The sequence below is a fragment of the Neltuma alba genome, unplaced genomic scaffold (genome assembly GCF_004799145.2).
Source record: "Neltuma alba isolate B1F8T4 unplaced genomic scaffold, ASM479914v2 tig00011754_pilon, whole genome shotgun sequence".
In the NCBI taxonomy this organism is placed as follows: domain Eukaryota; kingdom Viridiplantae; phylum Streptophyta; class Magnoliopsida; order Fabales; family Fabaceae; genus Neltuma; species Neltuma alba.
In genome coordinates this window covers 55,269-191,527 of record NW_021636382.1, presented here as the reverse complement: position 1 = coordinate 191,527, position 136,259 = coordinate 55,269, and the positions used below count along the sequence as shown (strand labels likewise).

General features: G+C 33.8%; 10 protein-coding genes and 1 long non-coding RNA gene across 32 annotated transcripts; 5 read left to right on the top strand and 6 right to left on the bottom strand.

The window, feature by feature from the left end:
* Positions 1-16,195: 16,195 nt before the first annotated feature.
* On the bottom strand, positions 16,196-21,801 carry LOC114717559 (alpha-galactosidase 1-like). Its single transcript, XM_028902744.1, is given in 16 exon segments — positions 16,196-16,544; positions 16,629-16,687; positions 16,690-16,768; positions 17,195-17,244; positions 17,451-17,541; positions 17,614-17,696; positions 17,789-17,853; positions 17,987-18,070; positions 18,179-18,244; positions 19,143-19,201; positions 19,503-19,578; positions 19,732-19,835; positions 19,949-19,983; positions 20,080-20,136; positions 20,610-20,668; positions 21,581-21,801. Coding segments are annotated over 16 exon segments (1,209 nt in total). The 5' UTR covers positions 21,730-21,801; the 3' UTR covers positions 16,196-16,451.
* Positions 21,802-30,618: 8,817 nt separating this feature from the next.
* Positions 30,619-31,068, bottom strand: LOC114717538 (uncharacterized). The gene is made up of 2 exons (XR_003737723.1): positions 31,020-31,068; positions 30,619-30,908 (listed from the first exon to the last, which is right to left on the bottom strand). It is a non-coding gene; the product is annotated as an uncharacterized LOC114717538 (long non-coding RNA).
* Positions 31,069-34,894: 3,826 nt separating this feature from the next.
* LOC114717536 (zinc finger CCCH domain-containing protein 16) lies at positions 34,895-45,197 on the bottom strand. Of its 8 annotated transcripts, none has more exons than XM_028902706.1 (10): positions 45,089-45,197; positions 42,769-43,029; positions 42,468-42,559; positions 40,917-41,004; positions 39,981-40,074; positions 38,328-38,548; positions 37,932-37,993; positions 37,651-37,837; positions 36,044-36,116; positions 34,895-35,152 (listed from the first exon to the last, which is right to left on the bottom strand). In XM_028902706.1, the coding sequence occupies exons 1-10, from the start codon at positions 45,130-45,132 to the stop codon at positions 35,114-35,116; spliced, it is 1,161 nt and encodes a 386-aa protein (XP_028758539.1). In that variant the 5' UTR covers positions 45,133-45,197; the 3' UTR covers positions 34,895-35,113. The 8 variants fall into 8 exon arrangements, with proteins under 8 accessions (XP_028758539.1, XP_028758541.1, XP_028758534.1 ...); XM_028902708.1 differs by having other exon boundaries at positions 40,917-41,012; positions 42,786-43,029; XM_028902701.1 differs by lacking the exon at positions 34,895-35,152 and having other exon boundaries at positions 35,489-36,116.
* A 6,544-nt stretch (positions 45,198-51,741) lies between these two features.
* Positions 51,742-73,035, top strand: LOC114717535 (phototropin-2). 5 transcript variants are annotated; one of them, XM_028902698.1, is made up of 24 exons: positions 51,742-52,016; positions 52,346-52,513; positions 53,114-53,771; positions 54,016-54,198; positions 57,058-57,149; positions 57,223-57,475; positions 57,657-57,873; positions 58,910-58,980; positions 59,610-59,716; positions 59,859-59,908; positions 60,016-60,120; positions 60,654-60,713; positions 61,696-61,785; positions 63,938-64,014; positions 64,645-64,729; positions 64,966-65,046; positions 65,976-66,079; positions 67,227-67,276; positions 69,824-69,930; positions 70,664-70,780; positions 71,151-71,202; positions 71,586-71,698; positions 71,868-72,008; positions 72,211-73,035. In XM_028902698.1, exons 3-24 carry the CDS (start codon positions 53,158-53,160, stop codon positions 72,325-72,327), a joined length of 2,886 nt encoding a protein of 961 aa, XP_028758531.1. In that variant the 5' UTR covers positions 51,742-52,016; positions 52,346-52,513; positions 53,114-53,157; the 3' UTR covers positions 72,328-73,035. The 5 variants fall into 5 exon arrangements, 4 of the variants coding, with proteins under 4 accessions (XP_028758531.1, XP_028758533.1, XP_028758532.1 ...); XM_028902699.1 differs by lacking the exon at positions 51,742-52,016 and adding an exon at positions 52,802-52,859 and having other exon boundaries at positions 52,277-52,513; XM_028902697.1 differs by lacking the exon at positions 51,742-52,016 and having other exon boundaries at positions 52,278-52,513.
* A 5,378-nt stretch (positions 73,036-78,413) lies between these two features.
* On the top strand, positions 78,414-82,717 carry LOC114717539 (outer envelope pore protein 37, chloroplastic). Its single transcript, XM_028902709.1, has 6 exons — positions 78,414-78,831; positions 79,405-79,494; positions 80,160-80,330; positions 80,533-80,627; positions 81,783-81,903; positions 82,402-82,717. The coding sequence occupies exons 1-6, from the start codon at positions 78,448-78,450 to the stop codon at positions 82,531-82,533; spliced, it is 993 nt and encodes a 330-aa protein (XP_028758542.1). The 5' UTR covers positions 78,414-78,447; the 3' UTR covers positions 82,534-82,717.
* A 3,977-nt stretch (positions 82,718-86,694) lies between these two features.
* On the top strand, positions 86,695-92,158 carry LOC114717550 (protein PHR1-LIKE 3). 3 transcript variants are annotated; one of them, XM_028902734.1, is made up of 6 exons: positions 86,695-87,089; positions 90,407-90,483; positions 90,585-90,639; positions 90,900-90,969; positions 91,082-91,151; positions 91,449-92,158. In XM_028902734.1, exons 1-6 carry the CDS (start codon positions 86,894-86,896, stop codon positions 91,920-91,922), a joined length of 942 nt encoding a protein of 313 aa, XP_028758567.1. In that variant the 5' UTR covers positions 86,695-86,893; the 3' UTR covers positions 91,923-92,158. The 3 variants fall into 3 exon arrangements, with proteins under 3 accessions (XP_028758567.1, XP_028758566.1, XP_028758565.1); XM_028902733.1 differs by having other exon boundaries at positions 90,897-90,969; XM_028902732.1 differs by having other exon boundaries at positions 90,891-90,969.
* Positions 92,159-94,231: 2,073 nt separating this feature from the next.
* On the top strand, positions 94,232-96,747 carry LOC114717553 (uncharacterized). Of its 2 annotated transcripts, none has more exons than XM_028902737.1 (2): positions 94,232-94,439; positions 95,669-96,747. In XM_028902737.1, the coding sequence occupies exon 2, from the start codon at positions 95,694-95,696 to the stop codon at positions 96,177-96,179; it is 486 nt and encodes a 161-aa protein (XP_028758570.1). In that variant the 5' UTR covers positions 94,232-94,439; positions 95,669-95,693; the 3' UTR covers positions 96,180-96,747. The 2 variants fall into 2 exon arrangements, with proteins under 2 accessions (XP_028758570.1, XP_028758569.1); XM_028902736.1 differs by having other exon boundaries at positions 94,233-94,439; positions 95,616-96,747.
* Positions 96,748-97,020: 273 nt separating this feature from the next.
* Positions 97,021-106,485, bottom strand: LOC114717554 (structural maintenance of chromosomes protein 4-like). The gene is given in 28 exon segments (XM_028902739.1): positions 97,021-97,368; positions 97,469-97,541; positions 97,629-97,716; positions 97,858-97,992; positions 98,462-98,522; positions 98,676-98,783; positions 98,869-99,024; positions 99,099-99,220; positions 99,303-99,392; positions 99,500-99,709; positions 99,787-99,870; positions 100,001-100,177; positions 100,257-100,565; positions 100,934-101,092; positions 101,775-101,908; positions 102,596-102,798; positions 102,801-102,856; positions 103,089-103,219; positions 103,875-104,019; positions 104,096-104,224; positions 104,361-104,436; positions 104,535-104,692; positions 104,767-104,845; positions 105,102-105,232; positions 105,314-105,490; positions 105,616-105,717; positions 105,870-105,959; positions 106,301-106,485. Coding segments are annotated over 28 exon segments (3,627 nt in total). The 5' UTR covers positions 106,424-106,485; the 3' UTR covers positions 97,021-97,247.
* A 7,574-nt stretch (positions 106,486-114,059) lies between these two features.
* Positions 114,060-118,793, top strand: LOC114717549 (myb family transcription factor PHL7). Of its 6 annotated transcripts, XM_028902726.1 has the most exons (8): positions 114,060-114,246; positions 115,492-115,515; positions 115,875-116,105; positions 116,486-116,562; positions 116,648-116,690; positions 116,854-116,911; positions 117,324-117,393; positions 117,994-118,793. In XM_028902726.1, exons 3-8 carry the CDS (start codon positions 115,886-115,888, stop codon positions 118,534-118,536), a joined length of 1,011 nt encoding a protein of 336 aa, XP_028758559.1. In that variant the 5' UTR covers positions 114,060-114,246; positions 115,492-115,515; positions 115,875-115,885; the 3' UTR covers positions 118,537-118,793. The 6 variants fall into 6 exon arrangements, with proteins under 6 accessions (XP_028758559.1, XP_028758562.1, XP_028758564.1 ...); XM_028902729.1 differs by lacking the exon at positions 115,492-115,515; XM_028902731.1 differs by lacking the exon at positions 115,492-115,515 and having other exon boundaries at positions 114,061-114,246; positions 115,903-116,105.
* Positions 118,794-119,753: 960 nt separating this feature from the next.
* Positions 119,754-121,868, bottom strand: LOC114717547 (pentatricopeptide repeat-containing protein At2g17525, mitochondrial). 2 transcript variants are annotated; one of them, XM_028902722.1, is made up of 2 exons: positions 121,768-121,832; positions 119,754-121,648 (listed from the first exon to the last, which is right to left on the bottom strand). In XM_028902722.1, exon 2 carries the CDS (start codon positions 121,509-121,511, stop codon positions 119,937-119,939), a length of 1,575 nt encoding a protein of 524 aa, XP_028758555.1. In that variant the 5' UTR covers positions 121,512-121,648; positions 121,768-121,832; the 3' UTR covers positions 119,754-119,936. The 2 variants fall into 2 exon arrangements, with proteins under 2 accessions (XP_028758555.1, XP_028758554.1); XM_028902721.1 differs by having other exon boundaries at positions 119,754-121,868.
* A 1,135-nt stretch (positions 121,869-123,003) lies between these two features.
* Positions 123,004-131,165, bottom strand: LOC114717548 (uncharacterized). Of its 2 annotated transcripts, none has more exons than XM_028902723.1 (13): positions 131,045-131,165; positions 130,511-130,592; positions 130,287-130,390; positions 130,037-130,163; positions 129,674-129,768; positions 129,176-129,299; positions 127,613-127,693; positions 127,308-127,406; positions 127,030-127,212; positions 124,905-125,045; positions 124,772-124,825; positions 124,153-124,290; positions 123,004-123,635 (listed from the first exon to the last, which is right to left on the bottom strand). In XM_028902723.1, exons 1-13 carry the CDS (start codon positions 131,083-131,085, stop codon positions 123,363-123,365), a joined length of 1,542 nt encoding a protein of 513 aa, XP_028758556.1. In that variant the 5' UTR covers positions 131,086-131,165; the 3' UTR covers positions 123,004-123,362. The 2 variants fall into 2 exon arrangements, with proteins under 2 accessions (XP_028758556.1, XP_028758557.1); XM_028902724.1 differs by having other exon boundaries at positions 124,772-124,822.
* Between the last annotated feature and the right edge of the window lie 5,094 nt (positions 131,166-136,259).

Below are 136,259 nucleotides of genomic sequence, written 5' to 3'. Positions count from 1 at the left end.
ATATGTAATCATTGAGGATATTTTAATGGATGAATTATAAATTAGAAAGATAAAATGAACTGTGGTTTTATACCAATGATCAAATCAACCATCAAATAAGTTTTTTTTTTTAGAGATTTAAACATGGGTAAAGCTAAAAATTTATTTTAGTTTTAGAAAGAGGCAATAAATTAACAATTTGTTTCTTATAAAAATTATCAAAAACAAAGGAAATTATTGAAGCAATTGAAGAGACAAATTCAAAATGATATGATGAGTAAAATGGAAAGAGAATTAAAATTATTGGATCAAAATGAAATGAGAATAACATGGAGAAGAAAAATAACGATGAAAGAGGAAGGACATTTTAAAATAATAGTACAAGTTTAGGGGAGTTGGAGGAAGAAGGGGACATGGGAATGGGAATGAGTCCAACAAGTGGTCTTGGTCATGGTCGGTCATGCCAATGGCTACTTTTTTGGGGATTCACATGCTAATGGCTTTAAAATAAACATTCTGCAGGGATGCGACTCCAGAGAGGCATCCAATTTGTCCACCAGTCCTTTTGTCTTGTGCTGCAACCAGCCCATCAATCATTCCCCCATTTCGCCTTATTTTTACTCTAATACTATTTCTTATTTTATCATATAAATTACTCTATAAAATAATATCATATTTAAAAGAGAAATTATACATTATACAGTAAAACAAATCATCTAAATGCTAATTATTTAAAAATATTTATTATAATATTATACCAAAAACGGTTAACGGGTTTGTGTTTATGACACTGCCTTTGATTCTATTTATAAGACTTCATTTGCAGATTATAAATGAAATCTTATAATTGGAATAGGAGATAGTAAAATCTTTTATGTGGAGAAGGATTTTCACATCTGCCACTTATATTTTTGTAATAAAAATTTAATTTAAAGCCGTTCCAAGGGGAAATCAGTTCCCACAACCATACAGCGCTGCTCTCAAATGACAAAATGATACTTTAATAGATAACAGTATAATTTTAATAACAAAATTTATCTGATATCTGATAATATAATAACAACCATACAGCACTACCCAAAAAAAAAAAATAACAACCATACAGCGCTGCTCCCACAACCATGCATTCGTACAATTTCAAAATTCAATCAAACTATAATAAATAATAAAATTATAATTTCAAAATTCGATAGTTGCCTCAGCCATTTTAATAGCTAGACTTATTTTTTTAAAAAAAAAACATAGCTAATTATGGAACTTTCTATTTGATATTGTTGATAGTATAATACTATAATTTAATATCATAATGAGAAAATTCAAGATCGAGAATTTTCAAAATGTGAATATTGAATTCTTTGTAGTAGTATGTATGAATGAAAAATTAATTTTCAGGCAAAAAAAATGAATGATTAAATAATTTTCAGGCGAAAAAAATGAATGATTAGTTAATTTTAAAAAGAATAGTAAGGAATACCTCCCAAAGATCCCTGGCTTGGACATGGGCTACAGAAGAAATGCCAAGGTTAGCCCAAAGGACTTCAATGTGGGCTATTGTAAGGGGTCCGGCCCACACCTATTCAATCAAAACAATATATCGTATCTTTTTTCCAAGAAAATAATAAAATCACATAATTTACCGCAATTTTGAATCAACTCCCCACCATTTATTTTGTTTGAATCTATTCTGTTATGAGTATTAATCCATGGGTGTTAAAGCTGTTAATTTTAATTTAGAGACTTTTATGAACATTATGCAATTTCCTTATTTTATCTAATGCATATGAGTTTTTTATTTTTTATTTTTTGAAGAATTAAGCAATGGACGTATATAAAACCATAGCATTACCGAAATATTACACATAATTTTTTATTTAATTTTTTATAATTATCCTTACTTCTCATCTTTCATCAAAATCAAAGAAATATACTCTAAATTTTCCTTAAATGCCACAGATTTTTTACTTTCAAAATATTCATTAAATTCCTTAAAAATAGAATTAGGTGTGTTTGTTTTTATCTATAAATAGGAAAATAATAGCAGTCTGCATATCTTTCGATTCCAACATATAATTCGATTGGATATTCAAAAGACACATAAGATTGTTACGCATAGTTTAGTGATTTTGTGTATATGTGTAAGAAAATGGGTCAGTCCACCCTTGATAGATGGGACCCAGACCCATTGACATTTGGGGCTCCAGTGTGAATAGAAAAACTTATGGGTCTCTAATTATGATTTTTCTTTTTCATATATTTTGCCAAAAAAGCAGGAACGGTTGGATGGAGGAGGCAATTTTCTTTTAATTCAAAAATATGCAGTTAGAAAATCGAAGGGGGATCAGTTCATTGTGCCCCCCGATTTTGTTTTCACTCTCCTCCCTCCGTTCTGTGTTCCAAGAAAACTTCCTCCGGTGCATTTGCTGTGAAACATACAGTCTGACTCCAACACCGTGATCAGACTTCTTCCGCGCGTGGCTATCTAAATTTGAGATCATTCAACACTTCAGGTATGCTCGAATTCATCAATGGTATCAAAGCCAGTTTTATATTTCTTGTTGGTGTCATTCTGTGGCCTGCGTTTTATATCAATGTTTTTTTTTTTTTTCTGTTTTTCGGTTCTTAGTATCCTGTGATTTGCTTCAATATACTATGCAAATCCTTTCATTTATTTTCAGTATGATGAATATCTAACTTATATTTATAAGTAGAAATACTGGATTTTCTCTCTGCCTCCATGAAATCTGTTTAACATCGAAAACGTTTTTGGCCGTCTCCCTTGTTCGTCTTTGGGTTGGAGGTTGAAGACAACCTCCAGGGGGCCAAAACGATGTCATTTTGGTACCCTGTAAAAAAAAAAAAAAAGGGATCTGGGCCGGGAGCAGGATCCAGCCTGAAGCAAAAAAAAAGACAGAATTTAAAAAAAACAGATGCAGGCCTAGCTCTGCCTCTGGATCGGGCTGACCCGCCCCAATTCAGTCCAACCCAATTACCAAAAAAACCCATTTCAGTGATTTTTTTATTAAAAAAAACTTTTTTGGGTCCATAATTGCCATGTGGCCAATGCCGCCACGTGGCATTCCATTTGGACACGTGGGTTCCACTACCTGACTGGTAGTGGCTCGTGGAGGCAGCTGAAACGGTGCGTGTCGTCAGTAGAGCCAGGAAAATGGGCCGAGCCCGTCGGACCAGCCCTTTTAGGCCCTGAAATTATGAAGGCCGGGCTTAATATTTTTCTCTTAAAATGAGAAATAAGCCCTGGAGGGCCGAGGGCTTAAAAGGGCCGGCCCTTTTAAGCCCTTTTATAATTTTTTTTATTTTTTAAATTTTTTTATATAATATTAATGTTATTAATTTTTTACATTGTTAATAATATTTCAAATATTTAGTTATTATTATCATTTTAAAATTAAATTTAGTTTTAGACAATAATTTATCCAATTAAATTTTTAAAAAATAGGTTAATTTGGACTTTAATAATGATTTGATTTATATTATATGCGTTGATATTTTTAAACTATATATATATTTGATAATAGAATATTTTTATACTTATATAACTTGTGATTCTATAATTTGAATTAGAAATTCATGAGTTTCAACAACAATGTTTCTCACATTAAAGTAAAATAATAGTTAGATTGCAAAATTTAAAAATAAAATTCTTATCAAGAAGAAAAACTTGATATTTTTGTTACGAAAGAAAAGCATACTTATGAAGAAAAATAATTAATTATAGTGATGATGAAGTTTCAAAAGATTAATGATAGTGTTTATTTATTGCACAATTGCATTATAGATAAAATTTTTAGATGTTGTTATCTTGTTAATGAATGTTTTAGATGTTCTTAGATGTTGATGAATATTTATCTATAATAATATTTTATATTTGTGACTTAATTTTATTCATATTTATGTCTTTTATTAATAATTTCATTGGTTTATTTTTATATTTTTATAAAAAAATGATAAATATAAAAAATAGTATTTTTTCTTAAACGGGCTAAAAGCCCGCGGGTTGGTTCTGGCCCTGTAGCTTAAGGGCCGGGCTTAGCAAATTGGGGTATTTTTAAAATTTTAGCCCTGGAGGGCCGGCCCTTTTAAGCCCACCAGCCTTGAAGGGCCGACCCTGATTCCTAGCTCTAGTCGTCAGTGGACGGCTGCATGGCGGCGCGTGTCGTACACGTGCCAACAGCGCAAGTGGGCGAAAGTTTTTTTTCATTTTTCACAGAATTTATTCTTCTAAGGGCACGTGTCGGTGCATGGGAGGTCCGTTTGAGGTGCGATTTGTCTCTAAAAATCCCTAAAATCAATATCTTCATTTTAATATATAATTTGCTAATTTTTTAGACAATTGAGGATCCGTTTGTGAGTATTTTCAGTGTATTTTCTGGTTTTTCCATGTGGAAATAAATTCCAGAATATTCAAAATAATTTAAATTATTTTGTTCTAGGTAAAAATGAAGCAAGAGGCTTCTAGTAGCACTGAAAATATCAAAGATGGTTTATTGGAATACTCATACATGGATGATGCAATTCCAGAATATGAACTAGAGTATGAGGATCCTGAAGAGGACCCTGAAGAGGTTCCTCAAGAAGACCCGGAGGAGTTAATGGATTCTGGACCTAAGTCGAAATCTTTATTCCCTACTGAACCCCTCCGTACCGAGCCTCACTTGGTCTTTAACGATTCACTAGATCTTCCGAATGTAACCGAAGTTGAGGAAGGAGAAGAAGTGAATCAACCTGTACCCCTGCTTTAGCTATGAGTATAGCTGAAGGAGATGCAGCCAGACTGACAAACATAAAAGGCATCAATGGCGTGCTCGCTAGCTACGTCCATTACATGACTGATAAGAAGAATACCGAATTCTATCTTAAAGTCATAATGGAGTACATAAGAGCAATAAGGGTTAGAGGCGGACCTAAAGGAAAACCCATAAGGAAATTTTACTGGATCTGGGCTATAGATTTAGTATCATCCTTTATGACCAAAACACGCAAACTTAAGAAACTGAGGAAAGCAATGCTTGATTACCTTTTTGTTCATATCAAATGATGCAATATTTGTATTCGCTTTATTGACGTTTGTTATATTAAGTTTGTGGTTTCATGCATTGTAAACAGACTAAGTGTGTTATTTCATTTAATGAAATTACTTGAATTATTGTTATATGATTATTTGTGAATAATATAAGTATGCTTTTATAAGTGGGAGCTTTTAGAAGATAAGACTTCTAAGAGTCACAATTTTTGAAGTGCTTATATAAAATTCTTGATAGGACATAATGATTATTGCCTGTATCTGTGTGATGGGAGGTACAAACGTATGCTCTTGATCATGGATCTTGCAGTGTCATTACTTTCTGATAAAGGATGATATAAGTTCAAGACATTGTATACTTCGCTGTGCTATATAACTGAAATGTTCTATGGTACATCTCTCTTTTAGAAAGAATGTAGAATAATGTGGAATAAATTTGTCACAGAACTGAAAATAGCAACCAAGAACATAATTACTGAGCTTAATAAGGGGGAAAAGCTCAACAGGGATAACTGGGACATATGGCACCGAAAGGTCCAATACATCTTAGAGGAACAAGATGCCGTTGAACCTTTAACCACTGCAATGGTCGAACCTGAAGCTGGGAATACGGCCCAACATAGGAGAGACCAAAAGGCTTACTTAGTTTGGAAGAAGAAAAACAACATAGCAAGAATTACGCTTCTGAGTGCCATGGCTGATGACATAATGTGTGAGTTTGAAAGGCACAAAACTGCACAAGCTATGTGGATAGCGTTGAAGGATAAGTTTGGTGGTACTCCTACCACTAAACTTCGGAGGTTAACGATTAAGTTCGATACCTACAAACTCATGCCAAACAATCCTATGAAGCAACATTTAAGAGAGATGGCCAACATGATCAGAGAACTTAAAGAAGCCGGACATGTCCTGTCTGATGAGCAGCAAGTGCAGGCTGTTATTAGATCGCTCCCTGCTAGCTGGGAGCACATGAAAGTCAATTTGACCCATAATGAAAACATCGTTACTTTTAACGATGTAACCAAGCACTTGGAGCTGGAGGACGAACGTTTAGAGGCTTACAAAACCTCTGGACAAGCTTATTACACTGAGGATGCTGGCACTTTCCAATCAAGGCCCGATTCCAAGAAGAGCAAGAAGTTCCAAAAGAAAGAGAAGAAGGGTGGTCCTCAACCCAAAAAGGGAAAGAAGCAATTCAAGAAGAAGGGAAAGAAAGGTGGGAAGAAGAAGCTAGACCTGAAGAAGGTCAAATGCTTCGCCTGCTAGAGAATGGGCCATTTCGCACGTGATTGTTTAAAACAGGCTGAGAGCGAAAAGGTATTAGTGGATTATGTGAATTCACATGTTTCATATGTTTCTAGTACTGTTTTTCTAATAGAACCTGTTTCTTCTTCTTGGATTATAGACTCAGGCGTAACCAAGGATTGAGGATCCTTTATCGAGTACTGTCAGTTGCCGTATCAAAGCAAGTGGCTTTATTGGGAACAACGCGAGGATCAAGGTTAAAGGTTTGGGCACCTGCAAATTTACTTTGCGTGGTGGGAAGACCTTGATACTCCATGATGTGCTTTACGCTACCGACATCCGGCGGAACTTGGTTTCTATGTTATGTCTTTTAGAATTTGGGTTTGATATAAACTTTCATGGTAAAGTTGCAGACATTTTAAGCAACTCAGTTCTTTATGGTTCAGCTTTCTTATTTAAAAAGTTCTTTGTTTTAGATATTATTGGTGATTTTAATAGTAATGAATGCTTTGCTATTCTTCGAATAATGTTGACATAAACACCTGGCATGCTAGACTAGGACATATTAATCAAAATAGAATGATTAAATTAGCCAAAGAAAGATTGTTAGGTGCCATTCCCAATATGGAAATGTCACTATGTGAAAATTGTCTAGCTGGTAAGGCAATAAGAAAGCCTTTCGATGAGGGAACAAGAGCTGAAAATCCATTGCAATTAATCTGTTCTGATATTTGCTGTCCAATAAGTGTGCGGGTGAGACACGAAGCTTGTTATTTTATTACCTTTATTGACGATTTTTCACGATATGGTCATGTCTATTTGATCCCGCATAAGTCTGAAGCTCTTGAGTGCTTTAGACGATACATAAATGAGATAGAGAATCAAATGGACAGTAAAATTAAAGCATTATACACTAATCAAGGTCATGAATATTTATCTGATCAATTCAAACAGCTCTATAAAGAAAAAGGGATAATTAGACAACTGACTATCCCTGGCACTCCACAACAAAATGGAGTTGCTGAAAGAAGAAACAGAACTCTTCTAGACATGGTTAGGTCTGTGATGGCTCAAGCAAACCTGCCAATTTCATATTGGGGTGATGCTTTGTTAATGGTGACCTTCATACTTAACTGTGTACCCTCAAAATCAGTCGCTTCCACACCCTAGAGTTATGGACAAAACGCAAACCAGATCTAAGCATCTTGAGGCCTTGGGGGTCAGCGGCGTATATCCATGACACTTCTCATAAGCATGGGAAGTTGGGTCCTAAAGGAAAGAAATGTATCTTTATAAGGTACTCTCAACAATCAAAGGGATACATTTTCATAGGTGAAAACGAAGATGGAACGGTGACTGAAATAGAATCAAGGGATGTAACATTCATTGATAGACCAGAATTTCTAATATAAGAGATGTTGATCGTACTGTTTCTCTTTATGAGACACAGGAACAAGACAGTGCAGAACAAATTGACAAACCAGAATCGTCTAGGTGTGTCAATCTGAGTGGGAGCAAAGAAAGGTCAACACCAAGACCTGAACAAAAAAGAAAGATAAGCAAATAGCTCCCGTCAGAAGGAGTAATAGGGAAAGTATTCCCAAAAGACGCTTTCAAATTGAAGGCGAATCTTTCTTAGTTACTCCAGGAGGGGATGATGAGTCCCGTTCTGTACAAGAAGCCTGGTCAAGTCCTGCCAAGGATGAATGGATGAAAGCTATGGAAGAAGAAATGGACTCAATGAAAAAAAACAAAGTTTGGGTGTTAGTTGATCTTCCAAAAGGCGTAAAGCCATTGGGAACAAGTGGGTTCTCAAGATTAAAAGAAAAGTGGATTTATCAATTGACAAATACAAGGCTTGAGTAGTGGCAAAGGGGTACACACAACAGGAAGGCATAGATTATGAAGATACGTTCTCACCTGTTGTGCGTTTCAACTCTATTAGACATATTCTGGCAATAGTAAACAATTTAGACCTAGAATTAGAATGAAGAAATCTATATGAAACAACCATTAGGTTTCATCGAAAAAGGAAAGGAAAATAAAGTTTGTAAGCTCAAAAGGTCCATTTATGGATTGAAACAATCATTCAGACAGTGGTATTTGAGGTTTCACAAAGCAATAACCTCATATGACTTCCAGATGATAGAGGAAGACCACTGCGTCTACATTAAGCGGTTTGAGGGTAATTTTGTAATATTATCCTTATATGTAGACAATATACTATTAGGCAGAAATAGTCTAGATTCGGTGGTGGCTATTAAAGAATGGCTTTCGTTGAATTTTGAAATGAAAGATATGGGTGAAGCAGAGTATATACTTGGAGTTAAGATCCAAAGAAATTGCTCAAAACGAATCCTCTCTCTTTCACAAGAGAATTACATCAACAAGATTCTTGAGCGATTCAACATGAAAGACTGCAATCCCATGAGTATCCTAGTTGCTACTGGAGTGGCCTTGAGTCCTGATATGTGTCCCAAAACTAAGTTTGACAAAAAGAAGATGGAAAGAGTTCCATATGCTAGTGCTGTTAGTAGTCTGATGTACGCAATGATGTGTACAAGACCAAACATCTATTATGCAGTGGGACTGGTAAGCAGATTTCAGTCTAACCCCGGGTGAAAAGCATTGGAAAGTAGTGAAAAGGATCTTGAGATACTTAAAGGGCACTTCTAATTATGCATTATGCTACGAAGGAAGCGACCTGTGCCTTGTTGGGTACTCCGATGCTAATGCAGGCAAAGATGAAGAAGAACAAAGGTCAACTTCAGGTTATACCCTCTTGCTCAACAATGGCGCCATATGTTGGAGTAGCAAGAAGCAAACGTGCATTGCCTTATATTCAATGGAAGTTGAGTTTGTGGCATGCACCGCAGCAGTGCAAGAGGCTTTATGGCTGAAGAAATTTATAGAAAACCTTGGATTTGGAAACAAGAGTACCAATCTGGTGATGGTATACTGTGACAATACTACAGCCATAGCCTATACTAAAGATCCTAAGTATCATAGCAAAACCAAGCACATTGATATCAAGTATAATTTTGTTAGAGATTATATAGCACAAAAGATTGTTACTGTACAATACATTTCAACTAAATGTATGGTAGCAGATCCTCTGACAAAGCCAATAGGCGAAAAAGTTTTTAAAGAACATGTGCAAGCCCTTAGCATACGTAAAGTGTAATATGCAAACCTCATTAATGAAATTATATTCTTCTGTTATCACTTTATGTGTCTGTCCGAAAGTATACAATGTCTAGTATGTCATACAGGTTAAAAAGGTTGGCTCTCTCACACGGGCAACCGCCTTTGACACTTAGTGGAGTGAGCAAAGATGAGACATTTGTGTTTACAGTAAAGCAGCAAAGAATGCTGATATGGTAGGAAAGAAACACAAACTTTATGTTGCCTTGATTAAAGTGTAGCAAGTCAAGATGAGATCCACGTTGACAAAGTTGGATCGAAGTTTGGAATCCCACTTCCATAATACCTGTAGCCAGATAACAAACTCTTCAACGTTGACGTCATAGAGATGAGCAGAGTTGAAGAATTTGGGTTTAGATATTGAGTATGTCTGGACTTAAGTCTGTACAGTGTTAATGATAAGTCCAAATCGACATACGCTCTTATAGTAAAAGAGTAACACCGTAGCATGTGTTTCATACCACATGTGCTAAGAAAACCGCAAAAAGGAAGCAAGTGAAAGATCTCTGCTTCATTGCTGTGTGAGTCCCAGGGAGGAATTATCCTCCTGATGGTGTCCTTTGACTTTGACAATATCACGAAGATATGTTTCAGTGACTGTTACTTTGGCATGTGTCCTATGGTCATGATTGATACGATCTAAGGCAGTATGCCAAGAAAGCGACTGATTCATCTCAAAGTAATATTTGGGCGAAAGGAAGATTGACTATAATATACACACCTATGCTAGTGTTTGTGACATGTTCCTTATGACATTTTGTGGTCGTAAGTGTGGACAGTAGACATAAGAGAAAGGTAATCTGAGTCAACCATTGACTCGAGAGGGATTAGATTTACCGTGAAAAAGTGTATATAAGTAAATCTGGGACATCTGAGGCATAACATTAAAATTCAAGCTACACGAAGGAGAAGGTGACTTGTGCTAATCCTATAAAAAGGATTTCTAGTACAGGGACCCAAGTGAAGACGTCATGCCCACGCAGTCACGGTAAAGCACTAAGTATGAAATTGAAGAGAGATAAAAAGCAAGGAACAAAAAACCGGACCGGTAATTAAACCGGTCAAGATACTGGGTTAAGGGTTAATGGGTTAGATCGGGATCAACCCGTAATCAAACCGGTAATAATTAAAATGCTATGTTTTAAATTATATATTAACTACTTTAAATAGAAATTAAAATAAAGATATGAAGAAAAATATATAAAATAAAAGACATATTTAAGAAATTATATATATATAGTAAATAATATGGTAGAAGTACTCATTAGTCAAATCCATCTATTCCTGTAGGATGGTTTTGTGTGGGAAACTTGAACCGCGTGGAAATCTAATTTTTTTATTCAACTTTCAATTTTAAGTTTTCACATTTCTCGAGATCTGCTTCTCCGGTTGAACTACTTCACATTTTTTATCATTTCCTTTCATCATTCAGTCTTTTCACACCTTGTACATGATGGATCAGGCATTCACGTGCTCTTATAGCTTTCTCTCTTATTCTCCTTCTTCTCTCCATTTCAGTATTTCTTTCTTCTTCGTTCTTCGTTCATCGTTCCCCTCTTCTTTATTTCGTTTTCATACCTTCATCCTTCCTTACCTCCGTTCAGATGTAGTCGCAGAACCAGAAGGGTGAGAATAAATTTTATTTTTATTTACAGAACAAACATGCAGAACCAGAAGAACTGAAGAAAAAGTCATTTTTTATTTCTTTTTTCTTCTTCTTCGGTCAATTTTTTTTTGTTTGTGTGCGGGAAACAGTCTCAGGTTCTTCTTCTTCTTCTTTCAAACAACCCGGCTAAACCATCAAAACCAGCAGGCTGGCCGGTTGTGGCTGGTTGTAACCGGTTTGCACTGGTTCTTTCCTGTTCGATTTTCTTCTGGTTTTGTTGTTAAACCAGACCGGACAACTAACCGATTCACCGGTTTCCGGTCTGAACCGGCCGATCCGGTCCGGTCCGGTTTTTTGTTCATTGATAAAAAGACTAGACCAGCGACATCTAATCCACCAAGTGTGAGTGGGAGATGTAAGAAAATGGGCCAGTCCACCCTTGGTGGATTGGACCCAGGCCCATTGACATTTAGGACTCTAGTATGAATAGCAAAACTTATGGGTCTCTAACTGTGATTTTTGCTTTTTCCTATATTTTGCCAAAAAAGTAGGAACAGTTGGACGGTGGAGGCAGTTTTATTTTAATTCAAAAACATGCAGTTAGAAAACCGAAGGGGGATCAGTTCAGTGCGCCCCCCGATTTTGTTTTCACTCTCCTCCCTCCGTTCTGTGTTCCAAGAAAACTCTCTCTGGTGCATTTGCTGTGAAACATACAGTCTGACTCCAACACCATGATCGAACTTCTTCCGCTCGTGGCTATCTGAATTTGAGATCATTCAACACTTTAGGTATGCCTGAATTCATCAACATGAATAGAATACTATAAGTGATGTAGTTTAGCATTTTACCTCAACATCAAAATGGCGAACCCTAGCCTTTTACCTTGCACACCCAATGGATCTGTTGAAGAAGAGTGTTAGAAGAAATGAGAAAAAAAATTTTGTTTTTTAAAAATAGTGTAGGGAAAATTTTTAATTGAAAATCTATTGCACCTTTATTCCAATACAGTTCAATTTAAAGTTTAATTACATTTTCAAAATAAAAACATAAACAAAAGTGTGAGTAATAAATCATCATCACCTTGGTTAAATGCAATAACCTCCTCATTTGTTACTACTACCTCATCCTAAATATAGGAGCTAGTTGACTAATTTGAGTAGATTAAAGACATAAGTTAAGTTAGTTATTTGTAATAAATAGGTGTTGTTTTTTTTAAAAATATCCTTGCTAATTAAATTTATTAGTTAGAACTATTGTTATTAGAAAGATTATTTTGAAAAAAAATAGATAAATATGAAAGACAAAATGGATTGGAGTTTTATATTTAGAACCAAAATAAAAATCAAATAAAGTCCTATATTAAATATAGGAGGTAGTATCATTTTAGTCTCTTGACTCATTCCGAACATCATAACCTAGAAGAAGTGGAGCCTGCAAGCAATTGCAATTTACTTGGCTTCTAAATTATATAATTTAAAGAGAAAATCATTAAAAAAAAGATCTTAGAAATAGAAAAATTACAAATAGGGTTTTGATAGAAATTGATAAGCAAATGATAACAATTTTGTGAATGGATCCTTGTATATAATTTTTTAATTTTTAAAATCTTTTTTTGCGATTTTTCCTAAACTAAACGTGACTCTTGTTTAATTTATTACATAGAGTTTATGAAATTAATTATGAAATTGTTTTTTGTCAAATATATTGTTCACTGTTTATTAATAATGCAGTTACGTGTAAGTTGTGTGGGTGTAAATGCATGTCCATTCTATAAGAATATATAAAATTTAAACTCTAGAGAAATTTACTTTGATCCTTAACATAATATCTTAATTTATTTTATCTTTTAAATTTGTAATTTTTTTGATTTAAAAGGTAGTTTACAGCATAAATGATTATAATTGTTACTTTAAAAAATCACCACAATTTTTTACAAAAAATTAATTTAATTAATTTTTTAATATCTGCAAATTGTTATCTAATTTCTACATTTAAGATCAAAATAAAAAGAGTATATTTTAGTGTGTTCATCCATATTCCAATTGGTGAAAACCACATTTAGTTACACCAATAATATATATATATATATATGAACTAAAAAATATGTAGATTAATTACCTTTGAAGGGCCCATAAGCTAAAGTGAACAATGTATTCATTAGTGGTCATTCCTCCATTTCCTACCTCCAGCATGTCAGGATCTGCTCATTTTGACGCAAATCACCAGACATTAATTAAATTCAAACATGAAAATAAAAATTAATATATAATTTTTAGATTCATTATATATATACTCCGGTCCTGTTTATATGGTAGAGAGAAATATTTTTCGGTCCTATTTATGAGGTACTGAAAGAAATTTTTTATATGGATGTACAATTTTATCTATTATTTATTATTGTGTTGACTTTATTTACACGAGATAAAGCATATTAATAGAAATAAAATTAAAATTTGTTGAATTTTGAATGAAGTTAATGAAGTTTAAGATTTTTCTTAATTTATATAAAACATGTTAAAAATAACTTATAAATAAAACCAGAGTAGTGTGTGTATATACACGCTTCATTCATGAATGATCAAATTCTGAGAAAAAATATAAAAAATGATGCAAAAATTATCACAATAATTGGTGTTGCGCCCATGATGCAAAGCTTCAATTAATTTGTTGATCACAATGATTGTCTTCTAAATTTTGGGCTTGATGATGAGGGAAATGGTAAATACATAATATCAAATCAATCGCGGGTTGAAACTGGCACACTCCAAGCTCATCAGTGGCTTCTTTATATTTAGGACATTTTGCCCACCTCATAGATGGTAATTTTCATGCTAAACTTGAAACTGCTCATTGTCATCTACTATCTCTTATCCTAATTATAAGAGTTGATTGACTAATTTGAAGAGATTAAGAAAATAATTTAAGTTAGTTATTTGCAATAAATATGTTATCTTACTAAAATATCTTTGCCAATCAGTATATTGGCAGAACTATTATTATTAGAAGAACTTTTTGGGAAAAATACATAAATATGAGAGACAAAGTAGATTGAGATATTATATTTAGGACTAAAACAAAAATCAAATAAGGTCTTATATTAAACACTGGAGGTAGTATTTAAGTGTCATGTGACTTGCAGATACAGTTTTCTTGGATTTTTGCTGAAGCAATTCAATTAGAAGTGTAGATGCTTTTACGGAAATCTTGAGTCACATGACTCGAAGTGTTAAAAAAAAATTAAAAATTATTAAAAATGTTTAATTTGTATATTGTAATTGATTTTTTTTTTTTTTCATTTCATATTCTCCTCGCGCATTGCACGAGGAGGGAAAATGTGAGTTGAACCAAAAAAGGGTTTATATATCTTGCTATTCATAACCAAGTAAATCACACATATGTTTCTTACAAGTAAAATTCCAGCAATACCAGCATGCACAAATCTGCAGCTTCGAACAGAGCCACAGCTTCACTATGGAAAGAAGAAATAGCCTGACATTTCCTAGCACAAACATTCACCACAATATCTGCATCATTTCGCGACACAAACTGTATTTTCAGTCCCTTAATGTTAACATTGTTAATCTCTCATTAACAGAAAACATTAATTCCCTTTGTTTGAAGAAATGCCTAATGCTGTCAAAGAATTTTTCTCCAATGCTTCTTTCCTATCTATAAATTTTTCTAATCCTACTATAATTTTACAAAGGATTAATTTGCAGTTTTAACAAAAACATTTTATACTACAAGTGTTTGACACCTGAAATTTCGAAGGGTGTAAAAATAAACACAATCATTTAAAAATGAAGGAATTTTGCTTGTCTTTAACTATTCCCTCTCTTTGGTTTGGGCACCATGCCATAATTTTATATTTTTTTATTATATATCATATCATTTAAATAATAATTAGCATTTAACATGAAACTTTAAATATTTTTATAATTAAAAAAAATACTTAATATAAAATTCTTAAAAAAATTTTAAGATAGAAAAAATGACATAAAAAGAAGTTGAAAATTATAATACTTCAATTCAAACACTTAAAGGTCAAAATTCCATAAGAGGAAGTGATGGTTAATTTGATATTTTGCAAATTTAGTTAAATGAATAAAATACCCTTGTATCATATTTTTTAAAAAAAATTATCAAACTTGTCATTATCAGTACATTTCTTGTCATTTATTGTTCAACACTTTTCATTGTAGTTACAACTTGTTAATAAACTTTTTGATACAAAAACATTTTTGTTATTTAACTATATTTACAAAAGATCAGATTGGGCATCACTTCCTTTTCTTGGATTTCAACTTTTTAAGTGCCTGAATTGGAATATATCAATTTTCAACTTTTTTTAATACTATTTTGCTTTAAAAATATTATTTGACCATGTCTTTTTTAAATTAAAAAGTATAAAATACCTAAAATTACATATCAAATGCAAAATATTATTTTTGTAAAAATGATATGAATTGCAATAAAAAATATAAAAATTATGACATGTCAAGAACTTTTAACTTCAACAGTAATTTTAACCGTATGGGAGTAAATAATCAAAACATAAAATATCAGGATTTTTAATTTAAGCTTTTAAAAATTAGGGAGGTGCTATGTAACCAACTCAAAATTTAGAAAATTTTTGTACATTTTGGCCATGATTTTTATTTTTTTGCTTGACCATTCATTTTCATTTATCGTACAATTATTCAGGTATAGTTAAAATACACAAAACTTCCCAAAACTTTAATTACATAAACAATGAAGCAAATAAATAAAAATAATTTAATCATATGCTTGATTGATACTCCTTCGATCCTAAATATAAGACCTTTTTATAGTGTAATTTATACTACAAAATATTTAGGATCGGAGGAGTAAGATAATAACCACACAAGCAAATAGATGTTTGTACAGTAAAACACGAAGAATTGATGGGACAAATAAATACAAAAATATTTTATTTAGCCTCTCTCGATTCACCTGGCTCAATAAATGAGCAAACAAATTTTACCGTATAAATAAAATAAAATTTATGAACAAATAAATTTTTAATTTTTAAATGAATCAAATAACTAGAAAAATAAGAAACGTGTACATTTAAAGTAGGATCGACGGGGAGGATTATCTCAATCGGAACGTATAAAGCCTCCTCATGTAACTGTAATTAAGGGTAAATAACTAGATCTTAGGATGAAGTACATTTTATTAGATGATTAAATTTTAAATTATTGTTCTAAACACCATATAGACATGAGATGGTAATTATTTTTATACTTATTCCAGGAAAGTATATAAATAACACACGTAGGGACATTAATCCTATAACTTAAACCAGTGAGGAGTTGACACGCCACAAGCTCCCATCCATCCATCCATTTGGCCTCACGCTATTGGCTTCAAGACATACATTTTACACGAATGCGACTCCAAAGTGGCACTAATTTTGTCCACAAATCGCCTCTCCAATGTCTTGTGCTGCCAACAAAACACCCACGCATTTCTTCGCTCAATATCAAACAAACAATATAATCACATAATTAATCAATTCTCACAAAATACCTCCCAAAGATCTCTTGCTTGCACCACACTTTTTGGAGGAATGCCAATGTCGTCCCAAAGGCAGTAATTGAGTAACGCACGGGGCCACGATTGAGCAGCACTACAGCTACTCTGTTTTTAGAAAGCGGCCCTGCCCATATCTGTTCAATACAATTTTTTTTTGGATAAAATATCCGTTCATACAATAATTAAATGCATTTTCATCCAAAACTTTACTACAATACCTCTGGTTTATTATCCGGTTAATAATTTTTTTTACTGAAAATTATAATATTAACGAGTTCACTAATTTTACACACCTTTTAATGTTAAAATTATATAAATTCTTTATGAAAAAAATTCTCTAACAATTCAATCTAATTCTAAATTTTTTAGTCAAATACTTTTATTGATACTAAGATGTAAAAAATATTAGAGTCAATATTTTGGTTTTAAAGTATAAAATTAGACAAGATATAAATAATTTCATTTAACAAATATTATATAAATTTTTTGCATAAGAAGTCATCTACTTAATTTTCGGATAGCCAAACAGGATAAAAAATGTCTGGTGTCAGCGGTCTTACCTCAATATCACCTTCCATCCTAACCTTTTTACCTTGCACCCCCAGTGGATCTGTTGAAAACAAGCGTGTTAGTAATGATTAGCAGTGGTCAGTGGCAAGTTGCCCTACCAGCACCCACCCACCACGCTTCGATAAAGTTCCAACCTTAAGCTTTGTGTTGACATGTTTGTTTGTATGCGTGTGTATTTAATTGTATTACGAAAAAAGCAATAGTTAACAGTGGAAAGTACAAGGCGGATGAATGATGCATCATCACCTTGGTTAACTGCAATAACCTCCTTGTTTGTAACTATCATTTTAGTCTCTCGAGTCATATTTCGAACATCACAACCCAGAAGCAGCGGAGCCTGCAAGCAATCACATTCATTTTACTTGACAAAACATAAATTAAATTTACAATTTACAAAGGCATCTTGTACCTTGGAAAGGGCCCATAGACTGAAGTGAACTATATATTCATTAGTCGTCATCCCTCCATTTCCAACCTCAAGCATGTCAGGGTCTGTTCATTGAAACGTATGAATTGCACAAATCTCAAAACACAAAGAATTGAATGAAGGAATCATTACAAATACGGGGATTAATAGTACTAACCATTCCAGCCACCAGGCCTTGCTAGATCAGCATAAACTTCATTCATGTCTGCCCTGGATATCATACTGCCAAACACCAGAAATAAGCATCAACGGACTTCACTTGTGCACCGCCTCTACCACAAGACTCAATCGCATAAAATTGAGATGTAAAGAGATTAAAAAACTAACGATAAAAACCGCAAACATCTTGTTTTACCTGTCCCATGAATCTTTTATGTCGTTCGTTGTTCTCCAGCTATTCCCTACTTTGGCACCCCATAAAGCAGGGTGCAAATCTCCCCTACAAAACAAAACACAAGTAATAAGCTCAGCAACACAGGTATATGATGTAAAGTCAGAAGCCCATCAAAATCTCAGAAGCCCATCAAAATCTGAAAACGAGAATTACCATTCACACAGAGAAAAGAAGATTGGACGCCCCGCCTTTAATAAAGCTCGAGTCATAATGGGGTATCTGAATTAAAGAGAGAGGTTACGCAGGCATAACGTAATTCTGATATTCATGTCTTGAGGCGAATGTAGAAAAAGGTTCATTGTAAATTAAATTATTTGTTTCATAACATTTTTAATTTTGCTCTCTCCATGAAATTTTAATGTATGTAATTATTTTCGCATCATTTTAATAGTGAGTTTTTTTAAAGTAAAAAAGGAAAATTAACACAGCATAGCCACGTGCTGCAGGGACCACATTGCAATATACCAGCATAAAAGCGACAATAATAACATAGAGGACTCCGCTCCCTCCATGGCCCAAGCTGCAATACCCTTTTTGAGAGTACTCATTTGCTTTTTACACCGCCTAATCATCCTAACAACGTTGATGCGAATCTTTAGTCAAAAAAGATCTATTGTAATCAACTCCATGTCTACTATATTTTACCTCAAATATTTTAATTTTGGACGGAGACAAAATTGACTTCCAAAAATTAAAAAGTAGTTTTTGAGTTCAAATATATAAGATAATTTAGTAAATTCATTTTAAATTGAGATACAGATTTTTTTGGGGGGGGGCAAGGACAATACAGAGAAAGAGTCACATCACACGTTTTTTCTACGCTACTGTTATTCTCTCTTACTAACTTTAAAAGATCAAATTCTTTGGGGACTTTTTTTTTTTTTTTTTTGCCCTTTCCCTTCATTGCGGGGAAAAAGTCTAATGATGATTTAATCTGTATTGGATATTCAATTTCTTGTTGGGTCCCATGCCATCTAACCAGCTATCGAATAAACAAAAAAAAGTTAAATTTAGAAAGACCCAATTACAAAAATCAAGTTAAACAAAAAGTCTAAACCTAAATAAAAAATTAATTAAATTTTAAATGAAATAAGCAAAATAATTAATTTCCGACTACCTAACCGTTGGCCTTGATCCCCCATTGTTACAATTATCGTACTTCAAGTAATCAATACCCTGTTAACAAAGAAATGGGTACCAACTTAGCTATGAGTCCCGCAAAAATCAAGGTTATAAGAAAGAACGTACCAATAATTAAGACACATGTATACATAAATATAATAGTACATGGTAAGATACAAATATTGTTACGCAATGAAATATATAACGTCTAGATATATTTACAATTACAAGTAATTTAAAATGGTGTGATGCGCCTAATAATATGCATGGCATCTTGAATGTTTTATCGCCTAATTCGCTATTGAAATGAAAGTCGAGTAAAAGTTCAAGAGAAATCAAAATTAGCGATGCATACCCATGAAGCAAATGTTCTTGCATCTTGCTCCTCATGATGAAGTGAACCAGGCATCTTTTTGCTACAAGTAAAATACCTACAAAATTTGATCCGTAAAATTAACTTGTGACTCCAAAAAGAAAACAACAGAAAAAAAAAACAAAGAAAGAAAGAAAGGAGCTTTCTTAGAAAAGATTGCCAAGACTACATATAAACAAACAATTTTGTGAATAGTATAATAGTATTGTACCCTGCATCCGAGTAAATTCCAAGCTTAAGACCTTTGCTGTGAACGTAATCCGCGAGAGCTTTAATTCCAGAAGGAAAAGTTGACTTCTTTGCCACTAGATTTCCCTGAGGCGTTTGTAAATTTAATTTTTAGTTCCATAAAACAGACTTCCCTAATTCACGATTTTAGTGAGGAATTACAGCACAAGAAAACAGCAACATTTAAAGTCATTATGTACCTTGTTATCTCGAGACAATTCAGCCCAACAATCATCTGCAAGAACCGACAACCGCTTATCAAGAACAACTCAAAATAAAAGTAATTTAACAGAATACGAGGTTTAACAAATGTTAGCTTTAATTTATGTACCTATGTTGACATAGGTGTATCCAAGCTTGGACAAGCCAGTCGCGACAAGAGCATCCGCTGTAATTTTATACAAAGAATTTTAATTAAACGGTTGGTCAGTGAATTGGGAGGAACTGAGCATACTGATTCAGTCATTTATCCATATTATTATAGTCACACTTCAACCGAGGTATATTTCCTCCCCTGACCATTCAAGAATCCACTCTCACAATCACAAATACACAAAGCTATACAAAAAAGAGACGTTATCATTAGTGCTTCCACTATTACTATTAAACAATAATATAATCTTTAGGAAGAGTGTAAGACCGATAGAAAGAGAATCAAGGATGTAGGTCTGGGACCACCATGTGATAAATAATTGAGTTTACCAGGGTGAGACATAATACGTAGTCAAGTTTATTACTGTTAGACAGCAAAGCAACATTAATATTCTGTGTGTGTATACATATATATATATATATAGAATTATAAATACTACACACACTCTCGGAGTATATGTTTATTAACTCTTTAATTACAAAATATACCAGTTTCTCGGATGATCTTTTCATCTATTTGACAACCGAAATGGTTCCAACTGTTCCACCTACATAAAAAGGAAAAAGGAGTACCAAATAAGAGACCATGTGGCTACTGAAAGGAAGAAGACACAGTAATAAAAGGATGCGAAATCTGGAAATCAATACTGAGTTTACTGCATAGTGCAAACATATGAGGGTCATTTCTATTCCCTTTTTCTTTTTTCCACATTTTGTTCTAAATATATCAGGATAAGACTTCTGCAAAATTTTAAATCCGACAGAATTCGAGCTCGCATTAGCTAAGTTTGTATTTGGATAGAAATTTTGAAAAGTTAAAATCACTTTTCAAAAATACTTTTAACAAATTATTGCTTGGATAGAATAGCTTTGAAAGTCTATTTAAAAGGACAAGAAAAAAATTCATTATAAAAAAAGGTAATTTCTATGAAAAGGACTTTGGATAAGTAAAGTGTTCTAAGAATTTCACCGAAATAAGAATACCAATTATGAGAGGATACGGCCATTGAAAGAAAGAACAGAAAGTCACATAATACAAGATCGGGAAATCAATACTGAGGTTAATGCACAAAGCAAACAAACATAGATATCTTTTCCAGTTCGTTTTTCCTTTCTCCATATCCAGGTCGAAAGAGTAGATCAGGATAGTGCTTTCCTTCGAAAAGAACTAAAACAAAAGAATCCAACAGAATTCGAGCTGGATCCTTCAAGTCCAAGCTCGTTAATGATTTGATCCTGTATTGTACGATTTAATGACTAAATCACCAAATGCTACTCTTCGGTGATGGCGAAAGTAACAGATAAGGAACACAGAAAATTTCATCAGTGAAACAGAAGTAGCGCCAGAGAGAATTTGATACGACCAAAATCAACAAATGCAACTCCTCAGCAAACACAGAAAATTTCATCAGTGAAGCAGAGAGAGAGGGGCACCGGTAATGTTATATAGGGATACATACCCCATAGGAGGAGTGAGAGCGAGGCCATTAGCGAGCAGATTTCGCCGGAATTGATCCTCAAGGCTGGAGGAAGCAGAAGCGATAGCTAACGCAGAAAGCAGGAGGAGAATCAGAAGCGGCTCAGAGATAAAGCTTGGAGGTCTCTCCATTGCTGTTGCCGTACTCCTCCACCAGAGCCCGTTTTCCAAAATAGAAAGGACAAGAAAGCAGAAGAGATGAAAATGACAGAAACTGGAGGGACGCAGAGAAAACGGGTCCCCAGACTTGTGAGTGGAAGGGACCAGTGAGGCGGAGCTTATTTATAGTCCATGGCCTTTCTTTACTTGACTCATTTGCCCTTATCCCTTTCTCTTCCCGCTCCCGCCAGCATCCTATTGACCCAGGGGAAAAAGGGGCGCCAATGTAAGGGAGGAATTAAAAAATGGATTAATTCACGCTTACAATTTGATTTAATTTAGTTGTATCCTGCAATTTAAAAAAAATTCAATCTATCATATAAAATTCATAAAAAGTGTGTTTATTTTAAAAAAATTAAAAAAAAGTGAAAGTCATTTTACTTTGCTCATATTTATGAAAAAATACTTACAAAATGTCTTCAATCTTTTTTTATTAGTTTTTTGTTTTTATTCACATTAATTATTTTTTTAATACTTACTATATTTATTATCTTATTTTTTAAAATATATTTCATTCTTTTTTTTTATTCTTTCTTATATTCTCTCTTCTCTCATAAATAAAGATATTTTTATGAAAAAATTATAATTTTTATATATTTATTGTCTTTGATTAATTTTAATTAACTTTTTATTCACACGATTTGATCAAATGTTTATAAAAATAAAAGGAAGAAGTAGGAGTTATTAGTGAAACCCATTCTAAATTGTTATGCGAATACACTAATTTTTTTTTTGTATTTCCGATTAAAAAAATATGTGTTTCTGCATAAAAAATGAAGAATGATTGACATTTTTTTTTTGAAAAAAAAAGTCTTCAATAATATAATTTTTTATGGATTTTATGTGATATACTATTGAATTAGATTTCCTTTGGAAAAAATCGAAATTCCTAATAAGAACGCAGATCTTGATATTCGGTGACGGCCGGATCTTAATTTAAAATGGAAAACTGGATAAGAATAAGACCAATAAGGTTGGCAAACACCGCTGCTTCGCTAATTTGTCATTCGCCGTCTTTCTCACGAGCTTATCATCTCACCCCTTTTAAAATATTTATATCATTAAGTATTTCATTTATAAAATTTATGTAAATTTTAGAATAATTACTATCAAAATATTTAAAACTTTATCACTTTGTAAGACTAACGGGGGCAAGTTTTAAACCTACGATTTATTATCAGTTTAATGATATAGTCTTCAATAATCGCGTGTTGCATTTTTCTATGTATTGGAAGAGCCAATGTTATTCCTATCCTTATATAGATGATGAAATGAAAGTTGGAATATAACATTTATTATTATAATTATTATTTTGGTGTTTGTAATCAAATCAGTCTCGGTATCTTTAAAACAAAAAGATGTAATAATGCATTTACATTCATAACAATAAATGTATCAAATTAACATGAATTGCAGAAAGATACATAGGAACTCGAGGCAACGCATATATTTACAAGGTATCACTCCATACATAATCATCTTTGGAGTTTGATCATTTTAATTTTTTTCTCCATATTTATTTTATTAGATGATCTAAAATGTTGATTTGATCTGTGATTAAGACAGGATAATTTGAAAAGTCAGTACTCTTATGAAGTCCTAACCCGGCACTCGGAGCTGTTTGACTAAACACTCTTTTAAGTTTTATTTAAACATTAACTTTTCATAAGGGTAATGAGCACATGTTGAGTTTTTGCCGAGGGTGAATGATGACAAAAAAATTATCTTAATCGAATTGGGTTCAACCCTTTATGAATGCAATGTGTGTGATTTTCTTCTGGGTGAAAGATGATAAAAAGGAGTAATATAACGTATGGGTCTGTTTAGATTGATAATGGAAAAAGTAACTTATTTCTAATCTGATTTTTAAAAAAGTAAGAGTAGGTAAAAATTAAATTAGATAAGTTGAATTGTGTTTAGATTGGAATTTAAAAAAGTTAATTTGTAAAAGTGAGATTGGTAAAAGATTGTTTGAATTATAATTGAGTAAAAGTAAGTTTGGTTGTAAAATGACCAAAATGGGTATAAATTTTAATAAATAATGAAACATGATTAAAAAATAATTTTACATAATACAATGAATTTAAAATAATTTAATATGAAGAAGTGAAATTTAATGAGTGAATTAAATTTAAAAACTTTAGAGAAATCATAAGAAATATTTTAAGTATAAAGTGAAACAGGATAAAAAAAGAATTGACATAATACAATGAATTTAAATTAATTTAATATGAAGAAATGAAATATAATGAGTAAATTAAATTTGAAAATATCAGAGAAATCAACTAAATATAGAGTAAAACATAATTTGAATGGATAAAAATGTTTTGAACTCCAATTCATTGTATTGTGAGAAGGTGAAACAAAATAATATTATATAATTAATTAACTGATAAGTTATGGATAATTTGGTCTCTGATTGCATCACGGACGCTATTCATATGCGATGAAGACTTTGATGTAACATTTGAAAACGATAGTTGACTAGTTTCAGCCTGATCATGTTTGCCAACTATATTACCAACGAAATAATATTACATAATTAATTAACTGATAAGCTATTGATAATTTTTGCTGTCACCACTCATCAGAGGCCAACACCCTATTTGTGGCTGCATCATAACCAATGCCAGTCTCTCCAGACATCAGTTATTCTCACAACTTCTAATATTTTCTCAATATGTCAAATCTATTCTTTAGTTGCTTCCTGTCATAATTTTTCCCCTTCTTTCCTAAAAATTCTTTTCAATTTTGCCCCAACCAGGCCTTGTAAATTATGTTCCTTGTCGTTCCTTTTGCAGTATTTGCTCAGCACAAACATTGATTAGAATTTTAGTCGTGTAAGGATCCCATATCGTTTTTCCTCTATCATTATCCATTCCTCTATGAAAAATAATCAAGATAAGACTAACTGAAGTAAGCAAAGTCCTAAAAATGTAATAATAAAAGCTATATTATGTAACAAATACGTTGTACCCAAACAAAAATATATATTATTTGCATAGTTTTCTCACTTACGTTTCAGAAGAAATCCTAAGACATAAAGAATTCCAAATATTAAGTGTTATTTTCCTAATATTATCGTCCATGTTTTTGTTATCAAGTTCCAAATATTATTATTAAGTCATAAAATATTAATTAAGACATTTTGATTACATAAGCTGTTTAGTTTTCTTATTCATAATTTTTTGAAATTATAAATTTATAATCACAATGTCAATATCCACTATGCTCCAGTGGTGGAGAGAAGGGGAACCCTAGGCCATAGCTCCCTGGAAGATTTTAATTTTTTTTAATATATAATGATATTATGCATTTCTGCACCTCGTCCAAAATCTAACATCAAGTAAATAAGGGTATTCAGTGGTTGTTATTGATTGTGAAAAATTTTTCAAAACTAAATTTAATAGTAAAGTTGTCATCGATTATTTTTCTTATTGTTTGTTTAACAATTGTTCATCTTTGAAGTGGAGATGTCATATTTTGATAGAGAATACGTCAATATATTTTTCATGAGAAACTTAATTAGGAAAGACAATTTTTTTGTGAATATCTAAATAAGCAAATTTAGTAGTTAATTGAGCTATCAAAACCTTAATTAAAGGGACAAAAAATTAGTTTTAAAATTAGTTTTTTTCAATCTCTACAAGCTTTTGACATAAAATCACTGAAGTAATAAAAATCCAAATATTTGGCACAACAAGCTTGTACAGTTTCCCTTCCCCCCCCCCAAAAAAAATCCACTTGAATAGCAACTGAATGATCAGTATACACAATCACATCTACACATATACACAATCCAATCACATATACATAATCACATCTCCAGAATAATCATCACAGTATGATACTCATATATGCTCAATATTTGCGTCATGGCAATGATAATTCACCGTAAAAATTAGCCACACGATATTTTTTTGCCCCAAAAAAATAAAATTTTTATGGATATCCCAAAATCAAAGAATACAATCACTAATAGCTAGAGCCCAAGAAACAGCAACACTCAACACAAACCAGCAAAAACAAAAGCAAGTGAATTTGGTGAAGTTATTGTAATCATTGTTATTAATTAATTTAAAAGTTGAAGAGTTTTTTAGGAATAAGATATGTTTTACAAGAATTTTTACGTTTTATGAATGAGTTGTCAGTAAGAGTAATTGAGTAGGAGGAAAATGGAGTAATTGGAATGACTAAGCAATTGGAATAATAGGAGGAGGAGGTTGTAATGAACTAAATCCAAAATATCTCAACACAATGGAATCACAAGTATATTCATAATATTCAATCCAGCATTTGAAAATACATTCAAATACCACTGTAAACAAATTGACAGAAATAGAGGAAATAAGATACGGAGGAAGGGGAAGGAGACAAGAGCCACAGAGATATTCCCAACAATGGGACTAGAGAGAAAACCATACAATTCATCCACAGCCCTTTCAATAAACCAGGATACAAAATTAGTGCCAAATCTGTAGCTCCAAATGTCAACTATCTAGCCAGATCGATTCCTCCAATAGACAGTTAAATGCATTAATCCACCTCAACAACATGTGGGACAAGATGACCAAAACAGAAGGAGAAAAATGAAAGAAGAAGAAACAAAACACCATGAAAAACATAAGCAAAAAAAAGACCACCGATGACCAGCATGAAGGAGAACTCTTAACCTAGAAATGAGTTTAATTTTCAGGCTTCCAACAGCAAGCAAGGACGACAGCAAATTCAGGCAAGCATAGGGGATCGAACCGAAAAAGCAAGACAAAAAATTAAACCGGCCAACTTATAACATATCCAACCACCCGAATGCTGCCAGAGGTAGATTCGACGAAGTATTGCACTGGGAAGCTAAGATCTCCACGCACAGCTCACATGCACCGGCAGACAGCGGCGACCTTAGTTGCAGACAATGAGAGTAGCTCGGACTTGCGATGAAGGAGCAACCTCCAGTAGGCCACTCACACCCAACACAATGGCCTCATGCCGGTGAGATGATGGAGCTCATGGCGACCAATGATGTAGCTTTTGGGACAAGGCGACAGAGCAAGTGGGATTGGCAGAAGAGACGAGACTTGTGGGTGAGAGGTTTGGGGAAAAAAAATACAAGTGAAATCATGAGGAAATAATGCCAGAAGGGAGAGAAAAATAAAGAGGGAATAAATTCTCTGACACTCCCACAAAACAGTCTTGATAAGCTCTTTAGACTTCAAAATAAGTTCCTCCTCTTGGTTTATTTCCACTGCACAGTCAGCCAGCTTATTTTCCAATAACCCCAATATGTCATAAGTCCTCCCAAACATTACCAAAATTTTCAATCAGGCTTGTCTTGAAATCAAACCATGTTTAGACCAGTAATCACTAACCCAAACAGGCCCTATATAGTAAAAAAAATCCCAAAAAAATGATTGTTGAATTTTAAAATTCCAAATCAGAAATTACTACAAAAATGTGTTGTTATTTACTTTTCGAATGTAGTCATTTTCTTTATGAGTGTAGTAACTAATACTAATTTGAAATTTTGAAATTCATCCATCACTTTTTTGGGATTTCCCAACAACAAAAAAACCATTGAAGACAAAAATGTGATAATTCATTCACCTCTCGCTTTATTTGAGTTTCTTTTTATTTGTAAGAATTTTAAATTATTTGAATAGAGCGAGGCTTAATAAAGTCAAACATAGAAATGAGAATTCAAAAACTACATACATTAGTTTTTTTTTTGAGTAAAAATTGTAATTCATTAAGGGATACACCCCATCAAAATATACAAAGATCAGAGTTTCAGGTGAAAAAACTACATACATTATTCAGGTTGTTTTCTCACCACATGAAAATTCAATATTATTTCTATTTTAAATATAAGATTTACTTTTATATGATAAAATAGATCTCATATTTAACATTAGAGGTATGCTCACATATACACATGCATAAAACTCAATCATCATGGGAAAGTAGTGCTTGTTATTTAATTTTGTGATATTAATTAATAATTATTGAATCGGCATGGTGCTGACAAGTTAGGGGGCCACAAGTTCCAAGTCAGAAGCTCTTACGGTCTGACGTCTCGTGTGTTTTTTCACTTCTAGTACATATTGCTTTACATACGTTAAGAAAATTAGATAAAAATTAATTAGAGAATTTTATATTAGGCTAAAATACACAAAATTTCTGAACATTTAGTCAGTTATAGATAATTTTCTTAACCTTTAAAAATTTAAATTAAAAAGAATCGTGAAATTTTATGTTTTGACAATTCCCCTGTTATTAAAATTATCGTTAAAGTTAGTGATTTTTGTCATGCCATGATTTTTATATTTTTATTATATATTATATCATTTGACAAATAATATTTACCATTTGATATGCAATTTTAACATTTTAATCTTAAAATTATTTAAAAAAAAACAAAATTAAAATTTTAAATATTGACAAACATTCTCAAATGTTAACACATTGAGTTTAATTTTTTTAAAAAAAACCATAATTATGAAAAAAATTATTATTTAAACTTAATGATTTTAGGATTAAAAAAAACTATATTTTTTTCAGTTAAACTATATTGAAACTTCATGACCACCTCATTTTGTCTACTCAAAATACATCGGAGATAGGGAGTACTTTTTTGAAACAATGATAAAAAAACACTATCGAAATAGAAAAATTACATACAGGGACCGGTTTATAAAAATTATTGTCAAAATCTATACTAATATTGTCATGAGTCCTTATTTATAATTTTTTTATTTTGATGGTCTTTTTTGTCATTTTCCTCTTTTTTTTTGTCTTTTTAAGTTATTTTTTACCCACGTTATGAATGCATGACTATACAATTTTTAACTTATATGGTCCGTTATCCAAATACTCCTCCGGTCCTTAATATAGGATCCAATTTTTGAGTTAGTTTTGATCCTAAATATAAGACCCATTTCTCATATTTATCAATTTTCTCTAAATTACCCCTATGGATACCCCCTCAACCATAGTCAAGTAGAAGAGAAAGATGAAGTATTAAGAAAGATGATTATGGTGTTTTAGGAAAAATATGTCATTTTTCTTATAATTAACTAACTTACCTAACTTTCTTAATCTAATCAAATTAGTGAAATGGATCTTATATTAAGGACCGGAGGAGTATTTATTTATGACTACATATTTTGTTGTCGCATGAAGGACTGTCTTATCGTGATTCCGTCGAGTTCAATTAATAAACAATGTTTTTTTTTTCCTCTTTTAATTTGGAAAAAAAATCCTTTTCAAAATTCGTCTTTTCTATTGGATTCAAGCATTTCTTTTTTCACAAGCCGGTTTTTTTTAATAGTTTAAATTTAATTCGATTTCCACCTGTCCCGTAAATCTGTTACAATATAGATAGGATCTTTGTTCCATGTTAGTTGTATTTTATTATTACAGTAATAGTAACTGACTTATCTGCAATTTTTTTTTTTTGCCAGCGACTTATCTGCAATTTAAACTGTTGAAACATATACACTTGATAGCTAGGGGTGTTCACGGGACGGGATGGGACCGGAATTTTGTCCCGTGTCCCGTCTCGTCCCGTCCCGGTTCTATCCCGGTCCCATCGGAACCGGGACGGAATAGGGACGTCCCGCTTCCTTTTTTAAAAAAAAAATACTATAATTTTTATATGAATTTTTTTATATTATAATGCTTATTTTTTATTAGGCTTCTAAAAATAAAAACATCATTAAAAAAAAATTATGTAGAAAGTTCAATTATGTAGTATAAAAAAGATGTAAAAATAATACTGTAAAAAAATACAGGAAAAAAACACTATATAATATCTTTATAAATTATTTTATTGAGGAATGAGATTTTGTTAAGATAATACTACAATTTAAGAGTTAAAAATCACTATAAAAATAATAATTATTATTAATAAGTAAATTAAATAATCTAATAATAATTATTAATAAATAATTTTTAAAAAAAATACCTCGGGATGGGATGGGATGGAACAGCCCTGTCCCATGTCCTGTCTCGTCCCAGTCACTGTTCCCGTCCTGTCTCGAAATTTTTTTTGTCTCGTTTCATCCCGTCCCGAACTCACCAAGACCGGGACGGGACAAATTGAACACCCTCACTTGATAATATAGTTAAGTATTAAAAAAAATATACATAGGTTCAGGTCTTTGGACCGTGTTAGACCTAAAATGATATTCAAGTTGAGACAAATTTATTGGATCAAACAAATTACCAATTAACTAATTTAAGCAAATTAAGAACATTAGTTAAGTTAATTATTTAATTTAAGCAGATTAAAAAAATTAGTTAAGTTAATTATTTGTAATAAATATATGTTATCTTTTTAAAATATCCTTGTTAATAAAGTATATTAGCTAGAACTACTATTATTATAAGACTATCTTGAAAAAAAAAAGATAAATATGAAAAAACAAAATGAAGTAGGGTTTTATATTTAAAACTAAAATAAAAATTAAATAAAATCTTATATTAAAGACCGAAAGTAGTATTAAAATAGGTAAAATGTCAAGAGCAATCTACACTTATTAGGAATGGACTAGATTGTGACATAGTATTGTCATCGTGGTTTCAAGTAGGGCTGAGCAATGGGCGGGCTGGGCTAGCCTAAGGGTTAGCCCATAGCCCGCCCATTTATGAATAAACGGGCATGGGCTAGCCCATAACCCGGTAATAGCCTGTTTTAGCCCATATTAAATAGGTTGCGGGGCAGCCCGTTTGGGCTGACCGGGTTATGGGTAACCCATTTATTTTTCTACTTTTTTTTTTACAATTTTTTCAGCATAGTGTAATCTTATGAAGCTGTTAATAAATTTTGCATACCAAATAGCAAATCAAATATAAAATAACATTACATAATACCAACTATATTCAATTACACAACTTCACTTAGAGTCACAAACAATCAAAGCCTAATAAAATCAAAAAAATAGCCACCAATCATAAAAAGTCTCAAACTTTAAAAGTTACAACTTCCACCTAAAGGATAAAATAAAAGTTCAGACAAGCATGAAAGTTTGATAAACAATGAATGGCAGAATGAGAAACAATATCATCAATTGCTCATCCAGCTAGATCTTGAGTATCATAATGTTCTACTTCTGAATCACTTGAAATTGTTGAATGTGTGGCTGCTGACTCTTGCTCTGTAAAAACAAAACAAATAAGAATAAGTTAATGTCATTAATATTAGACTATTAGTATAAAAAACATAATGCAATGCTGCAAACTCAATGATACAGAAATTAGTCAATTACCAATAACAATACTTGTACTCTCATCAAAATTATCAACATCCAAATCATTTGCTTCAATCTTCAACAAATCGAAGGACACCACCAGCGACACTGACCTTTGTCTCAAACTCGAAGACAGCAAGACGCAGTACAAACAGAGCTAGGCAAAGCTGAAATCACAGCCTCACTCTCTCACAGGCAAATTGATTAAAGTCCATAGATCATTGGAGCTCGAAGCAAGCTGGGCAATTGGCTCGAAGTTGAATGGTAGAGACGCAGTCACACAGAGTCACAGACATAGTGACAAAGTGACAGAGTGACAGAGCGAAGGCGGTGGAGGCGTGGAGGCGTGGAGCGGCAGTCAGTAGAGCAAGTGAGAGACACTGAGAGAGTCGTTCAGTCGAGAGATTGAGAAATGCCGTCGCCGTCTCGTCGAAATGGAAATTGGAATGAACTATGAAGAAACGGATAATGAAAGATTGAAAGGCTCAAAGGCAGCTTGCAACTAGGTCTAAATCTAATTGACTAATTGTAAAGAATAAAAATATTTTTTAAAAAAAATAAAACTTAAATGGGTGGGTATGGGCAACCCGAAGCCTTGCCCAAAGCCCGTCCCGTTTAATGGGCTGCCCTGCCCATTTAAGTCAACCCGTTTATTATCTTCTATTTGGGCTAATTGGGCAGGCTTTAATGGGCAAAAAATTATTGGGTTATGGGTGGGCTAGCGGGTTATGGGCTATTTGCTCACCCCTAGTTTCAAGGACCCGTTCGTTACACTGAAATTGGTTTTTGATGGAAATAAAAATAAATATCGATATGGAAATAGAAATAAAAATAGATAAATGGAAATAGGTTTTAAAAGAGTGCTGGTCATCATGAAAATACTTTTCTAATATTATTTACAAGTCACTTTTAACATGTTTCATATAGATTAAGAAAAAGTAATCCATATTTAATATATATTATACCAATAAAAATAAAGTCAACACAATAATAAATGAAAGATAAAAAAAAGTGTTTGGGTGATTATCCAAACCATGGTTTAGGGAAAAAATTACCCAAACACCATTAAAAAAAAAAAAACCAAAACCATGGTTTTGGTAGAAGTAAAAATTTTCTGCTTTTGGAGGAAAAAGAGAGAGTATCAGAGCCTATGGGATATGTGCCTTGTTTTTTTTTTTGGCCCAGACAGATATACCCCTCCCCAATTATTCATCTCTTGTCTTCATTGTTTCAGCCGCAGTATGAGAGAGAGCCTGAGAGAATCATATATATGTGCTGTGTGTTTATTATTAATTACTATAATAAGTAATAAATTGTTTTATATGTGCTTAATTAATTTTGTCAAAAAATATCATGGTATTTTATATGTATAATCTTTAAAATAAAATAATATTTTTCTGCTGGTAAAAAAGATTTATTTTTTACGAAAATATTTTTAATCTCATATTTTATAAATATATATACACATATTAATTATTTATTAATTATATTTTCTTATATGTTCTTAATTATGTTGGTGAAAAAATATATTATTAACAATTTTAGTCCTTTAAATTAAAATATATTATAAAATCTATATTTTATGTAATTATCATATTAACTTATGTCCTTTTTAGTAATTTGTATATATAAAAAGTGCTTCTGATAACAACTATCCAAACACTCTCACTTTATCAAAATCACTTTTTCACAAAATCTATTCTTTATAAAATTTATTTTCTCAAAAATCTATTCTCCAAAAGTTATTCTCTAAATTATGGTTTGGTTTCATTCAAACACTCCCAAGGTTAAACATTCATGCAAAAAATTTCTTTTTCTGTTCTAGAATCTGACCAAAAAAATTTTAAATAGGATCAGAGGAGTATTTTTCATACAAAAGTACCAAAATGCCCTCTTGAAAAACGCCTCTGCAAAACCACCATTGACTTTGACGCACCAATCTCCACCACCTGCTACCATGGACACAGGCACAGACCGCTTTCCTCATGCGGTTAACCGGTTGCTTGAAGGCCCTGTTTGGGGGTTAAAAAAAGCTCTGTTCCACCAGGACACCATCCACTCCCATCATCAAAATGAAGATTCAAACTATTATCAGAAGATAGGAACCAGAGCTGAAAATTGAAGGGCATAAAAACAAGACCAAAGTCAAATAATGGATCTTGCCATTTCCAGGTACGTAATTCCAGCACACCAAACGGTCCGCGAACTGAGGCTTGATGAATTTAATTCAGTTTCTACTGATTAACTAACCCGAAGTCATTCCTTTTTAAGTTTTGAAATTGCAAAACCGTCGGGTGCTGATTCACATCGACCGATTGGGACAAGTTGTGATGTGGCAGTGGAAAAGAGAACATATACACTTTTGTTTTTAAAAATTACTACATCAACTTCTTAATATAAGATCCTACTCACTAATTTAAAGAGATTATGAAAGTTACTGATTTACTTTAAATGATGGGTTAATATAAATTTTTTATCTCTTAAATTTACCTTCATTTTAGTTGTATTAATCCCTCAAGTTTCAAACCATAAATTTTGGTCCCTTAAGAGATAAAATGATTCAAGTTTTTACCTGATTATAGGGACTAATATTTTAAATGAAAAGAAACTTAAACAACTAAAACTTATGATTTAAAATTTGAAGAAAAACTTAAAGGATCAAGGTTTGTATTCACCTTCAAAGTATTTATATTTACTATTTTTCTTCCAACTAATTTGTCTTACTTATAAATTGATATATAAGCTAATATTACATATAAATATTTTAGAGCGATTATATAATATATGTTACAATTAGAAAATTTAGTAATTTTCTTAATCTCCTTAAATTAGTCAATTAGATCTTATATCAAATATCAAAAGTGGTAATAATTTATTATACAGTTCCTTAATATTGAGTTTTAAAATGTTTGGATCGGTATTTAGGCAAAATGACTTTTTATTCAAAACTCATGTTAATATTAACTTTTGGGTTTTATTAATTAATTTTTATCTGGATTTCAATTTGCACAACCCAATTGATGTGGATATCACTTTCGTAAACATTGGCCATCTGCATCCACATGTATCAATTTCTTTTGCCACCACAACATTTAACTAACTACCATCATTAAATATATTCAATTTCGGGGGCCGAGTAACAAATTGCATTGCACGGTTTGATATCCATGAACTAAATATAGATCCACTAAAAATATTAATAATAATTAAGAGTTCTAAAATTTTGAATTACAAAAAATATGATTGTTAGTTGGCATTAAAATTTTTCTGAGCCAAACTTTTTTGCACTCATCTATATTTTCAATACACATCTTCCACAATTTAAACAGTCACACTGGTTTGATATGAAGTATTAAAAATGAAAAATTGAAATTAGAATTGAAATTAAGACAATAGTATTTAGTATGAGAAATTACTTATTATATGATATTAGATAAACCCATGTATGTAAGATTTAAAAACACTAAAAAAAAGTGATATTTCCCAATCCTACTTTCATAAGTTTGTTATATCTCATATAATAAATAATTACTCATACTAAAAATATTTTTAATAATTTTTTTAATAACAACTTAGTCTTTATCTCTTATTTTTAATACTTCGTACCAAACAATATCTCAGTGTTTTAATTCTTTTTAATAGTCATCTTAGATATTTCCAATAGTCATCTTAACATCTTCCATATTTTTTGTGTTGAAATTCTTTACATTTTCCAAGTCATCTTATCCAAGTGCTACAAGATCATTCATCAGGTTTCTCACCTTTTGCTGGTCTCCTCATTTCTTTTGTCATAAATCATCATATTAATTTCTTTTGCCCCTCACGAAAATGGGTCCAGGCAACCTTGAAGAACATCGGTCCTGTATTAAGAATAAATAGATAGAATATTATAGTTGGAAAAAAAAAAAGATAAAATATTATAAATTGGACTGAAGGTTATAGTAATATTCAAGGCGTTATGAACATTTCTGTTACAATATCTAACAAGAGCTTGCCTGTTATATTAAAGAAAAACAAAAAGAAAAGAAACTAGAGCTTGCCTTTTACATCAGCGGAACTCTACACCTCAACCACCGCAATCTATGCTTTACACAAATTTCATAAAGAACTGTCTACCTAATAAATGCATCAGGAGGAGCTTCTTCCGGAATCTGTAACAAGAAACAAACAATATTAGAAAGAAAAATATGGCCGAATACATCAGACTGAATCCCATTACTACTTCTCTCCCCTTTTTATAAACAACTTTCAGCTCCATCACATAGATCAAAAAGTTAGTTATAAATAATAAATAGGTAGAAATTAGAAGTTCTTTCTCCAAAATACCATTATTTATAGACAGGGAAAAGAGTATAAGAAAGATAATAAAAAAAATCATTATAATGAAGAGAACTATGAAAGAGATAAAATGTGATAAAGAAAGATAATTGTTTGAAAAATAAGATAATAAATATATTGAGTATTAAAATAAGTAATTAATGGGGTAAAATAGGAAATTTGCTTTAAAAATTTAAAACAACTTACAAATGTTACTTATATTTAGAAACAAGAAGAAGATGGTGATCGTTGCTTATTAAAAAGGGCAGAGGAAATACTTCAATACGGAAAAAAATTTGTGTCAGGGAATTGGAATTCCATGTTAAAAATCAGCGATCATTAACTGCAGATGATATCAAAGATTAAGTACGGATCTACCAGCCCCACAAGCTTCAATAACTATTACGCCTCAACTTAAAGGAATTTGATCATTATAGAGAATCAAGATCACAAATATGTTCATAAATGTTCGAATTGACAGTCTCCCAACTTCAAAATTTAAGTGTCCAGGCACCAATGAGCTCATTAGCTTTAATGGCAGCTTAAAACTGAGATGGCCACGAGGTGAAAAATCCCATCCCTATCTCACTCTTTCCATGCCCCATGCACTTGTCAGCCTTGTGAGCTTTTTGCAGCACAAAAGCTTTTTTGTGTGTGTGTGTGTTTGTTTTTTGGTTTTGGGGGGGGGGGGGGCACAAGAAAACGACGCCATAGAAGTAGATTACCTCTCCAGGGATCCATTTCTCTTTTAACCAAATACTGGCATCTCCAGAGACATTCTCATCTTTGGACTTACTTCTGCAGGAACAGAACAGCTATTAAATAGAAACAAAATATTTATGACTTGTATATAAAGCTAAACAATGTCAAACTCCTACAAGGATCAGTGTAAGGCTGCTTTACTTTCAAGGTTAAGGTTCCAAACAAATCGAAATATGTAAAGAAAAGTTTGGGAGTTACAGCTATACAAAAGTTCGATGTTTCTCGAGGTTAATTCACTCTCCCAGATTTTCATCAAGGCACAGTAGATGGGGTGCTGAGATGAATTCAAGGCGTGACAGATTTCACAATGATGTTTGAGAAGAGGTTTGAAACGAAGTTGATAGACTTTTGTCTAAATAATTAGGGAGGATGTTCTCTGCTATGAAATGTATTTCTGGCTAAACTCTCTTGGCTCAGGTACACTTGCTGAGTGGTTTTTCCCGCAAGGCTTTTACTTTATAGTAAGTAATTAGAATCATGATAATTTATTTGACTAGAGAAAAAAAGTTAAGTGAATTCACTCACAGGGGGCAAAGGGCTTGCTAATGGTGCCTCCTACTAGTTAAGAGAGGCAGCTAGTTAGTTAGGGGACATTCTGATAATTAAAGACTTTATAGACCCTTTTGCTTTGTCCTTTGAGAATATCCACTAAATTCTCCTTGGACAGCGAACATTAAGTAAAACATCTTTTGAAAGTAGCCGAAAAATTAAGATGCATAACTAAATTGCGCATGTGATGGACCAAAGCTGATCCAGATCTAATGTTTTAAAGACCATAGGGGAGAAGGCGTCCAAAGCTGGGTTTCCGCAGATGAGGTGGCTGGAGGGCTAGAAAATCTAAATAGCGGTGAATCACTATTTACCTTTGAATTGTGTGTTGAGCAGAGGTGTAGAGGAGGATTTTTCAAGTTAATGGGAAAACAAGGCAAAAAAGATAAATCAGGCCCCCAAAAAAACATAAAATAAAATCCGGCAGTTCTGAGTTAAGACTCAGACTTCCAAATTCACCTCCTTCTGACTGTCAACCCTCCAACATATTCCCCTTCTAACAACCAAACACTCTCTTCCACCTCATATCCCATATGACCAGTCAGTTACCCATACATTTTCTCTTTTCCACCCCTCCAGCCATGTCATCAACAGTTAATAGAGCTTTGGCCTCATTCCCTTTCCTTCTCTTCTCCTTTGTGTTCAACACCTAATGCTCAGGCGCTTCAAAAGCATCATACCAGAAGCAGAGAAACCCATTTAATGAGCAGAGTTATAATCAATGTCAATCTATACATTCCTTTTCATTAATATTTTCAACGGTAAGAGGTAATATTGCTATGATTTTAAACTTCCAGGGCAAATTAGCTCCCAAAAAAAAAAAAACTTCCGAATACCCACGTTATTGAGTGAAAACTTTCGAAGCAAATTCGCACATTAACCCTATATTATAATATGTCCACAGGGACAGATAGGAGAGAAGATTGGGCTATTTTTGAATGGAATGATAGGGAATTAATTGAACTGTAATTACTTCTTCAGAAACATAAAATTTCAAAAGGTGGTATGGTGAAGGACTTACACCAACTGAACACCTGTGCTTGCCGGAAACATCATACCAGTAGTAGGGCCATTGCTTCCTATAAATGGTTGCTGTGTGGTAACGCTGGGAAACTCTGCAACTTCAGCTGATGCGGGAAAGGAGTTAATTTGGCCACCAGCAATGCCTCCGCCAGTTTGGTTTGTCACATTGGATGCCAGCAGATTTCCTGAATGTTGCTCTGGACATTAGTGATCAAGGATGCGCATAGGGAAAACAACAGTAGACAAATGAAGCCACAGTGATTCTGAACTAAACCAAACCTATGCCTCCAGTTCCAAAGGAGCTACGTTGAGCCAGAGTATCTACTGGGGGTGCAAAAGGCCTAAGAAAAATGCTCCAAAGAGGTCACCATATGCCAAGAGCAGGCAGTAAAACGAAAGTCATTAAGTGTGAAATGCCACATAAATTTGAAGAAAATTAGCGTTAAAAAAAAAAAAACAGATAGGAGATTTCATCATTTTTCCTTCACTATTTTGCTTTTTTCCTTTGCAACTTGGCTAAAACTGATGGCATCTCCCAAGGATGAGAGATTATATCATTTACCTTTCAATACCCGTTTACCTTCTCATTTATGTAGTAATGGAAATCCCTAGTTGCAATGCGTAAGCAAAATGAGATACTAAAGATTTACAATAAATTTAATAAGCACCACTTACCTTTCAATACCCATGTTCATTGAAGCCCCCAGTTGACTAAAGCTAGAGACAGACAGAGGATTATTATCTAGTGAAGTCCTTGAAAATGGGTTTGCATCAATTCCAAGAGACTGATGCTTATCACTTGTAAGAGAAGAACTCAGCGGTATTTTGTAAGGTTCACGAAGAAGGTTCTGAAACTCCACTAACTTGGAATTTAGTAGATTTCTCTCTCTCTCCACCTGGACCAACATAATCTTTCACTATTTGGACAGAATAAACGGCATTTAACTTTAAAAAAAAAATCAGTAATCATTAGAAAATCAAAGGCACAATGAATCCATCACCAATTTAAATCAAGGAGTTCCAGAGGAAAAAAGGAGGCAGAATTTTGGAAGAGCAACTCTTGAAAGCAACTCCAAGGTAAATATTCTTAAAAGGGGTTGCTTTTCTGAAATTCTTCCAACATGAAAAGAGCAAAAAGCATATTCAAATAATGAATTCACTGTGTGCTATGAAATACAAAATTTAAGGTGCATGCTCAGGTGAGATTTTGAATTAAATTTCAAATAAATTTCCAAAACAAATAATGTGATATAAACTGAGCTGAAATTTTTTTAAAAAAAAAAAAATTGGATTTCAAATTTAGATATCAACAAGGGTTAGATGAAAACTGCCTTTTAGATTCAAAAGGTCCAGAGTTCCTGATAGTCCTTTCTTGCCTATTTTACGCTCCACCAACATTTCAGGTTCTAATGTACGAGGTGTTTTGAATGCATTTACAAGATTTATAATGGTACTATATAACATTTAATTACAGCAAAGACTTCTCTCACTTGAAGCATTCCAAATGCTTAGGGAAGCATTCCAACTGCTCAAAATAATCAAGTGCAGGTTAATAAGAAGGCATGCGGCTCCTATGGCAAGAGTGAATTAGTTTAGGATGTCCAATTTATATATATATATATATATATATATATTTGAATGAGCTTTAATGTAATTCACTTTCTTGGATATTTTCATTTTTGAATATGATGATTGTGAGGGATTAGATGAGATATGATTGTGGCCATCTTCCCTACTTGTGTTTGAACACTTATCTACAAATAACAGAACATCAAAATCGGAAAAACCCTGAGTTTCTACATGGTATCAAAACCCTAAAAGGCCTGACATCTTCTTATGATCCAGTTTGGCTCTCTAATGGCACTAAATACAAATAAATATGTTTTCCCCTCTCAGTTGTCCAGTCAGACTATGGGACCACTCTGACTGATAACCAATATTTTTCTAGAGGTTTTCGTGATCCTCCACAATTTGAGATTTCTAGGCTTTGCAGCATAAGCCATAGAAACACCAAACAGACAAGAGCCTAATCCAAATTTAGATAGCAGTGAGGACATTTAAATATACTGATGAAACCGTTTGCAAGCTGGCCCAATACATTGCAAATATAAGGAGAGAAGATCCCCTGACCTAAAAATCTACAATGATATATTAATCCTGTAGGGTATAATTGTCCAAACGTGAGAGGTGACTTTGGAGAAGACTAAATTACCAAATGAGATTTCTAGATGGAATTTTTCAACATGATTAATCACAAATTATCGGAGTCAGAGTGAAGGAGGCCAGCTATTACATTCAATGACTTCATAAACTTGACAGTCAACTTACAATTGATTGTAAGGTCATCCCCCGTTTAGCATCCTCATATGCAGCTGCCCGCAATTCTTCATAGCTAATATCACCAACAATGTCACAAGGAGCACTGCATTAAACCAAAAAAATTAAGTCAAATTTTTATTTCACTACGCTTTTTATCTCGTTCAAGCAAAAGAGAATTGGAGTCTTGTTTCCTGCAGTATACTCAAAAGATAATCAGAGTATTGTTTCCTGAAATATACTCTAAAAAGGGTGATTTATAATCACCTCTGTCAAACTTGGCCAGGAAAAGGTTCCGTTCTACCTGCAATGCTTACTTTTCATTTAGCATAATAGGAACCGGCAACAGATTTTCATCAACTCCTAATTCCTTAAGGGTTAGCTTGTTCAACCATAACCCTTGATTATTTCAAGTTCTATGTTTTATGTAACTAAACATTTTCTATTAAAGTAGTGATATAGATCGTCCCTCCCTTCTAAATTCCTTATTTTGTGGAAGAGGAGGCCTTTCATACTAATTTTATACTAAACTATATACAAGGGATATGATGATAATGATTTGCTACAACTACGACAAAGTCCTGATACTTTGCAACAAAAGCCCCTATGCCTACAAGAGTATGTGTATAGCAATCTAAAAAAGTTATTTCTCTCTTTTCTGTTGCAACAAAAGGTTATTATGAGCTAAGATGATTATATACGAGAAAATGGCATGGAGAAGGGAAGAGAGAAAAACAAGGCAAAACCAGATGCATCAGCTTAAGAAACACTGCAACCAAAATGTGTGCAAAACATGATAGACCTCTACTTGTTCTGGGACAGACAAAATAATGACACTTGTCACCCACTCAAGGTGCAAATTCATTAAGGCTTCTAGCCCCAGATGTTTAGAGTGATGGCAAGCACCAAAGCTTTTCATGCCATAAACGTATAAAAATAAGTACCTACCCTTTAGAATGACCATAGCATGTAAGCTTCCAAAGCGGTTTCTCTTGCTCAAAATCTTCTACAATCTGACGTTTGCAAGCTTCAGGATCTGTGCACCTTCAATGACATCACGTAAGATTTAGTGCACACAACGTAACAGATAGAATCAAACCTAATGCAGAGCATATATATACTTTTTTAATCTGTTGTGTGATAAAATTGTGTATATGGCTCCCCTTTGGCACTCTATAATGAGTTTTCTAAAGGAACCATTATTTCCAAAGTCTACAAAACACTCTTTTGCACAACAATGGTTCCTTTAGAGCAGCAGAAAAAGTGCACTTCAACTAATGGAAAGAAGTAGAAATTGGAACTTTTCCTTGGAAGCAAAATATAAGCAGGAAATTATTTTTGGAAAACAAAAATATCCCCAATCAATATTACGAATTACCATAGTTCGTATTTACCTCTACTCAACTCCAGGGATGAATCAAAAAAGAAATCTTTATTAGTTCTACCTCCTATTTTTTATAAAGAGAACGAATCTTTTCATCGAAGGATCAGGGGAAAAAAAATGGGTTTGGACCTCTTGCGGGAATGATTTGGAAGATCCAAAACCAAAAATAGTAGTATTTGCTAGCAACAACATAATGGAGGTAGTCAATCAATATGGATTGATTCGAAATCTCATTCAAAATTTTTTAAAAAAATACCCTTCTACGAAAAAAAAAAAACAAGAACGAAAGAAAGAAACCACTAATTACCTACAACTCTTTCATCTACTCCTAGATTGCCTGCCCTTTTAAGTAATTGGAGCATGGAAGACCTTTATTTTGAAATATTCGCCAAACATTATTGATAAGAGAGTAACAAATGGTTTTTTTCTGGCTGTTTATGAAAATCCATTTGAAAAGCAGCTTCGAAAGAAGCACGATTCAGTAGCAATTCAAACAAGCCTGAAGTTTGATATGCACTTAGTTAATTTGCTTTGTTTTAAAACATTGTCACATGCTTTCCGTTTGAAGTATATCTTATGCTCCAACAAGGTGTATGTTCTCTCTAGTAAGTAAAGATATATAACTGCAAAGTATGTGGATAAGAGAAAATGAAATACAACGGAACACATACTTTCAATACAATACAATTATTTATGATTATAGAGATCTTTTAAACATATTTGGACATGATAATGAAATTAATGCTCTGGTGGCTTGAACTTCAAATTTAAATTTAGAGTTCTTCTGAGAAAATATTTGTGTTTTTTTTTTTTTTTGGTGGTGAAGAGAGAAGATGATGTTATTGCAAGATACAACGTAATGATTAAAATACATTAAATTCACCAAAAATGCTACATCTTTAATATTGAAGATCATAATTCAGTTAACATAAAGGCATGACTAGGACATCTTTTACGCACATTGTGGACTTTTCGGCCCAAGCTATGCTTTCATTCCAATACAAGGAGAAACGCCCAACATGTGATGCAAATGCTCTAGCTCCCTGTGTTGGCTTGTTAACACACTATTATAAGGTAGCTGCAGTTAAAATAAAGTCCAATTGATCAATACTTACTTATGATTCGCTTGTTGAGAATTGGCATCAGTTTTTCGTGAAGCACTACTTTGGGGTGAGGAAGAAGGTCGAGTCCATTTGTTATCAAAAGGCTGTTCAACAAGTAAATCATCATCAATACTAACAAAAATTGATAAGGATTTGTTTCTGTTAATGAAAGATAATATCATATCTTCTGCACATTATTAAGTCAAGGAATTCATACATATTGGAGACCTATAAAGAACATTTTCATTCAACACGTGGGATTTTATTTTATTTTATTTTTAAAAAAAAAAAACCTTGTACGCTAACTACATACACAGGAAGAGGAAGAACCTTGAACTGGTGTTTGAACTCTGAGCTAGTGCCCCCCATTGACTGGGAGCTGTTCTGCACACCAAATCCAAAAGGATTGGTCTTATGCTGTTGCTGTGAACTGGAGTGGGACCCAAATCCAAAAGGATTGGCAGTTTGTTTTTGGTGCGAACTGGAGTGGGACCCAAATCCAAAAGGATTGGTACTTTGCTTTTGCTGTTGCGGCAGCGTGTGAAGAAATTTACACCTTTCTCCATATTGGCAGCTGAAAGATGAATCACATGAACCAAAAAAATGATTAAAAACACCAATATCCTGTGAGAAATATAAAATACTTCTAAAATTATCAGTCAATAGCAACTTGACTAAATCAATGGTAGAAAGATCTGCAAGCCAGCACAAAGCAAGAGTCCATAATAAAGCACAAAATATGGAAATGAATCTGTTCAGTAAATAAATTAACAAATTTCTGAAAAATTCAGAAAAATTAAAGCCGGGAGAAAAGAAACCAACAGTCCTTAGTTGACAAATAGCTCAAAGAAAGCTTTGACTTTCTTCCCATTAGTGGCACCCTCAACTTTTCCCAGTCATTCTCTTTGATCCACATCACTAACAAAGTGATGCAACTGAGAAGTCTTACATACTTCCCATAAATAGTAGTTGGCCTTCATAACTCGGATTGCTCACCAAACTACAACATTAGTGCTTAAGTCTTCAATATGAAACTATCCGGATCTACACTTTTCACAACTCCCAAGCTTGTACCATTGTTTGACAATAAACCATGCATCATAATTACTATAGCTGAACACAGCCTCAACAACCTCATAAAAGAAATCATGGGTCGTTTCAGTTGTGCCTTAGAACAAAAAAAAAAAAAAATCTATGAACTGAGTAGAAACCATCACCATCTCTATGACAAATTTTTCTTCTTCTTCTTTTTTTTAAAAAAAAGAATTTACCAACCAAAAGAGAGAATAATAAAGAAAATACCAAAATAGCGGGCAACAGAACCTCCCTAAACAAGTAAAACACAATACAAAGCAACTTGCTTATTATACCAAAAAGGACTCTCAATCCCTTTGAAAATTCATAAGGAAACCCCCCAACCCCCTCTAATAAAAAACTATTGCATTCTGTACCAAAGAAACCACAAATCACCAAATACAGCACGTGACGGAGGACTTTACACGCCTTTTGCCTCTCAAACCTCATAAAGTTTATTGCTAGAGAAGCCCAAAGATTAGCTGGACAAACCTAGCTCTCGTGTCATAGAATTCAAACAGCCCATTTCAATTCAGCCAGGTCAAGCCACTTCCCAATGAAAAAATATATGGCTTTTCATCTCTGAACTTCCAAAACACGTCACACAAACGTCAAGTGATAAAGCGTGATCAAGCCATTAACCCAAGGCACATTGATTGTAATAATTCTACTAAGCATCACCGTCTGAGCAAAAGCCTTCACATTATAAGGAACCCTGTCTTTCCAGAAAAGCCCAGGCAAACGAAGGTAACATGTATTTGGACTACAAGTTTTATGATTGAAGAAAGAATAACTGTAAGAGCCCCAAGAATCGAAATTCCAAATCTTCCTACAGGCCAAAGAAGAAAAGCTTAACAAGACAAGCACTTCCTGCAACAAAGCAGAATTTTCAACAAGTCTATCATTAAAATTACTGGAAAAATGAAAGCTTCGTGAAGACAGCCGAATGACCTTAAAGGTGAGTTTTTTATATCTTTTTCGGAAGAAATGTTCGGTTTGGAGTCTGGCTTCAGCACAATTTTCTTTTAAACAAAGTATGGGCTAAGTGTTTTGTCGTAAGACAATACATGTAGCACGGGCGCCGGATAGGACACCATTTTTGCTCTTCGTCTGCTTCCCAGTAGGTGGGCGATAAATAGGATCATTACCCACCATTAACGAAATTCACAGTCCATGAGAGAAAGATAGTAAGAAAAAGTAAAGACATTGTGCTCTCTTGGCATTGCTCAAACCCCAAAAAAAAAAAAAAAAAAAACTTAGCCCGGATTAACTGTCCGTAAACAGACTTGCAATCAACCAAATTGCTGCTAATTGATGATTCACAATATCAAAATTCGAGCGGATGCTACTAAGCGATTGCCTTTACAAAGACAGGCCAACAAAAGAGAGACTAATACAGATTAGAAGATAAACGAAAATGAATTCGAGAAATCAAACTGCGTTGTTTGCTTTTGTTTGTGGTTTGCTTAACATACCGAAAAGGATCCCAACCAACGTTTCGCAAATGAAACGTTGAAACAGGTAGAAACAAAACTAGGTAGAATATGAAAAAGAATCACCTGCCTCGCTGATAATTTCTACAAAGCTCTCTCCTGTTATGCATAGCTCCTTGCCCGCTGTGACTGTACTACAAAAGGAATGCCTTTCAAATTCTCTGTAAAACCCCCGACGTTAAAATGGAGTTTCCCCGGAAGGACCAATCCATTTATTTGTTTTGGCGGGCTAGTTTAAGAACCCCCCTGGCCCTGCCTTACTCGCGTCAAAACCAAACTGGCTAAATCCAGATTCCAGAGCACGGGCTATCGGCGTTGGTCGAGCAGACTGGTATTAAAATGAATGGACTGGGCTTCAAAATTCGAGCCTCCAAGAAGAAATGGGCCTCTTTAGCCTGACCCATTCCATATAAAAGTGGGCCAGCCTATTTCCCTTTTTGATTTTTTACAATTTTAATTTAAACCTTCTTTTTTAGGTCTTTTTAGGCAGATTATGCATGAGAAAAAGGGAGGATGTGATTAGAAATAATTTTTATATCTTAGTATAAGTTTCGTCCAAAAAGTTGATAAATGTTATGCTCTTAATATATCTTAATATAAGATCAAATTGAGTGAAGCTTTGGACCAAAACCAAAAGCCTCTAGAATCCCTGAGTTCATGAGTTTAAAGCCACACTTAATTGCTAAGACGAAGATCACATACCATAAACTAAAAAAATAGTAGCAAATAGTATCCATTAAATCCACATAAACCACATAAATTTCCAGTTGTTTGACCATTTAAACAGCTGAAACACACAGGTTAAGGTTCACTAAAAATTTTAAATGGGTTTCTAGTCAGATTCTAATTCTGCAAACAATGGCAAACAAAGAGACAATAGAACGTTCATGTCCTTCTAAGTTGACTAAAAAGATAATGACAAAAATTCAAGAAATAATTGAAGGGCCACGGAATGATGGCTTAGCTAAAGGTGTAGCAGACTTAAAAAAGAAAGTTAATGATTTATGGCTATTTAAGGAAATGTGTTGGTCCTAGAAATGAAAGATCCAATGGATGAAGTGGGGTGATTAAAAGACTATTTTTTTTCAACTCACTAAAATATATACCTGTAGCGCTATTTATATAGTACTTTCAACATATTTCATACAGACTAAGAACAACCTAAAAATGTATTAACTTTCGATTAAAATATAATAACTTTTCAATTTTATCCCTATTTAATATATATACTTTAAAAAAATAACGATCTATAACATGATAAATGAAAAACAAAATAGTATATTCATACTAAAAATTTAATAAAGTGATTTATAAATGAGATCAAGAAAAACCTTATCTCTCTGCCTTATAAAGAGGGGGAAAAAAAGCATATAAAGAAGACACATGAATTGAATTTCCCATATAAAGGATAAGAAAGGATACTGCTTAGGCTATGAAAGAAGCATTGCGCTGGGATCCAATGCCTTTTATGGAAGATGGCCTACGAAGTCAAACGAAACAGATCTTTCAAGAGCCCTATGCCATGTGGATGAAGTAATTTTATATTTGTGTGGGTATAAATGAAAATAAATGAATGAAGTGATTGCAACGTATATAAATGAATGGCTAATACGAGAGGTTTCTAGCGACCAGGTCAAAAGAGCTTGTGCTATTTATTCAATTTGGGAGCGGGAAGAGAATTCTAAAAGGATGAATATAAATAAGCACTATACCACATTTTAACCTAAAGCTTTAAGACATTAGATAGGTTTTTTCACTTGTATATCTCTTTTCTACCTCAATTCTATCTAATGCAGGACTTTTCCTTACACTAAATTGAATTCCCTGCACTTGACATTTCATTAGAAAACAATTTGAAAAATCAAAATACCAAACAAAGTCGAATTTTTCTTGTGGAATATTGTTATTAAATGCTCTTCCATCATTTAAAACTTTAAAAAAGAGAGGTTGTTAGTATGGGATTGATATGCTGTTTGTGGAAATAATGCTAAAATGCTTGAACACATGCTACTTTTATGTAAATAGCCTAAAGTAATAGGGTTTGGAAGCAAATAGTTGAAATGAATTTCAATGACCGGCAAAAAACCAATCATTGCCAGAACTTTATGGTAAATATGAAAGATATGTGCTTTAAATTTTCTTTATGAGAAAATACATATTATTATTCCTTTAGATTCTTGCCTCATAGGGAAAAGCATTGGTTTAGAATTTGGGAATGCAAGTGACTTTAGTAGAATATATGATCATATAATGGAGAAATCCAAAATGAATCCATGAAGATGCTCTAGGAAGGACCTGAAGATAATATATATATCTAGAAAATTAATTTTGATTGTGTTTTTAATTTGATGACATTACAAGCAAAGCAACTTTCTGACTTTCATTGTGAGAGATTCAAATGGTATCAAAGCCTGATTTTCTATCTTTCTCATTATTTATAACATGGTATCACAGCTTGATTTTCATTTTCAAGAAAAATATGCATTTGTTACTCCTTCTATGAGCACAAAGGGCCGGAGCCATCCCCACTCCTGCCATCACGTCAAGGCTACGCGCATTCTGATACTATGGCAAGACCTCACTATCCAAGATGATTTGACCGTATTCCACCTTCTTGAGATGATTTAGGAAACTCGCTGGAGTTAGACTAGGCTTCCAGCTCCAATGCTTGCAAATGGAGTCAGAAGCCTTCCAAGCTAAAATCAGGCAGTTTCAATGCTTGGAGGAAATGCCTTTCCTAGCTCACAACATCCTTGAAGCTTTTCCTTCTCCCCCACCACCACCACCCGTGTCTCTTCCCCACCTTCACCCAAGAGGAGCCAATATAAACTTCAACGTTTCTATTTTTTATGTTCATGTAACTCATCTGCTCAACCTCTTATCTTTGAGGGACGACCGTTATGGCTGCCAAGGGGCTGCCTAGATGCTAACGTTACAGGTCTTCAAGCACTATCCAAATGTGTCCACTTATGACAGAGGCTAAATTTTTAAAGGATACAAATAAAATAGCTAGAGCTATAGGCAAAGATGATAGAGAGCTGGTGATGAAGTTGTTAGAAAAGGATGAGCCACCAATTAATCATTCTTTTCAAGTTGCGGTTGCTAGCGGTGACCTCAAGGTTATGATGATAGCCCATTAATATTTCGCTTATGTGTATTCAATCGCCTTGTAGCTGCAACTTGAATACCTATATGCAAACATAAATGCCGATGGCTATTAAACAATAGCTTCAGTTCTTTAGTGGTACTGGCCAACATTACAATCCCCAAAAGAAGCACACGGTTCTAGTTTTTGTTTGTAGATCTTCATTTTTCTTTAGAATTATAATTTATTTCAAAAGTACATCAAATGAATCACTATTTTTTTGGTTTGAAGAGTTACTGGTGTGAATTTACTGAGATTGTAACTTCTTTGTCCAGAATTTGCGTCAAAGAACTCTACTTTTCCCCAAAAAAATAATAATAAACACAAAAATAAATACAAATCATGATGATAGCCCATTAATATTTCGCTTATGTGTATTCAATCGCCTTGTAGCTGCAACTTGAATGCCTATATGTAAACGTAAATGCCGATGGCTAGTAAGCAATAGCTTCAGTTTTTTTAGTGGTGCTGGCCAACATTACAATCCCCAAAAGAAGCACACGGTTCTAGTTTTTGTTTATAGATCTTCATTTTTCTTTAGAATTATAATTTATTTCAAAAGTACATCAAATGAATCACTATTTTTTTTTGTTTGAACTTTTGGAGTTACTGGTTTGAATTTACTGAGATTGTAACTTCTTTATCCAGAATTTGCGTCAAAGAACTCTACTTTTCCCTAAAAAAATAACAATAAACACAAATAAATACAAATCAAATCATATCTATAAAGATATCAAATGATACCAATAAAAGATATCTAACAAAGGATAAGTTTAACTATGCATTAAGGATACATAATACACCCTCTCCACTTTTTAATAATGTTCCCCAAAGTTTAATCATATATTAGGCCAATAAATAGGACTACTTCTTTGTTCCCCACGTAGCATTATCTAATTAATGTAAGCTCTTTTCAAATAACTTGTATTAATTGAATGGACTTGTTCCATAACTACTTATCACTCATCTTGCAGATGTTCATCTTTATATTCAAAGATATGAGACAAAGGTGATTGATACTTCTAACTGTGAAAATAAGACATGTCAAATAGGATGCGGCCACGTTATAAGGGCTTTATTCTATTCAACAATTGAATTGGGTCCAAGTGTTTAGTTTAATTTATAAACTTTAATTGATATCTAATTAAAATGATTTTTCGTGTGAAAAAAATAAGTTGATTTAAGTTATAGGGTTGACTAAATTAATAAACACATTGACTCAAATTATTTTAGACCTTGTTTTATTTCTAAAACAAGGTATAAGTATAAAAAGATACTCCTTCAATTCTTAATATAGGACCTAATTGTTGAGTTGATTATGGTCTTAAATACAAGATCTATTTTTCATATTTATCATTTTTTCCTAAATTACCCCTATTGATACTCACTTAATCATAACCAAGTAGGAGAGGAAGGAAGAATATTAAGAAAGATGATTATAGTGTTTTATGAAAAACATGTCATATTTTTTTTTTATAATTAACTAACTTCCCTAACTTTCTTAATCTAATCAAATTTGTTAAGTAGATTTTACGTTACATACTGAAGGAGTAATTTTTTGCCAACATAAAAAGGTAATTAATTAGCCTCTAGAATAATAATACAAGTCAGCTTATAATAATCTCAGATACGCTATAAAATTTTATGATAAAATCCTAAAAAACTACCTCTGAAATTTTAAAATTCCAAATTAGGAATGACTACAAAAATCTGTTTTCATATGCTTTTTAAATATTGTCAATTACTATTAATAAAGTGAACAAGACTGATTTAAAATTTTCAAATTTAAAAGTATTTTTTTTTGGGATTCCTCCAAATTTTATTTTAACTTATAAATGCTTTTTAGATGCAAGCCTACAGACACTCACTGAAGGTTGACTTGAAAACTTGAACTTTAAAAGATAAATCACGAATCCTACTTTTTTCAATCTCAAATGTGAATTCTACTTATTATTTTGTATATGTTGACTTTTATGATCTTAGTGTGTGAAATACCCATCTGCTTCAAAATATAAATATCAAATAACTAAATCATAAAACTCAAAAAGTTAGTTAAAATTAATTAAAGATAATAAATATATAAAAATAACTTCTTTTCTTAAAACACTCTTATTTATGGAAAGTGTAAGTGGGAGAGAGAATGAGTGAAAAAAGAGAGGAAAGAGAATGAGTAAAAAAGGAGATGAGAGAGATATATAATTAAATAGAGATAAAAATGAAAAAAAATACATTAAACAATTAGACAAATTCAAACTGTATCTTATTAAAAAATCAAGTCCCTTCAAAGATTTAATGCTTTTGAACTAGAGTGAGTAATATATATATATGTGTGTGTGTGTGTTTATAGAAATTTTAATTAATACTATGTTTTTTTTGTATGCAAAATCTAATGAAATGTTAAATAATTTTATGTGAGGAAAATGTAGATTGTATCTTTAAGTAATAATAAATCATATAAAATATCACTTCATTTTTTGCCTTATATCTAATCCGACACGAGATTTTTGTTATTGTCATTTATCATTTGGTCTGTAAATATAATTAGAAATTTAATTCTATGCTCTTTCTGTTTTTATTTATAAGACAAAATTTTGGGAGGCGACGTGTTATAAGACAAATCACAAAGTTTGAGAAATATTAATATATTTTTTTAACATACCCCTATTAAATGGAATCAGATTCTCTCCACTACCCTTCCCATCCTCTTCCCCTTCACTACCATCTTTTTCTCTTCACAACCATTGGATCAAAATTCCAATAGTCCAGATTTAATATTTTATAACATTTTATAAAGATAAATATTATGATAAAAAATAGATAAATAAATTTAAACTGTTAAAATCTAATCTGAACAGTTCATAACTACATACTGTTATTATAGAGCAAATTTTTTTTAATTTTTTTATTACAATTGTAAACTGTTCAGACCAAATTTTAACATTTTAAATTTATTATTTATTTTTTAATAATATTATTTTTATAAGATGTTAAATCTGGACTATTGGAATTTTAATCCAATGGTTGTGAAGAGAAAAGAAGAGTAGTGGAGGGGAAGAGGATGGAAAAGGAGTGGAGAGAATCCAAGTCCCTATTAAATGCATGAAATGACTTATTTTAAGTGTTACATTTTCATTAAAGGTTGGCAGGTAAAATATGTACTATTAAATACTGAAAGTATGTTTAAGATATAAATTAGTTAAATAAGTGTAACTGTTGGCAAAAAAGAGTTAAATAAGTTTCATTGATATATATATTTATTAAGGAAATAAGTAATTTTGTTTATAAACGAAATTTCGTTCCCAACTGTACTAACTACCAAGTTAAATTTTTTTTTTTTTACCTTTTACTCACTGTTATTTATAGTTATTTTATCCGGGAGTGATAAAGAAGCTCGAAACTTGGAAGTCATTCATGCCCCAATCACCATGAAACCGGCGGTTGGGCTAAGGCGTTAGTATTCCCGCCTTGTCCTCCGGAATCCGAATACCTCCCTGGTCTGGGTTTTCGTCCTCTGAATCTCTCTCTATCTCTATATCCATGAAAGTTCAGACTTTCCTTCCGGCTTTTGCAGGCCTTCTGGTCTCTTTGCCGTTGACCACGGCGAGACTGACCGGTGGCTTCGATTTGACTTCATCGCAGTCCACCATTGAACTCGTGATGACGATTATTGGACCTTCTCTATCGCCCAGCACTTTCATCCTGCTCGACTGTCTCAATTATATTGGGATGACTTGTTATAACGCGTGCCCTTGCAAAGGATACCTGCAATGTCGGTTTTTCCCTCATCTCAATTATATTTCAACCTTGCCCACTCTGTGTACGACGTGGAAGCTCGTACGACCACACCATGTATGTATTATTTTTCTTATGGTGATAACATTTTGTTCCTGTCATTTTTCAAAGGAGACCAAATGAATTAATTGTGATAGCGAAATTTATCTTTAACCAGTGCCACGCCAAATACTTTCTGGCCTCATAAATATTCATGTCTGCATATAGATATTCTTTTTCTACGTTGTTGCTGTTGTTTTTGTTTTATTTTCCTCCCAAATACCCAAAGAATTTTGGTGGATAAACGGGGAAATCAACCGCTGAATTCGTGCGTACAAACAAATATCTATTTTATCACTTTTCTGGCCTTTCAAATGAAACGTCTCTTCACTGTTTCTCTATTTTAGGGGGGCATTGACGCTCAAGCACTCGAGGAAGCTCGAAGTAGGAGATATATATTTATATATACAGGCACATTGCAGTTCGAGACACTGACAAACGCGATCTCCAGGGGTTCATCATTTCTTCTAAGAGTGTGCAGTGAAGTTAAAGCATACCAAAACTGTCAAGATTAGGTACACAGCTGAAGTCAGTAGAATCTTCTTTCGGGCCATTTTCTTTGTTTGGCCAAAAGTAGAAGTAGGAATACATCTCATAAAAGGACTGAATCTTATTAACCCATTCGAGAACTATTGAAGTATTTCTCTTTATCTTCTCCCCACACGCCTCTAATTTTACCTTTGCAGTTAGTTATGCATTATCTGTATGCTGACCCCTTCAAATAGTCAACTTCACTTTGTGAGGAAAGCACCGCTCTATATACAAGATTAATATTTTGGGTAGTTTGTTTATTCCTTTTACAGGAATTATTGAATACATACATAGGCGTTATTTATTTGGTGCTGATTCTCAATTATTTATGTAAGTTTTATAATGCTTTCTGCAGGATTTTTCTACTTTTTAGGAATTTGATTGATGTTTTGTACTAAGTTTTTTAATTTGCACTTTTCTGCTGATATAGAATTATTTCCTCTGATATTTTATGTTCATACATACAAGTCTCCTTGGAACATTCCGTGATGGGTGTTTCTATAATGGTGGAAAATCTCGTTAGCTTCCCAGAGGTTAGTTTTTCAAATTTAGAGGCTGATCATGTTCATTTCTGGGTTCGGTAGGTTGTACTCCTAAGTCTGTACTCGTTGTTGGAGGAATATTATAAATGGAGAAGCATTCAGAGAAGCAGAAATCATCTGCTAATGATCATAATGCTGGTGAATTGGCATTCATTTCCTCTTATTCAGAAGACAGCCGGGAATCTGTGGACAAGTGGATGGCATTTCCTAGCGAATCAAATTTTGTCAATTCTAGCAGCTCAGCAAATATGGATGATTTTGGGGCTAACAATGGAAAGAAAGATGATAATGCAAGGGGACGTCTGAATGAGAAGACACCTTTTAATCATCAAATTTTGACTGAAGCAAGCATTGCTGAGAGAACTGCCGAATGGGGCCTTGTGATGAACTCAGGTAGTTTTAAAGCAGTAGGAGGAGTGACAACTAGTTCCTCCCTCGATGGTGAAAAAAGCAAAAATTTGTCAGATAGATTTACTGCAGCAGTATCAACAAGGACATCTGAAGAATCAAATCATGGGTCAGAGTCATCATCAGGGGCATTCCCGAGGGTATCACAAGAGTTGAAGGAAGCCTTGGCGTCACTGCAACAAACGTTTGTTGTCTCAGATGCAACTAAACCAGACTGCCCAATAATGTATGCCAGCAGTGGATTTTTCAGTATGACAGGTTATTCTTCAAAGGAGATCATTGGGAGGAATTGGTGAGCACATTATTGCTTATATAAGATGGAAAGATCACAATGTCAGCCTAGATCCTTGACAGCCGTTATTTCCATAAGCTGTTAAGCGTAAACTAAACTAATGCAATCTTAATCTGTCTGGTGATTTATTCTTCTCATATTAAGTTGAGTTGTGGCGATTTTGTGTGGGAAGAAAACCCTTGTTATTATAACATACGTGTAGAGCTGAAATACTTTAATAAAAGCAGTTGATTTCTTGTTGCAGCCGGTTTCTTCAGGGCCCTGAAACAGACCAGAAAGAAGTGGCCAAAATTCGAGATGCAGTTAAAAACGGAAAAAGCTATTGTGGCAGGCTTTTAAACTACAAGAAAGATGGAACCCTGTTCTGGAATCTTCTTACTATCACTCCTATAAGAGATAGCCAGGGCAATGTCATCAAGTTCATTGGGTCAGTTTACCTTTACATATTTAGTTCTGCTTACTTACATATTGATGTTTTCCTTCATAAAAAATTATTCATGCTAAGTTATGGAGTTTTTAATATATTTATCTTCTTGATTTGCTTGTTTTTCTTATTTGTAAAAGTACATATAATCAAGTTTCTTACTGCTAGCATGCTTAGCCTAGACTAATGAACCAAGGATGGATTGTATAATGGTGGTCCAAATGGTTTGAAATTTGTGGCATGACATGGAGTATACTTGCATTTGAAGATAATGTCCAATTCTAGTTTTTATTGTGTTGAATGAGACTATATACATTGGTATTTATAGATTCAAGGGCAGCTACTCTACGTGACAAAAATAGATTTGTAAGATTCTGTAGAGCGTGAGCAATCTTGGGATTTTTTAAGCTGACTTAACAAGACCTGCTATATAGACTAAATTTGATCTTGTATTGGACAAATAAATCATTTTCCCCACAACTCTCAGGTACGACCCTTTATCTGTTGGTGTATGTCAAATAATAAGACTTAAGGCGACAAATAATAAGATTTAAGTCTCATGATATTCATTTTTGCAGTTGGGACACAAGTTTCCTCTGAATCTATGTAATAAGCCGGGGTATACCTCTTGTTGACATGCCAAACCTTATATCTCCTCAAAGGGTCATATGAATCATACCCATCAATGATTATTCTTCCCTATCGGTAGCTTCACCAAGTCTCAAACCCCCCCCCCCAAAAAAAAAAAACAACTTTGATCTCAACCTTTATTGCATGTGTTTTCACTTCTCATGTATTGAATAACCTTTTGGGAATATGGATGGCATGTGGCTTAGTGAGAAAGGTTCTAAGGTTAGGAGACAAATTCCTATGTGAGAGTAAGAAACAAAATGCAGTTGCAAGCTTTAATTCAGCGGAGTATTGTATATGGATTTAGCAATATGTGAACTTACGTTTATGAAGCAACTCATCCTGGGATTAGAGTTTGAAAGTACCAATCAAATAGTGTTGATAACCAAGCAGCAATTTGTATTGCTTTTAATCTAGTTTTTCATGGGAGGACCAAGTATATTGAAGTCCATTGTCAACAAGGGACCAAGGAGAATATTCAATATGAACATCTGGGTACAAAGTTTGTTGGTTCAAATGACCAGCTAGTGGATGTACTCACTTTGTCCCTTAAGGGTTTTCAAATTAAGTACATACATGACAAGCTTGGTACACATGATTTATATGGTCCAAAACCGTGGTTATTTTCTACACACCAGTGCCTTGTGTAGGAAGTTTATTCTCTTCGTTGATTAGTATAAACACAAAGCTTATTTTCAATTTCATTATTGTTTAGTTAGTTATTTAAATTAGTTGTTCAATAAGAGTAGGTATAGATATATTCAAATTTGAATATCTTGTCTTCTTGCTTATTGCTCCCTGATTTAAACTTAGGAAGTTGTTACCACACTTGCTGCGAGTGTTTCAGCAAATGATAAAGTACTTTTAGGGTCAAAAGTAGATGACTGGGCTTGATCTGGTGGGAGATTTTTTTATTTTTTTATTTATTTTTTGAATGGGGAGATTAGTTTTTTCTTTCAACAGTAAACTTGTAAAGGATCAATAGCCCTGAGTTCACTTGGGCTGCAACTTTGGCTCAGGCAGAGTGATTGGATGTGAGGTGTGATCAAGTGAACTTTTTTATTTGCATAATTCACATATCCATAGTTTCTCCCCTGTTGAGGATTTCGATCTCTCTTGGAATTTCCTTCATCTTCCTCCTCCTCCTTCTCCTTTTTTTCTCCTGAATATAGTGAAAGTGGTGAGCTTCAGTTCTTCAGAAATCTGTTCTTATTATCTAGTGTAAATCAAACGAGAGCTTGGAATCCTGATTCTTCTGGTACTTTATTGTCACAAACCTAACCCATTTTTCCCTAATATGGGAGAGTTTTCTTCTTGATAAGCCAATTTGAGTTCTGGCTGGTAAGCAATACTCCCCAGGTTGACAAAAATGACTTGTTACAGGTTTGCAGACCAGTGTGTAATGTTTAGATCTGATTGTGAAGCTCCATCCTGTTTATTTCTCCCCTGTCCAACAAAGACTACCTTCGGCATAACCTATCTGGCACCAATGGTGAACATGAGTTGGTCTTTAAACTTTGGAGAAGTTTAATGCTTGATTTATGGGATCCTCCTGTTTGGGTGGTTTGAGTGCAATACTTGTATCTTCAGGGGCATACTTTTGCCACTATACATGTCTTCGGAATAAAACTGTCTTTAAGGCTCTCACTAGTCTTCTACACGAGGGTATTTAAGTCATTACTGATATGCAGAGAGGTCAATCAGCTTTACTGTGACTATGAGCTATTCAGGACCTCTGCTCCATTTTATTTTGAGGCTGCCTTGTTAATATGTAGTTTAGGATATCTATCTTTCTTTATCCACCTGATAATTTTTTTTCCCCCTGTGTAAAGGATGACTAAATAGATTAAATGTGTTTAGTACAGCTTGAAGTACTAAATACAGTTGGGCATTTGCTTATTACACTGGTAATTTAACACATCTAACTGATAATTTTGAGTAAAAGATGATGATACATGGGAATTAGGAGTAGTGTTAGGGGTAATTTGGCAATACGGGTAGTAATACTATAAATGGGGGCTCTGATGGGTGTAATTGGTGTTGAGTGAATTTCATATTTTATTGTTTGGCCTATTTCCTCTATTCTCTCTCTGTTACCTATAACAGATGATGAAATAGATGAAATGTGTTTAATACAGCTCAAAGTATTTTGTACTGGTACGCATTATCTTATTACACTGGTAAAGTATTTAAACACATCTGGAAATATGCTTGATACAGCTATTACTGCAGAATGCAGGTTGAGGTGAGCAAATATACTGAAGGTGTGAATGAAAAGGCGTTGCGGCCAAATGGGTTGCCTAAGTCATTAATTCGTTATGATGGTAATCATACTTTGCCATTTTTGTGCTGTTTCTGGTTTTGAGTTTGTTATAATAACCTAATTTTGTTTTTCAGCCCGTCAAAAGGAAAAAGCTTTGGGTTCCATCGCAGAGGTTGTCCAAACTGTCAAGGACCCAAAATCCATCATTCGGTCTGTGAGCCAAGACAATGCCATTAAACTTGAAGAGCAAGAAAAAATCAATTCTGATTTTGTTTTGCCGAAATCTGTTGAAATTGAGAGTACTAGTTCAACAAAGAGGCAAACTACTTCACTAGACTTCGACGTTGATAAAAGCAAAAGGAAGTCAGGGCGCATTTCTTTCATGAGGTGCTATTTCTTTTTTGTTATATTAAATTGTGCTTTTATTCCTCGTGATTTTCATCTGACTCATCAAATATACATATTATGGAGTTGTTGAAGAATCCTTGCCTTTTTTTTTCCTGAGTAAATGTTTATTTGGAAGATACGATCAGAATATGTTCTTGATATCTCTTAACTTTTACTGCAGTTTTAAAGGGAGATCTCCAAGCTCTACAGGGAAGCATGATGAAAAGCCCATTGTTGAGCCAGAGGTTTTGATGACTAAGGACATGGAACGTTCTGACAGTTGGGAGCGTGCTCAAAGAGAGAGGGATATACGACAGGGAATCGATCTAGCAACCACATTGGAGCGCATTGAAAAGAATTTTGTGATTTCGGATCCTAGACTTCCAGACAACCCAATTGTATGATAAATTTTGATTCCTGTTTTGTTTAGAAGCATGAGGTGCTATCAGCATCATCATCATCATCATTATTTATGTGGCTGGATTATCTAATCTTTAATTCTATCTGTGAAAGCAACTGGCAGAATAACATATGGGACTAGGAATCCTTTTCTTCATCTTTTTGTTTTCTATTTGCAAATGAAGCACATTCTGGGGTTTGCCAAAAGGTCGCACTGAAAATGGAAGCAACATTTTATCCCTGCTTCTGTATTTCTCTTCTTTTAGAACCATTTTTCATAGAGTGTAAAATGCAAAAGAAACTTTGTTATTGAAGTCTTGAACCTCATATTAGATCAAAACCCTGTTTAGACAATATTGTCAACCTTATTTTAATTCCTCATACGGTGACTGACGACAGATATTTTTCTGTCTCCTTTGTTGAAATGTGCACTGAAAATTATCATAGCTGGAAATTAGAGGCTTTTGACAATAAAATTCAATCAAAAGAGGATGACTTTAGTTGATTACTGAATTTTTGTGATGAAATTTACTTGTCTTTAGCATTTTATGCTGATGTCAGAATCATGATCAAATTTGACGATGCTGTTTATAATATTTTGTAGAACAATAGTATAACGCAAAAATAGATGGCGATGAAGATTTTATGCATGTTTTTCTTTTTATTACTTTTTACGTAATGAATTAGAAGTTACACTAAAGAAGGTGCAGTTTTAAGGAGGGGACTGCATTTTACTCATTAAAAGTTTATATTTAAATGGTTTTCAAGCAAATGTCTGGGATATTAAAACTTTGATTCTGTGGTGGTTTCTTACCATATAAGACCACTAAGCACATTGTAAAATATCTTTCATAGCAGCTTCTTTAAACATTTTTCTTAGTTGTGAGATTATATGGTAATAATCTAAGCTATCAAGATTGAAATTATATATGCTCATACTTGTATTATGCATACACAAACAACCATATGTCTTGTAAGGATATTTCTGTAGTGCAATTTTACCTTTTCCATAACTATAGTGGGTGTCTTGTGCAGATATATGCGTCTGATAGCTTTCTTGAACTTACAGAATATACTCGAGAGGAAATATTAGGAAGAAACTGTCGGTATGAATCGTACACTAGTTTGTTTATACTCTCTCTTTGCATTCATGTCTTGTGATAATATTCAGTTTTACTCACTTCTTCATGTATATTAATTTATTTTCCCCCTTCTACTCTTCTGTTTATGTCAGTCTGCTGGTGAGATTTAATGCTTTGCTTGTTGTCTTGTGTATTATATTGTGTTGTGGGAACCATGCAAGCTCATACAGTAGTCTCTTATATCTTGTAGGCAGTTTCTTCTAATATTTAGTTTTGATTATATGAATTTATTGAAGTGGAGAAGAACATAAGAAATAAATTCTTTGAAATGTTAAAATTTTGGCAGTCACTTTTAAGGCGTGTGGAATTTCTCTTAGTAGTATGCCATCATCCAATATCTTTCAAATGAATATACAATTTTATGGTACTCAACATTTACCTAGACAGGTGAAGACTAATTGCATAATGTTAGCATATGGTAATCAATCTTTACCCGTGACAGCAATGGACCTGAGTGGTTGATAGTTATAATTAGCATATTATGTTCTTTTGGACCAGATGTCTCCTTTGGTCTTGCTAGGTAGATTTCTTGTATGCACAAGCTTTTTTTTAATCAGGCCACTGACATTATTAGCACTTCATTCATTATGCAGGTTTCTTCAAGGACCAGAAACAGATCAAGCAACCGTAGCAAAGATTAGAAGTGCTATAAGAGAACAAAGGGAAATCACTGTTCAGCTTATCAACTATACCAAGAGTGGTATGCATCGTGTTCCATTTTTTCAAATTTATTGGTGAGACAATGAAATATATGAGGGAGGGGAACATTATATCTGTCTACATTGTGAAACAAAAAAGTAGTGAGCCTCAGAGAATTTTTTTTTTTTTTAAACAATTCGTAGGAAAGAAGTTCTGGAATTTGTTCCACTTGCAGCCTATGCGTGATCAAAAGGTAGCTACAATAATCTTTAAGGAAAAATAAAGTTGCACATGAAAAAGCTCAATCTTTTATCTGATCTTTTGCCCCCCTTTTTTCTTTTCAATCAAATTGTACTTTAGGGTGAGCTTCAATACTTTATAGGCGTCCAATTAGATGGAAGTGATCATGTGGAACCTTTAAGAAACCGCCTATCTGAGAAAACAGAGCAACAAAGTGCAAAGTTGGTGAGTAATTCTTTTCTTTCCCATCCTATTAATATTTTCTTAGAGCACACTGTCACTTTCTTGTTCTCTTTTTCATTATTGGTTAATTGTTTTTCATCCAATCATCTTTGATATTTTATATTCTTGTAGATCCAGTGTTCATGAATTGATCTGAGATAATACGATACCTTATTTTTGTTATTTAGCTTTTTAATACCTTGCTGTCCAGGAATATAATCTTTACAGATAAAAACCTTCAAGCCAATTATTTTCCAGCTCTATTTGCCAATATAATGGGAATTCCAAGACACTTTCCAAAAATTATGCTGTAAAATGGACAGAAAATTAACTATGAAGGACAGACACAAGACATGACTCGGAAACAAGAAAAAATGATGTGCCATTTCTTGCATAAAATATAGGCATATATGTGCTATTTTGAAATTTTAATTTTTTTTTAAACCTTTCTTTTTGTGACCTACTTTAAGCAAAAACACAACCAGCATTGTCATATATTTTTAGTAATTTTACTCTGCATCTGTCTCTGTTATCAGGTCAAAGCAACTGCAGAAAATGTTGATGAGGCTGTTCGAGAGCTTCCTGATGCCAACTTGGTAAGGTATCCGTATTTGGTTAAATTTTGGATTTATAACTTATTTTTGAATTTTTGTCAAACACATTGATGTTTCATTTCACTCTCTGCTCTCACAAGATGTCAATCAGTGTTCAAATGATTCTGTTTTAAATATCAAGAACATATTCAACATAATGTAACATTGCATTATATTGTGAGATTGTAAAAGTCTCCACATACACCACTTTCGTATTGCCATAATGATTCCGTGTGAACAATATAGTCTACCAAAAGGCATTATAGGATTGTGAACCTTCTGAAGGTTTTATTTTCTTGGTTGTGGAATATTCCTTTCCTATGGCCTATTTCGTATATCTTATTTGGGGTTGCTGTGGATTTTGCTTGTTTCAACACAAGTTTTTCCAAATGGAGTTTTAATAATGTGTATGTTTGGATTTATATATATATATATATATAATAATTGTGTCAAATGACTAACTTGTGCAGGTATGGTTTTGAGTGAGAGTAGATGTTAGGTAAAGAAAGAGAGTAGATGTCAGGTGAAAATATTGGTGGTAACTAATGATTTTCTGTGAGGATTTTTTTTTACGTGCAATGAAAAAGATTATCAGCTTCTGATTCAGAGAGGAAGCTCGAGTATCAGTTTTCTTTCCTCAATAGAAAAACTGCTGTTTCTTTATCTCAAGAGCAGATTTTTTTTTTTAAACTTTATTTTTTACACAAGATTGGCCAAACACATTTTTTCAAATGAGTACTTTCTTTTTTGGAAAAAAAAAAGGGGGGCAATTTCCTGCCACAAAAGCTAAGGCCAAGCAAACTCTTAGAGAGGATGGTTGATGTGGGGTTTAGGTTATTTGGCTTTCTCAAGCTTTTGTCGTGCATCAATGAGTGCTCATGTGCTCTATTGGCTTGTGTTTGCCATAATTGTTTCATTTGAAGAAGAAATCTGGTATGGTGATATTTCTTGTTGAAAGATAACAAATGTAGCTCTTGTCCTGTAGAGACCGGAAGATTTGTGGGCAATTCATTCTCAGCCTGTCTTCCCGAGACCTCATAAAAAGGAAAGTTCTTCTTGGTTAGCAATCCAGAAGGTATTGATTTGACAGTTTGTGAAATTCTTCCTGCGATATCACATATTCACATTATCTCCACTTTTTTGTATCCCCATGAGATTGCTATATCTTAAAGAAGGGAATGGCTCCATAGGTCTCATAGATGGTTCAGATCGAGTAAAAATATATTTTATTCATTTGGTAATAGCTATATGGAAATTGAGGCTCTTTCTACCCTGATTTTGGAAACTGCATAAATAATTTCACTGATGCAGATGCCCCCGCGCCCCGGGGGGTTAAAGAGTACAGAATGCTCTCCTTGGGAGCTTGGTGGAGATAAGCGACAGTAACATTTTAGGATGAGGATGCTGGAAAAATACGATTGATAAATAATTATTAACTTCAGAACTCCACATAATAATGAACTTATACTCATACGCGAGATAAATATAAACTCCTAATCCATTAGTAACCCACTTGGATAGGCTTTCCAGCACTTTCCTTCAAATGGAAGATCATACAAGATTCAACTTGTTACGAGTAGAACTCAATTTCACAGCAAAAATTGAATATGAACTGAGACATCTTGACGCTGCATTACTACCCTAGAACATCACAGTGATTAGTGCTTCCTTTGACAACATCCTTGTTAGACATGCTTCTCATTAGTGGCCTCTCTAACATTCTTCCCTTGGTCACTAAAAATATTGAATTTCCTTAATAAGACTGGAAATAAATATTGGAGCTATGCAGTAGAAACTTTTTTTTTTTTTGTGTTGGGGGGGGGGTGTTCGAGAGGTGGCTAGCCTACAAGATATTGAAGGATATTCTTAGTACAGAATTCAGCACGCAACACAACAGTGTTCTCTTATTACTTTAACAACTTGTACAAGCCAGCGGACTTCCTCTTTAGAGTTTGGAGGAGTCCGATTTGCTTATTCTAATGGTTACAGTTCAGACCATCGTAGGATTAGTTACCATCCCTCCCTTTATTCTCTTCATCTATGATTATTCCGTAAATACTCTTTTCTCGAAGAAGACTTTATGATATGGGTAAACTTCAATATAAAATATCACCATGGTAGCACTTCTCCCTCTTGTTTATAATAATTCGCACATAAATTCCCAAGGATAAATGACAGGGGATACCTAAGGCTTATAAATAATAATAAACTCTAAAATTTATATGAATTATAAAATTTGTTAGGCATCTTGTGAACATTGCATTCTTCATTGCTGCCGTATACAGGGGCCCACCTGCTTAGATAATGCACCTTTAGAAGCTTAAAATACTATTATGGTTCTAAAATAATATTTCATATTTCATATTGGCCATGAACGAATCTCTTGTTCCTTATAGTTACAAATAAATTCATGTTTTGAAAATGTTCTAGATAAATCTCAAAACATAGCATCTCCACTATTTCTGTTAATCTGACATGGCAGCTGATCGACTTTCTTTTCATTCTAGTTGGCATATTTTGTACCTAATCGATGTACATGTGATGTACAACTCATCAACTCCCATTGTCTTCGCTTCTTCAATCTCTGCATATGAACCTTATGTTCTTCTTTCTCTCACTAATGGATCATGGTTTACCGTCTGCTGAAGGGTGAAATGATATCTTGTCTTGATCTTATTATGGCCTGTATTTGTTTCCGAGAACGTCTAATACCTTATCATTGGACATTGAAATTGCTGTCTTTTATTCTTATTTTCAACTTCTCTACGTTGAATGTTATTCTAGAAATTAGTAAAAGAAAGAAGAGAGTGAGCAGAATCTGAACTTGATGACTGACTTAGCCTGTCAGGTTCCTTGGGTATCTATTTGTAATATTGATTAGGTTTGCTATATAAGCCTAGCCCCTTAGGTAGTGGCTCATTTATTTTAATTTAGCTGTACAATTATTCTAAAATTATAGTAATGCAGATCCAACAACGCATCAAATTATTTTGGATGTTTTACGATGGATTTGATCATTTGATTTCTGTTCATTTGTAATGTTTTGGAGATTGAGTTGATCATTGTTGTTTCAACGGTTATGGTTTCTATTGCGCATGCTTACATGATAGTGACTTTGTAATTTAGTATGTTTACCTATGAACACACGAGTCATTTATAAATGTTCTAAGCAAGTTTATTTTATATCTTTAATAATATTTTATTTATCCTATTCTCGGAATTTTTAGCTAACTGCAAGTGGCGAAAAAATTGGACTGCATCATTTTAAGCCAATAAGGCCGTTGGGTTGTGGTGATACTGGCAGGTACTTCTTCTCCTTTTTTTACCCTAAAAAATTTACTCACCCTTCGTTATAGTTATGATCGGAATTCATGGCATGCACTGGACTTTATACAACATAAATTCGTGTGTCAATCCTTTATGGCTTTTACACTGCTGTTTGTCGCATTTTGATTTTACTTTGCGTTGACTACAATATATTAAAATATACATACCTTTGACGTACTGCAGTTGTGTCCCACATACTGCAGTTGTGTTCCCTTTTCTTTTTCCATTCCAGAGTAGAAATTCCTTTGTACCAAACGCAAATTATTTTTTGCACAACAATGACATTAACATCTTTAGGATTTTGAATCAATTTGCTTGCAACGTTGACTGTATAGGCAATGAAAGAGCGAGAATAAATTTGAATAGACCATTGACATTGTCTATCAGGTCCCATATATGCGTATGTTTATAGTGAAACTTAGGTTGAGTACGAGAGGCACAGTACTAGTGCTCACCCAACCCACTGGTTAGCCATTCTTCTTCCTTCAACACAATTGATGAGTATCAGTTCTTCAAGGCTATGGTGCTTTATATGTCTTGATCACTTCCCTAGTAAAGAAGATGCTTTGCTTTCTTATCAAACTTTTGTTTTGTTTTCCTGTTACAGTGTTCACCTTGTGGAGCTTCAAGGTGCAGGTGAACTATATGCAATGAAGGCAATGGAAAAATCAGTCTTGCTAGATCGTAATAAGGTCTGGATATGTAAGAAAACAACTAGCTTTATTGTTTAAAGGGTTCTTGCATGCATCAGATTTTAGCTTTTTGATGGCATAATTTTAACATTAGAGATATTACAAATGATAATGTGTTGAAACACTTCATTTTTCTACATATGCACTTGAGCTTGCTCTTTAGCTTGTGCCCGAGAGTAGTCGGAAATTTATCTTATTTATTATACTTAGATGGAATGAATTAATTGCTATTTTAGGTTCATCGAGCATGCATTGAGAGAGAGATTATATCGTTGCTGGATCATCCTTTTCTTCCCTCTCTATACACTTCTTTTCAGGTATGCTAATTGTCTATATCTCACATTACTGTTTCCAACTCTTGGAAATGTCTGATGCTATGCGTGCAGGTATCCTTCATGCTTAGCTGCCTCTGCTTAAAGAGCTAAAATAAATACAAAGGAGCATTGCGATAACACATCCTATTTCACAAAGTCATTATTTAAATTAGCTATTATATTTAGTTATTTAGTAAGAATGTGTGTGTGTGTGTGTGTGTGTGTGTGTATAATATCTAAATATAAATATATTATTGCTTCCTAATTTAAATTTAAGCTTTCACCGCTTCTGCGTATATATCTATATTCACCTGCAAGAATAAATTATAGATGCTATTTTTTTTTCTATCTGTCCTCTCCAATTATGCAGAATGAAATAGAGGGGTATTTATAGGGACCGTGGCAACAACTTTGTCTCTAGAATCATATGAAATCATCAATGAGAATAAATTACAGAAACAGCTAACAGAGATGTGAGACTATCATAATAACCAACAAATCTTCGGGAAAGGATAACTTTTATTATTGTGATTTTCCCTATGGATTCGTTCTTTAGGTCTTGTAAGGGGATTTCTTTTTGTAAATATAAAAGGAAGTTGGAGAGCTCTTTTGAGCTGTTGGGTTGTTTTTCTTTTGCCTTTGCTGTAGAGAAAATGCCTGATCCTCCTAATTCAGGTTCTTCTTCTCTCTTAATAAGTTCTTTTTTTTTCTTTTTCTTTTTTTAAGAAAAAAGAAGTAAAAGTAATAACAAGTATCAATGATTATGCTAGAACATCTTAGAGCGGTCTTGCATTATGCTTATGAAATAATATTCTGCTACCATTTATATATTCATATCATGAGCCTTATCATCGGTTTAGTCACAAATGCTTTTTACTCTCGTTAACTTCAGTTACTTTATCTATTTACTAATTTTTTCTTTATCTTCACAGACTTCTACACATGTATGCTTGATAACAGACTTCTGCCCTGGTGGTGAATTATTTGCATTGTTGGATAAGCAACCCATGAAGATTTTCAAGGAGGAATCAGCAAGGTATTTTGGCTAGAAATTTTCCTGTAACTCATGCGTTTCTATTGCTTGAAACTGTCAGTATCTTTGACTAATACGAATGGGTCCGGCAGTGGTATTGCGCTATTGTTTTCTAAAGTTTTATTTGTTCTTTATTGTTTTTTTGGAAGAATTATAATAAGGTCCCAATGAAAAAAAAAATTACCAATAAGTCCTAATAACAAGTGAGCGGTTGTCATTTACTACTCTTGTCATCGTAGGCTGTTCTATTGTCATGAGGACTTTTTAGTAATTATATTTGTTACTTGGGACTTCATTGCAATTCTCCCTTGTTTTTTCCTTCTCTTTGCTTTCTTCTCTTTAGGAGGCTGTCTTGACCCTTTTTTTTGTTGGTAATTTTCCTTCTTCCGATAAAAGTCTTGTTCCATCCAAAAAGAAAAGAGACAGCTAATTTGGCCTCAGCTAAGGTTAGATATGGAAAATTCTATCATTTAGATGCTACGTAAAATGGCATTTAAGGACCCCATAAGAATGTTAATGACAGTTAAGAACCTAGAAATTTTGAAATTTCAATAAAAGATCATGGTCTTTGGCTGCAACTAAAAGCTTTCTAAGTTAATTTTTTTCAGGATTCATCTTCCATATTTTTTGTATTCAATTTCCTCATTTTCAATGCTCAATTTTCCAATTTGTTCAGTAGTCATCTTCCATGTTTTTAGAATTGAAAAAGAATTGAAGATAAGTGTTAATAACATGGAAGTATTGAAAACATCTAAGGTGGTTACTGAAAAAATCGAAAAACTAATAATTAAAAATGTTGAAAATAAATCCTGAAAATATGGAAGATGATATAATGAATGTTGAAAAATTAACTCAAGAAAACTTTAATTCCAACCGAGGACCATGGTCCTTCTTGAACTTTCAAAATTTCAAGATCCTTTACTGTTATTAATCTTCTTTGAAGGTCCATAAATCATTTTACCTAGATGCTACGAGGGACTTGTCTTCTCACGTGCTAAAGAAATCGTTGACAACCCCATAGATTTTGGCTCACATGTTTGAATTCGGAAGTTATCATTTCAACTTTAATGGCCATAACTGCTATAGGAATAGATGGCTATACATGTTTTACAATATGATATTTTGATGTTGACTTTTATATATTTTTCAGATTCTATGCAGCAGAGGTTGTTATTGGTTTAGAATACCTCCACTGCTTAGGTATACTTTTCAATTTATCCTCACTCTTTATTAAGCTCATGGGTTCAATTATTTACAAAACATGTGGCGCATATGTTTCTGGACATGATTTTGAAATTTTATGCATGTTCCTTCTAGTATCTCGTGCTGGGAGGACAGAGATTATACATGTCTTAATTTGCTTTCATTTGACACTCTTGCATCTTACTCCTCTAATTCTTAATATAAGAGCTAATTGACTAATTTGAATAGATTAAAGAAATTAATTAAGTTAGTTATTTGTAATAAATAGGTCTTGTCTTCCCTAAAATACCCTTGCTAATCATGTGTATTAGCTAGAACTACCATTTGATGAAATCTTTAACATATACAACTACTACAAGAAGTACCTTGAAAAAAAATAGATAAATATGAGAGACAAAATAGATTAAGGTCTTATATCTAGGACCAAATTGAATGTCAAACTAGCTTTTATATTAAGGATCGGAGGTAGTATCTTGTTACAAAGAATTAGTAAATTATAAAGTGGGACGTAGGAATCTTCAATAATATTGGTAGTGGTTAATGAAGTTCAGATCTAATGCAGATTCCTGAACGATTTTCTTATGAGGCAAGCTGTAAATAAATAATGCCTCATATATGGACTTCATTCTAGTAAGTATGAGGCAAGAACATACCAAAAGGTAGGACAATCTTCATTTTCACAGTGAGAATGAAGAAAGGAATTAAGAGTTTGTATCATTGTTGGTGATTGTGCTTATTGGTGCAAGTAGGTATATTATTTTCAACAACTCTTGATTGATCCTTCATGTGGATTCTGTCATCCCAATTTTCTCCAATATATCTGCAGCAGAAACCTAGTTTTGTCTCTCTCCCCATCCTCTGACATTTCTGGGATACTGATCTATGCAAGAGTCTAGTTTATTGAGAGTCTAATAATGTCTCGAGTTTTTCAGTTTACCATTCCCTATTATTCTCTAGAGTCTTATAGTTATCCCTTAAATTCTTGTTTAAATTTATGATAAAGATAATAAAAGCTAGTTATCTTCATATTGCTTTACTATTCACCTTTATCTCTAAAGAGTTCATCTAATAGCTTGTCAGAGGCTGTTATGTTGTTAAGTCTGTTGTACCTGTATTAAGATTAGTTAAGGTTATAGCAAATACCTTGTGTGCCATCAGTCATGAATATAGAATCCTCTTGCTTATTCTCTTTCATCTGCTTCTTTTCTCTCTGTTGGAGTTAAACTCTATTTTTATATTAATGACATAATCGGAAGTGTATAGAGCTGTGTGTTTAATGTTTCTCTTCAGCCATTGGCTCTACCTACCACCTTACTTTTGTATATAGGCTTATGACTTACTAAATTTAAGATAAGGTCTTCATAGCCTCCTCTTTACACTTTGATAAAGTTGTTGATATTTATTTTGATGAAGATAGTTAACTCTATAAAAGAATCAATCAATCTGATAAATCAAAGGGGGAAAGAAAAAGGAAATAAATCTCATAACAAAAATATCAAGATACATCATAATTGGAAAACAAAAGGAAAGATTTAAGTTGACCATGATGTTAAAATCCTATATAAACAAAGGATCGTTAGAAATGAATGAGCTTATAATGAGTCCATAGTCATGACTCATGTAGAGACAGGTAATATGGGATGCCTTAGTACTACATAGATAGTGTGGAGTACTCTCTCTGTTGCACAAGTGGGTTGGTTCCCCCACTTCAATAACTAGCTTTTGGAGGAGGGTTTCCCATCACATTTAAGTACCTATCAATTGGTATCGAAGTTAATGGAAATATACCAACAAATGGTTCTACCTGGCATTATGGTCTAACGTAAGAGAAAGTTAAGAGAAGTGTTGCATCATGTAGCCACCAAGATGTGCCCTCTCTAAGAGGGGCCAATTGGTGGAGATTAAGGTAGTATAAAATGCCTAAATTTCACATGGATTAGTATGGGATGTTCCATAAGGCATTTCAGTCAGTTAGTTCTCCTAGTAGAATTGGTAAAGGGTCAGGAATTTATTATTATGTGGAAATCTTGTAATTATCCCTTTTATCACTATCCTTTGGAGTTGTTTTGTTGAAAGATTATACTTCAAAATCAGATTTACCAAGTTTATCTATCATTTTGTCTCTGAAGTTTTCAATGATATTAATTTTGTCCTGACGAAGAAGTTTGTTATCATTAATTTAGTCAACAAAATATTCCAATGATATTAATTTAGTCTTAAGATAGGACTAAAAATTTACATTTTGAAACATTGGGATTCAATTGATGGCAATAAACTTTCAAGATGAAGTTGATGGCAATAATAAATTTCAACCAAAATTATATCATGTTATTCATTTTTATTCATACAAGTACGACCCCACAACACTACAAATGTGTAGGCCTTCCTGCTCATTTTCTTCTTAACGTATATAGTATTACACACGTTTAGGCAGTAAGCTGGCCTGATTGAATATATTCTGCACTAAAATGAGAAAAAGATCATGGTTATCATGATTCTTAAAGTGATCTAACATATTGTTATCCCTTTACTGGCTTTGCGTAGGTATAATTTATCGAGACCTAAAGCCTGAAAATATTTTACTTCAGAAGGATGGCCATATTGTATTAACTGATTTTGATTTATCATTCATGACTCCTTGTAAACCCCAGGTACGTATCCCTGGCCCTGCCCTTATCTTTAGCATTCTCTTCTGAAAAGAATAAGGAGAAAATGACTAATTTCTTTATTTTCAATACTTCTCTCATCCTGATTGCTAGAACTATTTTTCATGGCATCTTGGCCTTGTTATCAAGTGTCTGATTTTAATCCTTAAGCCTCATCTCCCCAAGATTTTATCTGGCTTACTGTGAAATTTCAGAAGTGTTTTTACATTTCAGTTCTGGAAGTTTTATCCAACTCCTCTTTTCTTAACTACGACAAAGTTGATATATTTATTGTCCTTGTGTGCTATCTTCCTAGCATGAGAAAATTTATTGCATTCCCCGATCCCCGTTTATTGTATTGAAAGGTGTCTATGATCATCTAAGTTCTTGAAGCTTTCCCACGTTGCCTTCTTGACTGCTTTTTCTTCATCCTTGTTAAATCTATAAAAGTAATCGCCCATGCACATTGTTTACCTCGATAAGAAAATTGATTCCATTTCCATGCTTCATGTGTTACTTGGCAGTGTTCTGTCATTTCAAATCTAGGAACCTTCTCCATCTAAATTTTTCTTTTATCTTTGCTTCTTCGTAGCATATCCACCTAGCATGAGATAACTATTGTATTGTCTTTGCTGTGCTTACTCTGGCTGTATATTTATAATAGGAAAATAACTTATTTTCTAGATGATCCTTTTGCTTTATAATTGCTGGCTTCTTTAATTAGAAGTTCGTCATGCAGATTGTGAAGCATCCTCCACCTAGAAGAAGATCGAGAAGTCAACCACCACCTACATTTGTTGCGGAGCCTACTGCACAGTCAAACTCCTTTGTTGGAACAGAAGAATATATAGCTCCTGTATGGCGAATTTTGCCTTCTTCATAGTACTTGTTCGAGATAACTGTATAGATCTTCCTTAAAGTTCCATCCCTCTTTGATTCTAGATTTATCCTAACCTCCCTTAATATTATATATAAATTTTTATGTTTTATAAAAATTTCAAATAGAAAGGCCTGCGTACTTGGAAAAGAGAAAAGGATTATGCGATTAAAAATGTGAACTAGGATAGCCGTTTGTAGTTTTGAAAGCATTAGTCTTCATAATTTTGCCAAACCTGAGGGAGAATTTGATGTTGTTTACTAACAATGACAACAACTAAAGTATATTTTTTTTTCTGTTATTCTTATATTTGTTGTCGTTCAAGCTTCATCAAACTACTTGATTTCAGGAAATTATAACTGGATCTGGGCACAGCAGTGCGATAGATTGGTGGGCTCTTGGTATGCTCTCCATTCCTTGTCTGTGTATTAACCTGTGCTCCTGTGCCATGCTTGCCAGTTATGTTGTGTGACCCCAAACAATTCTAATCTGGGGGTTTTGTGTGTGTGGAGGGAGGGGGATATTTTAATTAATTTTTGTTGCTTTGCATGTTCTCTTTTCCAGGAAATTACTATTTTTCACATGCAAAGAATGTGAGAACTCTTTTACACTTATTGGACTTAAACGGATTTTATTTGCTTTTATTCTGTTTTGGGACACTAGTTTTTTCTGGTTTGAGGATTTCTTGTTCTAAAACATCTTGTCCTATCATCTTTTTCTAGTACAAAATCTTCTATCCAAGATAAGGCGTCCATAACTTCAGTCTTTCATGCTTTAAATTTAGGTATATTGTTGTATGAAATGCTCTATGGCCGTACACCATTCAGAGGAAAGAATAGGCAGAAGACATTTGCAAACATCTTGCACAAAGATCTTACGTTTCCAAGCAGTATCCCGGTAAATGAAAGTTGTGACGCATTCCAATATAGGCAGTTCCTTTGAAAAAATTCTATTTGAAACAAGGAAGGGAAGAAAAGGATATTTTGAATTGAGAGAAAATTTCTTTCTTTCAATTTGACATTCACAAGCACAAGAAATCAGCTAATTTAGTTACTTGAATGTTCAGGCAAGCCTTGCTGCCAGGCAGCTGATTAATGCACTATTGCAAAGAGACCCAGCCAACCGTTTAGGTTCAAGTACTGGAGCTAATGAAATCAAACAACATCCGTTTTTCCGTGGAATTAGTTGGCCTTTAATCCGTTGCATGGTAGTATTCTATTCAATTTTTACTAATTTCTCTTTGGAATAGTGACTACAAAGATCTTTTTTTTTTTTTAATAGTTTTTCAACAAAGCCTAAACTGAATGTTGCCTTTCAAAATTAAAAAGAATGATAATATTTATAATTAATTTGAGTTGGCAGGTTTACATTTTGGCCGTTACAGGTCTGACGTGTGTATTTGTATGCAGGATCCGCCACCTCTGGAAGCTCCTCTTAAATTGATAGGAAAAGACCCAATACATAAAGAAGTGAAATGGGAAGATGATGGAGTGCTTGTTCGCTCAATAGATTTGGACATCTTCTGAATGTTTCTTCACATGCTTCCGTAACTCACAGTTCAGACATTCCGATTTCCAATAAAGTTCATTGGGTTCCATTGCTGTCTGTCAAACATTGGAATGTAACGTAATGTAATGTAACGCCTGTCTGATAATAACTAGCCATGTTGTCGTTATAGCTGATGCCAACTTTTGATGTGGCAGCGGAAAACGGCGAACAAATATTAAGACTAATTATGTAGGGTGACTATGATATATGATGTATGTATCACTTGTAAATACAACATTAAATTACAGGGCAGGATTTGTGGTTTGACGACCCTGCTTCCAGCCTATTCGGCATACATACACTAGGCTGTATTTCTGCGTCAAATTTTCCTATTTCTTTCATGAGCCTCCTATTGTTAGTCCTTCTTCACAAGTCACGAAAGAATACAGCATCAACAGTAGATCTCATACTCAAGCTTAAAATTTGTTGAGGCTGTTCAGAAGTGAAGGGTAAGGCTGTGTTATCCTCGTTATCTCAAGTCACTTGCTTAATTGTCGAGATTCTGCAGTCTCATGCTTGTGATGGGGTTGAGTAATATGGTCTACTATCTGTGCTATGATCGTATTGGCTTGTTAAATTTCTCAAGTTAGACATTCTAGATTCGAAATTTGTGCCATACCAAGTAAGGAGAATTTGTCAGCTACTGAATTTATCTAATTAATTTTCATTGCATTAATTCCTATAAATGACACCACATGGTGCAAATGATTCGCCAGATATGAGAAGTACCTGCTTTCTTGCAAGTACGAGAAGTATCTCTTCCATTATAACAAGTAAAGTGTCATTGCGAGCAACAAGTTCCCAACAGAGCTTTAAAATAAAAGGTTTGTTTTTTTTTTTTTCATGAGATTCTTAATCCCAACACCGCCACTATTCTGGCTACGAGTTATTTCCTCCCATGCAATAAGAAGTGGCGGGAGTCTCTCTTCATTTTTCAAGCTCTTTCAAGATGGAAAAGGGGAGCAATAAAGATTGCATACAAGGTCTTTCTTTTTGGTACAAGAAACTAAATAGAATGGGGATTAAATCCAAACTCTCTCTTGACAAGCTCCTCAAGGTTGTCTCTTTTTTTTTTTTGGGCTAAAAAAAGGGCCAGAGCCCAAATAAGAAGAGACTAAATAATAAGAAATCAGATCTCAAAGACTCTTTGCAAACTGGCATCCTCAACTGTGGCAGACAAGTTCTGATAAAAAAAAAAACTGTGGCAGACAAGTGTCTAATAAAGAAGTTCTAAGTAACCCCTCCTTGAATAAAACATCAGCAAGTTGGGCTTATTCCCTGATAGTTTGAATTTTCAAGTCCCATGAATAATTGATTAAACTCTGAATCTAGACAATAACCTAACTTGTTTCCATGTAGTTTATTTTGTTCTCTAACATATTCACAAGGTTTTTTTGCATTTGATTCTAAAGTTACCTTTTTAAAACCAAGGTCCCAAGCTAATTAGAGACCCCTAAGGATGCCATGCCCCATTCCTCAGCTTCAAAGGCACTACAGCAACCCAGAAAATAAGTAAATCCAGCAATCCACTCACCATCATGACCAAGAACAACTCTGCCACATCCTGCCTTGTTGTTTGAAGCACTCAGCTCCATCCACATTTAACTTGACCCATCCCATAGGACGTAATGACCAAACAGTATTCTTGTTAAGAGGAAAATGTGCAGGCATCTCAATATCTTGAATTTGAGCAAACTTGTCCCATGTTTGCAAGATGGCCGAAACTGGATCTGGAGGTTTGAAGTCCTCTTGGAAAATGCCGTGGTTCCTCCATTTCCATAACTTCCAAACAGTGACACCCCATATTAAATTCCAATTTCCATTACTGTAATACCCCATATCTTTCTGCAAATTTGGAGCAAACCAGTCCCCATGATGAGAGCACGGCCAGGACAGATTTCACGTTTTATCAATAAGCCCAGAGAGGAGGCATTTGGAAGCCTGATGATGAATGAGGGGCTCAAATCCAAGAAAAGCGTTGAGCTCGAGCCTACGATTGACAAGGGCAAAGAGGCATTACGTGAGTTCGCAACGCAATCCTTAATGATCGGAATACAAATTAAGTCATCTGCAAATAAATAAATAAATAGGAGAGAGGGGGGTCCTGGGAGGAGGTCATAATTGATTCCGATAATTTTTGGGCCATGATCATCTAATAGATTAGAGATGACACTAGGGCTCTCTCTGATCTTAGCAAAAGCATGGAAATATTGCGAGAGTTAGGGCCTTAAACCATGACTTTCCTTCCCAAGTGTCCCGGGCCAGTTTAAGGAAGGATCGTTTAAGAAGCCATGCTGTCTCACATTTAAATTTTCTGGTCCTATGTGCAGATTGTGATAAGCCCAATTTATGCTTAATAAAATAGCCATTTTTTTTAATAGAATTGGCGTTCTTTCACAGTTATTGGAGGAAGACAAAGGAACAAAGCCCACAGTTCATCTCCAGTGATATGAAAATACCAACAAACAATTCAACCAAGAAAATGATACAAAAATACACCTGAAATTTTCAATGACTATGTCATTTGTATACTATTTTGAAACTTCATGTGGATTTTTACACCACTTTCTTGACCTACAAAGTTGGTAAACAGTCAACATTAGCTAACTTAACAAGTAACAATTATGACATTTTTACACTATTTTAAAAATTAGATTAATATAATTTTTGGTCCTTCGAGTTTATTTTTATTTTGTTTTGGTCTCTTAAATTTCAAACCATAGTTTTTTATCCATTAAATTTCTTTCCACTTAAAATTTTGGTCCCTATGATTCAAGAAAAAATTGGACTATTTTGCCTTTTAAGAAAATAAAACTTATAATTTAAAACTTGAGGGATTAAAACCAAAATAAAGACAACTATGAAGAATTAAAAATTATATTAACCCTTAAAATTTTGGGAAAATGACAGATAAAGAAGGTGGAATTCATGAAATTCCAATTTGGGAAGCTAAAGAAATGTAATGACAGAGAGGGAAGTCATTCCCAAATTGGAATTTTGAAATTCAGTGAAATGACAAGAATGCCCTTTGTCTTTTTTTTTTTTAAAAAAAGAAAGACTCAGTCCCTCACCGGCGGCCGGCCGCCGACAGCTGGCAGCCGCCGCCGGCCACCGGTGTGGTGGTTGCCGGTGGAGTTTTTTTGTAACAGTGTTTTCTTTTTTTATATGGGAGAATATTGCAAGAAATGGTGGGGGTGGGATTTGATCCCAAAACCCCTTGGCCATTTGGGCCAACAAAAGGGCAGATAACCATTAGGCCATCAAAGACTTGTTAACTTTATAATGCAAACAAAAATATAAGTTGACTCTTTTACTGTGACTCCAGCCCATGACAACAATTTACCTGAGAATGACAAGCCTAACTGAGAAATAACAAGTCTAAATTTGATATTAGCAAAGCAACTTTTCCTGATACATAACAAGAAGTAGCATGTACATTAATTAAAAATGGTAATAATTTATTTGAAAATGACACGTATTTACTGGAAAATGACACGTCTAAACGTGATATTAACAATATGCCTTTTCTTGATACATAACAAGAAGTAGCATGTACATTAATTAAAAATAACCATAATTTATTTGAAAATGACACGTCTTTACTGGAAAATGACAAATCTAAACTTGAGATTAACAATATGTCTTTACTGAAAAATGACACGTCTAAACGTGAGATTAGACTTGTTAATTGTATATAAAATATAAAATAGAGCCTTATTTTAATATAAAATACAGCTCTATCCTTGTAATTGTAATTAAGTAATTAAGGCAAGAAGGAGCCTTTTGAGTGTAATACAAGAACAACAATGCGCGTGCCACGAATATTGATCTTCTTTAAAAAAAATGGAATTATTTGGTATTTTTCTGTCATTAAATACTATCTAGTACTGCTATTATTGTTACTTTTTATTGGACAACTAACCCATTTTTTTTAATTAAAAAAAAGAGGGGGTTCCAACAAAAAGACGTGTCATTTTCTAGTGAAGACATATTGTTAATCTCAAGTTTAGATTATGTATTCTTGTGTTTAGATTATGTATCAGGAGAAAACACATTATTAATCTCAAGTTTAGACTTGTCATTTTCCAGTAAAGACGTGTCATTTTCAAATAAATTATGGTTATTTTTAATTAATGTACATGCTACTTCTTGTTATGTATCAGGAAAAGGCATATGGTTAATCTCACGTTTAGACGTGTCATTTTCTAGTAAAGACGTGTCATTTTCAAATAAATTATTACTATTTTTAATTAATGTACATGCTATTTCTTGTTATGTATCAGGAAAAGTTGTTTTGTTAATATCAAATTTAGACTTGTTATTTCTTAGTTAAGACTTGTCATCCTCAGGTAAATTGTTGTCACGAGCTGGAGTCACAGTAAAAAAGTCAACTTATATTTTTTTTTGCATTATAAAGTTAACAGGTCTTTGATGGCCCAAAGGTTATCTGCCCTTTTATTGGTCCAAATGGCTAAGGGGTCGTGGGATCAAATCCCACCCCCACCATTTTTTGCAATATTTTTCCATACAAAAAAAACTCCACCGGCAGCCACCACACCGGTGGCCGGTGCCGGCGCCCGGCGGCGGCTGCCAGCTGCCGGCGGCCAGCCGGCGGTGAGGGGCTGAGTTTTTTAAAAAAAAAAAAAACAAAGGACATTTTTGTCATTTCACTGAATTTTAAAATTCCAATTTGGAAAGGACTTCCCTCTCTGTCATTACATTTCCTTAGCTTTCCAAATTGGAATTTCATGAATTCCACCTTCTTTATCTGTCATTTTCCCTAAAATTTTCATATATACCTTTGTACTCAAGAAAAGTTCATGGTGTTAGATGTCCATGACGAGATATTTCATAGGTAGATTTGTACTTTAACTTTAAATTAAAAAAAGAATTTGGTTTATATCATCCAAATAATTTACCCCTCGAATATATAAGATTTAGTTTAATATGTTTAAATTTAAATAATATTTATTAATTAAATCAATATTTAATCTAATTATTTAATATTGTGAACATATGATAAAAATTTAATTTAAATGGGTTTAAATCCATATGATATATATTATTTCATTAGTTGAGATACTAGAAAGATTGTATTGGTGAATATTTTAGAATATTTTACCTTTATAACATATTCTCAACCTCGGGTCTCTATGATTAATCATATTGTTAACTATTTTTGAGTTCCCATAATGCTCGCCGTCTAAACTCTAATAAAGTGTTTGATTGGCGGGCACAAAAAAAAAAGTGTTTGGTTCAAGTCCATGGATCAGTATTATATAGTATTGGGGGAATAACAATAAGTCTTATAGAAAATAAATAATTATTAAAAGGTCCTAATAATAATCTCAACAGCTTATAATGACAAGTCCTATAGTAAGAATAATAACCTCTGAAACTTATTTTTCAATTGTTTTTCTTGTTTGGAACCTCATTGTAATTCTCCCAATAATATTCTGCTTAAAGTATGAATAGTGGACCTAGATCTGAACCCAATAATTTTCTCTCCTTCCCTCCTTTATTTTCCAACAAAAACAAATAAGTAGAATTGTGAACCCACTTTTTTTTTTGAAAATTACAAACACATTTTATTACATGAAAATGTTAACAACATCCCATGTCTTTCTTTTTTCTTACCAACCTTATCCTTCTTAGATAAAAAAATCAATAAGAACAGAAATATAAAGCTTAAGGAATGGAAAATAAATAAAATATCAGTTTTATAAAAAGAGTTACTAGAAAAATATTGAAACAACATATCTACATTCTTTTCCAATATGCCATTGAAATCAAATCAGAGTGACCCGGTAGACTATTGAGCAAATTTCTCTCATAAAAGACAATATTGATATGATCCAAAGCAATACGAGTCTCACACAAATGATGTAAAAAAGATGAGGATCAGCAACGTTAAAAAGGATCCCATGAATCGAAAGGGCATCCATCCATTTCAAATTTAAAACGGGGGCAGCTTTCGGGATCTCCAATGCACAAACAGCGAAGTTGTGTGAAATGCAAAAAGTGTCCCAAAACTTCCCAATCTTTCGTGTTTTCACCCGCCTTCTCCTACCACAGCTGCCTCAGATAACATTCCCACGATGGATATGGAGTTAGCTCTTCCAAACCCTAATTACATGGTCCCACCTCCCCCACCAGCAGCAGATCTTCCTCCCCCACCTCCGCCATCCAATAATGGATTCATCTTCCCCTTCCCCAAAAGACCGACCCTTAGAGTGACCACTGAGTTCGACAGTGAAAGCACTGTCTTCTTCAACAAGATCTCCTGCAAGTTCTTCGATAGCCTTGCCAAGTTGAAGTTTTCCTTCAACAACGGCAGCAAAGGTGATGTCTCCGAACCCCAGCTCAGTTTCGTTTCTAAGCACTTGAGTATCCATTATGACCTTGAAGACCAGAATGCTCTCGTCAAGAGTTCCTTTGACATTGGTCCCAAATTGCACCTCACTGCTGCTCATGATGTCAAGGTACCAGCATTGTGATATTTCTCCGAATATGAAAATTGTAGTTCTTCTCATCTTAGTCGTCCCGGGCTTCAAAGATTTTCTTTCGATACCATGTCTCTCTGTCTATTACTACTATGAAATGTTGTTCCTAGCATTTTTTTCCTCGGAGAGTACTACTTGCCGATGCTATCAGTACTATCTGCCACGTTGCAATTAAGGGCTAACGAATTGAAGACATGGAGTGCCTCCTGATTTTTTGTGTCTGAGCATTTATCTGCCACGTTGCTTTTAAGGGCTAAGGAATTGAAGACATGGAACGCCTCCTGATTTTTTGTGTCTGCGCATTTCTATTGCCTGGCCTCTGTGTCTCTTTGTGTGTGTGAATTCATTGTGATCTTCGTGCGTGTGTCACTGTATTAATTTGAAGAGTGCGTATTGCATTTTGAAGGTATTGATGATAGCCCTTATACGATACGCTTCATGGTTGAAGACTGACAAACCTACCTTTTTAATCGTTTGTTAAGAAATTTCAATTACCTGTTTTAACCACATGTGTTTTCTCATTTTTTAATAAATTTTTTTATCCTTTTCAAGGCTCAACAAGGAGAGGTTACAATGGTTGCAGATTTGGCTGATCCTGGCTATGCACTCGAATTGTCAACTGCTGTTCCGACTGTTGGATTGGTGCGTTTAATCATGTTGATATCTCTTTATAAAGCTATGGCTGTCGGTTTTGGGCCTTTGTATTTCTATCATTATGAGTAATGAAGCAGCCAGCTAAGAAACTTTTTTGCTGGTTCAGCTTTATATCTGATGTTAGTCTCTGTTTTGGGCTTGTCAAGAACCGCTTCCTTAGAAGCTTCACTATTAAGTGAAAGGCCCATAACTTTCTATAATCTGCACCATCACATTAAGGCTCCTTGTCTTGAAGTGTGGAGTGTTTAAAAACAACAAAAGCACGTGTCCACCAAACCTGTACTGAGACTTAACTATAATTGAGAGACGGAGGTGGCAAGGATTGAACTTTTGAGCACATAGTCTTGTGACCTCGATACTATGTCAAGGACCACTTCATCCTAAAAGTTTAAGCTATCAACTAAAGGCCTGACATTGGTTTTGATATCTCTAGTTGGTTTCATTTTCATTTATTCTTTTTTTTTCACTTCTTCCCATTGGAAAGCTTTCAGGGTCAACAGTGGCAGTGATGCAATTGCCTGATTCAGTATTTATGTCCTTTCACATGTTATTTGCCGCAAAACTTAATAAATACCTTCATTTTTCTGAACATTGATAGGAGACAATACTGATTTACCTTGCTATAGTGTATAATTTGACGTGTCATTCTGCAGCCAAAAGCAACCTTTAGATGTCCTATTGGTGAAGTTTCACTTCAGGAGGAAGAAGACGAGGAATTCAAGAGATTGCTGTCTGTGAGTGGAATTGTTAAAGGACAATTTTTCAATGGAATCGGCACTGCCCAATACAGGGATGATGAAATGAAATTAAGATACTCCTTGAAGGTGCCTTTTCTGTAGATACTCATTACAGTCTTTCCTGTCCTTCCAATTTCTCCTTTCAACCTTCTATTGTATTTCTTGTATAGTTATATGATTTCCTATTTTATCATCTTAGATGCCTGCTTGCTGATCCATTATTTGTAGAGGCGAACCTGTTTATTTGATGTTCCATTGAATTGATGTCAAAATTTTCAAATAAATGCAGGATGAACAAATGTCATTTATTCCAAGCTTGTCTCTGCCTTCAAATGCTCTGTCATTTGCTTTTAAGCGCCGGTTTGGTCCTTCAAACAAGTTAAGGTTAGAACACCCTCTTTGCAACCCATCATTCTTATTGGTATTTGTTGGTGAATGGTGATAAACCTTAAAAGAAGTCACATCTAAAAGCGAAAAGAAAACAAAGGGCATAGTAGACTGTGGCCGCCCTAAACAAGTAGCTTCGCTATTTTGATGAAATGGATAAGTCCGGGCACAAGTTGCCTCTTGTCCAGAAGTGAGAACCTAAATATATATGATAAAGTATTTTGGAGTCAAATATTTTTACCATTTACTGGTCAGCATGTTGTTTGATGCCATGCAAGTCCTTATAATCTGGTCTGACAGTAACTTTTACAGATCATGCGAACTCAATTCTATCCTTGAAGTAAAATATTTAGATGTTGGAAGGTCCGATAAATTATAATTTTTGTTATTGGGTATGCTTACATCTTACATGGAGACCTTCGCATGTTGAACAACTTCAATGGCATAGTGTAAAAGGGAATGCCTTGCTTCCACCTTGTACATTCTAATTGTGAGCTTAACTAGTCTGAACGGAAAGGGAGACAATTTAAAACACAAAAGTGTTTTTAAAGATTAGCTATAGTCAACTGATGGTCGTCCAGCTATAGTTTTAGCTCCTTCTATGCTTTTGAAGATTCTATGGTTAACCTTGCTGAAAATACTCTGATATGATAGAAAGTTGACCTCGTTTATGTTTGCCAAAAATTCTTGTGTGTGTACTGTGGGCATTGGGGGGAAAAACAAGAGTTTTACCTTTGAAACATGTTATAATTGTTTCAACCAAGTGGTATAAAAAATATTCATAGGCAAAGAGGCATGAAAATGAATTATTCTAAGGTGTTTAGCTCACAAGGTGCGGCATTTACATTGGAGTATTTTTTGACTGTCTAAAACAAGTCATTGTTTCAAATCATCTTTGAAATCTGATGGTTAAAAAAAAAAAAAAAGGTCATCTTTAAAACTCAACCAGCACCAAGATTAGGACAAAGGAAACTAGAGTAATTTTTCTCATACGAAGTGCTTAAATTCAAATGGTGATTGTGTGATTTGAACTTTTGGTTGTTTGGCATTGGACTACCATATGTTTATTTTATAATTATTTAAAGTTTGCTCCTCATTTTCACCTAAAAAAGGTTTGCTCCTCATTAACTTGTTAACATGTTTTCTGGATAGTTACTGGTACAATTTTGATTCGAACTTCTGGAGTGCGGTCTACAAGCGCACTTATGGCAAAGACTTCAAATTTAAGGCTGGCTATGATTCAGAGGTTCGCCTTGGCTGGGCTTCTCTTTGGGTATGTGCTTCTTTTCCCCTCCACCTTTTAGGTACCGTGACTATCACCAACGTTGCCCTAACTGTTTGATAAAAATATGGCAACTTCTAACTTTGGCTCATTGGTACTGGAGCTGGCTCCGGAGCTGATGGCTCCATGTTTGGGTCTCAGCCAGGGCCAAATTGACTGAAAGACATGAGAAACTGATCTGTATAATTGAGTCACAAAAAATGTGAGCTTTCAGCTTAGTATCACTTAGAAATAGGATAGGAATTCTGAATGAATATTCTAGGGCACCCTAAACGGTGCTCAGACCTTTCGCGTGTGCGCGTATATGTTAAGAGATACTTTACGCAACAGTAATTACAAAGATATAACAGAATTTACAAATGACAGACGCGTGTAAAGTGGGTGGGGACCAGATTCTACAGCTGTACAGACCCGAGACAATCACATAATATAATGACAATTGTAATTAGTTTCTAACAGTATCTAATGGGACTTCTTAACTCCATTCAGGTTGGGGATGAAGGTGGAAAGGCTAAAACGGCTCCTATGAAGATGAAAGTTCAGTTCATGCTTCAAGTGCCTCAAGATGACATAAAATCTTCAGCTTTAATGTTTCGGGTGAAAAAGAGATGGGACATCTGAGTTCACTGGCAAAATTTCCAGCTTTTTGTACAGGCCTCTCAAATCAGTACGTTTATTGTAGTTGCCCAGTGTCATAAGATGTTAGATACAAAAGAGCAACGATGATTTACAAAAGAGTGACATTGATTTGTTGATAACTCTACTCCAATCAGCTAATTCATCAGATAAATTCTACTGCGTAAAAGATGCACTTTGTTGTTGGATTATACTCACAGAATGCTTGAGTCAGATTCCTCCCCCACCCAATTCTTCAACTACTTTCTGTCAGTGTGTTTGAATATCCATTCTCAATGGGGTCACTTATTCGAATGTGTCCGCCCCTTTGAGAAGCAAGAACTTTTGTGAAAAATGAAATTACAAATTGTATTTCCTCTGAAAAGATAAGAGCAGCCCTGAAAAAAGAAATCACAGCGTTCATGGAGCTCTTCCCCCCCCCCCCCCAAGGCCTGTAACCATTTTTTGTAATTACTAATGTTTCGTTTTTGCCCGCTAAGCCAAGGTTTTGGGCTTGGCCCAAAATGACTGAGTTTAATTATTTATCTACATATAATATAAATTTACATAGCATAACGGATTAAGATTTGAATTTTTACACGAAAAGATGTTTATATTTAGTGTTCAATAGTGTGAATTGTTGTAAGGAGTAATATTGCCTTCTATGGGAGGATATATATCATAAAATATATATGTTGTGACTCTTTTCTTCTCCCCCTCATATTATCTCCCAGCAAAGCTTCAAAGGAGGTACTTGGTATGATCCAACATGCTTATATGTAAAGCATAGCAATTACCATCTAGTCTTTCACATATAAACATGGTGTTGATAATACATTCAGGGATGATTTCTAATGATAACCTACAATGTATATTTAACAGCACACCGTTGTTGACTAAAGGTACTATGATTGCAACGGCCACATGCTAACTATCCTGCATTCTAAATAACTTTTAATAAACAGAACATGTGTGGTTGAGCTGGATCAGACCCACCCGTTATTAAATAAGATGAGGGAACGGGGAAAAAAAACATGATTAGGTGAACAAAGGTCAAAGAGGCTATATTTTATTTTCTTGTCAAAAAGAGGCTATAATTAGTTGTAAACAATAAGCATATGATTTGCGTAAAAATGAAAACGAGTTGAATGGAAAAAAAGGCCAAAAGCAAATACTCTGAGTTAACAATTCCAAACTCTTTCTAATTCTAAAGACTAGGATTAATATTGAAAATATATGCTCTTTCAACAATTTGATGTTTTTTCTATGTAGAACGATTTGATATTTAGGATCTCATATAAACATATACTACCTCCAGTTCTAAATATAAAATTTAATTTGTAATGTAAATTGCATTATATACTAAATCTTAGTTAGGACAAGACTTATCACCTTGTTCTTATTAATAATTTACTTGTATGAAAAAAGTTTGTTCTTAAATATAAGCCATTTATAAAGTAATTATTGAACCATTTTCCCATTTTACGCATTGACTTAATAAATGTAGACTGTAGAGAGAAATAAAGTAAAGTAAAATATAAAAACATTTTTAATACCCTTTCTTTAATGAGAGCAAATGTGGAAAAAATTATCAATTTAATGTATTTTTTTGATTTGTAGGTTTGAAATACAAATGACTTATAAATAAAAAGAGAGTAGTGTTGGTCATAGTTATTTAGAACTTGTTTGTTTCTGTTTTTTGTTCTCTTGTTCCAAAACAACTTTATAAAATTGTTTTTTAAAACAAGTTTTGAGAATACAAAAAAAAAAATTTAGATAGTTATTTTAAAAATCACATTTAAAACAAAAAATATAAAAAAACCACATTGGCAACCGGCAGTCATCCTTGGCAGTGATACGTGGGGGCAGCAGATAAAAAAAATAATGTTTCTCTAATTTTCCAAAACAAAATATAAAAAACAAAAACAAAAACAAAAACAAAAACAAGAAAACATCTAAAAATTGTTCTGGTTTTTTAGGTCTTAAAAACATATAACTATTTGTTACCAAAAAAACATATTATTAATTTTTAAAAAAACAACCAACTAAAAATAAATTACCAAATACATTTTTTAAAAATAAAAAATTGTTTTCAAATAAAAAACTCAAACAAATATTTTATCATTTAAACTAGGCATAACCAGTTTGAAGGAATTTAAAGCATCATTAATTAGTACATAAATGATATCTTTCAGAACTCTCCTTTTTTTTTGGTAATGCATTTTTATTATACTAAAAATTGATTAAATTTCCACACAAAATGATAATAAACATGGAATTAACAAGTAACCTTTTGAAGATTGAGAGTATACTTTCTACTTTCTAGTGTTGGAAAAAAAGTATACTTTTCAAAATAACATTGTTTTCCCTTCATATGCCCAATAAGGGTGGAAAAAAGTGAATAGAAATATGTGTATAAAAATGACAATTATTTTTCAAATTTTACATGAACATAATAAATAGATTGTAGTTTTCTTGAAAACTTTTAGGGAACTTAATAAAAAAACGTTATGGGTTTGAGAATTGGAAATTCCTATCATTTAAGCAAATATCTCCACTCTTGCATATGGGAGGAGGGCTTTTTTTTAACTTTTTCCCGCCTATGCCATCCCATAACTTTTTAAATATGCTCATAGTTTCCTAAAAAAATACTACTCTCTCTAATTTTAAATATAAGTTATTTTCAACTAACTTACGCAACTTAACAAAAATATTTATAAGCTAATTAAATTATTAATGTCATCATAAAATTAAATTAGTTTCTAACGTTATCCTTACAATGTCATTAATTTATAAAACCTCTTTTTTTTGCCAAAAAATTTACAAACTCTCTTACCATCCTTATTTCGCAATTTTCAACACAAATATATATATATGAAAAAAAAATATTTAAGGTTTACTAGAGAGTGCTTAATACTACTATATAAGATTGAGAATTGAACTCCTTCAATCTATAATACGAAGTTCAACCATCTTTCTTAGGCTAAAAATACTAGTTAAAATAAATAAATATGAAATGTTTTACATAGTATTAAACTAAGGGAGAAAGACAATAAAATATTCCAGAAATTACTCAAATGACAAATAAGGATAGATAAATTTTAAAATCTCAAATCAAATTCCTTATATTATTTTAAAATTTTTAAATCTTGCAAAATAAGCAAATGTCCTTCATTTTTTAACTCTTTTTTTTTTTCAAAGAATGTCATCTTAGCATCTATGGTTGGAAGTTAGTTACCAGAGTTTCAGTGTCAGTAACCTCTCTGACAACTAGTCACCAGAGTTCCAACAATATATTGCTAGAGTTTCATTGACTATTCTTATTTACATATTAATTACTCTTATTTAACTATTGACTATATTTGTTTTAAAGTTCTAAAGACTACTCTTATTTAGCCATTCACTATTCTAATTTCGCGATTAATTACTTTTGTTTTCAAAAATTTAGTAATCATTGTTATTTAGCTATTGACTATTCTAATTTTGTTATTGCCTACTTTTATTTTAAAAATTCAAAAAATGTGTTGATGTTGTTAGAGATTTAATAATTACTTTTATTTAGCTATTTACTATTTTTATATAGTCAATAGTTATATAAAAATAGTCATTAACACATTGAAAACAAGAGTGCTACATTCAATCTTAAGTATAGGAGCTAATCTATGATATACTTTACACTACAAATTAACTTTTATATTTAGGATCAAAGGTAATAGTTAATAATAAATATAGAATAATCTTCACTCAAAAAAGAAAAGTCACTATGTGTGCAGGGGTAATAACATAATTTCACAATATTTAAAAATTTCAAAATAATGTAAGGCTTTATTAAAGATTTTAACATTCATTCATCCTAATTTATTATTTAGCATTCTTAAGAGTATTTTTGTTTTTTGTTTTTACTTATATACTCCCCTGATTAAAGAAATTTTTTTAATTTTTTTTATAAGTTATTTTATTAAATTTTTAATATAAATATATTATTCTGTCTTTATAATTATTTTTTAAACCTTTTAAGAGGAGAGGAGCATTTAAAAGGGCCAAAAAAAAACTTGAAAGCGACAACATCTGAGAAAAGCGTGCCAGCTCCAGTTCCGATGGTACGGTGCTCAATCATCTTTGCTTCACATTTTTGCCTAGAGAGAGGCAGAGCTTTTCACTGTCCCACCCACCAACCTGTTGGCTAATTTACCCCGGCTTTGGTTTTTTAACTTGTTTTCTTTCTCTTTTAGGAAAAATGGGTGATGGGTAACTTCTCTCTGCTCCGAGTCTTGTTCCTCTCGTAATTGGCCATTGGGTTTCTTGGAGGAACAACTTCAGTGGTGCGGTTTTCATATTTCACCATTGAAGAAGACGAAGAAGAAAGATGTATCCCAGGCTGATTCACTCGCACGAAGGGATGGTTGGTCAGGAAGACATGCAGGGTGGGTCCAACCACGGTCACAACAACAACGGAGACCCATGTCTGGTGTTGACCGCCGATCCCAAACCACGTCTGCGTTGGACCCAGGACCTCCATGAACGATTCGTCGATGCTGTTACTCAGCTTGGGGGTGCTAGCAGTAAGTAGTTCTTTCTTTGACTCCTAGTCTTGGCTCTTTCTTTGGTATCTCTCTAACTTGTGTTCTTTGGCCCAAAAATATTGAACTTTTTATTTGTATTATATGCCCAATTGCTTTTCCTTGGAACCAAATGAGCAGACTGTGCTGCACCCATTTGATGGGTGAAAGAAATTGAGTTTCTCTGATTAGCTTGCTGTGTAAAAACTATTTGAAGAGCAAAGAAAAGAGAATTTTTCTTTAGTTATGGAGGATAACCCGCCCTTTGCAATAATTGGTCTTTCTTATAGGGAAGCTGATGTGTTTGTGCTCTGCCCTGTTGGGGGACAGCGACAAGTTGATGAAGATGAATTTATGATGAGATTAGCAACTTTTTTATTTAACTTTTTGGATGACAATTTAAATAGAAACCTGTCTTGTTTAAGTAACTTCATAAATCAGTGAATTCTTAAATCGATTACAAAATTTATAATCTTAATATCACTGCGGAGTTTGATGGGGTATAAGATTCTCATGTTTGGTTTGAGAATTTGAAGTCCGTACATAATGGATCCAATTGATATTCTGCAAGTTGGCATAACTGAAGATTTAGACTGTGAGAAGCCCTTTTTTTTGGGGGGGGGGGGGGGCTGGGGTGGTGGTGTTAAATGCTTGTGAAAATGGAGGCATCTTATGCTTTATTGAATCTGCAATACTTACCAAATACTGGCATCTAAGTCAGAGATACAAGATACCTAGATATCCTAGAGCCTAACGCACAGATGTCTTGACTGGGACATCTTTCTCCTGGCGACCCAAGAACTTAAAACGAGTAAAGGACTGTTTGACTGGGGTATTGTTTGGTTGGGGGTTTTTTGATGGGAGGGGACGGAAGGGAAGGGAAAGAGAGAATGATAGTGTGTTTGGTAGGAAGGAGGGGAAGGGAGGGGGAGCAAAATTTTTGTCTTTTTCTGCTCCCCTCCCCTCCTCCTTCTTCTCTCTAATGCTGTGTTTTAATGCTGTGTTTGACTCGACAGAAGAAAGGGGAGGGGAGGGGATGGGATGGATTTTAATCAAGAGAAGGGGAGGGGAGGAAAGGGGAGGATATCAAGATAAAAAGTCGTGAGTGATAGATTTCAATCAGAGAAAAGACCTTGAAGGTGAAAGAAAATACCGATGGTCTCTTGGAATTAGAAGAAGAGGGGGAAAAAAAAATAAGATTCACAAATGCTCACTAATTTTGGAGACAATTATCTCAATAGCCTCCTGTTAGGTGTTGAAAAGAACTCTCTTATGGAGAAATGTTTATGACTAATTAGGGATTAACAAATCAAAAGGGTATATGAGGAATTAAAATATTTTAGTTAGGCTAATTTTGAAATTTAAAATTTTATCTCTCATCTTCCTTCCAAAAAACCTTACTTTTGGAGAAGAGGCTAGAAGGGAAGAGGAGGGGAGAAGAGTCCCTCCCATCTTTAAAAAATATCTTAACCAAACAAGGGGAGGGGAGTTGCTCCCCTCCCTTCCTAAAAAATTGCACAAGCCAAACAAGAGTAGGGGAGCAACTTCCCTCCCCTCCCTTCCAAAAACCCCGTACCAAATATAGTGTGAAAGTGGGGTTTTTTGGATAAACTTGTCCAAGTAAAAATTGTTTTCCTCCCCTCCCCTTTTGAACCAAACAAGATAACATTAAAATCCCTCGTATTCCCTCCCCTCTATTAAAATCTCTATTAAAATCCCTCCTCTCCCCTTGACTCCCTTCCCTTTTATTAAAATTCCTCCCCTCTTTTTCCCTCAGTTGAACCAAACACATCCTAAAAGTTATTCACAAGGGAACATAACAAGTTATAACTAACCAGAACTGGTGTGCCATTGACTGAATAGCATTTGCTCAATGCTTCTCCATTATAAACATTTCCAGCTTTCCTTTTGCCCTAGGTATTAACAAGTTTTAATAATTTAAATTTCTTGCACTGCTAGGCAATGCTTGGAACCGTTTGATTTAAAGAAGCATTTGGTGTAGTTAATTATCATGTTGATGAATGAGGAAATTGATGCGTTAAACTCAGAAATGAAGTTGTGCCTTTTAGATCTTAATTTTAATGTTTACTACCTTAATTTAATGATCCTGCTAGTTCGCAACCTTCTGGCTTTGTAGAATTCTGAACGCTAAAAAGCCTTGTTTGGTATATTTTCCCTTGGTTTTGGGGGTTATTTTTTTGTGTACATCCACGAACTTAGATGGTGGTTAGATGGTTTAACCTTTTTTTAATTTCCATTTTTTATTTGCAACTTGAACTTCTTAGCAAAAGGTTGGATAGAAGTTAGCTGATCATGTGTATAATCCATAATAAGCAAAAAGGGAAACATTTTGGTTTCCTCCCATAGCTCTCAGTTTCTTTTGGTTTTCTCATATTCTCTCTCACGTCGAAATTGGTCATTGAATTGTTTATCTTGCTATGGCATTAGCAATATGCTGAACTGTATGCACCAAAAGAAATGCTGAATTGTAAGAGCTCAAGGGCAATGGAGATGAACTGGTTTAGAAAGCTGAATACTTAAAGAGATTTTAATCCTTTTCCTGTTTATGGTGGGATTTTGATCCGGGTTTGATTGAAGAGAAGGGCCCAAATTAACGATAAATAACTTCCTCGATCAAAAGAAATGTGAGAGATCAAATGCCTTCAGAAATATTATGATACTTGACATGTTTTCTCATTCAGAGCATATTTAAACTTTTTTCCAGTGATTATTACAATTTTCCTATTACAGTTGAAAATCTTAATTGTTTCAACAAATTGATAATTATGGAGCAAAGACTTGTGCACAGTTAGGATGGTGATTGAGTTTTAAGTTAAATTTAACCACCCTACTGATAACAGTGGACAGCCCATCCTTTGACACCTGTCTGTATTTTCTCCTGAGATTCGTAAATGAACATAGCCTCTCCTGGTCAAGCATAGTTAATAGACGTTATCACACTCTCTTTGTTTGGGTAGGGGTAATGGGATGGTACCAGCACTCTGGTGGCATGGAATTAACTCACTGCATCATCGGCTCAAACCATATGGCCTGTAATATTATGCAATTTTTAAGTAAAAAAATATTGTGCAAAATCCATCAAGCATTCAAAATTGAATATTGTGCTTGGCTGACAGTTTTTTTCCGTGCCTTTTTTTTTTGGACTGTTGAATCTTATAGATGATCTAACCTTTGATTGCTTGCTATATAGCTACCAAAACCCTTTTCCCCCAATCTTGTGGCTAGTTCCAGTTGAATTTTCATGTTTGGAGTATCACCATTGCCATTTTCTGACTAGGGTCCTGATATTTTGTCTGCAGAAGCTACACCAAAAGCAATCATGCGGACCATGAATGTAAAGGGTTTGACTTTATTTCATTTGAAGAGTCACCTTCAGGTCTTTTCTTGAATTATTGTCATATACTATTCTCCAATTAGGCTTTCTAGTGAACGTGATGCTTTAATATTATATTGTAACCGTTCTTTGCTGCATTGCAGAAGTACAGACTCGGCAAGCAATCAGGCAAAGATATGATTGAGGGATGCAAAGATGGTATGGTTCTCATGCCTCTTTCTTTCCAATTATGGCTCCATCTGTCTTTTCCAAGATAAATAGTGTTTCTTCCTCTCTTTTGTCTTCTCATTGAGAAGAGGTTGATCTGGAACATTGCCTTCATGATTCTATCATTATTATACATTACTACTAAGTTTAAACTGATAGACATTGATGAGGAACTGTCTCTAAGCTAAATTTTTTAGGTTAGTAATAACTTAAATTGACTTCTTATTGAAAATTTGTGGAAGAAATAGCAGGTTCATATCTTTTAGAAAGCCCTGGTACTGATAACTCTTCCCCAAAGTTGCCAGCTTCTGATACGAATGAGTAAGATAGAATTAGTTCCTTTCTTTTCCATGTTTTGTGTACCAGACTGGATGGATTATGATTTGTTTCACAAGTAGCGAGTTGATTGTGAGCAATGCTATGTTGTTTCTAGGAGTCATGAAATCAAGGAGGCTTTAAGACGACAGATGGAGGTACAAAGTGAACTACATTTGCAAGTGGAGGTAAATTTCCTTTTTCTACTAGAAGATTTGTTTCTGGTATGGTTTAATAAATCTTGGACCACATCAATATATTTATCAAACCTACTGAAGGCTATAGGTCATAGACGTTGTGGCTTCTTACCTAGGCTATGCAAAACACATGGGGCACAAGATCTTTGCTTTGTATATGGAGCGACACTATGATAATAACATGGCTGCCCGTGCTTTTGCTAGTTCTGTAGTTCAAGAATCTTTTATTGAAATTTGTATATATACCCTACTTTTTACTAGTTTCTAGAATTATCTATTCCTCTATAGGCGGAGAAGCATTTGCAGATTCGACAGGATGCAGAGCAAAGATACATGGCCATGCTCGAAAGAGCTTGCAAGATGCTGGCTGATCAGTTTATTGGTGCTACAGTTATAGACACCGACAACCAAAAATTTCAAGGGCATGGAAGTAAAGCACCAAGAGGTCCCTTTGTTGACACTCTTGGCTTTTACTCCTTACCATCTACTGGGACGACTGGAGCAGTTCATGCTTCCGGAGAGGAATTACCTAATCTCCATTCCCAAAGGGCTGACTGTTCGACAGAAAGTTGCCTAACATCACACGAAAGTCCTGGAGGTTTGACATTGGAAGGATCTCCCATTAGTGGGGCAAACAAGAGGATGCTGAGCTTGGAATCCATGGCAGCAACCCCCTTAATCTGGAGTGAAGCCACCATGAGAAGTCAAGGCATCAATGTGGCTCAAGGTAACCTGCACGGAATAACTAGGTATGGTATGTAGGTGGGGAAGATCTGCACATAACCATTGGGCTTCATTTTCTTTTTAGAGGATTAGTGCTTGGATTCTAAGCTGTTCCTATCTAATAAGTTGGTGGGAACGGTGAAGTCTAACTTGTCTCATTCTGTACATCCGTAACACTCTCTGGCCTATTAGACATTAAAAAGAGTGGCATTGCTTGTCTTAGGTCATTTTAATGGATTCCTTATTGCATTTAGTGTTATGCCGTGTGGTGAGCCTCTATAGTCTTTATTCTTTTCATTATCATTTAAGGCCGAATCTTTATCACGATCTAGTCAAACAAAGTTTAATGCAGCCTTGAAAAAAGCCCACATTTTTTCCTACGCTATGTCTTAATGAAAAATACTGATTGTTGATATTGAAAGCCTCTTCTCTCCTGTTGTTCATAGCATTGGATATCCTAATGGAGAAAATTGAATTTCAAGTGTCAACATACTGAAGGGGCCGCCATTGTCTTCTAATGATTTTAATATACTTCTATGTCAAATATGGAGCTGTATTTCTAAATGAGTTAATATAATTTTTGGTTTTTCAAATTTGTCTTCATTTTGGTTTTAGTAGCTCAAGTTTCAAATTATAAGTTTTAGTCTCTTAAAGGGTAAATTAGTCTAAGTTTTTATTGGATTATAGAGATTGATATTTTAAATGAAAAGAAATTTAAGGGACCAAAACTTATAGTTTGAAATTTGAAAGGTCAAAACTAAAATAATAGTAAATTTAAAGGATCAAAGTTTGTATTAACTCTTTCTAAGTTTATGCATAAAACTTCATTATTAGATCTGAAAAAATCCTTAACATTTGTCACCCATCACTCGCACTGGGGGCCACCATTGCCTTCTAATGGTCTCTATAGACTTGAGCTTGAAGTCATGTTCAGGCATTGGTCAAGGTTACTCATACGCAGCTTATAAGAAGGCAGAATCTACAAGGTAGGGAAATTTCCATGACAGGTTTATTTTTGAAAGAACCTGCAAAGCAAGAAAATACAGAAATCAAACCAAAGCAACTTATAAGAAATTTTGGAATCATTCATCCGAAGTGAAATATTACTCCCTCCTATTAATAATATGGGAGCTGTATAATTAATTTTCAGCTATTAAAAAAATTAAGTTAGTTAGTTATTTGGTAAGTACATGTGTTGATTTTTTTCAAATATATTTTTTAATTATTTATATTGGAACTATTTGTTATGAAAACTCTCTTAATATATGTAATTAATAAGTACATTGAAATCTTATAGGAACAAGGGAGTAAATTTAAAAGATATATTGGATATTGATTTGGAATATGATTTTGATTCTAGTAATTCCTTAAACAATGCTTCCAAAACACCAAACATCTACCCTCTTAAATAAACCAACATATCACGGCAATTTCATCACCCAAATCAAAATATATCATATGACCATGTCTTTACCTAATTAATCCCAAACCACTTTTTTTTTTGTTGGCAAAAAATAATGAACAAGTTTTAAAACTTCCTCTTTTGTTTTGCCAACAAGTTTGGAAACTTTTACTGTCGCATAGGCTTTAAGATATGAGTTAAATTATTTATAACTCACAATGCTTTATACCAAATGAGGACAATTTGGTCTGGCGATTTTTCAGTCAACCAAGAGCGTAATTCCTCCAGTATCATTGAGGTTTGAGTGCCATCATATTTTTTCACATCTTAGAGAGTATTTGAGTGAAATATAAATCATAGTTGATTTTACAGTATACGAAGTAAATACGTGAGAAAAGTTTTATCTTGAATTTAAGTGAAGTCATTTTTTTCAAGTAATTTTACTTGATACTGAACACCCCTTAGGGTGTCATTTTTTTGGGCAAACAAAAAGGAGAAAATGACAAATAAAAAAGTTGAAAAAGGTAATATTTCAAATAAGCATTTAAGAGTTGAAAATGATAGAGAAAGAAGTGATGCATGATCCGGTATTTTGTAAATATAATTAAATAACTAAAATGCTCTTATATGAAAAAGTTTTTTAACAAGTTCAAAACTGACAATAACAAGTGTTGAATAATAAATGATAAAAAATGTATTGATAATAACAAATTATTTATTAACATATTGTGAACTGGTAATAACAAGTATTGATCAGCCAATAACACAATATACTGATAATAACAAGGATATTTTGATAACTTTTTTTTTCCAAATCTAATACTAGAATATTTTAGGGGTGCATGATACTTTTAGGATTTTTTTTCAGAATTTTTCGGGGGGCAAAAAAGGACGGAGGTAAAAGAGAAGAGGGGGAAAATGACCAGTAACTTTTTCTCAAACTCATCACACCACGAAGGAACCTTTTTTAGACTCGTAACACTAACCCATGAAGCCCGCAGCTCCTGTGCTTCGCCCAGATCTGCGCATCTGTTCCTTACCTTTGCTCGATTTCGCTTCTGGCTTACTTGATTCCACTGGATTTAGACTTGCTGGAGTAGCTTCCGTTGAAGCAAACACTAAGCCTCTTTATCCTTCGTTGCTTCCATTCTTGGGTGAGCCCCTTCTTCTACTTGGATTCTTCAATGGCTTATTCGCATGCTTCCACGAGGATCCCACATACTCATGTTCAAATGTTGTACTCGAACCCGCAGGCATTATAATCAGTCAATGGGGCTGAGATTTTCATAATAGCATATGCAGAGATTAATTAATGGGCCAAGTCCATTTAAAACTACCAAGGTTTCCCTGCGGATTTTACATAAATTTTGGGAAATCTTAGATTAATTGCATGACTCACTTCAATATCTTGCGTTTGATTTGGCTGTTTTGTCTCTGAATGAGGGATTTGAACCTCTAATTTGGGATTCGTAACCCTACCCTTCTTTGGAGCTCTGAGCTTAGAAATGTAATGAGTAGAGGACTTCAAAATATTTTGGGAAGTTGTGAGTAAACTTTTTGGCAAACACCCTTGATTGTTGTTAATAACTCCCCAGAACAAGGTTTATGGAAATTTTCTATTCCCTTCCCTTCCTCTTCATTATTCCTTATTGGCTTATTTGAGCAAATGCTTTTGGCTTGGTCGTAATATTTGCTTTTTGTTACTTTTATGTAGATTAATTGATTCCTTCTTGTATGTTTACTAAGTTGCATAGGAAGTGATAGTAGTCGGCATTCCCTTCCTGAGCACGTGGCATGCAATTCTTCTCCCATACCAAATAAATTATCTTGATCTTCGAATTTGTTCCTCTTGTTTTGTTGAGATCATGGCCACTGAGTATCATTTTGAGGCTGGATAAGATAGTATTTGTTGATAAATCTCACAGGATGTTTAGTGTACATGTAGGACTGTAAAAGCTTAGATTGTTCGCACATTTTATGCATTAAACAATCCTTCGTCTTTTTGCTCTATCACATTTTTGGCATTGGTGGAAAATGCGCTTCCTTGTGCTGCATAACAATGTGTAGTAACTAAGTGTACTGCTTTCTAATTAATTGATTTCATATTTTCTTTTCTGCCTTTATCTCCACAGTGCTAGAATTATGTTATCTAGTGGTTTAAATCTAACTACTCTGCTTATTTCATCTTGCACGATATGATCAGCTTTTATCTTCTTCTTTGCTATCATCTGTTTCTTTCTTAATAAGAACTTTGATTAAATTATGACTTTTTTGCTCCATTTACATCTTACGATCCACAAACAATTGTGTGACCCTGCAATATATAACAGATCATTGAATAACTCTGCTGAAATTAACTTACCCCAAACTCTTGAATACAAAGATCTTTGATTGGGCCAAACAGAAGCATGGCTCAGACTGATACCCTGGAAGGCATCAAGGGAGGTGGAGGGTCCATTAAGGTGGGGACCATTGGAACAATCAGTTCCTTGATGACAAGGGAATTGGAGCAGCAGAACTCTCCTGCACCACACAAGCAGGTAACGTCAAGAACTAAACCTCGAGCACTTTCTAGTAATAATAATACTACTCCTAGAAAACTACATCCAAGAAAATCATTTGATGAAGCTAGCAGCAGCAGTGGAATCCACAGAAGCACCAAAATTCCCCAGAAAACAAAATCTAATGGTAGACATAGCCATCGAGCACCCATGCTTGGTTTTGACAGCTTTGTGGACAGAAGTCCAATGAGGGAGAAAAATGATAAGAAGATACCTAACATTGTTGAAGTTGTGGACATAAAATGTGGCAGCTCAGATAAAGCCTGGGCTACTCCTCTAACAAATCGCCTCAAGAAGCTGGGTTTCTCAAAGCTTTCTGAGACCATTAACTAAGCCTGCAAATTCTTCATATCTGACTTCAGGTTCTTGTAACTGAGAGCAGAGGTCCTATTCTGGCCTACCCTTGTCTGAAGATGATACATGCAACATTAGGAGCGCGCTGCTACTTGCTCCTGTTATCTCCTTACTAGCTACTTTGAACACATTAGCAACTCTTGAATCAGCCCTAACTAAGGAACCCTCATTGTTGATCTGGGACCTGTTCGCTCGGAGATTGTAACATACTTGATTTCTTTCATGACTGGGGACCCAATTGTTCCTCTGGTTTATCCTTCTACAAGAGGGAACTCTGCCATCTCTTTTGGATCGCGTGTGTAAAGAATGCTGTATTTTTACTTGTCTTGTTTGGGTGGTTTTGTGGAGAAACCAAAATGTAAATAAAGAAGACTAGTCTCTGGTTTTTTCTCGTGGAAATTGCATACTTTGGGGCATTTTCATACTGATGAAGGTCAGTTACAGCAGTAACTAGAATCTTCTCCCCTGTATCAAAATGTTTGATACTACTGAGAAATATTCTATCATATTCTTCCCGCTTCTATTGTGAAGAAAATTCATATTCTAATACTTATTGTTGGAAATATAATTTTTCTTATATATGAATGTGAAAGGCGCAGCCACAATTATCATGCCATTAAAATAATTAAATTCACAGAGGTAGAGAATAAATAGGTTGAATGTTAGTTTCCAATTAATGTGTATTACATATAAATCAGATTTTAAGGACTACTGTAAATAATTTGTTTGACAAACTCCATTTGCGGTTTTTCCTTAATGGCGTTTATGCTGCCCCTCTACCAGCAGTGTTTCGTAGTATTAAGTATCAACTGGATGGCCATTTAATTGCCAATCAGATATTCTATTAATAAGCAACCCGACCTGTTTTGACATCGGGTATTACCAGATTTTATAGATATAAGAGTAGAAGATGGATGGATAGATACGTTACATCAATTAGAGCACGTCTATCTGTATAAATAACAATAATACAATATTATGCAAAACCAGTACATGAGCCATGGCAACGAAGCATCTCCTATACAACATAATTAGTGACAAATCCCATCAAGCAGCTTTTTGACATAATACAAAACTTCCTGGATTTATAGTAATGCTTTTGGTGCAATTATCAGTTTTATAAATCCCAACTAGTCGATCTGCCAGCTCAAACATATTGTTCCTGAGACTGTTCAAGGCAAAACATAACATGGTAAGTACAGTAATCATCGTCAGCTGCACCAATAATCATATCCTAAATAGAACCTTGAGGTGGGCAACCAACCAACCTTATGATAATGAACTGCGCATCCTTAGTCCTGTCCTTTACATAATGCCCCACAATAGATACGTTCTTGAAATCTATCACACCAAACAACCCATTAAATTAATTATAATGCAAATGAAAAAAACGCATTTAATGAATTGAACAAGGTTAATAAAAAGTACCCAGAGCAGCATCAATTTCATCCATTACATAAACTGGGGTAGGCTTATAATGATGAAGAGCAAAAACAAGCGCCAATGAGCTAAGAGTCTGCAAGTAAATGAAAGAATTTAAAACGGCATGCTATTGCAGGTTAGCCCAGAAAATAGAAGACATGCTCATAACATAATTTGCAATCCTTAAAGTTTGAATCAAATCAAAGCTTAAGTCCCAACAAGTTTGATAACTAACCTTTTCACCACCAGATAAATTTGCAATATTCTTCCAGCTTTTCTTTGGCGGTCTAACACTGAACACAACACCTTCAGAGAAAGGATCCAAAGAATCCACAAGTTCAAGTTCAGCATCACCTCCAAGTGTGATCATCTGCAAGACGCAAAAGAGGAATTACGAGCTAATTGTTACAACCCTACAAGCTGTGTGCACATGATATTAAACATGCAAAGGAAGACAGTTGAATGAGGCATAAACGAGCAAGAAGAACCAAAATAAAAGAAGGAGCATTGATTGGAAAATTCTGAAAAAGGAACTAAACCAGACATTTCGATGGAAAAGTTCTCTAGATTCAGAACCATATTGCCAGCAATGCAAAATCAGATAGGCATGCAAATCATGCCAGGTGATGGGAATAAGGGTCAAACTGTAATAGAATTCGCAAGTACAACAATTTAAACTAAGGAAAATGAGAAATCAAGCATATCTTTAATTAATACTTATATCAGAAGGGGTTTGAACATTATGCATGTGTGAGAGGGTGAGAGCGAGTGAGTGACTGCGTGTGCGGGTGCGTGCGTGCGTGTGTGTGTGAGAGAGAGAGAGAGAGATGATCCAAAACCTGATACATTTCTTTCAACTTTAAAGATATGGCATTAAATCCTGCCATAAATTCATCCAATCTGAAATAACAAATTCAGCAAAGGTTAAGTGTACTCTGGCAACTTTACGTAAGGCAGAGTTTGGTTTTTTGGGGGTGATAGTGGAAAATTTGACAGATTATTGTCACAAAAGGAGAGATGAAATGAATACAGAGAACAAAAGAGTTTGAAGACCTTCTCTTCCTCCATTCATCATACTGCTTCTTAATATCATCCCGCTCCTGAGTGACTTTATTAAGTTCCTCAACCCGGTCATTGTATAACAATACCTTCTCACGATATCTGATAATCAACAGTAAGTTCATCAATGCAAATTCCGAAGGGAAGATAATTTTAAAAAAATCCTAATAAACTTGCAAACTCGTACTCTGAAATCGAATCAAGATTTGGATTCATCTCCTTCATCTGTGCTTCCAGCAATGCCACCATTTCAAGGGCCTTTTTCAGACCACAAGCTTCATTAAGCTTATTTTCAGCCAGTGTAGCCTGAACCTTTTCATGATCCACCAAATCAACCTGAATTCTGCAACAAATTTACAATCTCAGAACCTTGAGAATGCAAGACTATATATTCCATGTAATTACCAAATGACATACTGTTCCAGATGCTTTTGAAGAGCTGTTTGCAATTCATCAAGTCTTTTCTTGTAACCCTTCCCCTTCATTTCCAACTCCTTATATTCTCTCCTCATGTCTTTCAATTTAAAGTCAGCGTCAACCTGGGAAATCATTGCTTCCAAGATAAATTCCATGCTACACAGTAATATGAAATCAAAAGAAAACACCCACAACAGAAAGTACCTCAGAAGCACGCAATTCTTCTACTGTTTTCTTCACCTTATCATACTCAGATTTTGCTTCATCCAAGACTTCTGTGTGTTTTTCAAGCATCTGTACGGCAGTAATATACAAATGACACGAAAAGATATGTTGCATTGTTTACTCTACATATTATTGTGTCAACTTCATATAACAATAAGAAAGGAAAAAGGGCAAACCTCTTGTGTTTTCTTAAAATTATCTTGCACCACAAATGCTTTCTGTTCTATTTCCTTGAAGGTAGCTTTTGACTTTTCCTTCTCCTCACCTAGCCGTTCTTTCTCCTTCTTAGATTCCTCAATTCCTTTAGTCAACTTTTTAATCATTTTTTGTCCTGTCTCTATTTGGACTTTGTGGCGGTTAATCTCCGAGTTATCCTTATCAATATCCTAGTAATTGAATGCCATTAGCACAGGCAATATATCAAATATATCTGAAGATCATTCCCAGTGTTGTAGATGCTTACTGATTGAATTTTCTCGACCTTTGACTTCTGTAGCTTCAATCTTTCACCCCCAGCATTTTCAATATTCCTTTGAAGCTTCAAAGCCTTGAAAAAAAGGTGAAGGATAAGCAAGAATGAAAGTAAGTAGAGTCCAATTTCAAGATTCTATCACACTAGAATAAAATCAAGTGCAAAACTAGCCAGGCAAAAGAACATAAACAAGAAACCAACCAACCTCTTCCTTCAGCTGTTTAGACCCATCAATAAGCTTATTAATTTCCAATTCCTCAGTAGAAATAATCTTCTTCAGCTGTTCCAATCTGTCACGCTCATCCTTTTTTGGCTGTGAGGCAGCCTCAAGAGCAGCAAGTTGTTTTTCAATATAACTATGTTGTGAATGCAAACTGTCAACCTGTTGAGGGAAAAGTACTCAACGTGCTATATCAACCCCAAGTAATGTAACCTTACTGAGAATGTGAAACAAGCATTACCTCCTTCTGTGTTTTAGCCAACTCCATTTCCAAGGCTGTAACAGCTTTCTCTGAGGCCTGGTATCGCCGCCCTGCATCCAGGATCCTTTGGCGAATGGCATTCAATTTATCAGCCATCCCAGACAATTCCCTCTCAGCATTTGAAACAGCTTCTGGTGACACACTGCTAGCTCGAATTGCTGTCCCCATTTTACCACCACGTGGCTTACTGCCTCCACCACTCATTGTTCCAGATTTTTCAAAAAGTGCACCATCTAGAGTAACAACTCGGCGAAAATCATTGTTTCTACCATATGCAATACGTGTTGCCTACAATTAAAAGAGAAAAACATGTTACTTCATTTTTTTCCCTCACTGAAAAGAATAGTTACAAATATGTTGGGAAACATAAGTTCCATGCCATATACTTCTGCAGGAACATGGCACAAAACAACACGCCCCAGGAAATAATTATTATCTCCTTGTATTTTTCTGCTAATGAACTTCATGGTATAAACATGCAAGCAAATTCGGAGCAACAAAGATGGACCAAGCAACAAAATGTGTCATCAGCCAATAGTCTAAAACAGAGACTCTATATCAACAAGCCTGCAGAACGAATTTTCATGGATGAAACTAGGCATTACGATTTAAAGATAATAATAGTAGAGAAATTCCATTAAGAAATGGATCCTGACCTGGTCAAGATCATCAGCTACAACTGTGTTCCCTAGTGCTGCAAAGAAAGCAAGTTTCATTCTCTCATCTTGAACTTTCACTAAATCGTAGAGGCGTGGAACTCCCTCTGGAGCGCTTACGTTCTGTTTTAACTTTGGAAGAAGATCGACTTGTTTCTCCTGGATAAGAAAATAATGTCCTCTACAATTATAAAATATTAAGCACTTTCAAGTATTATCAGAATTTCCCAAAAAAAAAAAAAAATGAACAACGTATATCAAAACCATTAGAACAAACTGAGACATGATTGGTCACTGGGGCTTTGTATTCAATCAAGAGTACACTAAGATCAATTAAAACAAAGTATCATTTAAAAGGGTGGACCAGTTGCTTCCGTTCCCGTAGTCAGAATTAAATTGCTCCCACGAGTGGACTTTCCTTTATAAATTTATAAATATAAATTAACCAATATTAAGTATTACATTCTTGAAGATGGCCTTCTAAAAAGTTCCAGAGCTGAGATTCAGATAATTAAATATGTCAGTTTAAAACAACCATCTACATCTGAATCTCCAATTTTTTCCGGTGGGGGAAGGGAGGCGGATATCTGAATCTTCAATTCAGTTTGGGGGGAAAAGTTAAGCTACTTTGAAGTTAGTTGCACAGATATTTAAGGTATAATGAGTAGATTGAACAGCCAGTAGTCTCAAGTCTAAACAAGCAGTATGTCATCACATGCTTTTGCAGCGTTGGTCGTTTCTACCACGAAATCTACTAGATCAGCTGAGGGCCCAACTTAAAAACAATATTATCTATACTATTCATGATATACTAAAACCACTAAAAAACCATAGACAATACCAATATCATGAAAGTTGCAACACCAAGATTCTCCCTTCGGAGTAGCTCAACACATGCTTGTGCAGCGTTGGTCGTTTCTACCACGATATAATCAAGTCCAGCACATGCTGTTGATATTGCAACATCATATTTTGCTGCAATGATCGGTTTATGAGAAGTCAATATATTGACATGCATTGATCAGATAAAAGTTTGATAACATGTTTTACCTATAAAAAATAGAACACCATAAACTTTTTAATAGGAAAACTGAGCAACTACAGATTTCATTTTCCTTGAGTTATAGTCGTCATCCGTATTTTCCAATTTAGCAACGGGTAGGTCATTTATACATATTCATATATAGAAGTCATAGGAAGCCAATTGACTTCTGAATGGTATCTAGCTTGCGTTTGATCCTGTGCCTAGCACGGAGAATAATGCTAGTTATTGAATTATGTCCTCTTTTTAATGAAAGACCGCTCAAGACTTTAATGGGACCATACCGAATAAGTTAGAACCAAACCACAAGGCCCAACAGGCTGGCCTAAGTTTATACCACTACTTTAATGGAAGTGGACTTCCATGGAAGTCTACATCAGAGATACCAAACAGCCTAAAATATTAATTCCACCTCCACTTCAACTCCCTTCCTCCTGGTTCCATCGCGACAAAGAGGGCCAAAATATGATAAATGTATCTCCTTCCTCATGAAATTATTACCATTACTTAGATCAGATCAGTCTTGTAAATTTAAAAGTCAAGAATAGTACCTTCCAAAACCAGGAGTGTCTGGGAGAAAAAAAAGGACTGAAGCTTGAAGAACAATTGAAAAAACTCACCATCAATAGCACCTAAATCACCCATGCGGCCATAAATTCCTTCGATTTGTTTGGTTTCCTTGGCTTTCAAGATTGCCTTTAACACGGATCCTTGACTCTTCTCAGAATCCATAGTAGACTTCAGTTCTGCAACCTTTTGTCTAGCAGCTTGTTCGAGAGGAATCACGCTTGTTCTTTTCTATGCACTCTTGAGCAATACTCTTTGTTTCCAATATATTTTGCATCTGGTTTTTTCTCAAAAGCTCCACGAGCAGCTTCATGCTGATTGAAAAAAACCCCTTCAACCTACTATTAGATATGATAAATTCTGAACAGTATCATTTGTGCCTTCTCCTTAAATGCGAATAGAAAAATCTTTTAAAGAAAATGGATAAGGAGCTTTGATTTTTTTGTCAATGTCCATTGATACTTTCTTCCAAGCAAAAGGGAAACAAATCACCATAGTAGTGAACTTTCTTACAAGGGCTAGTTAAATGAAAGAAGGGGGAAACACCTTTTCATTCAAAAGCTTGCTCTCTGCACATGCAACTTCTAGTTTTCCTTTGTGCTCGATCAAATCTTTCTCCCATGGCTCTAGCTCGGCCCGAACTTTGGCAAGCTCCAAGCGGTATCTCTCAGTTTCAGCTGCTTACCAATCAATAACCATAAATTTGAACAAAGCAAAGGAAAGAAATGAAAAATCTAGAAACAAACACCACCACTGCATATAAAATTGCAGATCCAATCATATAAAAGGTATGAAATAAATAAATAAAAGAGAGAACAGAGACCATTCACCATCAAAAAGACTGAAGTGAAAAGGTATAGATCTAATATACAGCAGAAGACTGTTAGGATTCTCAGGAATTCTGAACAAGCAAATAAAACCAAATTTATAGGCTACTTCTGCACAAATAAAGCTCAAAGAAAATAATTTATATCAATATGATGCAGGCTAATATTGTATGACAAAACCATATGCTTGCATATATCAATATCAGAATCAAAATCAGCAAATTATATCAAATCCGATCAGACCAAAATTTTGCCCTTAACAGTTATACTGTGACAATACACAGATTATTCAAACTGAAAAACCAGAACAGTATGTTGCCATGATTCCATCGTCCTTCTATCAAAATCAAGACAGAACTATAGTATCAACAAATCAGAAGTGTTCACATACGATAAAAATAACGGAAGGCAGGGCTGATTTTGGTGCATTACTGCTTCAACAAAGTTTGATCAAAACACAAAAGAACCTTCCAATTTCATGGAATAGAAAACGACAGGGCTCCACCTTTACAACTTCCTTTGATTTCCTCTAAAACCTTCTCCTCGTCCAGTAATAGTTTTTGCAGCCTTGGGATAGCATCCTCAAGCTTTGGTATCATATTAGTTGATTCCTCACCCTCCTTCACTAGGGCTTCAATTTTTGATGAATCCTGAAATAAGAACAAATGAATAAGGTGCACCATTTGCCGATATGATCAGCTGCAGTAAACTACAACTCCCTCTTACCTTTTCAATTTTTTCAGCCAGTTTCTTGATCTTTTGATTAATGTGCTTATAATCTTCCCGATACTTAACATCCTGTCTCTCAAACTCCTTGAACTCTTCCTTACACTTCCTCATATCATTATCTAGCTCCTGCTCAACAAAATGGAAGAAAAATTGACCAAAAGATAACCTACATGCTCGATCTTAAGCCCAGTAATTAAAACTTATAACCAGTGATACATCATGTCAAGCAAACTGATATAAACTATCTCCAAGACATTCAAACCTCTTGTCTTTTCATATAGTTGTTGTGCTTAGCTTCAAGCTCCTTCAGAGTTTGTTTACTTTCTTGGATTTTGCCCCTGGCATCACACATCAAGTCCTTAATAAAGAAAACACATTTTCGACTACAAATGCATAAAACACAAGTTAGTAAGTTACGAGTCAAAAATTACACTACCTTTCATTCTTGAGATTTTCTTCTAGGCTAGAAATATTTCCTTGTAGCCCCTCCATTTTTCCAGAGCTATCTTCATAAGCCAGTTGTGTGGCTTTCTCTTGCCATTTTAGAAGAGACAACTCTTTCAGCATGTATGCTTCTGCTTCATTCTTCACATCCTGTCCCAGGAAGAACTGTTAAATGTTGTTCTGAAATCAAACAACAAATGAATGTGACCACGTCATATACATGCCTCCAAACTATCTCTTTCTTTCTCAGCTAGCTTGACCATTTGTACCACTCCCGATCTTCTTTCATTGAGGAGCTCCAACCTAAAATATCAAAGATATCCTTTGAAGCAATTAGATATCCTGATTTCAAAGTTAGAATATAACTAAAGACTATGTCCGCATAGAAAATAAATCTTTTCACCACAAAGACAAGCAGAAGTAAAGTTGCACGAAATTTAATCTCTATGAAATTCCAGAAAATCCAATCATACAAAAGCAGCCACAAGTAAGTCTAAATTTTTGCGATCATCAAGAAAGTCACATTATATGCATATTGAAATAGACCAAGAGTGCTCACTGTTTATACGATTCATCAATCTTTTCAACATATTTGTTGGTCCCAATGATGTCTTCGAGATATTCTAGAAAACCCTCGTCATGTGGTCCTTGAGCTTTTGGTTTCATAAGTGAAATTTGCTCAACTTCACCCTGAAAACAAGCACACCAACTTCCAGAGAGATGGATAGAAGCATACCTAAAAAATAAAGTGCCATACAACAAAATCCTAACCTGAAGGATCAAGAACCTATTATTATCAAGGTCCACACCTTTGCCCTTGAGTTTCTTAGTAACTTCAGTGAAATTACTGAGGCGATCATTAATGTAATATTTTGATGAGTTATCACGGAAGGCCACCCTAGTGATTGTGAAGTCACTCCCTGGAACAGCCTCATATGTTTCACCATCCTGAAAGCGCAATAATTTAGTCATTGGTTTACTTTAGCTGTGCCTCGTTGTTTCTTATCTGTAGTGTAATAGGAAGAGAATATTTAAAAACCCAAAAAAAAAAATTCCATGATAAAAATATGTACCAAATCAACAATTTCCTGGAAATGAACAGAAACCCCTGCGCTGTCCAGATTCTGGTAATTTGTAGAATTGTGGATAAGCTCAGAAACTTTGTTCAGTCGCATCTGCAAGTATACAGTTCCCATACGATAGAGTAAAATAGAAGAAAATAAGAAAAGAAAAATTATTTTCTAAATGATTGACCAGTTCATTAATTTCTCCCGTTATGGGTAAAAGTTACAGCACAAGGATGAATCATAAGGTCACAGATACACACCTGCTTGGCTCGCTTCCCAAACACAAAGAGCATGGCATCGATCACATTGCTTTTTCCACTCCCATTAGGTCCAACCACAGCCGAAAAGCTCTAAGACCCAGGATGAGTGGGAAAACAAGTTAAAATTATAGAAGTGGAAACAGAGCCCTTTTTATGCTCATAAAATTTACGAGAAACTGCGATTTTCTGTTTTGGACAAATACGAACAACCAAATTGGAAGCCTCAAAGATGCTTCTTTAGATTCCTAAAGATGCAAATTTTAACGGATACTTGACAACATGACCTAATATGTACCTAAATGGAGTGTTATTCTAGTTTTGATCAAGTTCATCACCGTGAAATTGCGGCCACCGGCGAAATTTCCATATACATAGAACCAGTTGAAGAAAAGTTAGGTTAAACATGGAGGAGACGTGAAAAGATGCAAAACCTTGTGGAAGGGGCCAACTCGTTGCTCGCCAGCATAAGATTTGAAGTTTTTCATGACCATTTCTTTGATGAAGAGCCTGGGCCGTCTGAATCCTCCAGCTGCTGAGTCAGAATCATCAGCCATAGCCTTTTCGTGCGGTTCCATTTCCAAGTCCAAGTCAACTTAGAACCCAGAATCCTTCAACGGCTGAACCTGATTTGCACTCCGCAGAATTTGAGTTTGAATTTTAGCATAAGCAAGAAAATAGCCTCAGCGCTTCTTCCGACACTTCTGCCAGTAAGGTTTTTTTGGTCATTTTATTGGTAGCGGGATTGTTTTGGCGGGAACTCAATCGCATCGTCTTTTAAATTTTCAGCAAATGGACTTAGAGGCCCAAGTGGCCCAATGTTATGCAGCCTAGTCTACGGCAGAAAAAGAGTTCACCTAGGTCCAGCCGTCCAGTGGGGAGCCAACTTGGATGGTAAAAAGCTTGAGTTTTTTTTTTTTTGGAAAAAATTAACATTTTAATCCTTCAAATTTTAACTCAGCTGTGACTTAATTCTTCAACTATTATTTGGTGCAATTCGGTTCCAAACTCAGTTCTTAATTTTTCTTATTTAATAAATTAAAAATAATAATAAGTAAAAATATATTTTATTTTATTTTAAAAATATAATCCTCTAACTCTATTTATAGGGTAAGGAAAGAAATTTTTAACATGAATATATAATTTTATTCTTTATTTATTATTAAATTGATTTTGTTCTCATGGCATAATATATATTAAATAGAGATAAAATTAAAAAAATTGTTAAATTTTAAATGAGAGTCAATAAAATTTAAGTTTTTTTCATATAAAACATGTCAAAAATTACTTATAAATAAAATTAGAGGAGTAATTTGTAATTAATGAAGGTAAAAATTAAAAAAAATTAAATTTCCAGATGTTCTTTAAATATGTCTTGTAAATAGAACTGTATCCATTCACATATACTCCTCTAATCCTTAATATAAGACCTATTTAACTAATTTGATTAGATTAAGGAAGTTAGGTAAGTTAGTTAATTATAAGAAATGTGACACGTTTTCCCTAAAATATCATAATCGTCTTTTTTAATACCCCATCTTCCTCTTCTACTTGATTATGGTTGAATGAGTATACATAGAGGTAATTTAGATAAAATTAATAAATATGATAAATAAGTCTTATATTTAGGATCAAAACCAACTCAATAATTGAGTCCTATATTAAGAACCGGAAGAATAGCACCTAGGGAATATTAACTTGTCATGTTCTTCTTTAGGACAAAATTGTTGGTTGGAAAAATAATCGAATGTGAAATGCTATTTTGTCTGGTTTATTCAAAAAGCACCTTTAAAAAATATTTTTATGTAAGTCGAGATAAAATTTTTCTCGTCCACTTACTTAATATACTGTAAAATCGCTTTTAAAACTATAGTATTTTTTACTTTAAACACCCCCGCATCAGACTTCGCTTTTTTGACATTCAGTCAGAATACACGCGTTACCTCTCATGAATTTCTCAACTTTGTGTCGTGCGCTTCAATTATTGTTGCGGTAAATGTAAGGGGAGATCACAAATAAAGACTCTTGAATTAGCAAAATCACTCTATGGTCACCTGAATATGCCAAATTACCATGAGGACCCGGTATCAAATTGTAATTAAATGAAATCATGGCCAAATTACCAAAATACCCCTCTTTAATTTTTTTTTTATTTAGCATGTGTCTGGGTGAGTGGCAGCCTAGAATGAACTTCTATCTTAAGCGCCACGTCGAACCAAAGCAACTCTTTTAGAAATAAGAACTTGTTTTTTTTTTTTTGCAACTGTTTTTTTTAATAGTGGAGAAGTGAGGTTGGGGGGATTGATCCCTCAACCTAATGCTTCCCAAAATAAGGAAGTGACCATTGAGCAACAAATTTTTGTTAACATTATGATGCAAAAAAAAAATATAAGTTAACCATTTACTCTTGTTCCAGGTGATAACAACAATACATTAGGAAATAACAAGTTCTGATTGTAAATAACACGTCTGAATAAAAATTAACAATATTTTTTTTTTTATAACAATAAATTTTGTTGCAGGCCAATAAAAACAATACATTTAAAAATAACAAGTTCTGATTATAAAATAACGTTTGGGATTAAAATTTAACAACACGTTTTTTTTATAACAATACACTTTGTTTCAAGTGATAACAACAATACATTTAAAAATAACAAGTTCTGATTATAAGATAATAAGTCGGGATTAAAATTTAACAACACGTTTTTTTATAACAATTAATATGTTTTACTTTTAAAAATAAATTATTTATAACTTATAAAAAATATTGTTAATATATTTATTTCTCTAAAAAATACTTTTTAATCTGTATATCTATACAACTCATTATAAATCAAACTACTTCTTATAAATTATAAAGTATTTATAATAAGGCATTTTTAATCTATTAATCATAGTATAAATTTTATATTATTTCATTCTTTAAATATAAAAATAGTTGTTATATTTAAAGAATAAAATAGTATTTAATTATAAATTAGAGATAAATTTCATTTATAAATTTAAGCAGTCAAAAAGTATTTTTAATCTACAATAAATTGTACTATTTATTAATTATAGAAGTAGTTTGATTATATAAGTGTATAGATTATAGATTAAAATTTTTAAAAAAAAAATTAAAAAAGTGTGTTGCCATTTTCCCTAAATTTTATTTATAAATTTGAACAAAAAAAAGTATTTTAATCTATAAAAAAATTATACTTCAAGTTCTGATTATAAATTGGAGATAAAAATTATTTTTTAGCAAATTAATAGATTACAAGTACTTTTTATAAGTTATAAATAATTTATTTTCCAAAAGTATAAAATAATTAATTGTTATAAAAAAAAAGGTGTTGTTGAATTTAATTCCAGACTTGTTATTTTATAATCAGAACTTGTTATTTCCAATGTATTGTTGTTATCACCTGAAACAAAGTGTATTGTTATAAAAAAACATGTTGTTAAATTTAATTCCAGACTTATTATCTTATAATCAGAACTTGTATTTTTAAATGTATTGTTGTTATCACTGAAACAAAGTGTGCGTAATGTCCCTAAAAACTTTGGTTCAAAGGGAACGCAAGCGAGTGACAAGTACTCATTCAAGAAAGTGAGAACGATCCAAAATGTCAACAATGTGTTTGGATTAGAAATGACAAAAGTGGCTTTTATTTCATTTAACTTTTATAAATGTAAGTTAGAGTAAAAATTAATTACTGTAATTATTATATTTGAATTGACTTTACAAAAAGTTAGTTTGACAAGTAGAAATTATTTGAACGATTAATAGAAAAGAAGTTTAAATGTAAAATGACTAAAAAAGTGAGAATAGTAAGAAATGTTAATGGTATATTTGGATTAACAGTGACAAAAGTGGCTTTTATTTCATTTAACTTACAAATGTAAGCTAGGGTAAAAGTCAATTACTATAATGTGATTTATATTTAGATTGACTTTTATAAAAAATCAGTTTAACAAGTTAAAATTTATTTGAATAATTAATAGAAATGCAAGTTTAGATGTAAAATGACTAAAAAGGATATGGGTATTATAAAAATAAAAAAGAATTAACATATTATTAAAAAATTAAAATACTAAAAAAAGATATAGTTAATAACTAAAATAACTTATATAAATATAAATATATAAAATAATATAAAAACATAATTAGAAAAGATATTCTACATTTTAAAATAAAAATATTATAAAAACGTATTAAAAAATCATTTTACCTTTATTTTCATTATTGCCTGGTAATAATTGCCTAGTGATATGATGCTTGGCGGAGCAACTATTCTTTCTAACAGTAAGTGACTGACAGCTGTGTCGAAGTGAGAATAAAGCAGAGAAGGAATGAAAATTTTTTTTTTTTTTTTTCCCCTGGTAAAGAAGGAATGAGATTATTACCACAACATAATGACCATAAAAAGCTGAAAAGTAGCTTCGGTTCAACATGGTATCTCAATAAAAATCTTTTTTTACATTAATGCTCACCCCCCCCAACAACAACAATAATCTTTTTATCCAAAAAGTAACTTTAATTTTCACGCATCACACCAAGGGTTATATCTTAATAAATTTATTTGAAAGATTGTGTTTTCATATAAGTTAATATATTTATATCATAGGTTGTGTCTTTATATAAATTAATATATTTATATGAAGAGTTATGTAGAAAGTTACATATTAATTATCTTTTATTTATTTAAAATATATTAGTTAATAAACTAATATATGGTTGTGACTTTTTATTTAATGAGATATTACTCCAAAAAGCATCTCTTCAAAACATCATTCCATGGTCTATATAAACGTCTCACCATCACTTTATTTGGACATGACACAACAGAACACAAACACAAACATACTGAGATCAAACTTATTACCTTTGTCTTTGAGTGCACACAAAGATGGAGTCAAATTATAACTTTATAAAGGTTATTATTGTCTTTGTTTAAAACTTGGACGTACAATCTATATTCAAGGGTTTTTATTGTATTCTAAAAGAAATTCGTTGGTCAACCCAACTTGCACCCTATAAGATAAAAATAAGTGGGGGCGAATAAGCCTAAAAAAAAATATTGTCCACGCTTTGAAGAAGACATCTTGCACTGCTCTCTTCTTCGTATCTTTTTATTGTACTCTTCAGAGAACCATTCCTGCCAACATTTTTTAGGCTTAATTTTTGCAAGTACAAATGGTTTTTTTGAAAGAGTTGACTACAAATTTTGTGAAGTTAGAAATATTTGAAAGAGGGAATTTTTTGATGAGATGGTATGATCTTGCTTGCTAGAAGAAATGGGGGGTTAGATCCAAAGACTTTACAAAAGAGTCATCTCGCATAATTTTATACAGTCAATGACAAAGAAAATAGATAAGTTTCGATTTGCCTCTATTTATTTCATATGGTTTATAAATGAATATAATTTATAGATTCATGAATTCTATTCATGATCTAGTTTGATGCAATTATTTTGCCTTGAATCATGTGGGTTTTGCATGTCAAATCATGCAATTTTAATCATGATAAAGGAGAATAATAGATTTTGAATTTATTAAATTGGTAATTATCATAAAATTCTATTGTCAATTAAATGGGTTAGTAATTATTATGTTGTTTTCTAATTTTAATTGGAATTGGTGAAAATTTTATTGTAGAACTTATGCATGAAATTGACTATGTTTTGATAAATTTTAAAACAATATGCATATGGGAGAATCTACTATTATCTCATCAATTATAGACAAACTTCTTCTTTTACAAGGAGACTTTGAAAAGAGTCTCGGAACATTAAAAAAGGAAAAAGAAGATTCCCTCTTGAGCAATTCGGAAATCATCTTGTCAAAAAGATGGATTTGATAAATGAGTTTATATGAAAAACATGGCCAATGCTTGTGAAATAATAAAAGTAGTGGAGGAAGCGTGGTCCATAAGACCTCGGTAAATACAGGAAGGGATAAAGATAAAATTCATATTTTATTTGCGATGACAAATTTAATAGAAAATGTGTCATGATTTGTTTGTATATCTTTGACATAACAATAATTTTGATTTTGTTATGTTTCTTCATTATTTGACAATGGTATGAAGTTTGCACTAATGCTTATTCATTGTGGTAGTCAAATATTTGAGTTTATAATGTGAAGTTGTGACATATTAGATTGAGATCTAGTTCTGTGAAGGATGTAATAATAAATGGAGTAGTCTCCATAAATTATAAAAGATCTGAATTAAATCTTACAGATCATTTGATGAAAGGTCTAGCAAGGAAAATAATGTTGAAAACATCAAAAGAAATGGAATTGAAGCTCTTTAAACAAAAATAAAATAATAACTAGATTACAAAGTTTAAAGTGAAAGTTCTATGAAAAAGAAAAAAAACTTAATATTTTTTTTTGAGTCAAAGCAAAATGATATTCATAAATAAAATAAAGTGAGGTTACAATTCATAAGCATATATAGGAAAAGAAAGAAAAGTTCCTAACTTATCAAAAGTAGTCTTGGATACTAAACCACAGGAAACAAAATTTAAAAAAGATAAATGGAAGGAGTGGTCTAAGGAGGGCTTGATGTTAAAAAGCTCTTCCAGATCATGATTAGAGCCAATCTTAACTTGATAATCACCTGAGGAATGACGCATCCGGATTACTAGCCATTAAAGAAGAATATACTTATAAAGAAGAGCAATTAATAATGGTAATAATGAAGTTTCAAAAAATTGATGATAGTATTTGTCTACTGCATATTTGCACTGTTAATGAAACTTTTGGATCTCATTGTTTTGTTGATAAATGTTTTAGATGTTCTTAGATGTTGATAAATTTAAATATGATAATATTTTGTGTCTGTGATTTAATTTTATTCATAATTATATCTTTTATTAGTATTTTTTTTTAATTTTTTTAATAAAACGTGGGAAATATAAAAATTGCATTTTTTTTCTTTGAACAAGCTAAAAGCTAGCAGGCTGGCCTTGAGCCATAAGCTTAAGGCCTGAGCTAGTAAACAATGACATTTCTGAAATTTCAGCAATGTAAGACCGGCTTGTTTAAGCCTATAGCTCTGCAAGATGAAATTGGCCCGTATTCTTAGTACTAATTCTTTAAAGTGATTTTACTGTATATGAAGTATGTATATGAAGGGAGTTTTATTTTACCTTACATAAAAATACTTTTAAAAGATTACTTTTGAGAGACGCTTAGCACCCCTTCCAGACATCCAACGTGCAATGCTGGGAAATCTTCAAAATCTGGTCAGTGGTCAACTTATTGCCCGCTATTTGAGGATATGCATTTAAAAATGATCCATGTCTAGATCATTGTATTTTTAATATATTGTATTGGTGATTGATTTTTCATCCCCCATATATCTGAAAAATTGCTTGAATAGGGATTTATAATAATAATATATATTTTTTATATTTCTTTGATTGTTTTTGCGAAAAAATTTATCCTCTAGCTTTTAAAATTATTTTTCATTTTATTTTGCTTTATGGATGCCTAAATTACAAATACCCTGTCCATATGGTAATATCTAGCTAATTAATTCACATATATTAAAAAATGAATTAAATTTATTATTATTAGTATTGTGTAAAAATAAGAAAATGATTAAAAAACTCTCTTTGCAGAATTTATTGGCCAAAAGCAACCAAAGACGTGTTTTAGAGCAGGTATAACCCCCTTTGGTGTTATAATAAGAAAAATTGTTAAAATATTCATTCTAACAGGAGAACAAAAATTAAATATGAGAAGTAAAGAAAATTAAGTCCATAGTCTTTTTGTAAATTAAAAAATTATAAGTGGATTCAACATGCAAGCTCCCTTGTGAGGTATTTGGGTAGAAATTAAATTATAGTTTTAAAAGTAATTTTATAATATAAAAAGTAAGTATATGAGAATAGTTTTATTTTGACTTATATAAAAATATTTTTTAAAAATATTTTTGACATATATCAAACACCACATCAGAGGGAAGCTTGCGTTTAAGAGAGGAAAAAATGTGTGATAATGAAAAAAAAAAAAGAAAAGGAAACTGAATGTACCAATGTAGCAGTGGAGGAAGACCAGAAAATGGAGGAAAGACGGAAGTTTGAACGGCGGAAAAAAAAAAAAAAACGTGGTTGGTTGGGTAATGTGCTGTGTACGTGTAGAGGTCAAATACAAAACAACACACCCGTGTCTGCACTTTTCAGTCTTCTCTTTGTTCTTATTATCTTCTCTCTATTGCTGACTTCCTTTCTCCTTGTTGGTCCCTACTCTTCCTAACGTCTGCAACTGGCCAACTGCCTGCAATATATAGTAAAGCTTCAGACCACAACGCTCACCCACATCAGTCCTCCGAATTTGAAGGAGCAAGTGTGCAATATTTTCTGTCTTGGATTTCCTAGATCTGGTACGTACGCCTTTGGAGCTTTTTTCTTTTTCTTCCTTATTTCTTCGATTTTCAATCATTTCTCTGCTTCTTTCTCTAGCTGCGGCTTCTGCATTTTGTTTCACCCTTCGGCTGTTTCTTCTTTAAATTCGTGTTTTGTGTGTTCCTCTCTCTTTCTTTACCTCCTCAAGCTGGTTTTGATTTTGGATTTTTTTTCTCCATTTTGGATTTGACCTCCGCATTTCACATTTCTTGTTTTTAAATTTTGTATGCCTGGTGCTTTTTAATCTGGCGCTTCTCTCCGTCTATGGGCGATGGAAAATTTTCAAACTTTCTCGGTGTCCTAATCTTTTTAATCAAAACCCTAACCAATTGTTTGGTTTTTATGTTATCGTGAGTTTCGGTCGTGTCGGCTATCAGTTGTATAATTCTTCACGTTTGGATATCGAAACTTCACTTTTGGGTTTGTTTTTTTTGATTCGGAGTTATTTACGTGATGAAACTTTGTCAGCTTTGATGCCTTCCTTGCAACGTGCATTAGTTGCTCTCTTCAACAAATTCTCCTAGCTTTTGAAAATGACGGTTCTTCTATTTCTTCTATGCTACTTAACATGGGATTAGGCATTTCATGCAATCCTAGTCTCTATCATTCTCTGCTTATGATCAAAGATAATCTCATATCTTATCATGCCTGCACATATATTATTTGAACTTTCTGAGGGTCTCATCGTTTGGTCTTACTATTTGGTAATACTGTGGCAATGCAATCCCTTTAGCATTTCTGTGAAGTATGAGATGATCATTTCATGACAGCCGACAGAATCCAACCAAGGAATCACAGTGACTAGCAACCTCAAATAGTCCATCTTGATCATTGAAATGATTGTTGTCTAATAAAAGAACTGAATCAAAAGGACCTCATTCTGCTTAGATCTAAGTCTCCTGCTTGATATTTTCCTTGATTTAGTCACTTAGGTTAATGATGTTGCTGTAACTTCTGCGGTAGATGGAAAATTGGCGTTACCAGACAGAATTACATTTTGTTGGGTCTACTTCTTAGAATGTAGGTTTATAATTTTTTAGCAGTTGTCCTTGATCATAGAAAAATGTCTCATTCTACATCTGAGTGTATGAGTCCAAGTCTACTCAGAATTATATGCTTTCGGGTCATCTAAGTGGTTGTTGACGGGTTCTAAATGATGTACCAAGTATTTTAGTTTCTTATAATGTCATGTATTGATTGAACGTGTAAATTACATGATTCGGGTTGGCAGCTGGTGGCTGATAAAGGTACTCATCACATCTTTGTTGACTTGAAAAGTTGAAAGACAATATGCATTTATTAGATGAGAGAAATCCTAAGTGGCTCTTGAAGTTATTCTTATATTGAGTCTCCACCATTATACGTATAGTCTCAGTTCAGGTGTCGAGCTGATCATCAATCTGGCTTGTGGTATTGAAGCCTATGTTTGAAATCAAACAAAGTCATATATAAAATGAAGCCTGATCAATTGTTTCAAGATTGAGTCTACTTTGTGTGGACGTATGATCCCAAATATTTCATCAACCTACTCTTTTCCATATGTAGCGAAGTTTCAAATGTTAACAATAATTCACATGCTTTATTTCACTTATATTTTATTTGTCAGATAAATGACAAATGTATCAGCCAAACAGTGTTCCTAGTTTAAGTCTACTTGGAAGCAACTCACTGGTACATGGTCAGCAATTTGATCGTGGTGGCAGTACAATGGACCCAATCAACGGAGGGAACAGTCTAACCAACAATTCCAATCTGAGCTCAAAGCAACGGCTACGCTGGACACATGAGCTGCATGAACGCTTTGTTGATGCTGTGGCACAGCTTGGTGGGCCTGATCGTGAGTTTCCTAACCTATATTTATTTACCTAGAGAGTGGGAAGGGTTTCTTCTTGTTGTTGTCCCACCTAATATGAGATGTGTTTACATAATAGAATGCCAACTCTATTGTTTTGCACCTGTTGGAACTCAAGTGTCTTGATGCTACCAATTTACATTCATTACTGGATATTTGGTAGCTGTTAGCATCTATTCATGCTTTATTTTCTTCTCTCTGTCCATGTTCTCGTGTGTGAGAATGAGAAGCTCTTTTCACAAAAGTTTATTGGATGAGCATGTCTATCAAATCTGTTAGCTGGATCTCCAAAACGTTGGATGAAGATCCTTGCATGAAATTACATACCACGTGCTAAAATTGGATTTCTAATAACTTATTCTCAGGTGCCACACCTAAAGGTGTCCTCAGAGTGATGGGTGTACATGGCTTAACAATATATCACGTCAAAAGCCATCTGCAGGTAATGCGAATTTTAATGCTGATTTCTATTACGGTTATGCTGTGTCAGTAATTTTTTGTTCACTCGGGTTGTGTAATGCATCCAGAAATATCGTCTTGCTAAATACCTCCCTGACTCCTCATCTGATGGTAGGTCTATCCAACCCTGGTTCTGGTTTCAAATGTTAATTATTTTCACAGCATTTTGATGGTTTGTTATAAGCCCATTTGGCCTGATTACTTTCAAGCTCTAAGCTTTCTGATCATATTATTGTAGAATGTTGGTGATACCTTTTTATTTTGTTAATGGTAGGGAAAAAAGCTGACAAGAAAGAAACAGGGGATATGCTTTCCAATCTAGATGGTTCATCGTGAGTATGGCTACTCTTTGCTTTTGATTCTCATACTCAAACAGCAAACAGGTTGATGCATGAATGAAGACAGCCTGTACTTCTATGTGAAAAGCTTACCATAAAAAAATATTACTTGTTATCAGTACACGTTCAGCTTAGCATCATCCATTTGATTTGCTTTTTCATAGTGGAGTCAAACTTAAGCCTGTTATTGCCATATTAAAAGTGAGAGTTATTTCTATACGTTTAGTGCTACCAAAAGTTTTTGGGGGAAGCATGTACTTTTGTATTTTAATACTTTGGTTTTTCTTATACACTGGAAAATAAACAAAAGAAGCAACAAGGACTTAAATAACACTAATATCTTGGTTGTTTCATGAGGTCTGGCGGGATAAGTTAGAAACTTACAAGTGGGCTTATCTATTTCTAGAGGGATGCATATTACTGAGACACTAAAGCTGCAAATGGAGGTGCAGAAGCGATTACATGAGCAATTAGAGGCAAGTTTTTCTTGTACTGGCTGATTTGTTTATTTCTCTTGGCAAATTTTGGGTTGTGATACTTTCAATTCAATCCTATTGAATTTAATCAGAACATAAGGTAAAGTCCTCTCTTTCGGAGTCTTGGCATTTGCTGAATTGGTTTCGATTAGACAAATTCTGATATAGTCTCTTCTCTTTGTTTTATCACCCAAAGTGTGAATATTTACTCATGGTTTTAGTTGAGTCAGTAGTGTCTTAGCCACTGAAGAAAATGTGAAAGATAAACTGTTGTAGTAGGACCAAGCCAAACTGCGTGTAAATTAGGCATGGACACTGAGACAGACACAGACATAGCATAGGCAATTAGTTTCCATGGAAGTCAAAAAGGATATCCCCTCTGTGTTGGATTGAACTGGTGTCGGTAATTAGGTGCCAAACACCCCAACCATCAAATCATAAATGTATCCAAAAGCCCTAAAGGTTTCTCTGCTTTCAATCATGAGAAGGAAAACAGATAGATTAAAGAAGAATAATGGGTTAAGATGCTTTAAACCTAAAATAACTATATCATGGGCTAAGATGCTAAGCTTGTAATTTTCCGATGTTTTATGTGAACAGGTTCAGAGACAGCTACAACTTCGGATTGAAGCCCAGGGTAAATACTTGAAGAAGATAATTGAAGAGCAACAGCGGCTCAGTGGCGTTCTTTCCCAAGCACCTGGCTCTGGGGATGCAACCTCAGAGCCAGGTGACACCTGCCAAGACCCTGACAATAGGAATGACCCGTCAACCCCTGCCCCTACATCTGAGTGCCCGCTTCAGGAAAAAGCCACTAAAGAATATGCTCCGGCTAAGAGTCTTTCAATTGACGAATCCTTGTCATCTCACAACGAACCATTAACGCCGGATTCTGGCTGCCATGCTGGTTCCCCTACCAACAGCCCAAGAGAGAAGAGAATGACAAAAAAACAACGGGTGAGCATGGAAGGAGCATATTCTAAACCTGAAATGGTGCTTCCACATCATATACTTGAGTCGAGCATGTCATCAATTCAGCCATTAAGCAGAGTGTTTCCTACCCATGAGCAGTATGATCCTTCACTAGGAATACCTACTAGAAGTAATGAGGAACTGGATAAGGTTGGCGGGGGCAATCTGTGATTGAGCGTAATATTTAGCTTGTGAATTAGGACTATATATCATCATTTAAGGTTAGATGGGCGAATGTACTTCTTAGTAGATCAAAGAGCCTTTTCGTCATAGGTTCCTAACGTCATTAGGTTTAAACAGCTAAATTTCCACGTTTAAATTACATTCAGGGACATCATGTAAATTGGGTTGATTTTACTATCTTGTTATCTGTTCCTTACGCTTGTTCATCACTGTATCATTTGAATGCTGGCCGCTTATTTTTGGTCTCTTCGTTTGTCAAGCGCAGAGAAGTATACTGCTCTGCGTTGCAGAGATTCCTTATTTTAGTCAACGATACGCTTAGAAGATTTTTTCCTTTTTGACACAGGACTATTGATTATTCACTTTATAATTGAATCGTAAATAAGGCTCATATCGAGAAGCTATTATAACCGCACGAATATAAATGATGCTGATGTTCATTATTGCTGAGGGAAGGTAACAATACATTGAATGTTTAACATGTAAACTGAACACCATTATTTTACTTCTGCTTTCATATTAACCATCTTTTCTCCTTGCGCGTGCCCCTGTGCCACGCCATAAAACCCACGAACTGTTACACCCCCTCCAATCACACCGCATAAATTTTTTTTGGGACCAAATAGTGGATAATAATTATTATTTGCTGCCTACGAAAATCCCAGGAAGAATTATAATGAGGTTTTAAGAAAGAAAAATAATTATTAAAAAGTCTTAATAATAACCTAAACAGTCTATGATAACAAGTTTTGGATTAGGAAATGGCAATTTTTAGGACTTGTTTTGTAATTATTTTCTTTCTTTGAGACCTCATTTAATTTTTCCAAAATCCTCCCTACAAAATAGACAAGACATTAGTTTCCTTGTGGAGATGTGGTCAACAGCAATGTTAAATACATATTCCTCCGGTCCTTAATATAGGACTTTCTATTTATCATATTTATCAATTTTTTTAAATTATCCTTATTGATACTCACTTAATAATAATCAAAGAGGAAAGATATTAAGAAAAATGATCATGGTATTTAAGAAAAACATGTCATATTTATTATAATTAACTAATTTACCTTACTTTTTTAATCTAGTCAAAGTACTTAAATATGTCTTATATTAAACACCAGAGAAGTATATTTTTAACGTGAAACTCAGGTCCTATTTACAATGGACTATACCAGGAAGGTTCATCTTAACAATGCTCCATTTTTATTTATATATTCATGCTCATTTGCACAGAAGCGTTTGACGAGGCAATGAGCCACGACTTCTTTGGTCAATCAAATATGATTGTAATTGGTTTCATCTATAGTCTAAGGATATTGCAATCAAATACTACAATAGTAGGGGTGAATATATCAGTGGAAACAAATCCAAGTCTCCAAAATCTGCCGTCAAAGGTTATCTAAATTGAGAAGATTCTGATCCTTGAAATATTTTTCTTGACTAATGCAAAGTAGCAAACAATTCCATATGAAATGATCAGGAATAATGCCCTTATCTATCATTTCTATCAGGAGGGGCAAGGCTTTCTGAAGTTCCCCCTTCTTGCAGAAGACATCAATCAGAAGAACATAAGTTTCTCTGTCTGGCATAAATCCTCTTGAAACAATGTCCTCCATGAACTTCAGGGCAATATCAGCTTTTCCCTGTCTACAAAACCCATTGATGATAGCATTGACTGTGGATGGCACTGGAAAGCAATTATTAGCAATCATTTCATTCATCAACTCGACTGCTTCGCGTACACGACCTTCTTTGGAAAATCCATGAACAAGGCAGTCAAGAACGAGAATACTTGGAATTCCACCTTCTCTAATCATTTGGTCATAGACCTTCTTTGCATCTTCAATGGCCCTCTCCTTGCAGCATCTAAAAATCTCCAAGCTTCTATCAACGGCCCTAGGAAACAACTTCTCCATCATTCTTAAAAACTCAAACGCCTCATTTAAAAGATTCTGCTTAAATAGACCATATATTATGCTGTTATAGGGACTGATACGCCCTTTAGAGCCCTCTTTGCTGTCTTCCATTAGTTCCAAAATCATGATACCATCTTCAAATCTTCCTTCTGAACACAACCCTCTAATCATCGTGTCAAAAGTAATGAAGTTCCATTTTAACCCATCTGTTTTCATGTCATTAAAAAGATTGAAAGCCATATCTAACATCCTAGACTCACAAAAGCCAGATATCAGAATATTATAGGTGTCTACATTTGGAAGGACACCTTTATTCTCCATCTGCTTCAAGAAATGAAGCCCAACTTTTGGTTTTCCTACCTTACAAAAGCCCTTTATTAGAGTGTTATAGGCCACTACATCCACTGGACCTCCCATGCTCTCAACTCTCTCTAAAGCCTCGACAGCCTCAGTTACACGCCCTACATTGCACAGAATTTCTACAACCTTAGTTATTGTAACAACATCAGGCACAAAACCCATACCAAAGCTCTGCTCTAGTAGCACAAGAGCTTGAACAAGATTCTCTTCTTTACAATACCCCGAGATCAGTATGTTATATGTTACATCATTGGGCTCCTCCATTTCAGTCATCAAGCTTCTAGCTCTCCCAACTTTCCCATTCCTGCAAAGCGCATAGAGCAATGTGTTGTAAATCACGGTGTTTGGTATAATTCCTTGAGACTTCATCAACTGCAATAGCTTAAAACACTCACCAATTCTATTGGTGAAGCAAAGTCCTTTCATTAAAATACCGAAAGTATAATAATCACCTTCAACACCACTTTCCATCATATTCTTCCGATAAAACTCCCTAGCTATGTCAATATCCTCCTTAACGAGAACATCCAATATTGAATTGAAAATCTTCAATGATGGTTTGCTATGGAACTTGTAAACCAAATCAACTACTTTAATGAGCTGCCGGATCATCCTTGCACGCCCGAGGCCACGAATTATGGTGATGAATATATCATCACCAGGGGGAGAACCAACTGAGTGAGGCATTTCATCGAGCAGTTGCTTGACGGTATCGAAACGACGGAAAGTACAGAGCTTATGAATCAAGGCACGGTAAGTGGATTGCGAGTGGGTGAAGTGAGGAAGTGTAGCAGCCCATTTGAAAGTTTCCAGAGCCTGGGAGGCTGATTTTTGCTCCAGTATAAGATGAGAAACATGTTCATGGGTAGGAACAAGGGAAGAAGATGAAGACGAAGATGATGAAAACGAGAGGGAATTATTCAAAGGGAAGAAGAGAAGAAACCTGCGATTCGGAGATGCACGGCGAGTTAAGGTCAAGGAGGATGTATAGCAGAACTTGCGCATCGGATAGGGAGCCGTTGCTTCTGTGCGTTTCGTTCAATTTCTAAGCGCCAATAGCGGTTGCTCCAATTGTGTTGTGGCTACATATTCTACGTTCTTCTTTCTCCTTCATTCGGCCCAAGTCAACAGAGACGAAAGAAATTCAATACGGCTGGCGTGAGAACCAAAACAGGCTTAGCAGCTCAGACAAGTCGGTCCATCACCACCAAGATTTACATGGGCTGGGCTCAGAAGGTTCACTTTCAGGAGGAGATGTTGATCCGTGGACTCAGCTTTCAGCCTTTCAGCACTGAAATTCATGCTCCAACGAAAGCACTCGAGAGAGATGGACATCTGCTGTTGAGGTGGATTGAGTAGTTACTTCCCTTCGATCTTTCTATCCAAATTTTTGAATTACTCCTCCTATCTTTCTTCATAAGATCTAGTTTGAATTTGTTTTTTGGGTTATGCATAAATATCATCTTATTGAAGGCAATTTTATTTGAAGTATTATCAAACACTAAATGTTGATACTTCTCTCAACAGAAATTCAAATATTGGTTTATCATGTTGTGAGGACTAGTCCTTGCTATTAACCTAACCCCTATTAGTTTTAGTTTGGAGTAATTTGAACATTAAGTATATTTTTACTAATTTTACTTCTAATTAATTGTATAATTTTTTTTCACGTATTATCTTATGAATAAGGGTATATTTAGGGGGAAAAAAATACACTTCTTATATATTTATTGCTTTTAACTATTATTAGCAGATTTCTTAAGCCATGCATTTAGTTAACTAGATCTTATTGGGAAAAAAAAAGAGGTAGCAGTTATGTACTGTTCTATGTTTGTGGAGTTAATAATCCCTTCGCACAACAATCCAAATATGAAATATCTATATCAAGAGACACTTCACATTTAGAGAGTTATCTTGTTTTCTTCCATTCCACAAATCACACGAGGCCCACAGTCAGAGCCGCCAAGGGAATGCACCTAGAACCATCCTTTTACCATTCCTTTGAAAAGAGATCACTATGGTTCGGCTACCCAGTAGTGTCGGCTGATTTGAATGCTCCGTTCTTCTACTTTCTGGTTTTGGTTTTGTTGAGTGCTTTGTTCTTTTGTTTGCCGGTTGTGTGATTTGGTATTTTTCCCAAAAATGGTGTCATTCAAGCCCAACAATGACTATGCGATTGGCCAAGAAATGACTTGCTTCCATAACTAAATCCTAAATCCTAAGGCACATACAACAGAAGGATAGGAATTACAGAAGCCCTAAAATATTTAAAAGCAATGGCCTTTAAGAAAGCATGATGCAATTACAAACAGTGCAGTTAAGTTGTATGGATTCTCCCAATTTTAAGTAGAGAAATGAAACATTTTGAACAAAATCTAGCCGTTCATTCAATCTGAACGTTCCAAATTTGTTTTTTCTTCAAGTGGCTACCTTAATAGATTCAGACCATTCAAATCAACTTGATGACTAAGATTTGCTCAAAACGACCTCATTTTTCTGCCTAAGATAGAGAGAATCCAAGGGTGACACAAGTTAAATTCAAGAGGAGCTTCGCCTCCGGTGGATTGCTCCCCTTAGGATGCAAAACCGGATGCGTCTGCCGAGAGCTTCCAATTTGTCAAATTTGTCAGTTTTAGGTGCTTTTGGGTCTGTACTTTCACCTTTCTTTTTCTTTTTCTTCTCCGCCTTCTTCTTCTTCTTCTTCTTCTTCTTCTCTTCCTCTTTCTTTCCTATCTCTTCATTTTCTTCAGTAAGATCTGAACATTTCTCTTTCAAGCTTCGCAGAGGTGTAGCAAGCACATCCACGATATTCTGGCAACCAAAAAGCACATGAAACCAAACTTGTCAATAGGTGAATTAGATACGACAGCACATAACATTTAAATGCAATTTTAAATATGATAGCATAGTTGATACAAGTGTTAGATTCACATGCTTGGAAACTAGACTTGAAAGATTAGCTCAAGTGCATTTATTTGTGGCATTTTGATCATCACATAAAAGGATACCGCGACACAATAATTATAATCGCATTTCACCGATTTTCATGCAAAAGCTAATGAGTCGCATAAATGGATACCACACAAATCATCTTATGACAAGTCGAACCATTAATTTCTCACCATTTTACCCAATTAGCCCGCATATTTTCACTGTCGTAATTGGTGATCTTATCTGTTGTCTGATAGGACATCTTTTAAACCACTAACATGTTTTTAACTACGAATAAAGAGTGAACACAATTCCAATAAGAGTTATTTGACGTCTTCACATGATGGGATCCGGGTTCAAATTTGTGCAAAGTATTAGAGAGGGAAAGGAGGGAGACCTGAGAGCAACTATTGTCAGCATTGAAATCTGCATAAGATTCTTCATCACTGCCCCCTAAAGATGAACATCTGCCCCAACTTTCTCTGTTTGAGCTAGTAAATGAACAACATTCTTCAGTGGGACCATTTAGCGTGTCCTGTAAAACCAATAAAGCAAATTTCCAGTGATGCAATGCCAACATAATATCAACTCTCTCTGTAGTTGTAGCCAGGAACTATTTGGTGAGAACTACAGAATACAGGTACTGTTACATTCATGTTGTAACAGTACCAGGTTCGAACAAACCTGGTACCGGTACTCTTGCATACTCCAAAACAAGTATCATAGTTTTTTTCACTTTAAACAAATAATTTGAGTACATATTGGATAAATTGTGGGTGTGCCTACACAATTTGAATGTGGAATCTCTCTCTCTCTCTCTCTCTCTATATATATATATATATAGGTTTGTAGTATAGTTGTTGTATAATTCTATATTTGGAAAAAAATTGCCTTATTTGCGATACTTGTGCAATAATAGAATTGATACATGCTTAACGCAGGAATTAGCAATCAGTACTATCATTATAACTGAAGCTAGAAATTTTCTGATCCAAAGATGGTATTTGCGGGATCACCTGTATATGTGAAGGCTCATCTCGGCCAGCTTCATCACTGTCATGCAAAGTCTCCTTGCAATACAAACTTAAGTTAGCCTAGCATAAGACAGTCAATGGAGGAAATAACATGAAGAAGAGGAAAGCAGGATACTTCAACAGATGTCTCCGTTGCAACTTCAGAAAGAAGTTCATTAACAGACTTTATGGTTGAAATGCATGGAGGAGCAGATGATGAACTGGCCACGCCACTAGCAGCAGACCGCAGGGTAGAAATGATCTCATACAGTATGCTCTAGCAATCACACAAGGAAAAATTGAAACATGATAATATCGAAATAAAAATTCAGAATCATAACACTAAAGGCATATTAACAGTGTCCATCACGTGAATTCAACTTTGAAAGGCAAAGGCAACGACAATAATGAATGTTAATCAAATCAGACAACCTGAACTTATTTTAGAGGCCCAAGGACCTCTAGGGTATGATGACCTTGGCCCCCCCGGGGGGGCAGAGATAATGTACAATGATTTTGTAATTTATTACTGAGGATATTCATACAAGTTGAACTTCTTTAATATTGTTCTAGACGTTCTAACAGAGCTTACTCAAAAAAAAATCCCTGAAGTATATGCTTTTCGCAGATAACACAATCCTCATTGCTGAATCAAGAGAAGAGATTAATTTTAGATTGGAATTATAGAGAAGGACCTTGGAGTCGAAAAGTTTTTTGCTTGAGCAGGAGTAAAATAGAATATATGCATTGCAATTTTGGGGGGAGGGAAGGCAATGGTGATTTGAAGGTAAAGATAGGAGATCAGATCATTCTTCCAGTGTCAAAGTTCAGATCCATTATACATGAGGATGGTGAAATTGATGGAGACGTTTCTCATAGAATATAAGTTAGCTGGTTAAAGTGGAAGAAGGCTATCAGAGTTATTTGCGATAAAAAGGTATCTAAGAAGCTTAAGGGAAAATTCTACAGACTTGTATAAGACCAGCTATGTTATATGACAGTGAATGTTGGGTGATAAAGGGCAAACAAGAACATAAAGTTGAAATAGCAGAAATGAGGATGTTGAGATAGATGTATGGTTATACAAGAAAAGATAAGGTTCGAAATGAAAATATCATAGCAAGAGTAAGTGTGGTGCCTGTCAAAGAGAAAATAGGTGAACATTACTTAAGGTGGTTTGGGCATGTGCATAAAAGGCCATTGGGGGCGTTGGTGAGAATGGTAGATCAGACAGTTTGGAGTCCTATAAAAAAAAAAACAGAAAAAGACTAAGAAGAACACTCAATGAGGTCATTAAATGAGACCTTCTGGTCAACAACATATCTAAAAACTTGGTTGTTGATAAAACATAATCGCGTCGTATAATTCATGTAGCTGACCCCACCTAATGGGATAAGACTGCTTCTTGTTGTTGTATTATTGAGGATATTCAAGTCAAAAAAATTCTCACACTCCTTCTGCATTTGCTTAAATGGAGAGGCTTTAATTTTGAACTGCCTTCCCAAAACAGAAAAATACATTCTATACTAGCTCAAAAGCCACTTCATGAGTTGGCCAAACACAACAGAAAGCTGAATGGAAAAAAAAGAAAGTACTTTTCATAAAATAGGCAGGTTTTTTCCTTCTTCACATCCAGGTTAAACAAGCTGTAGCTTGTGTACCTCCATTAGTCCATTGTATTTGCCATTCCCCTCCGTGAAGATGGGACTATTGATGAAAGACGTGTGTTTATAAATTGGTTGATATTTGATTTTATATTTTTAATTAACAGAAAAGGGAAAACGAATTTATTGAAGAGATAAGCAATATAAAAAGAGCCAAGGACAAGAAGTCCTACCAAAAACGGAGGAAAAAGAAATTGACGACTTGGTTAATGTTTTTATCATATGTGCAATGATCTGAATCAACCAGTGGCAATGGTCATAACAAAGGGCATGTTATCACTTTTGAGATGCCAAGAGTCCTTTTAAAAAGTCATTCCTCCATTATAACATGTTTGGTTAACAAACAATTTGAAATGCCTCGACTTTCTTAGAATAGGTACAAGTCAAATAGCAATGATTCGAAGCACTTCCTTTTCAAACTTTAGTTCATCATATTATAAGAGATTAACCCCTTCTACTAGACTCAGCACCATTTGTAGAAGCAAAAATTTCTTCTAAAAAGTGACTTTCTAGTTTTGGAAAGCTTTTACTTTTAAAAATCAAACATGCATATAGAATTATACATCAATAACAAAGTTGACGCGCTCAAGAGGCTACCTTGTTGCCACCAGAGCCAATGTTTAAATCCCCCAGATCATAATATTTCTCCAGTTCACTCCAGCGACTGGAAACTTGAGGTGGGCAGAGAACTTTGAAGAAGAAACTGGACACTGAATCATAGAAGGACTGTGGTCGAGAAGAGTTGTGATCACCATTAAATTTAATCACATTTTTATCCCCCTAAAAATACACACTTGTTTAGGTATCTTTTTCAGAATCAAACCGGGAAAAAGCACCAACTTCTTTTAAGATATTTTGAAGGTACAAAATAATACCGCATAGGATTTGAAGATGAGATCAGAGTGATGAGGCTTAATGAACTTGTCATCACTAGCATGTCCAATTAAAACAGGAATGGATGTCTTGGGTGCAACCTGCAAGTTTTAAACACTTTGATATGAAAAATACATGGACAGGACATAATTCTACTTCAGAAAGATTCATTTAGCCAGAAAACATACAAAATTCAGCATGCATTTCTAAGCAAAAATGTAGGCAAGTAACAAAGTTTCCATGATCGTTTTTACTATCTAAAAAGCAAGAGAAAAGGAAAAGAAAAGAAAATATGGAATTTACAAACCAGCAAACAGTTGAGGTCCATAATATCAAACTTCGCCTTCTTCTCAATAACCCGTCGCATGTATTGTACAGCCATTTTAACCTAAAATCCAGGCAATATCAAGAAACTTACAAAATTTAATAAACAAAACAAGGAGAAAAATGTTCAGAAGACACTAAAAAATTAAGGGCTGTAAGTCTTGATCAATATAGCTCAATAGACAAAATCCAACCAATATAAAAGGGCTGAAACTCAATTTCACACAAACCAAACAATACCCGCAGTAATAAGAGTACCAAAAAAATGCTGTATTCACACAATTTGAACTATAATACTTAAAGGAATACGAAGTTCTGAAAAAAGAAAAGGATGAAAGACTTTATATGCTAACCATTTCAAGCAACCAACCCAGTCCATTCAATCAGAGCAGGGCATAAAGGTAAGTCATATTAAAGAGAAGATAATAAGAGAGCTTGAGAAAATTGTATAGATACACACGAAACTGTGAGAGAGACAAGATTATAAAGAATCCGATTTAAATCCTTGTCCATGGAAAAATTCCTTATATAATTGATAGATAGGAACATCAGTGCTGGTGGTGCGTAAAAATCCTTAAATTTTTGATGTAAAGGGAAAACTCATAACTATCAACCAACATGTAACATAGGTACTTGTTACCCTAAAAAGGAAATGGAGAGAAGAGATTTTCTTTGGCTTTCAATTTATGTTACAACCATACATTTTGGTTGTGGCTAAAGCATCAATCAGTTCACTTATTCATTTCAAATGTCTGTCTAAAGATGAGATATTTATATATAACCTCACATGATAATCCCAAGTAGTAGAATCCAACCAAAGAAATAAAATACCCAATTTTCATGACTGAAAATCCCCAAATAAAAATGAATCCAAAATAAATTAATAAACGTCGATGCTAAATAAAAAGCAAATGAAAATCAATTGCTTTCTCCCTTTCCTGGGATGTGCTCTTTTCATCCTAGGATAAGAAACCATATGTCTATAAACAGGCAATGATTCTCAGGTGGGCCATATCATATCAGTCTATGAAGAATAAGGACCTTGCTTAGTCCATCAATTGGAGATAGCAACTTCAGTGCAAGTCATACATTAAATTTCCACTAGAGGCTATGACATCTTCTAACTTTCATACGGAGGTTAAACTAAGTAAAGAGCCTTAAAGATCATTTGAAAAAGATATAGTGAAATAAGTCCAGAAATGAGTAAATGTAAAGCTGGGAGTCAGATATGCCTGGTACTAAGCAGTAAAAGAGAATAAGATAAAACCCCCCAAAAAAGAACTAGAAACCTCCAGCAGAGGCATTGAAAGCAAACATTCTACAGCTAATTAACAATAGATTAAGTTATATCAGTGAAATAATTGAGCAACAAATAATTAAATCCGTCTCAACATTAATGATGTGCCAATAGGTACAGATATCATATGATTCAGGTTCATAATAATGCATGGCATCTTTTAGGGAACCAGTCATATTTCTTCTTTAAGCATTTGCTTAAACCCATAGGCAGCATATGCATATGGACTTAAGGAAAGAGGGAGATTACAGTGAACTTTGGGAGGCGGATCTTGTAGACATCCACAAGCTCCATCATAAGATCATATAAGTTTGAAAAGGCACTATCCAACACCATTCCAGATATGGAATTGTCTTCGGCTCCAAAAAGAAGGCTGCATCATACCAAAGTAAATAGATACTCATATTAGAAATATTATTTATGAGTTGCGAGAGGCTCATAAATACATACATATAAGGAAAACTTTTATTCCCAGTATACAGTTTCAAGTTTAAAGTCATTTTGAGCCATGAAATTGAGCTAAATCACTTATCCTCCTTCACATTTTTCAATGAGAATGCCTAAAACTGTTCCTTCTGCACAAAGGCGCACACACATGCACAGAGAGGTCACAACATTTTGATTCTAACTTAGGTGAATTTTCGAAATAACCCATTGAATTCCTTTTCTCTAGAAAATACCAAAAGAGGAGAAATCTTTACAGAAATAAACAAAACAATCATACAGATTAACTCAAATATGTAATACCTGGTAACAGCACCCATGGATCTTCCCCAGAGACCGATATTTGATATTTGTTTGTTGCTTCTTAAATGCGACACGACTACCTTGAGATCATCTTTCTATCACACAAAGGAAACAAGGGAATAAAATTTTACTAGCTTCACATAATCTTAAGAACCAAATAGATTGTTAATTGAAGAAACAATGAACACATTAATTAATAATCACATTAACCCCTCTCCCAAAAGCAAAGTGGGGAAATGATTAAAAACAAAAAAAAAAGAAAAGCCTTACATTTATATTTATGAAAGAAGTAGTATGTAGAAGCTTGATTATACAGTTGAAGTAAATTACAAAAATAGATGGGGACAAAAAGGGGGAACATACTTCATGCCAACCAAGGCTAACATAGTCTCCATCAGATAAGCCTGATCCAGAGAAATCAAGAGTAAACACAGTAATATTTGATGGAAGCAGAATAACAGCAGCTTCATTGGCATCTGCCCTACATCCACTGCATCAGAGTACATATGCCAGTACATCAAAGGCAAGAATGGAACGGTAATGCCATTATTAAAATAGTTACACAATACACACACATGATCGCAATAACAGTGACTGTAACAATTGTATATACCTGTTCCCATGGCAGTATATAACACAAGGAAGAGAAGAATCTTCAGGGAAAGGTGAAGGGAGATAATGGCTACATTGCAAGGTATGTCCCCTGGAATTCTTAAGCTGCTTGATAGAAAAATTTATAATCTAGCCGTAAATAAACAATTGGAATCACGAATAGCTGAAATTTCATAGATAACAATCACAATATGAAACCATCAGGTAAATCATGTCCATACTTGCCTCTAAATCCTGTCTTTGATATGTTCTGCCTGCAAGAGAAAATTCTCTATCCCATAGGTACTGATCTGGGTTGTATTCTGCCCTGTATAGGTACAAAGGCAAAAAACATTACCTTGAGATATAAAATTATTTAAGAGAGATAACCAAAACTTATGCGAGTGATGCAAGGGCAGCTAGCTCCCTGTTTTAATCGAATCACAACCAAATTTCAGAAACAGCAGTATTTGACGTAAAGAGTGAAAGATTTTTTTTAAAAAGAAAAAAGAAAAAAGTTTTCCAGGATGGTTTGAGACTTGAGACAATTGCTGACTAACACAATCCAGCGCAAAGAGAAATGCAGTCAAACTCTAATAACAAGAAACTTACATTGTTCAAACTTCACACACCCAACCCCACGTTAAGAGAAATTAGGAAAGGAACAGGCAGTGGCAAAATAAGTGGGCCGTAACAAGAATGATACGAACCAAGCAGTTTTCGCCGCAATTAACTAAGTTCAAGGTCTAGAGAGAACTTCCAAAAGGCAAAAAATAATACCTTGGGGGACGAATTACAAAGTTGATGAATTGCTCAATCATCTTCCTTCTACATGTAGTTCAGAGTAACTCCTCATGAGATCACGGAGTTGAGAGGAGTCTCTGAGAACATCAAAATCAATTCTTCACCATCTTCAAAAATATAAGTTCTCTAAGAGCAGCACTTCAATGATCCCAAATCCTCCAGATGTAGGAAACAGTCTGCTCCAAATGATTTTCATTCAAAAATTAGAATGCTGGACGTCAATAATTCATTAATTCCTGCAGGAAACCACACCAACTGGCTAAGAAAAGGGAGATATGGCATTCAAAAGCAGAAAAGGCAACACAGTGCAAAAAGATTTCTAGTTTACAAAGATGCTGGTCCCCAAGTAATCATATGAAAGAGAGGGGAAAATCCCAATAAGCAAAAGCATTCGCAAATCCAAATGCCCTCAAAAGCATACAAAACATTGCATCTTGAAAAACTAGAGAAAACCCCGTAAGCAGAGGCATTAACCCAAACAGAAGCTTAATTTAAACCCCCGCACCATTATTGCAGCAACTTTCTCAAGGTTAATAATTTAAAACTTGGGCCCCTCCTGCGCGTCAATTCCATGAAGGGGTCCCAAACACGTAAGAAAAAGAGTTAAAAATGGCAAAAGGTTTAGAAAGCGAAAATGCGGAGCAGACTGAAAACCCCAAATTCCAAGTCAGATCCCACAGCTAAACTCCCACATTGATTTGTATGTATGAGCTTGCCTTCTGGGCTTTGCGGTACGAGAAAGAAAAGGCCGGGAAAAGGGAGAGAGGAGAAAAAAGTTGAGAACTTTACCGGACCAGAAAGAGCGGGGCGGTTGTCAGTGAGCTAAGACCAAAAGAAAGTAAAATGGTCTACTTGTGAAGAAGAAGAAGAAAGATGCTGATGAAGAAGATAAAATTGGAAGATTGAAAGTGGGAAAATTATTATTATTATCTTTTTTTTACTTCCTTCTTCCGTTACAGGAAGGAGAATTCGGAGTCGGGGATGGAAATCGAGGAAAGGGAAGAGCGATGAAGACGAGTAGAACTGAAAGCAGCCAGCTGGAATTTTCTCTCAAAGGTCTCTCTCAGCCTGTATAGGCCTCGTGAAAATATTTGTTTCTTTTCGACTCAGAAATATACAATTTTGTATTCTTTTGAAGTGTTTGTCTTTACGTTAAAAATTCAATTTTTAATTAAAAAAAGTTAAAAATACAATTAATTTCGCTAAAGAATTAGTTCAGCTGTCAAAGTGACCCGTTGTAAGTATCCAAAATGACGGACGTGATTGAAAATTCTCGACATTTTTCACATTTTAGGTTGATATATTGATAATAAGTGAAATTATTAGTGAATACTAAGATAACTATTTCCCTGCAAAATTAACTTCAGCCTACACATCATTAGATGGTTTTCTGTTTTCACAAATCATCAATAATGAACAATGTTTATAAATTATGTTAATGATTGATGAATTGCGGCTATTTAATTACAAAGTACAAATTTAAACTTCAAAAAAAAAAAAAAAAAGAGGGAATGGCCAATTACGAAATCGGATACCAAGCCCCATAGCTAAAATGGTAAACTCACTAGTTCTTAGTAAATTGTTGCATTAAGTAACTAAGTAGTGTTATTTTTATTCTAAATTACTCCTCCGATCCTTAATATAGGATTCAATTCTTAAATTGGTTTTGGTTCTAAATATAAGACTCATTTCTCATATTTATTAATTTTCTCTAAATTACCCATATGGATACTCTCTTAACCATAATCAAGTAGAAGAGGGAAAGAAGTATTAAGAAAGATGATTATGGTGTTTTAAGAAAAATATGTCACTTTTCTTATAATTAACTAACTTACCTAACTTCCTTAATCTAATCAAATTAGTTAAATGGGTTTTATATTAAGGACCGAAGGAGTAATTTACATAAGACTTGTTATTCCTTAAATTTAGTTAATATTTTCGAAATGTTCTTTAATTATGCGTGAAAAATATCTAAAAGTGGTTATGAAAAGCAAAGATATATGAAACCTAATAAATATGGCATAGAATCAAAACAATAATGAACCCTTTTGGAATATCTATTTGGCAAAAAGTAGGGATCAATCCAGAGTATCTCAGTCCAAAAACAAAATCCAGAGTATCAGATTAGATTATGATTAATTATTCACGTCATACTTTATCAACATCATCACATCATTTTGAACATTTAAAAGCGTATATTATATATATTACGCCAATAATAATAATTTATATAAAATGATCATGTTTCATGTATCGAATTTTTGCTCGAAGCCAATAGAAAGGAAGAATTACCAAGTTGTCTCAAAGAAGAAATTTGATTACAAAAAAATTTCAATGGCAAGTGACTAGCCTGAATCTATTATTATTTTTATTCTGAAACTTGTTATTATTTACTCTTCACTTATCAATAGATTTTAAGTTAATTAAATCCTTTTCTTAAGATCCGATTGCAATTCTCTCCAATTAAAAAAAGCATGTGGTGAATTGATACATGATTTCTGTCAATTGAACTCATTATACACAAAAGAATCTCAAAAATAAAATTTCTTGAAAAAAAAAAAGTCTACAAACAAAATATCGATTTCATTGTAACCAAATTAGATGGCACAAAGAAATAAAATAACATTTTGTAGGGTGTTTTACTTAACTAGTTTAATTAAATTAACTAAATCAAATAAATTAGTTAATTATAATAAATATAACCTATTCTCCCCAAAATATCATTATATAATGTTAGGTTATATATATATGAGCTCATAAATTAGATAAATTAATATGAGAAGCAATAATAAATATAAAAAACAAAGTAAATTAAATTTTTTTATTATGTAAGACTAAATTCAACTCCTTAACTAATTCACGTGTTAATGAGAGAAGGAATGATTCCAAAAAATTAATGCTTCAACAATCTTAAATAAATAAAACTGTTGATGTTAATAGCTAAATTGTACTAAAAAATTTTTGTTTAAAATCTCAAACCAAATTCTTGGCTTTTCTATTCTTATTCTTACCTTTTTCATCTCTCTTTCCACATCCTTTTCCATCAATAAGCCATACGCCTCCATACACACAAAGGCTGACCTAGAAAGAAAACCTGTATTTTCCCATTAGGCCATTAGTCGATAGGGACTGAGGTATATTCTTCCATCATGCACTTTAATTAAATTTTCCAAATGCGTTGTTCCTAGTTCAGGACAAAATTAGCAGTATACGAAACGAGAAATATCACCTCATCTTTCATTATATGTGAACTATTAAAAAGATTTGTTTTGAATATCGGGCACCAACCTTGTTGGCGAGATTGTGACACCATAATTGAATCACAGATGCCACTTATCAATTAAACAACGTAATAAAAGCAAGCATCACATTTCGAAAGATTAACTAAGTGAATAAAACAAAATATTACTTCTCCTTTTTAATATAATAGTTCACTTTTATTTTGATTCTAAATATAAGATTCTATCCCGTGTTTCATATTTATGTGATTTTTTTAAATGATCATCATAACAATGATAGTTCTAGTAAATACACTTAATTAGTAAGGATATTTTAAAAAAGATAACACATATTTATTATAAATAACTAACTTAACTAATTTTCTTGAATCGCAGAATCTGTTGTGATTTTTTCCTTTGAAATTTGTCATTGTTTATTCTTCACTTGTTAATGGAGTTTAAGGTAATTAAATCCTTTTCTTGGAATCTGATTATAATTCTCCCCAATTAAAAAAAATATCGTGAATTGATGCATGACTTTTGTCAACTGACCTTATGATACTCAAAAGAATGTCAAAAATAAAATGCCATGAAAAAAAAAAAATCTGCAAACATGATCTCATTGTAACCAAGTTAGATAGCACAAAGAAATAGAATAACATTTCCTGAGGTTAGCTTAACAAATTAACAAAATCAAATAAATTAGTTAATTATAGCAAATATAACATAACCTCCTTAATACATGAGTTCATAAATTAAATAAATTAATTTGAGAAGAAATGATAAATACAAAAAATAAAATGAATTAAATTTTTTCATGTAAGACTATATTCAACTGCTTAACTAATTCATACGTTATTGATAGGAGGAATGATTCTAAAAAATTAATGCTTCAACAACCTTGAATAAATAAAATTGTTGTTGTCAATGGCTAAACTGTACTACAGTTTTTTTGTTTTTTTTTTTAAAAATCTCAAACCAAATTCTTGGCTTTTCTATTCTTATTCTTAGCTTTTTCACCTCTCTTTCCACATCATTTTCCATCAATAAGCGATACGCCTCCCCACATACAAAGGCTGACCTAGAAAGAAAACCTGTATTTCCCACCATTCGATAGGGACCGAGGTATATTCTTCCATCATGCGCTTTAATTAAATTTTCCAAGTATGTTGCTCCTAGTTCAGGACAAAATTGGTAGTATATAAAACAAGAAATATCACGTCATCTTTCATCATATGTGAACTACTAGTATTAAAAAGATTTCATTTGAATATCGTGCGCCAACCTTTTTGGCGAGATCGTGACACTATAATTGAATCACAAATGCCGCTTATCAATTAAACAACTTAATAAAAGCAAACATCACATTTCGAAAAGATTAACTGAGTGAATAAAACAAAATATTATCTCTGATCTCTAATATAAGAGCTCATTTGATTTTTATTTGATCCTAAATATAAAACTTTATTCTGTTTTGTCTTCCATATTTATACATTTTTTTAAGTTAGTTCTTGTAATAATAGTAGTTCTAACTAATACACTTGATTAGCAAAGATATCTTAAAAAAGACAACAAATATTTATTATAAATAACTAACTTAACTAATTTTTTTTGATCTATTCAAATTAATCAATTAGCTTTTATATGAAAGAGCGGAGGTAGTAATATTTTCTTTGCCAATTTATTGCAATTATCCTCCAAGATTATAATTTTTTCCTGCTTCTTTTTTGTCAGGTTTTTTTCTTTCTATGTTATAGTATTATACATTTTGGCTTCTCCGAAAATATTAAGAAAATTTAATGTGAACTAAAAAGTGTGCATTCAGTGGCTGTGGCACTGAAAAGGTTCCTAGTGATTGAATTTGATAGTAAATATTTTATTGATTGATTGTTTACAAATTAAATGTTTATGTCGATAAGCGTTGACATCTGATGAATATTCTCATCATTTCTCACCAAACTACAAATTCATTT

What these genes read in the sequence shown, in the direction of transcription:
- LOC114717549 (XM_028902729.1), top strand. Translation starts at nt 115,886, where the DNA reads ATGTATCAGCCAAACAGTGTTCCTAGTTTAAGTCTACTTGGAAGCAAC. An exon ending in ACGTCAAAAGCCATCTGCAG is followed by an intron (nt 116,563 to 116,647) that starts GTAATGCGAATT and finishes TAATGCATCCAG; the next exon opens with AAATATCGTCTTGCTAAATA. An exon ending in CCCTGACTCCTCATCTGATG is followed by an intron (nt 116,691 to 116,853) that starts GTAGGTCTATCC and finishes TGTTAATGGTAG; the next exon opens with GGAAAAAAGCTGACAAGAAA.
- LOC114717539 (XM_028902709.1), top strand. Translation starts at nt 78,448, where the DNA reads ATGGATATGGAGTTAGCTCTTCCAAACCCTAATTACATGGTCCCACCT. An exon ending in CTGTTCCGACTGTTGGATTG is followed by an intron (nt 79,495 to 80,159) that starts GTGCGTTTAATC and finishes GTCATTCTGCAG; the next exon opens with CCAAAAGCAACCTTTAGATG. An exon ending in AATTAAGATACTCCTTGAAG is followed by an intron (nt 80,331 to 80,532) that starts GTGCCTTTTCTG and finishes AAATAAATGCAG; the next exon opens with GATGAACAAATGTCATTTAT.
- LOC114717547 (XM_028902721.1), bottom strand. Translation starts at nt 121,829, where the DNA reads ATGCGCAAGTTCTGCTATACATCCTCCTTGACCTTAACTCGCCGTGCA.
- LOC114717548 (XM_028902723.1), bottom strand. Translation starts at nt 131,085, where the DNA reads ATGATTGAGCAATTCATCAACTTTGTAATTCGTCCCCCAAG. An exon ending in TTTGTAATTCGTCCCCCAAG is followed by an intron (nt 130,593 to 131,044) that starts GTATTATTTTTT and finishes GTACCTATACAG; the next exon opens with GGCAGAATACAACCCAGATC. An exon ending in TCCGCCTCCCAAAGTTCACT is followed by an intron (nt 127,694 to 129,175) that starts GTAATCTCCCTC and finishes CCTGGATTTTAG; the next exon opens with GTTAAAATGGCTGTACAATA.
- LOC114717550 (XM_028902732.1), top strand. Translation starts at nt 86,894, where the DNA reads ATGTATCCCAGGCTGATTCACTCGCACGAAGGGATGGTTGGTCAGGAA. An exon ending in TCAGCTTGGGGGTGCTAGCA is followed by an intron (nt 87,090 to 90,406) that starts GTAAGTAGTTCT and finishes TTTTGTCTGCAG; the next exon opens with AAGCTACACCAAAAGCAATC. An exon ending in ATTTGAAGAGTCACCTTCAG is followed by an intron (nt 90,484 to 90,584) that starts GTCTTTTCTTGA and finishes GCTGCATTGCAG; the next exon opens with AAGTACAGACTCGGCAAGCA.
- LOC114717535 (XM_028902698.1), top strand. Translation starts at nt 53,158, where the DNA reads ATGGAGAAGCATTCAGAGAAGCAGAAATCATCTGCTAATGATCATAAT. An exon ending in ATATTAGGAAGAAACTGTCG is followed by an intron (nt 58,981 to 59,609) that starts GTATGAATCGTA and finishes TTCATTATGCAG; the next exon opens with GTTTCTTCAAGGACCAGAAA. An exon ending in TGACTCCTTGTAAACCCCAG is followed by an intron (nt 69,931 to 70,663) that starts GTACGTATCCCT and finishes TTCGTCATGCAG; the next exon opens with ATTGTGAAGCATCCTCCACC.
- LOC114717536 (XM_028902701.1), bottom strand. Translation starts at nt 45,132, where the DNA reads ATGCATAACAGGAGAGAGCTTTGTAGAAATTATCAGCGAGGCAG. An exon ending in CTTTGGAACTGGAGGCATAG is followed by an intron (nt 37,838 to 37,931) that starts GTTTGGTTTAGT and finishes AGCAACATTCAG; the next exon opens with GAAATCTGCTGGCATCCAAT. An exon ending in AGCACAGGTGTTCAGTTGGT is followed by an intron (nt 36,117 to 37,650) that starts GTAAGTCCTTCA and finishes CTGTTCCTGCAG; the next exon opens with AAGTAAGTCCAAAGATGAGA.
- LOC114717553 (XM_028902737.1), top strand. Translation starts at nt 95,694, where the DNA reads ATGGCTCAGACTGATACCCTGGAAGGCATCAAGGGAGGTGGAGGGTCC.